At 42.7% G+C, this 144,179-nt stretch overlaps 3 protein-coding genes and 1 non-coding gene across 12 annotated transcripts; 1 reads left to right on the forward strand and 3 right to left on the reverse strand.

Annotated features, from left to right (window-relative positions):
* Nucleotides 1–6,385: 6,385 nt before the first annotated feature.
* On the reverse strand, nt 6,386–66,013 carry WBP1L (WW domain binding protein 1 like). 5 transcript variants are annotated; one of them, XM_033149781.1, is made up of 4 exons: nt 65,932–66,013; nt 22,151–22,253; nt 9,821–9,982; nt 6,386–8,680 (listed from the first exon to the last, which is right to left on the reverse strand). In XM_033149781.1, exons 1-4 carry the CDS (start codon nt 65,953–65,955, stop codon nt 7,938–7,940), a joined length of 1,032 nt encoding a protein of 343 aa, XP_033005672.1. In that variant the 5' UTR covers nt 65,956–66,013; the 3' UTR covers nt 6,386–7,937. The 5 variants fall into 5 exon arrangements, with proteins under 5 accessions (XP_033005672.1, XP_033005668.1, XP_033005669.1 ...); XM_033149777.1 differs by lacking the exon at nt 65,932–66,013 and adding an exon at nt 52,742–52,918; XM_033149778.1 differs by lacking the exon at nt 65,932–66,013 and adding an exon at nt 52,567–52,696.
* On the reverse strand, nt 28,649–28,812 carry LOC117047685. The gene has a single exon (XR_004426747.1). It is a non-coding gene; the product is annotated as a U1 spliceosomal RNA (small nuclear RNA).
* Nucleotides 66,014–79,006: 12,993 nt separating the features above from the next.
* SFXN2 (sideroflexin 2) lies at nt 79,007–98,983 on the reverse strand. 4 transcript variants are annotated; one of them, XM_033149782.1, is made up of 13 exons: nt 98,907–98,983; nt 96,343–96,467; nt 93,844–94,008; nt 93,225–93,395; nt 92,403–92,501; nt 91,469–91,544; nt 90,946–91,031; nt 87,489–87,549; nt 84,738–84,804; nt 83,274–83,323; nt 81,721–81,770; nt 81,327–81,374; nt 79,007–79,471 (listed from the first exon to the last, which is right to left on the reverse strand). In XM_033149782.1, the coding sequence occupies exons 3-13, from the start codon at nt 94,002–94,004 to the stop codon at nt 79,372–79,374; spliced, it is 969 nt and encodes a 322-aa protein (XP_033005673.1). In that variant the 5' UTR covers nt 94,005–94,008; nt 96,343–96,467; nt 98,907–98,983; the 3' UTR covers nt 79,007–79,371. The 4 variants fall into 4 exon arrangements, with proteins under 4 accessions (XP_033005673.1, XP_033005674.1, XP_033005676.1 ...); XM_033149783.1 differs by lacking the exon at nt 81,327–81,374; XM_033149785.1 differs by lacking the exons at nt 90,946–91,031; nt 91,469–91,544.
* Nucleotides 98,984–99,098: 115 nt separating this feature from the next.
* Nucleotides 99,099–132,147, forward strand: ARL3 (ADP ribosylation factor like GTPase 3). 2 transcript variants are annotated; one of them, XM_033149787.1, is made up of 6 exons: nt 99,099–99,217; nt 107,377–107,520; nt 109,479–109,595; nt 115,707–115,757; nt 116,993–117,178; nt 128,739–132,147. In XM_033149787.1, exons 1-6 carry the CDS (start codon nt 99,215–99,217, stop codon nt 128,784–128,786), a joined length of 549 nt encoding a protein of 182 aa, XP_033005678.1. In that variant the 5' UTR covers nt 99,099–99,214; the 3' UTR covers nt 128,787–132,147. The 2 variants fall into 2 exon arrangements, with proteins under 2 accessions (XP_033005678.1, XP_033005677.1); XM_033149786.1 differs by lacking the exon at nt 99,099–99,217 and adding an exon at nt 99,365–99,463.
* The last annotated feature ends 12,032 nt before the right edge of the window (nt 132,148–144,179 follow it).

The raw sequence follows: 144,179 nt of genomic DNA on the forward strand, positions 1-144,179 counted from the left end.
ATAGTAAGAAAAGTGGTTAAGCAAGAGAGAGAGCTTAAGAAAAGATCAACACAGTGAAATAAGGAGTAGAAAGAGAATAAATACTCTACATTGCCACAAGATGGAGATCATCCTCACACCTCTAGCTCTAAGCATTGGCTGTTGCAAAATAAAAATCAATCTCAAGCCATGCAATCTTTGTGAAGGACTGCAAGGAAGAGCTCAGAGTGCACCACAGTTAATACCTATTTGCCTTGGTAAGGTGTGAGATCTATTGATCAAGGGCTCCTAACAGCACAGTCCAGTGTATGAGGTTTTTGGGCCTACAAAGTTAAGAAAAGAAACCCACCATTCTGAAAAGGTGTCCTTATTAGTCTTTATACTTTTTTTCAGTGAGCAAGCTTTTAATGAGCACCAGTCATGAGTATCATGTCCAATAACAGTGGAAGTGGATGAGTGGGTGTCTTTTATGTAAGGAACAAAACTGCCATTGAGTTTTCCCAAACAGACTCATGCCACTCTCACCATTCTATAAAATCACCAAGGCACTCACACATACACCCACAGGGGCCTTCTTTGCTCCCCTTCTCCCACTGAAATTAGACTGGAAAGAAACATGTTGTTGTAGCAAAAATAAGGTTACACTTACACACACAGAGAGAGAGAGAGAGAATGTGTGTGTGTGTGTGTGACATAGACAGACACACAGAGAGATATGCACATGTTAATTATGCCAGTTTGCAAATGCCCTTACAGGCTCAAACAAACCAGATTTTGGCAAATTCTTTCACTCTTTCCCAGCCCGCTCTTCTCTTGATATAGTCACCAGTTTCTGACTAGGTATATAATGTTTTCAACATAAAGCAACATGGTCAGCGGCTCTTGCTGATCAAGCTAAGAGGAAAATGCTCAGTACCTCCAATATGATCTTCCAGATGGCCAAACTCAGTTTGCTTTCAAGCTTTTGTTTGTGTCAACAAAATGTCACCCACTGAAGCCTGCATCCTTTTGCTCGATCTAAATTCTGCCTTCTTCCTTCGCTATCCAGATAGACATGAAATAAAGTATCCTTCCAGATTTATTATCAAGACCTGGGATGCCACTTTGGCCTATGATTTAATGACCTTGGATTTCCCATTCGCTGGTAAACACTCCCTCTGAAATCACTTCTATCAGTATTTATATCCCCACCAGCTGCCTCACAGCTTAAATTCCCATATTTTAGCTTGAGGGCTCTGTCCCATAGCCCCAGCTTGCTGAAGCTCAGATTTAGCAGTCTGCAATAGGTGCAGGCACATATATAGATGTATAGATTAAAACTTCACCAGGGCACAATGGGAGAAACAAAACCGGATGATAGTATCAAGTCTCTCCGCTTTCCATACTAGGTTACAGAAGATTTTTTTTAAAAAAATTATTTGGCTAGGTGGAAAAGGTAGAATGCATTGCTTCAAAAATAATTATAACATGTAGTAACTGGATATAATAAAATAAGAGATTTATCATGATCAGGCAGCCCTGCAGTATCCTGGAACCACTTGGGAAAACCAGTAGTAGCAAGCTATTTGTTTGCAGGTCCATAGGTGCTAAAGTATTCTTATCCCTTGGAGAAAACGTCTTCTTACACTTTCCTTTGTCAATAATGCTTCATAGGATGGAGTGAAAGGGGATATGCCCTGCCTTTCTGCCATTGATTGTACTGCCACCTTGTATTTTCCTGTTGCCATTGTCAAGGCTTCACCCTAAGCAGATTATTATTATTTTATTATTTATTAAATTTGTATACTGCCCTTCATCTGAAGATCACAGGGCATTTTGCAACATAAAAACACAAAATGAGAACACAAAATACAAAAACAAAAAAATGAACCAATAATTTCCCTCCTACAAATATATTTAAAAGGCCGTAGAATGTTCAATCAGCCGAATGCCCAGTTATAGAGAAACATGTACACCTTGTGCAGAAATATATGCTGTACCATTTACACTGTCGCTGATGTCAAAAAAGGATTAAGCAATCCAGCTTTCTCTGTGTTATCGTGGGATGACACTTAGCAGGAAAAGTGGAAAATCCCTGAACACTCAAAGCAACCTGGAAAAAAAAATACTATTGCAGTATTTTAGCATATTGGAGCTCTTACAAAGGATATGGTGGGTATTATCCAATGTTGTGCTACTAAGAACTATTTTCAATATCAAAATACTTCCCCTCCCCACACACTTTCCAGGGAAGACTTTCTATATCAGTATATATTTAGAAATACTACAAAAGCATAGAAACCTGTCATCTCCACAGATCCTTCAAAATTCTATAGCCCAGTTTGAAAGTGGTCATTGCTATTGAGACAGGTGCAAAGATACACTGAACAGATGCTGGATAATCTTCCCTGGAAGGTCTCATCCTGAAATAATGAGCGATCACTTCTCTTTACAACAGGTGGTTCTGACAACATTAGCCAATGCCAACACATCCCTTCTGGGAATCTTTTCAAACTCCTGGTCTCCACAGCCACTTGCTGCATGGGGCAATGCAATTTGATTGTATGATCTTAATTGGCTTCTTGTCTTTTAAAGTGTCCTCTTATTGCTTATATTAAGAGACAGAGTTCGTTTACTCCCTTCATATGCTTTACCTTATGTCATACTCTCCAGTCTCCACATTTTGACATTGGTTGACTTTCACAGTCTCAATACCTTTCACTAGAACTACCGGTATGTTAATGCATTCCTTGTGCCTCATGCCAAAGGGTGAACAATTAAGACCAGAAATTTCCAGAAGTGGAGTTACTGATTCTTACTGCTAAGGGCTTTACAGACATCTTATTAAACACAATTCTTCATGACAGTATATAAGAGCAAAATGTCATGGACAGCCCTGGGGTTACTGTATTTAAAACCAACACCATTCCTTTTAGCACTCAGCTTCAGGGGGAGTGCCCTGAATATGTGCCAGAAGTGAGAATTCAATATCTGAAATGGTTTCCAGAAGCAGTTTCACATCTACAGAGGACCTGATAGGGAACGAGAAAGAGAAAATGTAGGCTGACTCTGAAACAGATGATAAACTCGCCACGACAGCCCAGAACCATAGCTAGGTGATAGCATTACAAGATTTGACGTATTTACATCACAAACAACTACTTAATATTTGTGGGAATGTGTGCTTCCCCCTCAGCAATAATTGAACTTGCTAACACTGAGAGAACCTACCCACGTCAATGAGCAATGTCTTTCAATTTCACTGGAATCCGTTTATTACTGTTCCTTCAGATGGGAATAAACGTCTCCCGTTGCTTCCCATGCTGAGTCCTTGTGTGCTTCTGGCTTCCGGGGTAATTATACCAAGTTACACAATAACCCTAGGAACATATGAAGCAATGGTAAGCAGGAGATCGTTACTTTCTTGCAGCAGACACAGAACAAAAGCAATAAACCATGGCGAATTAATACCAAAATAACTGTGGGCCCTCCAACCTGGGCATGTGGCCAGATGAACTGGGAAAGCATGCACCCTCAGAGCACAGCTGCTCTTCAATCACAAACAAATCCAGAAAGAAATACTCTCCGTCTCATATTCCAAATGTCTGAGAGTCTGGCTCTGAGGAAGCTGCTACAGCATACTTATACCTCTCTGAGTATGTGCAGAAAATACATATTCACAGAATCATACAACTGTAGAGTTGGAAGGGACCGGAGGATTATCTAATCCAACCCCTGTAATCTTGGATTTCTTAATTTCCTATGGATCTATAAAACTGTAGGTTGGCACAGATGTTAATTATTCCAAGTCAATATTGCCCCCTACAGAGGAACAACTTGCACATTTATATTGGGGAAACTTGTTTGCACAAATGCGTACAAGAAATCTGCACTAAAATACTGGTGAATTTTCATTGGGATTTTTTTTTTTTTAAATCACAAATTGCTGCAAAATGTAGAGAGCTGAATTTAAGATTGGAAAAAAGGAGAAACAGAGAGATCCTTCAATCCTAAATAAACAATCATAAGTTACTGAACACCACCTGCTGGGGAGCAACAATGGAAGAAGGCACTGGCATTAAAAGGCCAACTTGAGGGCTGCCTACAGCAGGGGTCGGCAACCTAAGTCCCATGGGTGTCGTTTAACCAGCCCACGAGCTGCCACCGAACTGAGCCACCCACTTGGCAAGTCCCCACATACTGTGCTAAACTGGCACAGCGCGGTGCTGGAAATTGCGTCTGCACTTGCGTAGATGCCGAAAATCGTGTCTGCGCAGACACAGATGCCAGAAATAGTGAGGGTGCGGGCTCACACGCACATGCGATCCGGCCCACAGAGGGATCTCCGCTGGAGTGAACTAGCCCAGGCGAGGTAAACCTTGCCAACCCCTGGAGAGGCACATGGCTGGCTGCTGGGGGGGGGGGGTTCTGCAGCCATGATCTGATTCAGGATTGCTTCCAAAATATCATTTGCTGGCCTAAATAAAGGTATTGTCTGACTTGCTCTCCGTAACGCATGCTACTACCAAAATGCTGATAAAATTATTGCCAAAATGCTCAGCATGTAGTTTGGCAATCAGCCAATATTCAGGCTTGTAAATCAAGAACTGATGTGTGCTGCATGTGGCTTTTATGCAATGGAAAAATAAGTCAGCTAATAATAAGACACAGGATCCCTACATTTCAAAACTTCTATGAGAAAGCTGGGATTTTACTGATATTTTTCTTCCTTTAACCATGATCGGAATATATCTTTAAACAGGCAAGTAGCATTTTCTAAAGGATCTGGGGAAGGAACTTTTGCACAGTGTCCTGTTGTCCCTTTTATCTTCTTCAGGAGCAGAAAGGATATAGGGGTATGCAACATTAGCTCCAATGATTGACGTACAGTATGACGTCTACAGCAACCTGGCAAAAATACAGGGAGAGTGGCTTGTTATCTGTTATCCTTGCTTGGTAAAATGAGAACTCAACTCTAAGCCCACCCCTGCGTCTCAGGGAACCTCAGCTAGATAACACAAACCCCGGTCTGGATTGGAACCTGGTCGTAGCTCTGACACATGGAAAAACACAGTAACTTGATGGAACTTTCTTTTTATTTCCACCATGTAATTTAAGTGCAGAAAGTCGGTTTCCTGGGCAAAGAATCTGGGCAGCAGTTTGATAGTGCAGGGTTTGAATACACAATGAAGAGAGTTTCAGGAAGTTTCATTTTTCTATTTTAACATGGAACTCTGACATTTCTCTGTTTGTGCCCCACTGAAAGCTTTGAGAACATATTGAATCTGCTTTGGAACACGTACTAGCTATATAAAATCTGAAACCATCCATGTGCTGCTGATGTAAGCATAAGGAAATGTATGGGGTTCCCAAGGTTTAAAGTCCATTGAGGAGTGTATTGACCCAGCAGCAAGGTAAGATTCTCAAAACCCCAACCACAATTTGCAAGTGCTCAAAGTTCCACCCAGCTCCTGTGTGAGCTTTGAAAACATCAAAAGCAACCCAAATATCAACTGAAGAACAGAATCAAATTAAAGCCTTATTGTCTCCACCTGGCATGCAGAATGGATTGCAGATATAGAGTGAGGTTTCCCCACATCTGAAAGTGAGCTTAATTCCATGTATTAGAAGTTGGTTTTGTGAGAGGGGCTGACTGTGACGATTTTAGTGGTTATTAGGCTTTGGTCTGCTGTAGGCTGTTGTCTGCAGTAAACATGCACAGTAATATAGTCACCTTTACCCTGAGCTGCTAGGATAGAATTCTGCTCAAACAATTAGCTCTTTTTATGTGTCTTTAGGTGAATTCTGAAGGCAGAGATGGCTCAGGACATTTGGGTAGCAGAAAATCTAAATGTGTGGTGTCATGGATAGCATGATCTGAACTTTACTTGGGTTCAGATCCCTCCTCAGTCATGAAGATCACTGGGTGACTTGGAGTCTTTACAGGATTGTTGCTGCCCTTCAAGCGTACCCTAATATCTTCTGCAGGGAGCACGTCACCTTGCCCTGGCAGGTCAGGGCTGGGGAACCTGTAGCCTTCCAGATGTTGTTGAACTCCAAGTCCCATCAGCTCTAACCAGAATGGCCAATGATCAAGGACGATGTGAGTTATAGCCCAGTAACATCTGAAGGGTCACAGGTTCCCTACCTGTGGTATAGGTGATATTGGAAGGAAGTCAGTGGAGAGGAGCAAGACTGCCTTCCTGTTTGCATTTTCACATGGAAATGTATACGCACCAACACCTCCCTTGTACACAGTGAAACATAGAGATGTGCTCTCACCAACCCCGTGTTAATCCGTATAATTCTGGACATGAGTTAAGTTCACTTTGAAGTGCAAAAAATAAAGCCCCAACCCTCTTCTTTCATCATGAGATATCTCAACTGCTCTGTCTTTCCCCAAACAAAATGAGACACAGTCCATGGATTATCAGAAAAAGGCATTGTATTTGGGCTTACATCGTATTTCAAACTGATTTTGGTTTCAAGCAATCAAATCTGAAAGTCTATTTTATGACATAAATGACCCAGACAACCGTAATTAAAGAAATGAGAAAACAAATCTCTATCACACCTAATATAGAAACCAAGGCTTGCACTCTTCCACAGGAATGCTCCAGGGAATGTTAGTTTCAGCTGCTTGAGTTTGTTTCTTTTCCTTCCCCCTTGGGGTTGTTACTAACAAAAGCTCCACTGTTTGTTTAAAGCAAAGCAACAGTCTTTTCTGTTTTGTTTTTGCAGTCTTACAGCAGCAAGTTTCATATCACCAGTAGGAAACACACATGCATGTACTGCAGTCAGACACACATACACACTCACAGACGTTATACAGTAGCCTGTTGCTGCTATCAAAAGAGAGAAACACAGACACTCCATCCGTTTAAGTGGTCACCATTAGGATCATGCTAAACTTGTGGACTAAAAAAAAAAGAGAGAAAGAAAGAGAAAAGAAAAAATACTGCACAGGTCTTCCACATTGAAGCTGCAAGTTATCTGTTTGCAGTGGATGGAGTTCTTGCCTCCATTTGTTCAACAAGCATCGCTGAAAACTGAAGGCACGCTGGCCAAAAAGACAGCCCTGTTGTGTGTGTTTTGTTTTGTTTGTTTTTTTCATTTTAACTAGCGTGCTGGCCTAAAGTTGTAAAGTCCCTGTTCTGTTGCATTGTAGTACACCAATTGAATTTAGAGACCACAGTACTGGAAAAAGGCAGGTCCTCTGCCAGGAGTCTCAACTCATATTCATCAACTGAAGGAATACATTTGCCTTTCTTTTTCCCCCAAATAAAAATAAATTTAAAGTCACCATCCATAACCCGCTTTTTGCATAAACTGCTATGTTTCAGGCTAGCAGTTTGTTTGTTTTCTGGAAGAAACTGGTCCTTTATAGTCACCAGCTTCAAGGGGGGGGGGGGAATTCCTACAGGTTGCTCTAACCAACAATGCACCAGAGAGTACAGCACTGTATCAATTCAGGGGTAAAAACCCAAAGCCCACCCACATCTCTCTGGGGATTCATTTTAACCCCTCAATGGCACTGACTAGGCAAACCGCCAGCGCCATCAAATGCCACTGGCTTCTGGGAAGACGCCTGGGAAAGGAGAGGGAGGGGGAAGAGATACATGAGCACCCCTTGTTCTCACAGGGTCAAGTTTAGTCTTTCTGATAATAAAATAAAGCAGGTATTGAAAACCTTTAAGAAAACAACCAACCAAGTAAACCGTCACCAAAATCAGCAATAGGAAATTTTTTCTCTCGTTCGTTATATGTATAAAAATGATCTCGCTCTTAATCCTAAGCCCTAACCGGATGGAGGCAATTAAAGGGGGGGAAGGCCCGGAAGCTTCTGCCCCTTCCTCCATACCTATTATTTAGGGGTTATTCCCAAAGTTACATCTGAAGAAAAAGCTGAACCAACTTGTTTTTGGCTGAAGTCATGTTTATCCTTTTGTAGAATAATATCCCTTCTCGCTTTGCTTATTTTAGCTGGGGGAGGTATTGGCAAGAGAGTTTGGCGAGTCCTGTTCGTTTATGGTGTTCAGGAGCACACAAACAGGCTGCCGGGGGAGGTGGTGGTGGCTGTGCTCTTGATGCTGCTCATCCGGGGCATTGAAAAGCCCTTCTTCCTCATCTCCATGGGGAGGGTGGCCACTGCAGCTATCGCAAAAGTCCATGGGCCCATCATCAATGAACCCATCCAACTCCTTGAGATCACCATCGTGGTGGCCCTGGTTGCAGATGCAGATTTCAATGCCCGAGTCACCGGTGAACCTTCGGTGTCTGCCCGGCGTCTTGTCTTTAGCATCGGAGAAGGCGTTGTTGTGGTCTAAGCTTTCTGAGTTGTAATCCTTAAGCAGTTCCTCCTTGCACTCTGACTCCTTGTCGGAACAGGGCGCGTGGTCGGCCGTCTCTTCCAACTCTGCCCCACTGCTGGAGTTCCTTCGCTCGCCACTTGTTGCTTTGGTGGTTGATCGCTCAGCTAGCGGGGTGGACGATTCGGGGTTCCCGGTGCTGGAGGAGGCAGTGCTGTCCGTGTTTCCATTATTGCTTCCTGCTCCTGACAGAGAGCCTGTCTGGGCTGGCTGTAGGTTTCTTGTATCTGGTGCTGCACTGCTGCCGCCAGGTGGAACGCATTGCTGATGTAAGGCACTATATGGTGGGGGAGGGGTCGGAGGTCGGTTCACCACTTCCTCATAGGGAGGTAGTAAATAATTTGGCAAAAATCCTAAATGGGGAGGCAGGGAGGACAAGTTAACCTCTAGATTACCTAAATAGTTCCAACTTTATAAATGTTGTCAGAAAGCACAATTGAAAGTAATTTAACAACACTTTGGAGTTAACTTCAACAAATTATATTAATAATAATAAAAATATTCTGTCCTGATTTGGCTAAGGAAGCAGTCGATTTTCCATATGTTACAGCTGAAAGAAACTAAGGCAAAGCAGTGTGTAGCATTCAGAGGGAACTATTAAAGTAAGGAATGTTACATCCCAGAGTCAACTGGGAGCTGATTTAAATTGTCTTCCCCCTGATTCTGTGCAAAAGGAGAGAGAGAGAGAGAGAGAGAGAGAGAGAGAGAGAGAGAGAGAGAGAGATGGTTCTCTCTCCTCTATGTAGCATTTTCTCAGGGGTCCTACTTCTCTTTTTCCATTGCCTTCTACTGGGTGGCTAATGTTTGTTTGTTTTAAAGTAATAAAGTATTAATTAAAATTGACATGGGCAAAATGAAGTAGCATCACCCATCATTACATTTATTCTTGACAAGAGACCTTGGGTGTGGTGCCCCTCTGCCACACTACCATATTAGCTATTCTGTGGTGCCTCTTTTTTAGAGACACTCATGTTGTGTCAGCTGCAGAGGAAAAGGTGTGGGAAGTTGTTGTTTTTTTAAAAAAACAATATCAGCCTTGTCACTGCTGCTGCCACTGCACAGATTAAAACATGAAGAAATCTGTCAATCCACTTCCTCCTTTTATGACAGCCTAACCAACCACTAGAGATGGAAAACAAGTCCAAGTAAAGCACTGCTCTACAATGTTCAGAGGGAAACGAATTCAAATCTCTCCCTCTCTCTCTCCGACCCAGAAATTTATCCACAAGATTTAGATTGTGCCCACACTAGTCACAGAGTTATCTGTGATTGTGTTTCAAGCTAGTGTAGCCAAGGTGACAAGGACCGTGTGATGTCTCCCAACATACTGCAGTATACTACATGGTCCTCTCCATCCACCAGCAGACTTCTCTGCACCCATCCCCACCATCTTTGCTGTGAATTTCTGTTGCGTCCACGACCCCCACCCAATATGCCAACATCTTGCTCTTTGCTCTTTGAAAGGCAGCTTGCTCCTTGCATGCAGTACATACGGAAATAAAATGGCAGGGTGGAGTAGTTATGAGCTTCACGATAGGCAATCAGGTTAATCTCATGCTGCCGTTGTTGTGCCTGAAGTCTGTGTTTGGCGCGCCGGTGATGGCAGACACAGCAGCAACTCAGTATGATGATGATCGTCCATACTAGCCAGAACCCTATGGAAAAACCAAGAGTAAAAAAGGCAGGGGGGAGAGAGAGAGAGAAGAGGAATTTTACTAAGAGTGTTTCTTCTTCAGGAGAAAGAGGTTTCAAAACTATGAAGGCATTGAGGTGGCCTTTTGAAACAAGTGTGCGCCTACTGCCAATCTTGGCACAGGTCACCGTAACAAGATATAAGAGGCACTTTTCAGAGACGTAGACTCAGAAGATCTCACCCTAATCTCCCACATATGCTTCAGAAGTAAGGAACCTCAGGTCCACAGGTCAAATGTGGCCCTTGGGACCCTTCATAGGCCACGTCCCTCACACCATCCCTGAGTGTTTTCGTGTCTTCTCTTTGAATTTTTAAAAAAACAGTTCTAGTTTAGAAAGGGGGGCATAAGAGGTTTATAAAGGGATACATGGTGTGGGGAAAGTGTGCAGGTAGATGTTTTTCTCCCTCTTGCATAACCCTAGAACTTGGGTCATCTAATAAAATTGACAGATTCAGAACACATGAATGGCAAACACTTCTTCACACAATGCATACTTAATTTACAGAACTCACTCCCAAGATACAGTGATGATCACTCTACTATGCAAGTAAAACAATGATAACATTAAAAGGCAACAAATAAATGTTAAAACTGTCAGTTTTGAGTGCAAAGCCAGAAATGTGTGAAATGGGAACAGCAGTTTGGTGCGAGAAAGCAGTGCTGAATCCCAACTACGGTTGCAAGTGCCATTTTATTTTGCCTTCGTCTCCCGCCCTGTTGCAGATCCCAGATTAGGAGCTGAACTACTCTGCTGCAGCTAAGAACATAAAAAAGGAAACCCATGGCACCTTACAAACCAATTCCCACACGTACAGTGCCCCAAACATGTTCCCCATGATGACTGCCATATTTTGAATAAGTCTGTGTCTGAGTAAATGTGCCCGATTTGCTTAATACTGTATATGTAGCAATTAACTGAATATCTTTAAGGTGATATAGGGACCTTTGCCTGTTAGATTGCTGTATAGTTCTACATTTGACTGCTCCTATGAACCAAAGCACTTGAACCCCAGCAGACACAAGGAGGTACCATTATGAGATCTGAGTCAGTCACTGCCAAACCACCTAAATACAGGTGTGAGTTCTGTGTTGTGCAGCTGCTTTGCACTGACAATTTGATAACCTAGAAGCTACCAGACTCTCAAAAGGAAAGCTGCAACTGCATGCTTAAGTAGACAGGTGAATCCCCATTTATGCAGGGGTTACGTTCTGCCCCCCTGCACGTAGGTGAAATGTGCACAAATGGGGAGCACACCGCTGCACCTCCAGGTCATGAGCAGACCTTCCCCAGAGACCAAAGACAATGTCCTCTTCGAGCTCTAGGGCGAATCTCCTTGCGAGCTGGATGCACAGTGGGGCTTTCTGGCTAACAGCTGATATGCAGCAGCAGCAGTAGCCACTTTCCCCCACATCAGCTGTTAGCTGAGTTGCCTCAGCAAAGCTCCGCTGCATCTCCAGCTGGTGAGAAGACCCTCCCCAGAGCCCGAAGAGGACATCCCCGCTGGGCTCCAGGGAGGGTCTCCTTGCAAGCTGGAGGCTTTTCAGGTCCCCACCACCACCTCTGGGTTTCCAGGGCTACACGTATGTGCGGTCACACGTGAATTGAACATGCGTAAATGAGGGGGTGCCTGTTTAGTTCTGATGAAGAACACCACCCCTGTTTTCTTACAGATTCTCAGGCTGGCATCTAATTTTGCAGGAAGAGTTGGGATATAGGGGTGGGAAGCATCATCAAATACAAGGGGGGGGGGAGAGTCAAGCTTTCAGTCATACTGAAAAAAATATGTGGGACTTTAATAATAAAAAGGTAAGAAGACCTTACATTCCTTTCTTAAATAAATTTTTATTGGGTTTTCACATTCAAACAACAAAAACAAACAAACAAACACACAAAATAAAACTGTGAATTTCAACACTAATATAGGTACATCTTATTCCCCTTTGCTCTGCTGAGCTATGACTTCCCTCCTTCCCAGCCACAGGCTTTCTTATTAAATCTCCTCTCACAATCTCTTCCAGAAGACCTTACATTCCTAATTAAAATGATTTTTTTTTTTTTGCCCCAAGGAAACATGTAAGGCATTATGCCATTTTATTAAAGTTCTACATGTTCTACAGGAGTGCCTGGCGTGCTCTGGTCCATGGGATCACGAAGAGTCAGACACGACTAAATGACTAAACAACAACAACAACATGTTTTTTCAGTACCAAAGGATTCGGTCTCACTCTCCTTTCATTTAGTTTACAGGACTACTTCAGATAGTACACAGCAACAAACACACATTTGCCACTGAGTATATACTCATCAGGGCACTGTGATGTAGCTGCTTTGTGTCTGCACCTGTATAATATATACAGTTGAAAATACATGTATCAGCATTTGTATATAACACATTTTACAGGTGCAGGAGCTGCTTTCATATCCCAGCTTTAGCCTGCCAAAAGTTACTGAATTTTTTTCAGGCTTATCAGAGTGTACAAGTCCATTAAAAAGAACCGCTTTATTTGTTTACTAGGATATTGTAACCAAGGTGTATTTCTGACCATGGTGGCATCTACACACATATTAAAAAACACTGTGAAAATGCTTTTTTTAAAAAAAGGTTTTGAAAAATACATTGAATTTGGCAAAGCTCACTGTCACCATATAGTGTCACATTTGTATATTGCACTTTACAACAAATCTAAAACATTTTATTTGCAGCTGTATAACCGAGTCCACAATCTAAGTCAGGCTTCTTCAAACTCGGCCCTCCAGATGTTTTGAGACTACAATTCCCATCATCCCTGACCACTGGTCCTGCTAGCTAGGGATCATAGGAGTTGTAGGCCAAAAACATCTGGAGGGCCGAGTTTGAGGAAGCCTGATTTAAGTGGATCAAGAAAGGGATACCATCAACCTATGCTCATTTGCAACTCATTTCTTTTTCCAACTTGGAGACTGAATAATTCAACATCCAGCTAAAACAAATGTTTTGTCAGCGGAAGCATTTCTGCTTGCCCAACAAAATGACCTTCCCTCTCCTCCCTGTGTGTTGTTATTGGGGGGGGGGGTTTCAGGGGAGATTGGGAAGCCCTACTGAGCTAGCAGGAGCCCTTCTGCTGGCTCCCACTAGCGGAACTACATTGTTGAACATGGCCCTGAACTCCTTGTTGGAAAATGTAACACATGAATACTACTTAATTTTAACATCTGCTTTGATAGCAAGATATAAAAAGTATTTAAAGGATGGCACAAATCTCAGAATAGTGGCTGCATGCTTGTCTCTCTAAGACCCCTGACCATTTCTTCCCATCTACTCCAACTGTTTTCTTCCCCCGTATATTGGAAGCATTCTCAGCTTTTACCAATGCAGGACTGAAATCTGTTTTAAAGGTCAGAAGCACCTTCCTTTGAAACAGGCTTTCTGAACCAATTGCCCTCCAGATGTTTTGGACTAACAATTTTCACTAGCTCCTGACAGTACAGCCATGGCAGCTGGGGGCAGGCGGATTGCAGTCCAAAAGACACCTGCTGGGTGGCTGACTTACAAAATGAATAGCCCTGCCCAGAGATGTAAAGTGTCCAAACATTTTGGAGGCATGAAAAGGAACCACCAATCTTCTAAACAAAATAATACAAAAAGCAAACATTTATGTTTATATTCTATGGAAACTAAAATATATCCAAGAGGTACTGTTGGGTATATCTATGAAACTTACACATGCTTTCGTTTTATTAGACTATTTAAAATATAACTGATTTTAGAGATAGCTCTGCAAGTTGCTGTACTTAAGATGCTATGTAGCAAAATACTATGCATATTTATTTGGATGTAAGTCTCACCGTGTTCAGTGGGACACAGTAATAATCCCATGTAAATGTGCACAGAATTGCAGCCAAAGTATATTTTCGTTGGGAAGAAAGTTCCTTTTCTTTGCTACAATGCTGATGGATTCCATTTTCAAGTTTTACTATACCAACTTATAAACAGCACCACGCAGAAACAAAATAAATATTTTTTATAAAAACATTCAGAAAATAAACATGCCTATATGTTGCAGTGAGGAGGAATTAAAGAACCTTTTAATGAGGGTGAAAGAGGAGAGCGCAAAATATGGTCTGAAGCTCAACATCAAAAAAACTAAGATCATGGCCACTGGTCCCATCACCTCTTGGCAAATAGAAGGGGAAGAAATGGAGGCAGTGAGAGATTTTACTTTCTTGGGCTCCATGATCACTGCAGATGGTGACAGCAGTCACGAAATTAGAAGATGCCTGCTTCTTGGGAGGAAGGCAATGACAAACCTAGACAGCATCTTAAAAAGCAGAGACATCACCTTGCCGACAAAGGCCCGTATAGTTAAAGCTATGGTTTTCCCAGTAGTAATGTATGGAAGTGAGAGCTGGACCATAAAGAAGACTGATGGCCGAAGAATTGATGCTTTTGAATTATGGTGCTGGAGAAGACTCTTGAGAGTCCCATGGACTGCAAAAAGATCAAACTTATCCATCCTTAAAGAAATCAGCCCTGAGTGCTCACTGGAAGGGCAGATCCTGAAGTTGAGGCTCCAGTACTTTGGCCACCTCATGAGAAGAGAAGAATCCCTGGAAAAGACCCTGATGTTGGGAAAGATGGAGGGCACAAGGAGAAGGGGACGACAGAGGATGAGATGGTTGGACAGTGTTCTCGAAGCGACTGGCATGAGTTTGGCCAAACTGCAGGAGGCAGTGGAGGATAGGGGTGCCTGGCGTGCTCTGGTCCATGGGGTCACGAAGAGTCGGACACGACTGAACAACAACAACATATGTTGCAGGATGGGAAACTTGCAAGATTCCAGATGTTGTTAGATTCCAATTTACATTAGCTCCAGCCAACACAGCCAGTGGAGAGGGATGATGGGAGTTGTAGTCCCACAATGTTTGAAGACTACATCCCTGCTATATTGGAACTGAGAAGCAATAACTTGCTACTCTCTCTTTTAAAAGACATATTGATGTTACACTTTAAAGTAGGTACCGTTTCACCTCATTCCAAGGGTCACAGTAACTGAAGATAGTCAAATTTACTCACCCTTAATTACAGAATGGCATTTTTTTTGGCGCGAAAACCTCCACGCTCCATTGCCGCTTCGCTAGACGAAAAATTCGCTCTACGAAGACACTCGTAGAACGAATTATTTTCGTCTAGCGGGGCACCACTGTAATTGTTTTATATCCTGGTCTACCCTACTAAATAAGATTATTGAAAAAATAGCATAACTCAAAGTTTATTTATCTAATCAGACATGCTTCATTAACTTGAGAAACTAATTGATCATTTGCACAAACTGAAACAAGCTTCTCAACTCTTTCCACATGTTGTATTGTTCCACCTTTGTGTGCATGCACTTTCAAACACTGGTTTCATTCACAATACAGAAGAGAGGAATCTGAGGCAATGTTGTAAAAAAGACTTTGCTAGTATTATGCAGGAAAAATTTGGAAACTCCCAGACCACAGTCCTACACTAAATACCTGAATGTTGTGTATTCTTTAACAATTGAATTTACTTTTATTAATTAACATACCACAATGCCAAATGGGCTTCTAAGTGCTGTACAATATATAAATACCAACATCATTAACATACATCGTCATTAAAGTGTGCAAAAACGTTTCCTAACAACACCCTAAGAACACTGCCATGCGATAATCACAGCTACCATGAATATTGTCCAGTCAGCAAGATTTCCTATTTGTTGAATTGCTAAATCTAGAAAAAAAAGTATCTCCAAGTTCCTGAGAATGGTTGGAAGCAGATATTGCACAGTGCTAACAGTAGGGTCTCTGGAGAATACAGCAGTCAGCTGGCAGTGAGGCAATGAGAAAATGCTTAGCTTATCAAGAGGGGGAAAGCTCAAGGACCTGTGTTGCCAAGAAACCTTGCAAATTGAAAAGCATCAAAACCACTGAAGACAATACACAACAAAGATAGCTGGACTACAACTTCTATCATCCATGCCCATCAATTTCCAATCTTAGGGTGTTTCCAAACAGTGGGATGCTGGGGTTTTTTTGGTAAATGTTCCCACCTGCTACCCACACGGAGGTTGTGCTAATCTCTGTACTGAAATCTGCTAGTTCAAACATCATAGACTCATAGAATTGTAGAGTTGGAAAGGATCCAAGAGGACCATCTAGTCCACCCTCCTGAAATGCAGGAATCTCAACTAGATAATCTAGCAGGGTTAGTGCCAGCAAGCCCAAATCAGCAAGAGTTGCACAAAACCCCTATACCAGTTGATAGCACTTTCTTTCACTACTTTGCTTTTCAATTCCATGTTAAGACAACAGTGCAAGGCACATAGATTTGGGGACGGACGGACGATGACGACTAGTGTTAAAGGCCGTCTGAACTTCTAGCAGAAACAGAAAGCTGCCATTGCTCTACAGTAGTCATCTCTGGACACAAAGTCGCATTAGGCCTTAGTAACACCATATAATTTTGTCCTGGAAGATACTAAAATGGTTTCCACTCTTTTGGACTGCAAGTACAAATAAAATGCTGCCTAGGGTTGGAGTTTACTTCCTTGGAAAACACAGAAAATATTGCCAGCTTTAGGAACCAATAAGCCAGGGCTATGTATCTGATTTCAACAAAACAACAACAGCCAAATTATGGAAAAATAATTCATCTGATATGCTTAGATAATAGAAATTTAGCATTTCTTTGTATTACATTTATTTTGTACAGCTTGCTCTGCTTCCAAGATGAAGGATTCCAGTGAGTTCAGAATTCATTAATTTTTTTAGAAAGGCTAAAAGGAGGGCAAGGTGGGAACATGGAGGGAGGCTGTGTGAGGAGGAGAGCAATGGAGCAGCAATTTGGAGGCAGGCAGGGGCTCAAGCCATGTCTCAAATCCCCACCTAGTTTTTGTGATTTCTCCCAATACTGTCAATGTGAATTTTTCAGCGTTTACTGTAATACAACACCTCTTTTCTTGAGGAGACCAGAGGAAGGTCTATGATGCTCAAAACTGCATGTGAACAGTCCTATAGGTCCTTGGGGATATAACAACCAGAAGGATATATTTCTGTTTCCCCAGTGGCAAGAATCCAAGCAAAGATCTCACAAAGGAAAGTGCCTTTTACTCTTGCAAAATGGGAAAACATGTTTTCCCCTTTAGCGCTCAAGAGCAGGAACAGAATAGTCTGCCCTAGAGTTCACAGTAAACTTGGGTGGATGCCACTGCTTTATTGGCAGGAAACCTCATTGCAGCTAAGCCAAAACATGTAGCAAATCATTTCTCCGCCTGCCTTAGAAGCATGCTAGGTGATGGCCTTGGCTTCAGGCTATCTGGCCCAAAAGAAGGTGAAATGGGACATTTTTGAGAATTAGTGTAGAGCAAGTGTGGGGCAGCTGCTAAGAGCCTGTGCTTGGAACTGAGCTGAGAAAGGTCCTGGTTCAAATCTCCCCTCAACCGCATGTTTAAGCTAAGCAACTGAGGTAGAAATGTATGCAGCTAATTATGGCCTTAGGGCATGGGTGGAAAACTGGATCTGACTGGTGGACTGGAGTATTATCTCCTTGACCCTTCACAGGCCAAGTTTGACAGGTGGGTGGAGTATGACACCTGTCAGTCACCAGAAATGACCACGACATCAGGTAGCTTCGTTGCTTACAAGGGTCTTGCAGAAGCCCCTTCTGAAGCACTATCTTAGGCTGCGCTTTGATAGCTCCACAGAAGCCCTTGACAATCAGCTGTCAGTTTTCAGAAGTCTCACGGGCCAAATGGGGGTGCCCAACAGGCCCAAGTACCCCACCCCTGCCTTATGCAAACCACTCACAGCCCACTTTAAAACATGGCGGAAATAATGCTGGCCTACATGCGGGTGGCGCTGTAGGTTAAACCACTGAGCCTAGGGCTTGCCGATCAGAAGGTTGGCGGTTTGAATCCCCGAGACGGGGTAAGGTCCCTTTGTTCGGTCCCTGCTCCTGCCAACCTAGCAGTTCGAAAGCACGTCAAAGTGCAAGTAGATAAATAGGTACAACTCTGGCGGTAAGGTAAACGGTGCCGGCTCCCTCAGCCAGTAAAGCAAGATGAGGCCGCAACCCCAGAGTCGTCCATGACTGCACCTAATGGTCAGGGGTCCCTTTACCTTTACCCCTTTACCATCAGGAGTCTTTTACTGGACACGCAAAAAAAGAAAAGAAAGAAAGATGGGGGGAAAGCATCAGCTGTGAGGATGATACAGTGAGGGGGGGAAGTATTTGATCCCCTGCTAAATTTGCCTGTTTGCCCTCTGACAAAGAAATGACCAGTCCATAATTGTAATGGTAGGTTTATTGTAGCTGTGAGAGACAGAATAACAACAGGAAAGACCCCAGAAACCCAGAAGACAAAAGTCAGAGATTGATGTAAATTATAATGCCTCAGACAGGGCACTGAAAATGGGTTGAGGATAGGTGTTCCAGCATGACAATGACCCAACAGGGGCGTCTTAGCCATAGAGGCTAGTGGCACGGGGAACCACAGTGCCACATTCTAGAGGGCGCCAGAGAAGAGGTCCGGGGGCCACGTCAGCGGCTCGGTAGGGGCAGCAGCCTGCCCGCCGCAAGGGAGAAGGCAGGAGGAGGCGATCGGCGGCAGCGAGCGTGGTGCGCAGCAATCAGCCCTCCCTTCCTCTGTCCATCCCTCTTTGGCTGCTGTGTGCGCCCCGCCCGGGAGGCAGGCACAATCCCTAGAGGCCGCCCCTCTCGGTGCTGCAATTAGTCGCAGGAGCACTTCTCTAGCCTGCCGCTGAGCAGGATTGGAGGGCGCAGGGTGGCCAGGAAGGAGCCTGAGGGGTCCCCCTGGAAGGGATCCATGCAGAAGGTGGGCGTGGGGGGCACTAGAGGGATCCCTGCACCACGGCACCAGACAGGCTTAAGACGGCCCTGCCCAAAACACACAGCCAGGGCAACAAAGGAGTGGCTCAAGAAGAAGCACATTAAGGTCCCGGAGTGGCATAGCCCATCTCCAGACCTTAATCCCATCGAAAATATGTGGAGGGAGCTGAAGGTTCAAGTAGCTACATATCAGCCTTGAAATCTTACTGACTTGGAGAGGATCTGCAAAGAGGAGTGGGACCAAATACCTGCTGAGATGTGTGCAAACATGGTGGCCACCTACAAGAAACATCTGACCTCTGTAATTGCCAACAAGGGTTTTGCCACCAAGTACCAAGTCATCTTTTGCAAAGGGATCAAATACTTATTTCACTTATTATAATGCACATCAATCTCTGACTTTTGTCTTCTGGGTTTCTGGGGTTTTTCCTGTTGTTATTCTGTCTCTCACAGCTACAATAAACCTACCATTACAATTATGGACTGGTGGTCATTTCTTCGTCAGAGGGCAAACGGGCAAATTTAGTAGGGAATCAAATACTTCCCCCCCCTCACTGTATGTGTCTGCCCCAGCCAGAATTCTGGATTTTCCTTGCTGATCTGGGCATACAGCCTTTTCCAAGAAAGCATAAAACCAAGAAATCTGGGCAGCCTATTTTGTGAAGCTAGAATGCAACCTTTAATCCCTGTGGACAGACTTATTACATAAATAAGCTGAATAAATATCAAGAGAACGTGTGAAGGTCAGAGTAAGAGAAAAATAAATTATAAAACAAAGAAACATTTAAGCTGGCTAGTTTCTTCTCTGGCTAGTTTCTCTTGGGACTTCCAAGCAAGGTTATAAAAAGTCCAAAAAACTACTGTACTGGCTTAAGTGAACTGGAAACTGCCTTCCCTTTCCCACTTACCTCCAAAAGGAGGAAGTAACCTGTAAGCAGGACAATAGAAGCACAGGTTTTTGTTTTCTTTTAGATAAATACACCCCAAAGCAGGCACAACCTTTTCTCCTCAAGTTAAATGCTCAACCTGCTTTAATATTAGGCAGGCTGCGTTTTCTGTTGTGTGTTCAGCACCACCTGAAGACCTTCCTTTTTCTACAAGCCTTTTAAAGGTGAGATTTTCCCCAGTCTACATCTGTATTGGAATTGTTTTTATGATGTTTTGTTGTTTTATCACTTGCCTTTGTGCTCCTTTGTGAGGAATGGCAGGAAGTAAATTAATAATCAATCAATCAATCAATCAATCAATCAATGACGGTTAGCATGGGGAAGCATTTCTGTGTATGAACACAGTGGAGAGGGGAATCAGTGGGGCAGATAGCCCAGTGACTTAGGAAGGATGCAGGGTCTAGGGCAAGAGTGGGCCAACTGCTCCTGGTTCTTTTCAAACTGATTAACATGCCCCAGATTTGACATAATGAATATTTCTACAGCAGATTATCACAAAAGGCAAAACAGCAGAGGGCAAAACAGAACCACCTTCCTACTTGGATGACTTTTCCTGCATGGTACTGAACAATATAGTTTTACCAGATGCGCATCTTTTCGTAACTGCTATAAATTAAGTTAGGAAGGGAAGTCACATGGAATTTCACTCAAACATGAACAAGGAATAGATTCCCCCGCACCCCAGTATTTTCCATTTCAGACTAAACTATTCAACAGCAGTATCAAATGGAAAACCTACGCCATGCCAAGACATCAAGTTCAGAAAAAGACACAAAACAAGAAAATCAGATACAAAGATTGGGCTGGAGCCAACTAATGAGCGCTGCTACTTAGTGGAAGCCAGTGCAAGCACAAGAGAGATTTTTGCCCACTGCCGCCCCCATGTGCCCTGCTCATAGAAAGAAAAGTGATGGTTTATTTTATTAATTTATCAATACAAAGGATTCAAGAGTTTAAGCAATAGATTTTGGCAACAAGATATTTCAATACCCGCTTCATCTTAAAACAAAATTGAACTTGGATCTAGCTAGCACCATCTAGCTTTAAACCCAATCCACCTGCTTGACATATCATGTATTTTACTCTTCCCTCCACCCCTTAACAAACACCACTGATTCGGTTTCCCATCAGCCTTGCTCTTCAAAAGAGGGAAACTTTGTTGGCTGTAACCACTCCCAACAGCTAAAACATGGGATCATGTTTCATGAAGCATGTCAGGTGAAGAGAGATTCTCTCTTTCAGCCCAATACTCCTTCCCACAAGTTAAAGTGGTAAATAAAGTTAAAATGAACAGCAAGACCTATGAAAAGGCAGGGAGGTTTCAGTGCTAGGGTACTGAGAATGGCAACAAGAACTGTTCACCTTCTAAAATCCACTTTGGTGCTTAATTCTGTGCTCAATGTGCTAAAACACTTTGCGTACATTTTCAGGAAGACAAAACACACTTCCTTTCAGCTGATTAAGCTGGATGCTTCCCCCAGCCTTTCCCAACCTGGTGCCCCCCCAAGCTTTGGATTACAACTCCCATCAGCCCCATTCAAAGGCAAACCCACATTGTAAATAATTTAAAACAGGGGTTCCCAAGGAATGAATGATGGAAGCTAAGTGTCATTCTTGCAGAACTGTAAATAGCTGGCACATGTCACATAGCTGGAAGGAGAGAATTCTTGCCATGGTCATCACCTGATTATCAAGCAGCAATGCTGGCTCAAGAAATATACCTAAACCATGAACCCCATCTGTTGGGGGAGCACAACTTCATCCAGAAAAGGTTGTACTTCTACTCCAGCTTGATAGGCCCACCAGCCATGAACATCTCTGACTTGAGCTTCATTTTACTGGCCCTCACCCACTATTGGCTCCAGACACCTGTTCAAGAACTTTGCTGCCTCACCCGAATCCAAGAAAAAAGTGGGCATCCTGATGACATCAACTAAACCTTGCACAACCTTTCCCAGTAATTTCATGCAGATATTAAATAACATGTGAGACAGAATAGAAACTTGAGGCACCAGACAGGATAATCCCCCTGGGGTGGGAAATCACACACCCCTAAACCTGACAGGTGGTGCAGAAAGGTACACTGGATGACTGGAGAATTAGCAAGGACACACACACACACTCCCCCTGTGCATCTCTAGGTCATGGCAAGGGCAGCCTGGCTGAAGTGTGTCAACATAATCATGTTCAGTTTCAGTCTGGGGAGGGACACCTATCACCCGCTCTTACACCTTGTCTCTGGATAAAGCCAAAAGTGGATGAAACTGAAATGCCCGTGACTCAGATTATGAAAAGAATTTCACTTCTGTTTATAAAAACAAGAAACTTACACCAGAGTTCATAATAGTAATTGCAGCACTGAGACTGTCCACAGCAGTGGCCTGTTTCACAGATGTAGCTTTGATTGTTGATTCCTATGCAGGGCTCTTTGTCCTAGAATGTAAGAGAGGAATAGGTTAGTGACACTGCATTTTAAAATGTGAAGAAGGCCCAAATACATTAAACTTGGACTAAGCCTCCAGTTGCTTGCAAGACATGCATGAGCCCAGGGCTTAAACAGCTGCTCAACGTCACAGATTGCCTGCAGCTGTTTAGGTATCTCTACTTTCCTGGATATCAGTCAGTTCCATGGTGCTCCCAAACCCTACCATCCATCATCAACCTTCCAGGCTAGGTTCCTACATGAAGAAGCAGCACACATGAGATGGTAGAATGGATTTTACCTCTTCAGTCTATGTGGGGGGGTTGGAGTTGGTTTCTGAACACCCCTCTGCATTAACCAACCCACCCCTAGCTCTTTAATTAGAAAGTTAGGACAGCATATAGAGAACGGGACTAGAACACTCTTCCCTGCTATGCTAGTTTTCTTCTGTCATGGGGTTTCTTAAGCTGCTATTTATATACAGTAGTGCCATCTATGCCAGATGGTGTTCAACTAGGGTTCTGCATTCTAAAAGGGGAGACACACAAGGGAAACAACAGGTGTAGAGGAGGCAGAGGTAAAGAGGGTGGGGATAATGTGTTACGGTTATTTCAGTTACATTAGGGTATGGGAACAATTAGAGGGAACATTAAAAATGGTATTCCCCTTTCTTCAATCTGAACTAGCACCATTCTGCTCTAAACTTCACAATCTTATTGCTACACATATAGATTAGTTCTCATTTCACCTTTCTCCAGGCTTGTCAGCTCCTACGTTGCTCTAAATAACTGCACCTATATTTTCCATACCTTGATAAATAGTTTCCCACTTGCAGTTTGCATAATGCAGGCATCTGTTCTGCACTTCAGTGCTGAACCTCATGCCTGGGCATCTATAGCTATAATTGTGATCCAAATTATCAGAATTTAGAAAATGATACTTAGGTCAGACAATGCAATCAAGCATTCAGATTTCCACCCCCCTGCAAATAGGAATATTTTACATTAAAATCATATAAGGTTTTCATTTTTAATGTAACAAAAAAAAATTTGGCTAGTGATTTGGTACATGAATTTATGCCTAATGATGAAGGGACCCATAGATATTTTCACTTTGGTATATTGAGGCATAAAATTTTATGACCCACTCATTGTAAACTGTTGTAAACGGGTGGTTTTTTCAGCTTCATGTATTGCACTTAAAGAATCAGAAAATAGAATAATTGAAGAGAGGGCAATCTGGGTTCAATTAGATCAAAATAACATTTACTACCATATAATCCTACTCTGAAGTAATTCTTGCCTAATTTGCAGAACTTTTAAAATAAAATAAACATTCCAACAAAATATCTTCCTGGAATACTCCTGCAGTCTAGGACAGAAGCCAAGTCAGTCATACTTTTTCATCATCACATACCGGTAATCCTCCCTGAAGGCCATCTCTGTGGACAGTTATGAGATGGAAAACAACTACCACCCAATGGCAATGACCCCTCTTGCCAGAGTGTAATGTAGGGCAGAGATATAATGGGTGTTTAAGCAATTTCTGGAGTCTTTGTTTTATGTCCTGGAAAAAAATGCACAGCTTAACCATTGCACTATGAAAAGCTATGCAAATCTAAGTTACAGTATAAATCATACAGCAAAACCAAGGTGATGTTAGAGTATTTTTATAGTAGGATCAATATGCATGAAGCTTTATGGTATAAGAGAAAAAGTGCAGTCGCACGATCAAGTTTGTAAAGATTCAGGCCTAGGAAGATCCCCCTGTCTTCCAGAAAGGCAATATATGTCTTCAATCATCAGGAACACATATCCAGCTTCCATCTGCCCTACCCAGCAGGGTAAGGGGTGATGGGATGTGTAGTCAAACAATGTCACAGATTCCCTGGCTTAAACGCACATACAATACAAGCAAGTGGCTGCAGAGCTGTGTCAGAGTGCACAGTGTCAAGAGTGCCCAACATGAAAGGCAAGCCAAGTTAGCTATAGTATAATCACCACTAAAGTGAGCTCTTAAAAATTTATTAGAAATCATCATCATCATCATCATTATTTTAGTATTTCCTCTGAAAGGTTTAAGCATACCCACCCCATTGTTATTTTGAAGTTCCCCCCTGAAAACCACCATCCTGGCTTTGGATCAAGTAAATAAAGCTACATGCTGTGTTATTCCTAAAGGAGACTCATTCTATTTATGGATCTAGACATGGGCATCAGCATTAACATTCCCACCAACACCCACTACCCCAGTTAGAGTTAGCACCCTCCCTCAAAAGCCAGACATCTGACTTCATTTTCAAAGTGCCCATAAAGTGCTAAGATAGTTTCTAAAAGAAGAAACATCTCCTGCATCCTTTCACAGCAGAAGGGGCACTCCTCTATTTCACCCACAACAGAGTTCAAAGAAATCATGTAGCCTTTAGCAGACGTTTAGCTAAGACTCCAGCTGAAATTAAGTATCAAGGCTGCCTGTGGTCCTTGAAATGCTATCTTCAGCTGCATTCCATTTTACTTTTAAAGATCCGAAAATTAAAAAGTTTTCCAGAACAATGAACAAAGTAGTCACATTCTGTACTGTCCAGACATCCCTTGGAACATCTACCAGGAGTGTATGATGAAGCACTTTCCAAAACTAGCCTGTGGAATAGGGAACTGGTCATGGGAGGATAAAGACCTAAGAGCCTTCAAAGAATGGCAATGTACTACAGCTTCCTTTAATTTCTAAAATGCAGCTCCCTCACACATACACACACACACACACACACAAAACAATTCATGCATGATGCAGGGGCAAGTACAATATGGAGCCACAGCCAGTTACAGCTTCCTGACAAGTGTGCCTGTACAATGAGTGCATTTGTTGTATTTGCATTTTACATTTGGACAGATGAATCAGAAGGCAGTGGGGAAGGAAGAACACAAGGCAGAGAAAACAAGGCGGGGGATGCTTCCCTTTTCCTCCCCATTCTTCAGGGTTTTCTTGTGTGTTTTTAAAAAAAGTTTTCCCTTTCCCATTGGTCATTGTTTACCTTACAGTGCTGCCTGAAAATGTCACTATTCGCCCAGGCTTGCAGAGAAGTGCTGATTTAATGTATGAAGTACAATATGATTTTCCTATCCTGCTGTTTTATTATATTGTTTAGTATATTTAGTGTACTGTTCTTAATTTTACTTGTTTAAATTATTTTAGTGCTTTTAATTTGGGCTTTTTGATTACCCAACCTTGAATCATCCATTGATGAAGGGTGGGATAGAAACTGAAATAATAAACAAACAAATGGAAAGGAAAATCAATATGCCAGCTCAAGGGCTAGTGTGCTTTTCCTGTTCTGGGGCCATGTCAGGTGAATGGGAAACCTTTGGATCCCAACAGATCAAAAGCCTACCCTGATCTTTATGACCAGAGTACTGATGTTGGAGGGAAAGATAGAAAGATTTATGTAGCTGCAACAAGAAGTCCTCTATGGCAGGCATAGGCAAACTCGGCCCTCCAGATGTTTTGGGACTACACTGGTCCTGTTAGCTAGGGATGATGGGAGTTGTAGTCCCAAAACATCTGGAGGGCCGAGTTTGCCTATGCCTGCTCTATGGGTAGACTTTCTGCTCCACTCACAAAGAGGGAGATCACAAAAATGTATGGCATTGGGACATTAAAACATCTTAGGTATATGCTCAGAAATGTACAACAATGACCTTGTCCATATATGCATGATTTTCTAGAAAATGGAACCTGTTCAGTTTCATTTCTTTGGGCTTTTTTGAACCAACTAAAAGTTAGTTTTACAGATCACATGTTATTTCAGGTCTACAGGAGAAAATTAAGGGTGTTAGATCTGAACAGCCCTCAACTGAACATTATGGTTTTATAACCTTCAATTAAGAAATTAAGATGCAGTTAGTGAATATAGCATATTCTCAAAACCTGCACATTTTTTTTTAAGATGTGGCAATTTGCATGCAAAATTAACAATGGCTTTAAAAGTATGGAGAAATGAATTAAAACTACACTTACGATGTACAGAAGAACTCGTATCTCTGTGTAGGCAGACCTGTGTCTGGAGTACTTCTATGCTATGATACTTCATAAAAAGCTGTTGAAAGATTACCTGATTCACAACAAAGCTGTAGACATGATGTGCAGCTGAGAAAATATCCCTTACAGCAGAAAGGTCTGAAGCTTAATCCACTTCAGACCACTTTGCAGAACTGGTAGAGCTTGAGCTGGTTTTTCATCTTCACAATGAGCCAGTGTGAAATAAACTTTAGTATAGTTAATATTTAACTAGAAGTATAAAGTTTCTCTTATTGCTTTAACGGTACCAAATCTTTCAGACATGCTTCAATACCAATCTAAATTAATAATAAATGTTTGATGCTATGCTACATCTTTCTCCGTAAGGGCCTCTTGTTTTTCATGGGGGCTTATGGCTATATTCAGCTACTGCTTAAACAGTACTATGTGGAAGAACACCTGACTGGACAAGCAACCCAAGCAGATGCTCGGGGAGGCAATATTTTTAGGGGGGCCAATGAAGCAGCACACAATCCAAAAGTGTTTATAGGATCTGTTACAGAAAATGCTGGGGCTCAGCTTTCAGGTTCCAGGCAGCAACAGAGTTGCGCTCCAGCAAGACTCTGCAAGGATCCTGGGTCTCGCTCCTTAGTCATGCAGTGCAACTTTATTGAGCAACAAAACAAGATAAAATAGACCTAAATGGATGACCACATGCAATTCTATCTACATTAGCATTGCCTTTATACGTATGCAACACAATAAAAGACCTAGAAACACAGGTCTCCCTCATGCATCACTCAATGCTACAGCAGAAGGTATTCTTGATTGCAAAATACAGAAGGCAAGGTATTATTGATCGCAAAATACAGAAAATTAGTCTCAAATATGTGGTCTGAGTCCCAGCCTCAGATGTATGCTTAGCTTACATGGTTTGAACAGAAGAGAGGGAGAAAGAAGAACAGGAAACAGACAATACTTCCTCCTTCCCTGAAGGTAAGGGGGCGTGACCTAGCTGTACTTTGTAAAATTACAGCTCTGTGCTCCCTAACCCCTTAATTTACTAACTAGTATAGAAATGCACTGTGAGCTTTGGTGGCAAAAACTCCCAGTGTCAACAAACCACAAGAACAGCATGAGAGGTGGCTGGAAAGAAAGGAGGAAAACCTGGAGTGCACTTTTCTGTTGAGGGAAGATATTATCTCCCTAGCTTACCCTTACATCTAAAGCAGAAAAAATGGACTTGCAACATGTTGTAGCGCATCCCAATTCCTGAACAGTCCTTCTGTTTAGGGCTCCAGCTAACGCAGAATAGGAACTGCTCAAAATAAGCTTCTTTTTAAAAAATCTCATGACACACAGCCCCTTTCCCCACTATACGGGCTTGAGCAGGCCCATTTCCTTTCTCCCCCAGTCCCCTATTCCCCGCTCCTTTGTCTCAACTGCTTTCAACTATAGGCCAAAATTGATAAATTCACAGTGTCTGCAAATCTTCTGGCTCCTCCCACAACCCTGAAAGCTATCTTTATAAACCAAGGTTAGTGAATCTGTGCCCCCCCCCCCGGATACTCTTGGACTCTTAACCCCTGTCAGCTCCACCCCACCCAGCATGGCCAACAGTCAGGGATCCAACAGTCCAACAGCATTGGAGGGCCACAGATTCCCCACCCCTGCTTTAAATGAATAGGCATGTGAATGTGTGGTGCCACTTTATTTCATATGCCAACAGTAGTGACTCTTCTACATGATTATTATCTCCTGACAGATCTCTATGGAAAGAGTTTATTACATATAGGTCATATTCATGGCCTTGACTTCTTTGTGCTCTGAGTCTTGACTGTGCTGAATCTCTTCTTTGTACTATGCACTGTTACAGTTCTCTCTCTCCCTCTCTCTCTTTAATTAAAGATTTTAATTTAGGGAAAAAATAGAGAACTACCACAGAAAGCACTGAGAAACCTAACTGCTTCAAAGTGCTTCCAAAACCCAGCGAGCCCAGGAACATCACTTACTTTCCACTAACCTTGCCCAGAGATAGACTCACCACTGCTATGTGACCAGTACATTTGTAGACCCTTGTCCAGAGACTGCAGAATATTCTACACATCCAAGTTAATTGATGTTCAATCCTGGTAAAGGTTTTTTTTGGGGGTGGGGGGTGGGGATGCTCAACTCCAACCTTCTTAGAAGATGGAACATAGGAAGCTGCCTATGCTATGTCAGACCATTGGTCCACCTAGCTCATTATTGTCTACACTCACTGGCAGCCATTTTCCAGGGTTGAAAATAGGGCTCTCTCCCAGCCCCACCTCTATATGCCGAGGATTGGACTGGGAACCTTCTACATGCAAACCACTTGCTCTACCATTGAGCTACAGCCCTTCTCAAGGATGAAGGCAAAGCATGAACACAGTTCCCCACTACCAGAAATTATGCAATCATGTTTCTTCCATTTGGAAAAATTGCAGGGGTCAGCAAATGCAGATTGCAATGGATGGGCCTCACCCTGGTAAAACTACCTTCACAACTGTGGTATATCACCTGAAAAGGACATGTTAAACAACGAAGCAGAACCAGAGTTCAAAATCAGCAGGGCACCAGGCACATTTTGCGCCTAAAGATTCTCCACTTGCGAGCACCTCTGGGTGACTTTTTTGCGCCTGGCTGACACTCAAGGATTACTGAAATGTACAGTGGTACCTCCGGTTATGAACTTAATTCGTTCCGGAAGTCCGTTCTTAACCTGAAACCGTTCTTAACCTGAGGCGCACTTTTGCTAATGGCGCCTCCCGCTGCCGTGGCGCCGGCGTGCAACTTCCGCTCACATCCTGGGGCAAAGTTCGCAACCAGGAGCACCTACTTCCGGGTTAGCAGAGCTTGTAACCCGAAGTGTTCGTAAGGAGGACGGTACGTAACACGAGGTTCCACTGTACGTGTTTTGAAGCCTCTTAAGTATATGTTAAGGAGTTTAACAATAAATAGTGTTTTGAAAATCGAAGTATGATACCAATATTTTTACTGTAAACACCAAATTAAACATGTATTAACAATTTCTGCTAAAAATGTGATGTTAACAATGTGTTACTTATGTGAATTGAGTATTAATTCATGCTTATCAAAATAATAAAGTGTTGCTGACCCCCTTTCCAGTGGTGACTAGACATTCTATTTTGGTGCCCACAACTCAGGTCCCAGAAGCCATTTGGCTCCTAGCTTTTTTATCCCAGTTTCAAACACTGATCAGAACACTTTCAATTGCAACTTTAAAAACAACTGCTTAATTGTCCAATACTGTAGTAACAAACTCAGGGGCCTAATTTGGATGACTGAGGCTTCATAAATCATCAGAGTTTAGCTCATCAATTTATATTTAACCAGAGTTCCCTAGATTTGGACATAATGGGCAAACAGATACTAAGATCTGAAGTGGTACACAAGTGAGGAAAGGGAGGGGCTAGGAAGAAATGCTCTGCACTGAGCATTGTCAATAAAAATACTGTTTGTTTGTTTGTTTGTTTGATATACTGCCCTTTATCCAAAGATCACAGGGCAGTTTACAATATAAAAACACATAAATACATAACGTAACAGACCAACAAACCATTTCACAGCAGGAGCACTTTAAAGCTAATGTTGATGGCCACACAGTATAGCCTGAATGCCATTACACTAAAGCTGCAAAAGCTACAACTTCAGCACTAACAAAACAAATTTAATGCATAACTGTACTTCTCAACATCTGCACTCCTCTTCCAGTTTAAAGAGAGATCACAGATTCCTGTGTATGAATGGGGACAGGTGTGTGACAATGGATTATGGCATCAAGGCATTCACCTTTTCAAAAAGATGTCTCAGATAGACCAGGAAGGGCAATTATCAGGTACTGTCAGGCATCTTGACATACAGACTGGTAAATATGCTGAACATGAACTCTTGGCATTATCTGATTTAAATGTACATCCATTTTTGTGACAAGTGTGTTGCATTTTTGTTGGGTGGCCTTTCTGTGATTGGGTGGTCGCTGTCCAAGCATTTAGTTTTTTTAACACGCTTCTGTTTGGGGTTCTTCTTCCACTTCTCGTTTTTAGAAGTGGGAACCTCTGTTTCAACAGACCAATAAAGATCAGGCTTACTAGCTGCTTTGCTTTTTCTATACCTGGTTGCAATCCTGATTCTTACCTCTGACCAACAAGAGGACCTTGCGAGGGATCGTGAGTCCCTTGAGCAAGGGGTGAACTTCCAAAAGTCTCCCCTGAGCTTTCTTATAACGACTGCAAACTTATTTTCTTCAATAATATTATTTTGTTTAGTTAAATTTCACAAGCATCTACTTGTTAGTGATTTTTAGACGATTTTGTCCAAGACAAGTATCAGGAAAGAAAAAAGTATAGCTGCTTTAAAGATAATAAGCAGCCTAAGGTGTATCTTGTGAACTATTTCTGGGCCAAGCTTTAGCTATTTGATCTAGTCATACTGAAATAAGGTCCTATTGTTTACAACTCTAAAATAGCTTCAGAAAAATTAGAAATCAGTTTATTTTCTAACATATGCACTAAACTGGCAGATATGTCGCTAACACAGCACAGGGAGCTTATTACATTTACATAGGAGTTTCCAAACAGCTCTATGCTATTAGTTCAAGTAGACAGCAAGGAATAAGGCAACTGCTTTTGCTGCTCAGACTGGCCCTGTGAACCACAGACAGGAGCAAACAGTAAGCAACTAAACAGCTAAGGACAGCTAAGGACAAAGAGGAAAATAAGTGAAACAAAGAAAAGGTAAGCAAACTGGTTTCAGAAACTGGATTGCCTCCTTTGAGGCTTCCCACATCAGTAAAGAAAGCTTTTGCAAAGCTAACATAACTGAAGCCCAGAAGGTACCCAAATTTCCTTTATGGAAATATACATGGATTTGAAAGATTTCTAAAGACACATAGCTATCTGTTGCTGACGTAATTCCAACAAGGTCAATTGGTTCAATTTCAACATTTCTTGGGAGGCTTAACATGCATACTTCCCAAACTGATGCCCTTAAATTGGCAGCCCACAACTTTCCTCTTCTCCAATAGAACTATAACCATATCCGAATCTTAAGCTTTACTTAGAACTTTACATATAACCTAAATTTATTCTGCCCGCTTCAAGTAAGCAGAGCAGTCAGTGGCAAAAGGTCATTGCGCCAGAGGTAGTTCTTGTCTCAATTCTTGAACAGCATTGTGTAAGCCCAAATAAAAAAGATTTGGTTTTAAAAAATAAACGAGGTAACTGCAAACAAAACAGCCGTTTTTCACTTTTTTGAGTGCTTTTTGGAAAGTAAAACTGACAACACTCACCATCAAAAAAAGAAAAGAAAAGAAAGAAAAAACTTTAATGTTCACATACCTGCAATACCTCCAAACTTCACTTGCTACACTTATTTGCCTAAGAACATAGGCTAGGTGATGTGTACAAGTAATCAGATGTTGTTCCTTGAACAAATGGCTCCTGGACTAAGATGATTCAAATTTGGTAGAAGCCGGCTGCTGCCCACCAGGGAGCAGCTGGGTGACTTGCTGCTTTTACTCATTCCAGGCTATGTATTTTGGTTAGTAGTAATAAAATTATGAGTACTTTAAAACTCCAGCACAAACACCACAAATTCAGAAACAGGTTTAAAAAGCATGTGCACTGTTAGCTCTGACAGTTTCTGATTAGAAGCTGTTGACTGTTTCTTGTTTACTCTAAACCAGAACTCAGCCAAAGCACAAACACGAAACACAAATCAGCTTTAAACCCCTAAAAGTCATTAAAACACACAAAAACCAAAAGTGAAAGCCATAAAATAGAGTTAAGGGGGGGACACGGACAAATTTTTTGCTTCAAATCATCATAATAAAGTTTCTTCGCTTTCTCTGCAGCATTATTCAGTGTTAAGTGAAATAGATTTGTTTTTCCCCCTAGCATAAACACAACAGAGGAAGACAAAAGATCACATTGGATTTTACTTGAGTGGCTCACTTCACAAGGCAAGCAGAGCTGATTTTCTTTCTTCTTTTTTAAGCCAACAAAATCTCACATTCTCCACCCTAGCTAGTAAAACAAACAAACAAACAAACAAACCAGAAACAAGTTACCTGCCGCAGGCCCAAAAGGAAAGGCATTCTGCATTCTCATAATCCACGCTAGGGGCTTAAACAAAGGAATTTCTAGAATCCCACAATAATAATTTCCTCATCTGTAATGGACAAGGCTGCATCCGCAATCCTGTTTAAACCAAGGCTTCCTTGGCTGGGAATGTTAAGTAAACAGGGTCCCAGGACATAGAATGCACTCACTCAGCCTCTCTCTCTCTCTCTCTCTCTCTCTCTCTCTCTCTCTCTTTCCCCTCCCTGTGACCAATCTCAAAAGCGGCAGAGCCTCCGTAGGCGTTTGCCAAGGGGGAAGTGACATCAGTAGCAGCACTGCAAGAGGGGGGGAAAGCTTCAGACAGCTGCTGATTAACAACTCAAAGAGGCCTACTGCATAGAAGAAAATGCACAGTAGTTAGCAAACAGAAAGCACTTACACCGGAAACCTGGTATTTACGGACTACTGTACTATGGTTGTTAAATGCTCTAAAAATATTATAAGATAAACTTTTAGTTATATTTAATCATATTAGAAAAGTATTAGTTGAACAAACAACAGGCCTTTCTTTCAAAATCATTCACTAAGTCCATGAAAGCTAATTGTTGTTGTTGTTGGCCTCTGTCTGTCTCGGAAGACAATGGAAGAGTGCACCTTCGGGGGTGAAGTCAAGCCCGTTGTGGCTGTAGAGACCGACAGGGGAGAGACATGTCTTGTTGCAGCTGGGCAACTAAAGGTGTCTAGTTGGGCTGATACAGGTGTGCTATGACGTTTCTTCTCTCTGCACTCCTCCCAGCAGTCATTCCTCCTCTGCTCACTGCTGTGGATACACCTGGGGGTCACACCTGCCTATTAGTGGTAAGTATTTAGGTGTTCATTTACAAATGTTCATCACATAAATTCAAGACCAAATTCAAGCCAAATTTTCACCCTCTTCCAGTCTGAATTAACTCTGGTTTTCTGGACAATTTGAGCAAAAGTGTCTTTAACCGTAGCTCCTGCACTGCACTGGCAAACTTCTTTGGAAACAGCAATTTTTATAGGCCATTTGAAATACAGTAGGGCATCCTGCCATTTTAAAGGGGAAAGTGTGTGTAAGTGTCTGTGTGTGTGTGTGTATTCATTCTTTGGTGATCACTCATAGCCAAGTAAGATTGTCTTAGTGTCCATAGGTGTTCTCATACACACACACACACACATATATTCACAGACACATATATAAATTGATGGTTAGGTTGGCTATTGCATTCAGGTTTAGCAAAATGCATCCCAGATGTATCTTCCATTTTAGAAACCTTCCATTTTAGAAACTGTCATTCATGTCCCAGTGACCTCAGTGTTCTGTGTGGGTCCAACTTTAATAGTTTGTCTGGAAATCAGCTGGTACAGAATGCCTCTATTTGTTTATGAGCTGTTGGGAACAGTTTTGAAACATCTGCATTGACTGCCAGTTTGTTTCCAAGCCTACTGCAAAGTGCTGGTTTTGACTTTCAAATCTCCACATTGCCCAAGCCTTGGCTATCTCGGGACACACATTCTCTCTCTCCAACAACAGGCACCTACACTGGATTCTCACATCTGCTGACCAGGCTCCACTCCATTTCATAGGCTGCTCCCTTGAAATGCTCATTCAATACAGTAATTAACTTGTGCCGCATTTGTGTATCTTCTCTTACTCTTTTTTGAAAGGTAATTTGGAATGTTCTAAATACCTTCCCCATACAAAGGAGAGGTAAAGGGAATCCCAATGTTGCTGTCCAGATGCATAAACAGATTGTTCAAAAGGAGATTCTACACCTAGGCCTTAGAGCTCTTCTCAGTTTTCATGCCAGTGATAGCTAGTTTCGCAAAAACTGTTTGTCTTCTTGCAATGGAGTACAGCAGTACAGCAAGTTCCAAAGTAATAGAGATGATATGAAAGAAAGTGATCTAAATTTAACTTTTGCTATACCTCTACTTTAAAAGTTCAGCGATCTTTTTTGTGCTTCTCTTAAATCAGCAGCTGTTCTCGCCTGTCACATGTCAGCCTAGAAGCCTCACCACTCCCCCATGTCAGGACACATTGCATACATATTTACCAGACTGGGAAGTTTCCCTTTCCTTCTTTCTTTCTTTCTTTTTTTCTTTCTTTCTGTTTGTCTATTGCAGATCTCTTTAAAAATCAATAGTTCAACTAAGTTGCAAAAAAAAAAGTTGCGTAAGAACTCCAAGAAGTTCATCTACCATAAAAAGGTGGTCTCCTGAAAGTTACTGGAAATTCAGTTACACAGCTTAGTCAATACTGAAAAGGGGAAGAAAACTTATTCCAAAGCACATCCTAGTGCTGATGTCTTAATGATGGTTTAAGGGCCACAGGCTCCCCCTTCTCTCACAAATCTCTTCCTCCACTCCGTGCCCCCCAATTTCTCACCCCTCCTCTCCATTCTTTTTATTTCTCTGCATCTTCCCCCCCCAAAAAAAACCCATTATCTCTATGCCTCCCTGCTGAGTACAGAGGCAACAGTAACAAAGCTTTCCTTCTTTTACCACTTCTCATATAAAGACATATGAAGGCAGAAAGGTATTTTTTACTGAGTAAAATCATTGCTCCATCTAGCTTAGTATGATCTGGGGTTCCCAACCTTTTTAGGCCTGCAGGCACATTTGGAAATCTTAGAAACTGTCATGGGCACCACAAATGCACCCATTTCACAGGAGAAACACAACGATGCTCAAAACCTGCATCAAAAGCAGAGGAAAGACCTACATACACCCCAAAACAAACTAAATACACAACCACAAAAAGGCAACACCCCCTTCCAATCAAACATCCCCTCAAAACCAACAACAACACTCTGAGAAACAACCTCAGCTAACTTTGTTTTAATTGGAAAGGGTAGGGAGTTTTGGCAGGTGCAAAGGAGGTGCATGAAAAGCTCAGGTATGGGGGAATCTAGCACTGACTGTAAACTTAAAACACATTTTGTTAAGTATTTCTGCATGAAGAAGACAAGAGGCAGAAGGCATAATGCTACATAACTGGACTGTCAGCAATAGATGTTTTGCTCAAAGTACTAGGACAAGACAAATATACAAAATGCCCAGTATATGCGTACCATCCCTGCCTTTTCTTGTTGGGCTACAGTCATGCTTTATGGTTAGCCATGGAATAGGCTACATTCCTTTATACTAGGAACTTGTGTGCAATTAATGGGCTCATTAGAATCCTAGCACAGAGCGAGAATGTGCACAGACAGATAACAGTGGGCGGCCAGGTAGACATGCTGCTGCTGAAAGCCACAAACTCACTCAACTCACATGATGATCACACACACCATTGTAGGCCATGTCTGGTCAGTAATGAGACAGAAACAGGGAAGCATAGCTTTAATAATTCCTAGCTCTTCCAAAATGGTTACTTGCCAATTGCAGCTCTAACTTCACTCATTGGCCAAAACCCTGTAAGGTGGCGACTACAAACCAGGTTTGCTCACTTCACAGAAACGGGGGTGGGGGGTGGGAGTTCACATTTTGGCTTATATAGTTTGATCTACAGCACGTAACAGCTTTTAAAGCTTTTTTTTTTAATGGCAGCTAAGAGTCTAGAACCCCTAACGGCTTTGCCCCCACCCAAAACACCACCCGACCCTTTCTACCCATCTGTCAGCAGCTCTGGGCCCAGTGGCACTTCACTGTTGCTTTGTGGTGCTAGTGGGGTTTTTTGTTGATTTTTCAAAGTGATCCTTTTTGAATTCCAATGAGAAACCCAGTTGCCTCAGCCTTATCTGTTCAGAGCCTTTCTAATGACACTCACAGCAACAACAAAAAAGGGGAGGAGGAACAGTTATTGCACAATAGGGCATGATTTTTATTCTCCCTTGCATCTTCACTATGAAAATTCCCATAGTGTTTGAAATGCACCCATGGTGAGGAAACGCAGGATCAGGACAATGTACGTAAGAGAGAACGAGATAAAGGCTGGAGCTTGCTTACAATAAAAAGCAAAGGTCAAAGTGAACACTGCCTGCTTGCCTTTGGGCAGAATACCACAAGCACATTTTCTCTCATTTCTCTCAGATCATATTCCCCCCCCTTTCCCCCCCTTCTTTTTCCTGTCTGAAGGAAAAGCGGGAAAAATGCTGAACATAGAAGAATGATGATCGGGGTGGTTGGAGCAAGGAAGCAAACACAAATATCATTTGCTGTGTTCCAAGTTGTATATTTCCATGCCCAGCCACTGTCACCTCTTTGCTGGCAGCTGTTTGTTCCTCCAATAAGCCGCTAGGGATCAGTGACAGGAGATTCACTGCTTGTTCCTCTGACTTGTTCTTGAAAGAGTAGATGCATAGCGGAATTGAGAACATAATGCTGGTAGGAGCACACACACAACCACTTCAAAATGAAGGTAGTTTTTAAAAACTTTAAGCATAATATGTTAGCATGCATGACCAGAAAGCACGAGACTTTTGTTTGTAACTTAGTGCTAGATCTGGGTTGGGTTGGGTGCAAGGGGGAAATTTAGGTTGATTAACTTTGCTGCAACCTGAGGGATGTTCTGATTGGAAGATTTTAAGGTGGAAATGCAAACCGGCACTACTGCAGGCTTACAGAAGGGTTAACAGAGGATTTGGGCTTCACTGCAGGGTTGTAGTAAACTGCTCTCTGCCAGTGCAGAGTTTAAAAAGGAAGAAAATACATGTTTTCACATGAAATAAGAACTGAATTACAAAGAACAGGAATTCCCATTACTACATTTTTTGGAAAGTGGGATGTGGGGCCTAGGACAGAAGTGCACAGGAAGGTGCTCTTCCCTCCCCAGGTTCCAATGAAAAACCACCCTCTTGTCACTATTAGAAAAAAAGCTGCCAAGATCAAGAGAAAATATAGAAACAGGATTTTTTTGTGTGAAAGAGAAATGAGTGGAACACACTTAAGCAAAAAATGTTTTACCGTTGTTTCAGAAAATGTTATGGTTCAAGTTCAGACAATCACTAGAAGAGAGTTTTGTAGCTTTGGGACAGCCACTGAACACAATTCCCTACATGTCACACAATTCCCTATATGCCATTGCTGCTTAAACTAGAAATGTCCCAGACAGGAAGGCACACACAGCAAGGAGGAAACATTATCTTCAAAGTACACAGGACCCAAGTCTTGAGATCAAAGCCAATAGGAACTGACCAAACCTTTCTGTAATGTTCTCTTATGATATACAAACCATTATAAAGTTGTCCCTATCTGCTTATTTAGTGGTCAACCAGCCTGTCAATGCTCTACCAGGTTCAAATTTACAAAAATAATTTGCCTAACTACAGGTAACTTACTAGATAGCTATTAAATCACTGAAGTTCCAAAGTCCCTCACCTGAACGGAGTGCAACATATTAGCCGTGAACAAAGACAATGTCCTGGGTATTCATATTCAGCTAATTACCGGTACATGTCCAAGATACATTGCAAAGATTTTGCAAGAGTGGTATCAGCAAGTGTATTCTTCAGCTGTGAGGAAATTTAAAAGTAGAAAGTCATGGATGGTTTCCAATATTTTGCATCTGAGAGTGTGAAGAAGTGATAGTCTGATATAGTCCAGACCACTTCTTTTTATCAGCCAGCTGTCCCAAGAGAGTACATGAACACCCTTTGATCCACTGCTGTGCAATCCTTAAGCTTTTAAATGTAAAATGCCCTTCTGAAGATCAGGGCCATGCATATATACAGGCAATCTTGCCTACTTTGGTTTTACAAATGCACGGCAAGAAGCCAACAGCTGCTTTCACCAGGAAAAACTCATTCATCCTCATATTAATAACTGTGTACATAGATAGCAAAACATATTTTAACAATTAAAACCACATTAACTAATATCTGTACACTTTAAACAATTTTACTTGCCATCTTTCACAGACATCATACTGCAACTATGAATCCAAACTAGCAAAAATGTCAAAGCTATCATTCATTCTTTCACTATTATTCCACTAATTCTCTTCCTCATAAACCTTAATTCTTAAGACACAAACATATCACATTTTCAACTTAGCAATTCGACATTTGCAGTACAAACTGGCATCTAGTATTTAAGCACCCCTCAGTTCTCCCCAGGGGTGCCAACTTGAATAAAATATTTGGGGGGGTTGGTAAACCCTGTCCTCCATAATTAATCACATGATGCAGTGCACACACTCTATTTGAATGGCAGTGCCCATCGACTTTGGGGGGGCCCAGCCCCCTCAAATATTATAGGAGGGGGCTGAAGCCCCCAAAGCCCCTAGGAGTTGGCTCCTATGGTTCTCCCCATCATTTCCTCTGTATTTATTTTATAAAAATGTTCATAAAATATACCACTATTCATTTTTTAAAAGGAGTGGTTTACAACAGTCATACATAAAACCATATAAAATTATAAAATCAGAGACCAAGTAATAATTATGGAAAGATGTATTCTTAATTTCCTGCATAAGCCAGATAGAATAGAAATGTTTTCAGCAAGTGTTTAAAGGTTGAAACAGAAGGTGCCTTCTGAATTTCTGCTGGCAGAGTATTTCGCAGGAATTCCATCGTAAACTCAATTATCCTAATATGGATCCTTATGTAAGTAAAATGGCACCACACCCACAAAAGAGAATCATTAGCATGCTCAAAGAAACACCAAGATTTTTCAGGAAGAGTTATATAAGCAAATATCCCAAGGTAGTGCACTTTCACATTGTGCACAAGCATTATAAGTGAACCCATCAGAAGGTTTTGTACCATGTAATGTAAGTGATGGAGGCTATATTTTGCATTCACCACAACCACATCCCAAAGCACAGCAACTTACCTACTTTTCTCCATAAGAATGAAAGGCATACATTCATTGCTCTAAGAGAAAGAAAAGAAGTACACCCAGACAACAACAATTGTCATAGTGGCTAAACTGGCTCTTTCTTCCCAACAACACCAGTCAATAAACACCAAGCTTGCTCCATTCTTCATAGCTCATCTCAAATTCCATTTCCTGTTCATGACTGACAGAACATTGGCAACTGACTTCTTTGAATATAGATTTCTGAAAGTATCTAATTGGTTAAAAGGTAAAGGTAAAGGACCCCTGACAGTTAAGTCCAGTCGTGAACAACTCTGGGGTTGCGGCGCTCATCTCGCTTTATAGGCCGAGGGAGCCGACGTTTGTCCGCAGACAGCTTCCGGGTCATGTGGCCAGCATGACTAAGCTGCTTCTGGCAAACCAGAGCAGCGCATGGGAACGCCGTTTACCTTCCCACTGGAGCGGTACCTATTTATTTACTTGCACTTTGACGTGCTTTCGAACTGCTACGTTGACAGGAGCTGGGACAGAGCAACAGGAGCTCACCCTGTCACAGGGATTCAAACTGCCAACCTTCCGATTGGCAAGCCCTATGCTCAGTGGTTTGGACCACAGCACCACCCGTGTCCTGTTATAGCATAAACTATAGTTAGATAGATAACTATAGATAACAATAGTTAGATAGCATAAACTACAGCAGTTCATCTTCATCACATTAATACCACATACAGTCACTACAAAGTTTAAGTATTTTTACTACCAGACAGGAAGAGGGAGTGAGAATAAGAAATCAAACATTATTCTTTACAAACAGGGAGATGCTTTGAGAACTACACGTCAATTTCACAGAAAGAAGTTGATCACATTCAGAAGCGTCCAGGTTCTTTTCAATGACCAAAAGAGCAGTAATATTTACACGACATACGTTCCACATCAATATGCAATATAACTCTCGAAGTGTTCTGACAAATCACAGCTGTGAACAACTCAGTTTTTGGTATCTAAGATTCAGCTAACAAGTAATACCTTCAAGAAGTGAAACCCAACCATGTGCATCTCATAGCTCAGCAGGATGGAAGTAAACATACTTGTTACCTGAAAATTTTAGATCCGCCCTTTCATTTCACAACATCAGATCTGCCAGGAAGGAGGAAGGACCAGGCAGACAGAGAACAGTCAGAATTTCCATGAGTGGGCAGATGTCATTTGATCCTCCCATATAAGAGAACTCCATGTCCATGTTTACAATTTCATTACAGATTCCCCGCATAACTAGCCAGGAGTAAGAAACATGGCCAGAAGTACCCTTTGCCACATTCTTCCGGTAAAGAATAGAAGCGGGTTCAGACTGCAACAGAGAGGCAAATATGATTCTATGGTTCTATATACCGTTATTTTTCCTTGTATAAGACTAGGTTTTTTCCCTTAAAAAATAATGTCAAAAATTAGGGGGTGTCTTATACATGGGGTCACCCCCCATTTTCTTAAATCTGAGTCCCCCAAAATATGGGGACTTATACATGGGAGCGTCTTATAGACAGAAAAATACGGGTACTTGGCAGATATAATTAAATCAGAGATCATTTGTTATAGGTATCCCAGGATGCTATTGAACAGCATAAAGATTAGATACTTCACAAGTGAGGGCATGTAGTGGAATAAGAGTAGGGATTGTTCGGCACTTTAATAATCACAGCAAGTACAAAGGACATGTCATTCCCAACTGTGAGCTGCAAGGATTTGCACTTGACTCCTTACTCAATCTGTTAATAAAAAGTTAAGCAACTTGCAACGCACATGCAGTTTGAATTTCCTTTACCTTAGGAAAAAGCATGGGGCTGCATGACATGCTCTCCTTGCTCTTTTCCTACCCTGCACAATGTAAATAGGAGAGGCCATCAAGGCATGCAGAGACGGTTATCTCTGCATGTGTTTTGCTGCCTTTCTTCCAAGCCTTTCTTTTTACTACTGTACCTTTAAGAATGCAGTGTCAGTTTCACCATGTCTTCTAATAACATCCTATTCATTTTGGTCACCCTTTTGGTAGCTGGTTATTAAAAATGAAAGGTTAAGGTAGTCAAACCAGCTTTGTATTAAGACACCACTGGAGAACCTGCAGCCCTCCAGGTGTTTTTGGACTACAACTTCTATCATCCCTGACCACTGGCCATGCTGGCTAGGGCAGATGGGAGTTGGCAGTCCAAGACCTGGAGAGCCATAGGTTTCCCAGTGCTGTTTTAGGAAGAAAACTTGTTCTTAATAGAAAGCAGCAAAATTAGGGTGCCATATTTCAAAAAGTGAAAATCCGGACAGAAAAGTTGTTGACACTGCTGACATGGGCTGCCATACACCTGAAATTTCCCATACATTTAGCTGTACTGCTTGCAGGTGCAGTATTCCAGATATGTCTGGAAAATTCGGGACATATGGCAACCCTAGTCAAAATGAACAGCAAATACTGTAGTCAAAATGCTTTCCCCCTTCCCCTGTCTCAACTTTTTTAGCTATAGCAATTTGTCCTGGGCCTTAAAAATGTCCAGAATGAAGATAAAAACAGCTTGATGAGGTTGTGTCAGTCCAACATAAATACAAATATAACACTATCAGTTTAAGTAAACTTGCTCTCATTCCATGGCCTAATTTAACCTGTTGGTTTAAAGTCTCTCTCTCTTTTATAATTGTAGAACCTGATGAGCTAAGAAATTTATTTTTCTGATGGGCCTTCAGGATCAAGTTACACATGAGCTGCTGTGAGGAAAAAGATTTTTCCACTCTTGATTTTATTACTACTTTATGCAAGACATACCACATGCTGTCCAATCCCTGACCATACAAATTGTAGATCTTAAAAGCACTGTGGGATGCTTATTTTTGTTTACAGTAGAGCACTGTGTCCCTGGGACCCTTCCAGACATGTAAAAGTTCTCTCTCTATAAAATCCAGCTTGCTACACTGAAGTATATGCAGCATATCTGCTAAGGGGTGTCTATCCCACAAAATCAATCTACTGTACCTTCAAATCTGTTTAAATTGCCATGTCTGCTAGTCAAAGAATCCTGAGAACTTTAGTTTTGTGAACAGGGCAGGAGTCTTTAGCAAAGAAATCCCGCACCTATTTTAAGTTTTACTGTTTCTCAGTCTAGAAGTACTCAGAAGCAAACTTTTCACAATTCAGTGTGCCTTCAAGTGACCTCTATTTCATCCAGATCAAGACTGTTTAAGCAAGGCAAAGTACAAGGCCAGTAGACCTGTACTCTGTACTTTGTACATCTGGGCCTTGCTTCAACCCACAGTTAAGCTCATGTCTTGGGGAAATCAAACTGAAGCAGCTGTTGCAATATGAAAAACTGAAAAACACTCATTTATCTTGCATATTAGTAAAATGAAACAGAACAGATTTCTTAACACTAGAGCTTGAACAGCCTTATTCCAAGCCGAACTTCCCTCAGCCAGGTAGTCTAGAAAACTCTGTTTCTATAATTCATAAGGTTGTATGTACAGAATCTTGCAAATTACTTTGTTTTACATCCCACCCTTCAATATGTCCTCAAATTCTTTCCCACAGATCCCTGACCTTCTACAACATACCAACTTCCCTTCTACAATATACCAAATCCAAATCTTTCCCCTAATCCCAGACCAAATTGTAAATTCTGAACAAGTCCCAAATTGTACAAGCAGAATGAATAATCCAAATGAAGCAAGTCTGTCCAGAGTTTGAGACTGTGAGGCACAGAATGACAGAACTCCTGATCTCAGCAGCCCTACAGCAACAACAATCAGTAGTACTAGCATTTAATCTCAATCTGTAATCAAAGAGAACAAAGCACTGAGATACTATGGACTAAACATAAAAACACTTTAGTCACACTCCAGAACAGCAGAATATTAATAGACACCTGTAGTAGTAAACATTATGGATGATTTCAAAACCACTGTTCACATGAATCAAGTCTTTTGTAATGCTGCTATAAAATCATGAGAGATACCCCATTACACCAGAATGGGAGACTATATAAAAATGAATTTCCAATAAATATAATTCTGCAAATACATGTGGTGAAAGAGATACACAATGTGGTGATATCTATTACTCCAGGACCCATATACAGTACATTATGGGAACATTCTGCAATATAAGACACAGCAGCATGATTACCATCTCAGCATTCTTATTTTTTATGTCAGTTGATACTATACATCAGGGGTCCCCAAACTAAGGCCCGGGGGCCAGATGCGGCCCAATCGCCTTCTAAATCCGGTCCGCGGATGGTCCGGGAATCAGCATATTTTTACATGAGTAGAATGTGTCCTTTTATTTAAAATGCATCACTGGGTTATTTGTGTGGCCTGCCTGGTGTCTTGACATGAGTAGAATGTGTGCTTTTATTTAAAATGCATCTCTGGGTTATTTGTGGGGCCTGGGTGGTGTTTTTACATGAGTAGAATGTGTGCTTTTATTTAAAATACATCTCTGGGTTATTTGTGGGGCATAGGAATTCATTCATATTTTTTTTCCAAAATATAGTCCGGCCCCCCACACGGTCTGGGGGACAGTGGACCGGCCCCCTGCTGAAAAAGTTTGCTGACCCCTGCTAAACATGAACCATTGTCTGCAGCACATAAACCCATTTGAGCATCCAAGTTTGGTATTGGGTCGAACTGGTTTTGCAGGCTTTCACGGCACACCCTTGAAAAAGTTGAAAGTAGGTCCCAGAAGCATGACCAGCTGCAAGTGTCTTTATATTTGAGTGTGATTGTCACAGACATACACTGGAGAGTGCTCATGAGAAATAGCACGATCCAACTGCTAGAGCAGCTATGAAACTAATAAACACACACACACACACACACACACACACACACACAAAACAGACTTTCCTTAAATGACAGTAAATACACCTGCACTTATGCAGCTTTAAAAAAAATTAAAAGTGAAAAAATTCCTTTTGCATGAAGCTACTTGCAATACTATATGGATAATTTCAACACCACATTGATTTGTTTGGGAGTAACTAGTGACTAGAGGAAACTTTCTAAGAGGAAGCAAACAGGCCTTTCCCCATGCCTTCCTTATCTTCCCTTTTCTTCCATTAAACAACTTGTTCAGTTTTCAAGATACTAATGCTGGACTAGGATTAGTGCCACAATAGGAATAAAGATGGTGTGCCTAGAATCCACTCAAGCCTCTTTGGCACCAGGCAAAGACTTTTCTGTATCTTATATTTATTAAATTTATTTACCATCCTTCATCCGAAGATCTCAGGGCGGTTAACAAGATGAAAATACAATATAGAAAAACAAAATAAATAGTTATAACAGAAACAAAATAATAACCCCCTGATCCTACAACCACATTTAAAAGGCGCCTGCTGTGATGCTGTGTCTGGTTAATCTGCTGTTCTCATAGGATTTGCACTGAGAACAGCAACACTGAAGGGTAGGTTACAATGGTCCCTCCGGTTACCAACTTAATTCGTTCCAGAGGTCCGTTCTTAAGCCGAAACCGTTCTTAACATGAGGCGCGCTTTTGCTAATGGCATCTCCCGCCAGCGCGCAACTTCCGCTCGCATCCCGGGGCAAAGTTCACAACCAGGAGCATCTACTTCCGGGTTAGCGGAGCTCGTAACCCGAAGCGTTCGCAAGGGGTATGATACGTAACACGAGGTTCCACTGTATAATTTTCCTCAGTAAATGGCGGCTAGTCTCATTGCTTCTCAGAAAGCAACTTCCCCAACATCAGACAAAACTACTACATTCAGCATTCAGTTTGAGGTAAGAATGCCACCTGCCGGTTCCTGGTGCTTCAAGATTGACTTGTTTTGACCCTACTTTGGCTCACAAGATGAGGCATGATCAAAAGAACTGGAAACTATTGCTGCTAGTCAAAGGAAGGGAGGATTATCTTGGCTGGAATGCAGGCTTACATAAAAGTTAAAATGTTGAATTCTTAAGTTACTGATAACGACTTATCCGAAAACCGCATTAGTTATAGGTGAATTAACTCCAACACAAGATGTTTGGAGAAATCGGGTCCTCCATTAAAGAGGGCACATGCTGCGGTGCGATCTGGCCACCTGACCCAGTGTTGTGGGTGGGTAATCCTGGAACAGCCACAACCCCTGATAGGTGGGTCCCGCGATGTTTGGGCGCAATCTGATCAATGGGGTGCCTCAGAAAAAGAGCAACGCGGGATCTATATAACCCATGAGAGGCTTACGAGCTTCCTCTTTGGGGCTATTGCATCGGAAAACCCACACAACTCTCCCTATATTTAGGGCTTGCGCTTGACCTTGCTATGCTGTCGTGTGTCACCTGCTTTGGGGGCAGGGGCATGGTAGGAATTTTCCCCATTTGGCTGATTGGCTGGTGCCATTTGGGTTTCGCCTGCCACGTAGCAAATTGTCATAACTTGTAAGGTTGCGGATAGGCTCTGGTTCAGGTGATAGGCGTGGCACATGACGTGGCCACGCCTTTGCAATGAAGAGTATTCCGGTAAAGGAATCCAGGGACTCACTGGTTTGGCGAACCCCAAAAGGGGTTTGGCCCGTGCCCGAGTCCAGGGGACATCAGGGTGGCTGATTGGCGCTCCCTCCATCAGCTGTCCCTGGTGTTCATCCTTTGGCTGTCCTATGAATGTGGCTCTGGGACAGCGCTGCCTGCATGAGTGCAGGGAGCTAGTCAAACCAGAACCTATGCAACCACTCACTTGATTGTAATCAATAAAGTTGTGGCCTAAATTTCTGCCAAAAACCAAACCAAATATCTGACTCCTGTGTGAATCTATTTATGGGAAAGGTAAAAGGTCTAAACACGCAAAGATCAAGAGAAAGGGGAATACCCAATTAACACAAATGCTTTATTTTACGACCATGAGAAAAAAACATAAAGGCATTTAGTTTTTGCAAAATCATACTACAAGGAAACAGGTAAAGATGGACTGAGCCAAAATGTCATGGAATTACCACATACAGAACTCGTAATAAGTTTTGAAATTAGTGCCCCAGAGCTTTCATCAACCCTACATGCAAGAATGCAAAAGCAGACAGAAGAAGATGCTATAGTCACAAACTTAAACAAGCCTCTATGACGTAATTTGAAAGATTTTCAAGTATCTTACTTTGTCTTACTCACCATGAGACCTTACTATGCATTGAAGATGTTTGATGAGCTCTGCTCCTCCAGGCCAAATTGCTCTTAGAAAGCTGCAGAAAGGGGCCAAAGTTTCACATACATCTGGCACATCCACCAAGAGTTCATGGCAACTGCTGCTGGTCAGCACATGCACACTACAAGAAAGGTAGTTGCTACTAGGCTAAGGCTCAAGTTTCCATATTAGAACATCAGTTGTCCTCCCAAGCCATTCCTGAGGAAGTAGCACTCAGTCAGTACTATGAATTGCTGCCACACGGCAATCCAGTCTTATTGAGGTTATGGAAAGTTGTGTTTTACATGCTCCTCTTTTCTCCAAGAAACACATTAAAGAGCATATTTTCCTCCATCATCATATCCAGCATGGAACATAGTTTTGTGGTGTTACCCACTATAAAATCCCAATCTCCATGCATTCCTTTTCCCATTTACACTACCTATTACAATGTTTTTTGTCAATACTTAACCAACATATCCCAAACTTTTTTTCTGTTTACAAATTCATAATCAGATTAAAACACATAATTTCTTTATACCTCCTTAGAACTGTATGAAATCAGTAGTTTCCTCTGCATTGTTCTAATATCATCCATAGCTGAAGCATTCCTTCTGAATCCAGCTTACGCTACTCGCAACACTTATTTTTTGCCGTAAGGTAAAGGGACCCCTGACCATTAGGTCCAGTCGCAGACGACTCTGGGGTTGCAGTGCTCATCTTGATTTATTGGCCGAGGGAGCCGGCGTACAGCTTCCAGGTCATGTGGCGAGCATGACTAAGCCGCTTCTGGCGAAACAGAGCAGCGCACGGAAACGCTGTTTACCTTCCCACCAGAGTGGTACCTATTTATCTACTTGTACTTTGACGTGCTTTTGAACCGCTAGGTTGGCAGGAGCAGGGACCGAGCAACGGCAGCTCAGCCCGTCGCAGAGATTCAAACTGCCAACCTTTTGATCGGCAAGCCCTTGGCTCTGTGGTTTCACCCACAGCGCCACCCGCATCCCATTTATTGCCTTACTAAGGTCTTATTTATTGCAATACTAAGGTCATCTACTTAAACTGCACCGACCTCCATAAAAAAGGCACATGGAACAAAAGGCAAATAAATTTGAATCAAACCTAACACATGTTGCTCTTTGTGCTTGCAGATTTGCACTTCCAGATAATCTAAAGAGTCTGACGGCCATACATCTCCACATCAACTGCAGTTTCCATTACAATGGCAAAACCAAGTTCAGAAAGTATCAAAAGTTGAACTAGGGTAGATTCTGGCTCTTTAGAATGAATGTGAAGTAGTCTCTTTCAACAGTATATTCTATGAGGCTTGAAACCCTGCAGTTGACATGTTCAAGCACCATTTGAAAATTATATTTACCCAGGTTTTTAATCTGACATCTGTTTTACATTGAGGTACAGTGCACACACCACTTTTTAGTACTGTACAATGTAATGATTTTACAGTTATGTTTAATTTAGATGCTTGTTTTAATGATTTACTACATAAAGGCACCTTCTGCTCCAGATTGGAATAAGGGTTGGGTACAAAAACATCGAAATAATAATAACTATTATTATTACAAATGAAATTTCAGTTCCAGCATGTGAAATTTAGCTACATGCACAAACAAGAACAATCTCTATGCCTCCCTAGGGCCTTTGCTTCTCTGTCCACACCTTTTATTTATCTATCTAATAAAATTTATATACTGCTTAATTGTATATGAAACCTCCAAGCAATTTACAAAAAAATATAAAATATACATTTTGTTGTTTTTTGTTCTGTTTTATGGTATATTCATTTGTGTTTTTAACAGTGTTGTAAGTCAGTTAGAGACCTTTGGGTAACAAGTGACTAACATCTAAAAGAAAAAGAAAAATAATTTTTTATTATTATTAATAAAACTCAAAGTTCAGAGCAAGTTTAAAGAATTTGAAAATGAGTAAAATCGGCAGTTAAAATTATACATTAAAAGCTAAAATTACAGACTTAAATACAGGTTAACTTCACCTGTCTGGCTCGACTTCCCTAAACAGGAGAGTTTTTAGCACATGCTGAAAAGAATACAGTGAAGGTATGTGCCTAATGTCAATGGACAGGGAATTCCAGAGTGCAAGAGCTGCCACAGTAAAATATCAATTATTTACAGGTGTAGAACAAACATAATGTGGCACTTGCAAAAGTACAGGTTCCATGGATTGAAGTGGCTGAGTGGGTATATATGGTGTAAGGATATCCTTCAAGTAAACTGGCCTCAAGCTGTTAAAGTTTCCTACCAACAACACAGAACTCCTATGTTTCTCTCCCATCCATTCATCCTTCATCACATACCTCAATGGAAGCTCTATCTACCCCACCATATTCCTGCCTCTAGGAATATGTCCCTGCTTTGGCTCTCCGGCTTCCTACACCCTCCAACTATACTGACTTGAGCATCCTGTCTTTGTTCCCAAATTGTTAGCAACAGGACAGACCCCAGCATAAGTCCTGTGTGAATGTTTTTTAAGGCACTTCTCTCACAAAAGTTATAGTGTTTGGCAGTGGGCTGTCTCTCTTCCCCCTCAGCAGTAAACCTTTGCAAATGTTTTACGGCATCATAACAAACATCCAAGAGTGATTATTCAGGACAGGCAGTTTTCAGTCTGTTACCTAGAGTCTACTGTATGTATTTCATCCAAAAGACTCAAGGCTCTAAACATTCCCCTCTAACCTAAGTTCCAACAAACTAAAACAGCAATTCAAAACAAGAACCTACATGTTGGGAAGACTCTACAAATGTGATTGTTAGAATGTCAGCTTATGCAAAGGCCTGCATTACTTTTAATTTTTATACAGTATTTAGCGATTTTAGGTGCTTTGTAAATAATAAAACAACATGGCAGATGTCTGTGCTCAAGTACTGTAATGGCATGATGCGCAGCAAAGGTGTTAAGCTCCTAAAACAAAGAACCTCAAATATCTAACTGGTCAAGAATAACAACATGCAATCATCCTTCCTAGAAGCTGCCCTCCTCTCTGTATCCCTCATATAGCATCTAGGACAATCTCTCCAGGAATACCTTGTGACCCTTCATTGCTTCCAGAATATAGCAATATAACACACACACAAGAGTATATGAGATCCCAGTTCACTTCAGTCTAAGCATGTGGAAGAGAATGGAGAACAAGTGAAACTTCTGTTATGATTAAAATGGAAAACTTTACAATAAGGGGGCAGTTTTAACCCTGGAATACCCTCTCTCAATAAAATCCACCAAGCACCACTTCTTACTTTTAGGCATCTGTTCAAGACTTTCTTGTATCAACAGGTCTCTTCAGTTGATGGATTTTAAGAGATTGGCCCGTTCTTTACGACGTTTCTGTTTTTATATTTTCCATATCTTGACTGTGATTTAATATTAGTTGGACAATGCTTAGATGCTTTCTATAGGATTTTGTGGTTTATAAATATTTTTTATAAATAAACTTTATCTCCACTCAATTTTATCTAAGATCCTCTTCCTTGAGTCACTAGCAATGTGGTTCATCAGTCACCATTTGACCACTAATAGACAGTAATTAGGAATTGGGCAAGGATGCAAAGAAGAAATCAACTGCCATGGAAGGATCATTTGTTAGTGGGTGGCACCTACCTCTATTATTCATTCCATCCCAAATAATTTAGAGCAGATATGGGGGACCTTTGGCCCTCTTGATGTTGATGAACTACAACTCCCATCAGCCCCAGCAAGCAACGCCAGTCGCCAGGAGTGATGAAAGCTGTGATAGAATCAGAGTTGGAAGGGACCACAAGGGTCATCTAGTCCAACCACTGCAAAGCAGGAATCTTTTTGCCCAACATACGATCTTGAACCCACAACCCTGAGATTAAGAGTCTCATGCTCTATCAATCGAGCTATCCTCTGTGGTAGTTCAGCAACATCTGGTTGCCCAAATGTTTCTCACAGTTGCCTTAAAGATATATAATAGAATCATAGTTGTAGTATTGCAAGGGACCCCAGAGGTCATCTAGTCCAACTCCTGGCAATACATGACAGATGGCCATCCAGCCTCTGCTTAAAAGGAGGAAGGAGAGTCCACCACCTCTCGTGGGAATCTGTTCCACTGTCAAACAGCTCTTACTGCCAGAAATTTCTTCCTAATATTTAGTCGGAAACTCCTTTATTGTAAATTGAATCCACTGGTTTGAATACCACCCCCCCCCCCAGAGCAGAAGAAAACAAGCTTGCTTCATCTTCCATATGATATATTTGAAGATGGCTATCACATATCCTCTCAGCCTCCTTTTTACCAGGTTAAACATATCCAACTCCCTCAACCATTCCTAAGGCTTTGTTTCCAGACCCTTTATCGTCTTGGCTGCCCTCCTATGCACACATTGCAACTTGTCAATATCTTTCTTAAATTGTGGTGCCCAGAACTGGACACAGCACTTCAGGTGTGGTCTGACCAAGGCAGACTAGAGCGAGACTATTACTTCTCTTCATCAGGACATACATATATGCCTTCCACATACATTAGCAAAATCTGTAAGGTTTGTAATGCCCCAAAAGTTTATGGCATAAACTATTTGTTCACTGAAACTGAAAAGACAGAATGGTAAAAGCATGTTCAAGCAAATTTAAACCCAGTATGTTTATGCAAATACAGGAAGTCAGCACAAAAAGAAAACACATAAACTGTACAACATTCCCATATGGTTGATGGAATTAACAAAAGCAAATAAAGCTGAACAGGCCTTGCTCCTATGACTATCAATCCCCTTACCTCTTTGATATGGCAAAGATTACAATTCAGCTCCCCATAAGAGGTCCAGATACAAAATACAGTAAATGCCTCTTCCACAAACCACCTTCCTGTTTCAGTTTTTTGAACTTTCACTAATGATGCCAAGCATTCTCCTCCTTTTCCAAAAAAGTTCCACTCCTTCCCAGAGATATGTTTGCAAAAAAGACCACTCTGTGGTATATTCAAAACCAGTTTATTACATATGAAAACAAAAGATTACATATGAAAACAAAAAAAGGGCAAAAGAAACTACAGTACTTCAACAAGTAACATGCAAAAAAAAAAAATATCCTAAAGCAGGGGAACAACATAAACTGCATTTAGCAGAATATAGGAGAAACACTAAAACAATATTTGGGACAAATTACCCTTTGTGCGATAATCATTTTAGACCACGAGAGAGCACTCATTAAAAATTTGGACACTCATTATATAGCCTCTAATTCTGTGTCCTAGACTTTAAGTTTAGCGACCTTAAGGTCAGAGATAAAATGCCTAGGGAGAACACAATGTTCGACCACTAGTTTCTGTAGGTTTCCATTTACAAAGTTTGAGTTGCATCCATTCATTCTTCCGGGAAGAAACTACAGTATCCTGTTTGGCTTACATACTTGATACATCTGATGAAAACTCTTATCTATTGCTGTTTTAAAAGATGCCACTATATATTTGGCTACCACACATGTAAACAATTAACATTCTGGAATTAGGACTGCCTCACACATGACACTTTCCTTACTCAGGACCACTTTTCATGCCTTACTTTATACTCAACCACACAGAATACACACCACCTTAAGGACACCTGTCTATTACCTGCAGGTTAGCCCTTCAAAATTATCAGTAGGATCAGCTGATTAGCAACTGAGCCTTCCTTGCACCCTATAGCGGCAAGCAGTGCTATCTATGCCTGTACATCCTTCACAAGTGTGTGTGTGTGTGTGTGTGTGTGTGTGTTTTGTATATACAGGTATGTGAACCGAAGTGCAAAACACCACATAATATAAACAGCCCACAGAGTGCCAGAGTGTGAACCCTAGTTGCACTCGTACACTCAGGGAAGCAAATGTATGAAATCAGGAATGACAACTTAACATGCACATTTCGTTTTCCCCAGGAGAGGCTTAATGTGCCAGACATTTTCTACTGCGAGAAGCACGACATCCCAAAGATTACACCCTTTGCCACAACAAATGACCCCACCAGCCTTTCCCAACACGGATGCCCCTTCATCTCCCTCAAGCCCTCCGTTTTGCGCTCCCTTCGCCTCGCGGGCCTTTCTGAGCAGCTGACCCCCCGCACCTACCCTCAAGCCCTCCCCGCAAAACGCTCCCGCAGCGGAGGCAGAGGCCTCTCTGCTGCTCCTTCCGCAACCCCCCTTGGGCTTCCACGCCCTGCCCTTCACACGCCTCACCTCAGAGGCCCGAACCCCGGAGTCCTTCCTCCCCCCCCCCTTTGGCCCCTCCTCCCCACCCCTTCCTTCCTACCTGCGCGGGCTCCACGCTGGCCGGGAGCCCCTCGGGCAAGGCCTGGAAGAGGAGCAGAGCCATTGCACCGAGGAGCCTCCTCTCCATCCCCCCACCCCACCCCCCGCTCCCCAGCTCACTTCACCCGGCGACTGTGAAGTCTGACCCGTGAACTGGTGTACCCCGGGAGGCTTACCCCGCCCACGGCATGCTCCCCATTGGGCAGGAGGAGGGACTTCTTTTCTTTCATTGGGCGTCTCCGCTGCTCTTTAAAAGACCGCCTCAGAAGCAGAAGACATGAGGCGTAGGTTCCGCCCTCTTGGGCGTCGGCCAATGAAAGGAGCGGCGAGGCGGCCATGTTAAGTGTGGCGGAAACTGTTGGACAAAGCGAGAGAATCCGCCAACTATCAAAAACATTTAAAGGGGCAGCAGATTGAAAGCTCAGGAGGAGAGGAGCGTGCAGGGTCCTTTTGTGGGGTTCCGCCTTCCGCCACCGCGGCGGGATCTTTTGATAGGTCCAGGACCATCAGACATAATTAGCTTTATTAGTAAAGGATAGGCAAGATTAAAAAGGCAATTGCTCTAGACTAGAGTAAGATGGGAAAAGGGTAAAAGGCGGATCTAGACGGATCCTCATGAATTCATATGATTTTTTCATTCAAATGAAAAAAAAACACAATGATACTGTAGACCACATCTCAGTCTATATGTAGCATCAAAAAAATCATGCACCCACTGTTTTGTGGGGCCACAATGGTGCAAAAACTTGTTTAAAAAACACGGATCCTCATGGATCCTCATGATTTCTGCATTGGGACACCCCAAACTCACCGTCAAATCACATATCATGTCCAGGGGCACAGCCTGCACCACAAAAATCTGGGATCCATGGCTTCCTCGCGACAATATGGCGCAAAAACTTGGTTTTGAAGCACGGATCCTCACGGATCCGCACCCTTTTTGCATTGGGCCACCCCTAACTAACCGTCAAATCACACATAATGTCCAGGGGCACAGCCTGCACCACAAAAAACACGGGTCCACCGCTTCCTGGCGACACCACGGCCCAAAAACGGGGTTCTGAAGCACGGATCCTCACGGATCCGCACCCTTTTTGCACTGCGCCACATCAAACTCACCGGCAAATCACGCATCATAGCCAGGGGCACAGCTTGCACCACAAAAAACACGGATCCAACGCTTCCTGGCGACACCACGGCCCAAAAACGGGGTTCTGCACCACAAAAACATAGATCCGAGGCATGGATCCACATGAATTCATATGATTTTTATATTGAAACAAAATAAAACCACCATGATACTCTACACCAAATACTAATCTATAGGCAGGACCAAAAAAATCACGTTTCCACTATTCCGTGAGGCCGCAATGGCGCAAAAACATGGTTCTGAAGCGCGGATCCTCACGGATCCTCACCCTTTTTGCACTGGGCCACATCAAACTCAACGGCAAATGACACAACATAGCCAGGGGCACAGCCTGCACCACAAAAAACACGGATCCACCGCTTCCTGGCGACACCACGGCCCAAAAACGGGGTTCTGAAGCACGGATCCTCATGGATCCGCACCCTTTTTGCACTGCGCCACATCAAACTCACCGGCAAATCACACATCATAGCCAGGGGCACAGCTTGCACCACAAAAAACACGGATCCAACGCTTCCTGGCGACACCACGGCCCAAAAACGGGGTTCTGCACCACAAAAATATAGATCCGAGGCATGGATCCACAGGAATTCATATGATTTTTATATTGAAACAAAATAAAACCACCATGATACTCTACACCAAATACTAATCTATAGGCAGGACCAAAAAAATCACGTTTCCACTATTCCGTGAGGCTGCAATGGCGCAAAAACATGGTTCTGAAGTGCGGATCCTAACGAATCCGCACCCTTTTGCACTGCGCCACATCAAACTCACCGGCAAATCACACATCATAGCCAGAGGCACAGCCTGCACCACAAAAAACACGGGTCCACCGCTTCCTGGCGACACCACGGCCCAAAAACGGGGTTCTGAAGCGCGGATCCTCACGAATCCGCACCCCTTTTGCACTGCGCCACATCAAACTCACCGGCAAGTCACACAACATAGCCAGGGGCACAGCCTGCACCACAAACATCATGGATTCACCGCTTCCTGGCAACACTAGGGCCCAAAAACGTGGTTCTGAAGCACGGATCCTCATGGATCCGCACCCTTTTTGCACTGCGCCACATCAAACTCACCGGCAAATCACACATCATAGCCAGGGGCACAGCCTGCACCACAAACATCATGGATCCACCGCTTCCTGGCGACACCACGGCCCAAAAACGGGGTTCTGAAGCACGGATCCTCATGGATCCGCACCCTTTTTGCACTGCGCCACATCAAACTCAACGGCAAATGACACAACATAGCCAGGGGCACAGCCTGCACCACAAAAAACACGGATCCACCGCTTCCTGGCGACACCACGGCCCAAAAACGGGGTTCTGAAGCACGGATCCTCATGGATCCGCACCCTTTTTGCACTGCGCCACATCAAACTCACCGGCAAATCACACATCATAGCCAGGGGCACAGCTTGCACCACAAAAAACACGGATCCAACGCTTCCTGGCGACACCACGGCCCAAAAACGGGGTTCTGCACCACAAAAATATAGATCCGAGGCATGGATCCACATGAATTCATATGATTTTTATATTGAAACAAAATAAAACCACCATGATACTCTACACCAAATACTAATCTATAGGCAGGACCAAAAAAATCACGTTTCCACTATTCCGTGAGGCTGCAATGGCGCAAAAACATGGTTCTGAAGTGCGGATCCTCACGAATCCGCACCCTTTTGCACTGCGCCACATCAAACTCACCGGCAAATCACACATCATAGCCAGGGGCACAGCCTGCACCACAAAAAACACGGGTCCACCGCTTCCTGGCCGCACCACGGCCCAAAAACGGGGTTCTGAAGCGCGGATCCTCACGAATCCGCACCCTTTTGCACTGCGCCACATCAAACTCACCGGCAAATCACACATCAAAGCCAGGGGCACAGCCTGCACCACAAACATCATGGATTCACCGCTTCCTGGCAACACTAGGGCCCAAAAACGTGGTTCTGAAGCACGGATCCCCATGGATCCGCACCCTTTTTGCACTGCGCCACATCAAACTCACCGGCAAATCACACATCATAGCCAGGGGCACAGCCTGCACCACAAACATCATGGATCCACCGCTTCCTGGTGACACCATGGCCCAAAAACCGGGTTCTGAAGCGCGGGTCCTTATGGATCCGCACCCTTTTTGTATTGGGCCACCCCTAACTCATTGTCACATCACATATCATATCCAGGGGCACAGCCTGCACCACAGAAAACACGGATCCACAACATCCTGGCGACACCGTGGACCAAAAATGTTTTTTTCAAGCGCGAATCCTCATGGTTTTTGCATTCTGGGACCCCAGATTCACCCTTAATTCAAATATCTTGTACATAACCACAGATCTGACCACAAAAAGCATGGATCTACTGCTTCGTGGTCCTGGCCAGATGCTGCCCTGGATATAATGGCCAATATTTAGGTCTGTGTGCTGGGATGCAGGAAATGGAGTCGGCTGAATCTCAATCCATTAAAGATGGGGGTCCAATGGCTTGGCCGGAATGATTTTGGTTCGGTTTGCCAGCTCCCAGCTCTTGATGATGCACAATAGTCACCTGTACCCGCCATCAGGAGTCTGGGTGTGATCCTGGATGCTTTTGTCTCTATGGAGGCACTGGTCACAAATGTAGCCAAACTGGCATTTTAAAATCTTTACAGGTTAGGCAATTGGTACTGTACCTGTCTCTTTCCAACCTAGCCATGGTGGTCCATGAAGCAGTCACCTGCAGTCTAGACTACTTTAACTTGCTCTACACCTGAGCTGGGGTGGGCGGAGTATAAATGTGATAGATAGATAGATAGATAGATAGATAGATAGATAGATAGATAGATAGACAGATGATAGACAGACAGACAGATAGATAGATAGATACGCAGGGCTACTCTTGAGACTACTCTAGAAACTCCAAATGGTCTAAAATGCAGGTGCATGAGTTCTTACTCGGACTTTGTGGAGAGCCCACATTCAGTTGGTGGTTCATCAGCTGGATTGGCTCCAGGTGGAGTATCAAATCAGGTTCAAGGTTTTGGTGCTAACCTTTAAAGCCTAAACAGTCTGTCACCTTTCTTATCTGTGGGAATTATCTTCCAATACATCCCCCAAAGAGGGTGATGCTTATCTAACAGCAACCTACTGGTGGTCCCTGGCCCAAAACATATCCAGCTGTCCCAACCAGAGCCAGAGCCTTTTTGGTGGAACACTTTGTCTAATGAGACCAGGGCTCAGCGCAATGTATCTCAGTTATCTCACTCGCTGGGTCATCACCTTACAGTGGTGAGTGGGCTTGCACATTCCTATGGCCCTTGTGAGCGAAGCAGGGCCTCCCAAGGCGGTAAGGTCAAAGGGAAGGAGCTAGACAAAGAATGATCCAAGAAGTCCTCAACGGCAGAATAGGCGGGTGTAAACAAGCGGTATGTTACAATGGCTGTGAAGGCAGATGAAGGCTGCAGCAGATAAGATCTACCAGTTTGTCATGACTACTCATGCCATTGGAACAGAGCCCTACTGCAAAGACACTGCGTTGGTCATTGTGCACTGATCTACACACCTAAAACAAATTCACGCACAGGCATCTTCCAAAAACCCAACCCAAACCCCCAAAGTCCCATGGTGATTGGCAAATGGTAACGGGGGCAGGATCATGAAATCTGGAAGCCCCTAGTCATGAACTGGCACATGGGTGGTAGATACAGATTCAGTTGTTCTGACTCAAGGAACGAGGCAGTTGAGCAGCTCTGCAGCTGTATCCATGACTGAGCAGCCCTTTTAGGATCCACTCTGCTCACCCCGAAAAGGGGGAGGGGCTAGGAAAGGTGGCCTAAACATAGTCTGCTTCCCCTTTTCCCTGTCTGGATTACTGCACCCAGTGAGGTCACCACCCAGTGGTCGTAAAAGACAATCCAACTTTGGAACATGGAACATACGGACTTTGTCAGATAATACAAATAACGAGCGTCCTGAATACAGAACTGCCATCATTGCAAGAGAGCTGCAGCGTTTTAACATCAATATTGCAGCGCTTCAAGAGATTCGAAGAGCAGGCGAGAAACAGCTGAAGGAAGAAAAAGGAGGCTACACATTCTTCTGGAAAGGTCTATCTGAACAAAAACATTGAATACATGGGATAGGCTTCGCTATCAAAAACGACCTTGTGAAGCTCCTGTCAGAAGTCCCTACCGGTATTAATGAGCGACTCTCAACCCTTCAAATAAAGCTCACCAAAAACCAACAGGCTACTATTATAAGCGCTCATGCACCAACACTGGATGCTGATGAAGACATGAAATAAATTTTTTTACTCTCAGCTGGATACCATCCTATCAGAGACACCTAAGGAAGATAAAATTATCCTCCTGGGTGATTTTAATGCAAGAGTTGGGCGAGATTTCGATCTGTGGCCTGGGACTATTGGGAAAGAAGGAGTTGGCAACAGCAACCAGAACGGAATTTTACTTTTGATGATATGTGCAGCGCACAACCTTGTTATTACCAACACACTCTTTCGACAGAAAAATAAATTTAAAACTTCATGGAGGCATGAAAGTCTTCTTCACCGTCGCTATCGCCACTTGGTAGGCTTGATGTTGAGCTCTAACCAGTGTCCGGTCCAATTCAGAATGAGTTTTCTGCCACCGGCGCTCTAGCTGTCTCAGCGACCGTTTCCTCACCCTCAGCTCTGGAGAACACCATTGGGCTGTCTGGGCTCCATGCAATTGGAGAGGGCGCCTCAGAACCAGACAGCCCTGGTTAACTCCGCATTCCAGCGAGCCACCAGGAAATCAGATGAAAAGCCCTCAACATGGGATAAAGCATCCCCTACCACTCTCTGGAAACCATTTGGACCCATTAAGTGACAGGGGCGGACCATCCAAATCGGTCCCACCTCCCTGCAGAGGGGAAGGGTTGCGGAGAAGTCCAGTTGCACCAGGAAGTGATCCGACCATGGCACTTCTTTTGTTTTGCTTTTACTTAATGTCAGATCACCAGCATCCATAGAGGTGAGCACCAGATCTAAGGCATGTCCGTGACTATGAGTTGGGCCAAACTTATTCAGGGACAGCTCCATGGAGGCCATGCTTTCCACGAAGTCCCGAGCAGCCCCTTGTAAGGTCGTGTCGGCATGGATGTTAAAATCCCCTAGGACCACCAAACTAGGTGTCTCCAGGAGAACATCCGCCACGACCTGACCTGAAGCAGCTCGGGCAGGGAATCCTTGGTGCAGCGGGGAGGTCGGTACACCAAAAGGAATCCTGTACTGCCCCTATTGCCCAACTTCCAGAACATGCACTCAGAGAACTGGGTATTTCAGGTAGGACACCTGATGCAAGCTAGTGACTTCCTAAAAATCACTGCATACCCCCCCTCCCCACCCACATGACCTGGGTTGCTGTGCATAACAGAAACCTGGTGGACAACCAGATGCTAAGACAGGCCCATCTGCTTCATCCAACCAAATCTCTGTTACACATGCCAGGTGAAGTCCTCCATCCACAATCAAGTCAGGGATGGCAGTGGTCTTATGAATCATTGTCCTAGCATTGCACAGCAGCACCTTCAGGTCGTGTGGGTTTCCCTTGTTGAGCACAAATATAACATTGAATCACAATGGTACAAAAAGCAGAGGTTGGAAGCAGAGGCGTAGCATCCAGGGGCGGCATTGCCGTGGAGGCACCCCCTGGGGGCGGGACATCATGACGCCATGACGTCATGACATCATGATGCATGCGTCAGGACCCGCCGAGCGAACGCTGGCTCCTGGGGCTTCCCTGTCTATGCTGCTTTAAAAATCCGGGCATGCGCAGTCCATCTCAGCCGGCGCTGCTGCTCCAGGGGCAACCCGCTAAGCGAGTGCTGGCTCCTGGAGCTCCCCCGTCCGTGCTGTAGCAACACGGGTGGGGGAGCCCCACAAGCCGCCGATCTCGCAGGGCAGCCCCATAGCGGCAGTGACGGGTGGACCCCGGATGGGCCGCAGGGCAGAGTGGCTTCACTCTGCGGCTTTCTCTGGGCCACCGGCGGGGCGGGGCTGGCCCAAGTGTCACCCCTGCCCTCCCCTGGAATATGGGGCAGACCGCCCCCCGCCGCCCGTCTCTATGCCCCTGGTTGGAAGAGACGACAAGGGCCATCCAGTCCAACCCCCTGCCAAGCAGGATACACCATCAAAGCATTCCTGACAGATGGCTGTCAAGCCTCTGCTTAAAGACCTCCAAAGAAGGAGACTCCACCACACTCCTTGGCAGCGAATTCCACTGTCGAACAGCTCTTAATGTCAGGAAGTTATTCCTAATGTTTAGGTGGAATCTTCTTTCTTGCACTTTGAATCCATTGCCCCGTGTCCGCTTCTCTGGAGCAGCAGAAAACAGCCTTTCACCCTCCTCTATGTGACATCCTTTTATATATTTGAACATGGCTATCACATCACCCCTTAACCTTCTCTTCTCTAGGCCAGCTCCCTAAGCCGTTCCTCATAAGGCATCGTTTCCAAGCCTTTGACCATTTTGGTTGCCCTCATCTGAACACGTTCCAGCTTGTCAGTATCCTTCTTGAACTGTGGTGCCCAGAACTGGACACAGTACTCCAGGTGAGGTCTGACCAGAGCAGAATACAATGGTACTATTACTTCCCTCCCCTTCATGGATCACTGCCTTGTCGTGGTGAAGGGGCTTGAATTACTCAGGGAAGCTATGAGCTATGCCGTGCAGGGCCACCCAAGATGGACAGGTCATAGTGGAGAGTTTGGACCAAACGTGATCCACCTGGAGGAGGAACTGGCAACCCACTCCAGTATCCCTGCCAAGAAAACTCCATGGACAAAGACAACAGGCATATAAAAGATATGACGCTGGAAGATGAGCCCCTCAGGTCGGAAGGCGTCCAACATGCTACTGGGGAAGAGCGGAGGACAAGTACAAGTAGATCCAAAGCAGATGAAGCGGCTGGGCCAAAGCCGAAAGGACACTCAGTTGCGGATATGCCTGGAAGCGAAAGGAAAGTCCAATGCTGTAAAGAAAAGTATTGCATAGGAACCTGGAATGTAAGAACCATGAACCTTGGTAAGCTGGATGTGGTCAAAAATGAGATGGCAAGAATAAACATTGACATCCTAGGCATCAGTGAACTAAAATGGACGGGAATGGGCGAATTCAGTTCAGATGACTATCATATCTACTACTGCGGGCAGGAATCCCGTAAAAGAAATGGAGTGGCCCTCATAGTCAACAAAAGAGTGGCGAAAGCTGTACTGGGATGCAATTTCAAAAATGATAGATTGATCTCGATACGAATCCAAGGCAGTCCTTTTAACATCACAGTAATCCAAGTTTATGCACCAACTTCCAGTGCTGAAGAAACTGAAATTGACCAATTCTATGAAGACTTACAACACCTTATAGAAATGACACCAAAGAAGGATGTTCTTCTCATTATAGGGGATTGGAATGCTAAAGTAGGGAGTCAAGAGATAAAAGGAACAACTGGCAAGTTTGGCCTTGGAGTTCAAAATGAAGCAGGGCAAAGGCTAATAGAGTTCTGTCAGGAGAACAAGCTGGTCATCACAAACACTCTTTTCCAACAACACAAGAGACGACTCTACACATGGACTTCACCAGATGGGCGACATCGAAATCAGATTGATTATATTCTCTGCAGCCAAAGATGGAGAAGCTCTATACACTCAGCAAAAACAAGACCTGGAGCTGACTGTGGCTCTGATCATCAGCTTCTTATAGCAAAATTCCAGCTTAAACTGAAGAAAGTAGGAAAAACCACTGGGCCAGTAAGATACAATCTAAATCAAATTCCTTATGAATACACAGTTGAAGTGAAAAACAGGTTTAAGGACTTAGATTTGGTGGATAGAGTGCCTGAAGAACTGTGGATGGAGGCTCGTAACATTATACAGGAGGCAGCAACGAAAACCATCCCAATGAAAAAGAAATGCAAGAAAGCAAAGTGGCTGTCCAATGAGGCCTTAAAAATAGCGGGGGAGAGAAGGCAAGCAAAATGCGAGGGAGATAGTGAAAGATACAGGAAATTGAATGCAGATTTCCAAAGAATAGCAAGGAGAGACAAGAGGGCCTTTCTAAACGAACAATGCAAAGAAATAGAGGAAAATAACAGAATGGGAAAAACCAGAGATCTGTTCAAGAAAATTGGAGATATGAAAGGAACATTTCGTACAAAGATTACCACAATTAAGGACAAAAGTGGAAAGGACCTAACAGAAGCAGAAGACATCAAGAAGAGGTGGCAAGAATACACAGAGGAACTATACCAGAAAGATATAGAGGTCTCATACACCCCAGGTAGTGTGGTTGCTGACCTTGAGCCAGACATCCTGGAGAGTGAAGTCAAATGGGCCTTAGAAAGCCTTGCTAACAACAAGGCCAGTGGAAGTGATGATATTCCAGCTGAACTATTTAAAATCCTAAAAGATGATGCTGTTAAGGTGCTACACTCAATATGCCAACAAGTTTGGAAAACTCAGCAGTGGCCAGAGGATTGGAGAAGATCAGTTTACATCCCAATCCCAAAGAAGGGCAGTGCCAAAGAATGCTCTAACAACCGCACAATTGCACTCATTTCACACGCTAGCAAGGTTATGCTTAAAATTCTACAAGGCAGGCTTAAGCAGTACGTGGACCGAGAACTCCCAGAAGTGCAAGCTGGATTTCGAAGGGGCAGAGGAACCAGAGACCAAATTGCAAACATGCGCTGGATTATGGAGAAAGCTAGAGAGTTCCAGAAAAACATCTACTTCTGCTTCATTGACTACGCAAAAGCATTTGACTGTGTCGACCACAGCAAACTATGGAAAGTTCTTAAAGAAATGGGAGTGCCGGATCACCTCATCTGTCTCCTGAGAAATCTCTATTTGGGACAAGAAGCTACAGTTAGAACTGGATATGGAATAACTGATTGGTTCAAAATTGGGAAAGGAGTACGACAAGGCTGTATATTGTCTCCCTGCTTATTTAACTTATATGCAGATTTCATCATGCGAAAGGCTGGGCTGGATGAATCCCAAACCGGAATTAAGATTGCCGGAAAAAATATCAACAACCTCAGATATGCTGATGATACTACCTTGATGGCAGAAAGTGAGGAGGAATTAAAGAACCTTTTAATGAGGGTGAAAGAAGAGAGCGCAAAATATGGTCTGAAGCTCAACATCAAAAAAACTAAGATCATGGCCACTGGTCCCATCACCTCCTGGCAAATAGAAGGGGAAGAAATGGAGGCAGTGAGAGATTTCACTTTCTTGGGTTCCATGATCACTGCAGATGGTGACAGCAGTCACGAAATTAGAAGACGCCTGCTTCTTGGGAGAAAAGCAATGACAAACATAGACAGCATCTTAAAAAGCAGAGACATCACCTTGCCGACAAAGGTCCGTATAGTTAAAGCTATGGTTTTCCCAGTAGTAATGTACGGAAGTGAGAGCTGGACCATCAAGAAGGCTGATCGCCGAAGAATTGATGCTTTTGAATTATGGTGCTGGAGGAGACTCTTGAGAGTCCCATGGACTGCAAGAAGATAAAACCTATCCATTCTTAAAGAAATCAGCCCTGAGTGCTCACTAGAAGGACAGATCCTGAAGTTGAGGCTCCAGTACTTGGGCCACCTTATGAGAAGAGAAGACTCCCTAGAAAAGACCCTGATGTTGGGAAAGATGGAGGGCACAAGGAGAAGGGGACGGCAGAGGATGAGATGGTTGGACAGTGTTCTCAAAGCGACTGGCATGAGTTTGGCCAAACTGCGAGAGGCAGTGAAGGATAGGCGTGCGTGGCGTGGTCTGGTCCATGGGGTCACGAAGAGTCGGACACGACTGAACGACTGAACAACAACAACAACAACAACAACAAGCAGATTCATATTTCTCTTCTTCTTTAATACTTCAGCATGAATTTGATCTGTTCTTGAAGACGAACCATGTCTTGGTACAATATATAGTCGTACATTCTCCTCTTGGCTCTAATAAAAACGTTCCAGTGGTCACATTAACAGTGCAGGAGAGGGTATTTTTGTGATTAATGTGGTGCAACATGATTTTTGTGGTGCAGGTTGTGCCCCGGGCTATGATGTGTGATTTTCCGGTGACTTCTGGGTGGCCCAAAACAAAAAGGGTGAGGATCCATGAGGATCCGTGCTTCAGAACCAGGTTTTGGGGCCGTGGTATCACCACGAAGCGGTGGACCCGTGTTTTTTGTGGTGCAGGCTGTGCCCCTGGCTTTGATGTGTGATTTGCCGGTGAGTTTGATGTGGCGCAGTGCAAAAAGGGTGCAGATTCGTGAGGATCCGCGCTTCAGAACCCCGTTTTTGGGCCGTGGTGTCGCCAGGAAGCGGTGGACCCGTGTTTTTTGTGGTGCAGGCTGTGCCCCTGGCTATGATGTGTGACTTTCCGGTGAGTTTGATGTGGCGCAGTGCAAAAGGGTGCAGATTCGTGAGGATCCGCGCTTCAGAACCCCGTTTTTGGGCCGTGGTGTCGCCAGGAAGCGGTGGACCCGTGTTTTTTGTGGTGCAGGCTGTGCCCCTGGCTATGATGTGTGATTTGCCTGTGAGTTTGATGTGGCGCAGTGCAAAAGGGTGCGGATTCGTGAGGATCCGCGCTTCAGAACCCCGTTTTTGGGCCGTGGTGTCGCCAGGAAGCGGTGGACCCGTGTTTTTTGTGGTGCAGGCTGTGCCCCTGGCTATGATGTGTGACTTTCCGGTGAGTTTGATGTGGCGCAGTGCAAAAGGGTGCAGATTCGTGAGGATCCGCGCTTCAGAACCCCGTTTTTGGGCCGTGGTGTCGCCAGGAAGCGGTGGACCCGTGTTTTTTGTGGTGCAGGCTGTGCCCCTGGCTATGATGTGTGATTTGCCTGTGAGTTTGATGTGGCGCAGTGCCAAAAGGGTGCGGATTCGTGAGGATCCGCTCTTCAGAACCCCGTTTTTGGGCCGTGGTGCGGCCAGGAAGCGGTGGACCCGTGTTTTTTGTGGTGCAGGCTGTGCCCCTGGCTATGATGTGTGACTTGCCGTTGAGTTTGATGTGGCGCAGTGCAAAAGGGTGCGGATTCGTGAGGATCCGCGCTTCAGAACCCTGTTTTTGGGCCGTGGTGTCTCCAGGAAGCGGTGGACCCGTGTTTTTTGTGGTGCAGGCTGTGCCCCTGGCTATGATGTGTGACTTGACGGTGAGTTTGATGTGGCGCAGTGCAAAAAGGGTGAGGATCCGTGAGGATCCGCGCTTCAGAACCATGTTTTTGCGCCATTGCGGCCTCACGGAATAGTGGAAACGTGATTTTTTTGGTGCTGCCTATAGATTCATATTTGGTCTAGAGTATCATGGTGGTTTTGTTTTGTTTCAATATAAAAATCATATGAATTCATGTGGATCCATGCCTCGGATCTATGTTTTTTGTGGTGCAGAACCCTGTTTTTTGGCCGTGGTGTCGCCAGGAAGCGGTGGACCCGTGTTTTTTGTGGTGCAGGCTGTACCCCTTGCTATGATGTGTGATTTGCCGGTGAATTTGGTGTGGCCCAGTGCAAAAAGGGTGAGGATCCGTGAGGATCCACGCTTCAGAACCACGTTTTTGATCCACGGTGTTGCCAGGATGCTGTGGACCCGTGTTTTTGTGGTGCAGGCTGTGCCCCTGGACATTATGTGTGATTTGACGGTGAGTTAGGGGTGGCCCAATGCAAAAAGGGTGCGGATCCGTGAGGATCCATGCTTCAAAACCAAGTTTTTGCGCCCTATTGTCGCGAGGAAGCCATGGATCCCAGATTTTTGTGGTGGAGGCTGTGCCCCTGGACATGATATGTGATTTGACGGTGAGTTTGGGGTGTCCCAATGCAGAAATCATGAGGATCCATGAGGATCCGTGTTTTTTAAACAAGTTTTTGCACCATTGTGGCCCCACAAAACAGTGGATGCATGATTTTTTTGATGCTACATATAGACTGAGATGTGGTCTACAGTATCATGGTGGGTTTTTTTCATTTGAATGAAAAAATCATATGAATTCATGAGGATCCGTCTAGATCCGCCTTTTACCCTGGACCAGTAAGATGCTCATTCACACGCCGAACATGAATCCTTGTCCTGCTTCTCAGCATACGCTGCACAGATCCCACAGCCGACTGCATTCAATCGCTTCTCGGCCTTTTGGCTAAGATCAAGTGTTCAATTCACTTCCTGAATCTCCATGACCCAAACACTCACTCACCCAAGCATCTTCTGTTCCTTCCATTACCGGTGACAATCACAGCATTTCTTGGTTGGAGAGAATCTGCAGGCTGTCTTTATGCGCCCTGTGACTGAATACACCTGCCTCTGAAGCAACCTTGGTTTATGGCAAGAGAGGCATCCGCCTTGTGGCGGCTCCAGTGACTGAGGAGGTGCAGAAAGGAGAGGGAAAGCCGGGTCAGGCTGAGAGCACGAGCCATCCAGCTTATAATAGCGTTCCTTTCATGAAGACACGGGGCAACTGATCACCATGCCAGGAAGCTGAGGGACAGCTCTGCCAGTGGATCACCGTCCAAAATGTAGTGGTCATTCTGGATGGCTTGAAGGAAAGAAAACGTAACTTATTCAGCAGAAACTGGATCATCTGAATGCACAACCAGTTTCAAATAAGCTCAGAACTCTAGGAGGCACCAAAAGATAAGATCCAATTCATTCAACCACTTAAGTGGGCTGTTTCTTACATAATTACATCTACGTTAGCCTTCAATGCCATGCTGTACCATTCATATGCTCACAATACTTTTTTTTTTTTAGTATGGCAGTTCACTGTGGTGAAAATGCATTCTCTTGCTGTTTGTACTGAGACAAAGGTACAGTATGTATGAACTAGCTGTCCTAGAAATTCACAACAGATATAACCCTTCATTTCCCCCTCCAAACAGTGGTTCATTTAGGTAATTTTAGGCATTAGACAATGGTCTCACGTGAGGGGGGGCTCTTTAGATTTAATATGTATTACTGCACTTACTTCAAATGGTCTTGTGTCCTCCCCATTAAATGGTAACGTGCATTATGGAGCATCTCTTCCCATGCCATGTATATAACCCTCTCCCTCCTTCTTGTTGCTTTCAGTTATCCAAGACCTGTTTATTCTGGCAGTCTTTTTTTTAATGAAGATTTTTTTTATTGTTGTTAACCTTCAACCCCCATCTCATTTGTAACTGATTTGTACAACTTTTATGAAATTGGAAACTTCATATGCTAAGATCCACCTTGAATTGTGTATTCACATGCGGACATCATTAAGAAGAGCTCTGCTGTATGAGGCCAAAAGCCCATTTAGTCTACCATTTTGTTCTCCTTCAGGTAGCATTATTGACACTACGGTAGTAAATGTTATTAGATCAGGTTTTGCATTTTACAGTTACATAAAGTTCTACCAGCTGAGCTATCTGGAGCTATCCAATTCTGCCTCCCCTTTATCATGGCACTTATTATTTTATTTTGCAATTTCTTTATTCCTCACTCCCACCCAAATTAATATTTGGCAGCTTTGGTTACCCTTAACACTCCAGATATCATAAACTAAATATATCCATATGTATACTGTTGGGTTTCTTTCCCCCTCACCCACACACTCATCCCAACTGCAATGAAATGTAGTGAGTCAAAGATACAAATATGCACTTGCCAGCCAGGTTTTGTATGAAAACAAGAGACGTCATCTGCAGTAATACAGATCTTAACAAACTAACACTTCAAAGGATCTGGAAAGCTGTGTTTCTGGGAAGGGGAGAGGATGTAGGAGGAGGATTAAACACATATGTGGAAAACAAGAACATACCCTTGAAATATGTGAGAAATACAAGTTAAAAATGCCTTGTTTTTTGTTTTGTTGCTATGTAATTCACAAAGGTTGCGGTCCCAAATTCAGTTACATGCTCAAGCTCTTTTGAGCATGTAAATGAATAGCATTTAAGTGCACTTTACTTTGTGTAAGACTGACTGTAGACAAAGGAAACTCTTGTTGATTTCCATCTTTCAATGAAAGAGAAATCATTTGCTATCCCTGGATCTAAATAAAATTCTAAAATGTGCTGGGTCGGATTAAGAAGTTTTACAAAAACAAAACACCCCACACTTTAATGCAAAGAAAACACAAGTATACCAGAACTGAAATGAAACTAATACAGAATAAAATTCATCAGTGGAAGATGCCCCATTTTACAGTTTAGAAATATAAATGGGTTTATCCACAGTCCAATTCATAGGCAGTTAACACACGGAAATTGAGATAGGAACAGACTGTTGATGTTTATACAGTAGGTGGGCTGACGGCATATTCTATTGTTGTGGGACTGGGGGTCAAAAAGGAGAAGGAAACTAGTAGTTTTAGAAGACTTCTTTTTGGCATCCATCTGTCTTGGGAGACAATGGAGGAGTGCACCTTTGTGGATGTTGGAGAGTTACAGTGTCTGCTGTGGCTAGAGACCAATATGGAGAGACATGTTTTGTTGCAACTGAAGCAGATATGGCATCTGGTTGTGCTGCTGCAGATGCACTATGACATTTCTTCTCTTTGCGCTTCTTGCAGCTGTCATTCCTTCTCTGGTCACTGCTGCGGATACACAATCTGTGTCCAGGCACTGTGGTTGTCTACAAGGGATTCCCACATGACAGGGTTGTTTCTTTTCTTCTTTGGCTGGTGCGGTAGTTCACTCTGCTTGTTGAGTGATACTCTGAACTTCAAACACCCATTGAAGCAGGTGGACAGTGGCAGGTCAGCACTTTATTGACCTGGGGCTGCCCTGCTTAAGGCAGGCAGTAGCTGACCAGTGAGACACAGTGAACTTTCCCACTGATGAAGGCAACCTGTTGTGCTCATACCTTATAACTCATAACTGCTGCCTCACATGTTTTTACTGCATTTGTAGCACCAAAGTGACCTCTCCAGGGTGCAAGCCTGGGCAGTGTGCATGGAGGTTCTGGGCTGCCCAGATGACAAGATCACCTCCATCTCGGCCTCGCTGATATGATCCAATCACTGTCAGTTACCAAAGGCAAGCCTTTAAAGTGGCTAGGAAATACCTGAAATACCCAAACCTGAGTAGGGATAATGTGATCAAAGTATCCTGTGTGTGAAGAGAGACTGCCGTTTGAGGAAGACATACAGGCACAGAGGGCTGACATTTTGTGTTCCAGCTAACAGCATTTCAGGGTGCTGGCTGTCTCCCTGGTCACCTGATATGGGCACAGTGGACTTTGGCTCTCTGTTTGGAGTGTTTAAGCTGTGCCTCCACCTATGCTCGAATTATATATTTGTAAATAAGCACAATTACAGAACACCAGTAAACTTCTCGGTCCTTTTCCCAAATGAAACCAAAAGCACTGTGTTGCTGAACCTTCTCAGGTATGCTCAGTGCAGTGAGTGTAACTAACAATATAAAAATAGGCATGACTTGCTGGTGACACCGAGTTTTTAGAAAGCTAGTTACTCCTGAATTGAAGTGCTCAGCTTCTGTTATCCTTCTTGTTTGCTCCTGTATATAGTACAGTAAGCCTGCAACTTACACACATTTAACTTGTGCACATTCAGATTTACAAGCATGGCAAAAAATAATAATAGAAAGTTCAAAATTTTCCCAAGGTTCCAGGAAAATGATGTTGACAATCCCACCCACCATTTAAAGATCTTATTAATTGGTTTTCTGTGCTCCTTTTTATTCTGTTTTTATTGCACATCTCTAAGTCACTTTCAATACGATTTCAAATATAAAAAGTCAATAATATTTTAAATTTTTAAGTCCCTCCAATTCATAAGATTATGGACAGCCAGAGATGAGTGTGCTAGGCTTTACTCTGCATTTATGTTCTGGGATACAGCAACAGCTTAGCCCAAATAGATTTTGAGAATGAGAATGTGCTCATCTTGCAAGAATTCTGCAGCAGACTTGCAGGGATCCTACGATACAAATCAGTATAGAAATGATTTGAAATCAATTGTTCTACAGGAAATTTTAGAGCCAAGTTTAGTTTGCTCATTACCAACTAGGTAGGTAGTGACGACGCTATCAGTGTCTGAATTCTGCTGTTCAAACAAAGAGAGATGGGAAACAGAATGGAACTCTGTGTTCCTCCGCAAAAATTGGCACATGCTTCCAGATCACAGAGAGTCCATGTTACTTGTAATGCAACAAGTACTGGACATGGTTAAAACAACATGGCTTGTTCCTACGACAAATCTCAGAACTGAAGTTGATGGTTCAGTGTCGAAAGCGTTTCTCTCTGTGTGTCTAGGGCTAACAGGTGGGGCTGGGCAGGTAGTTTAGGTCAGATTCACAGCATACATTTAAAGCACATCTAACATATATATAAAGCACATGATTTATCCCAAAGAATCCTGGGAACTATAGCTTTCCCCTCACAGAACTATTCCCCAGCATTCTTAACTACAGTTCCCAAGATTCGTTGGGTAAATTCATGTGTTTTATATATACATGGTGCTGACCTAGACTGGGAAATTTATTGGAGGGGTGGGAAGAGTTAAATGCCTCACTACAAAGTTGCACGTTCTCTGACCAAATTGGTTGCTGTTGAAGTAACATGAAATAATAGCAACAGGCGCTTCAGATTTCTTTCAGTTAATCCCTAAAATGATACTGAAGTATATTCATGTTATTAAAGCACATTCATATTCATGTTAGTAACCACTGATTATTGCAGAGTGTTAACGTAACCTTTGAGATAGTTATTACTCTGGTATCTTGATTGCAGATGCGGGACACATTGATTTCAGTCAATTATCTGCTTTGCATGTGGTTTTACAATCACAGCTGTGCAGTGCCTGTAAAACAGGAGTAGGCAGCCAGGACACCAGGCGTGGAGATTGGAGAACCTTTTTCAGCCCGAGGGCCACATTCCCACATAGGCAACCTTCCAGGGCTTGCACTCCAATGGTGCTTGGGGCCAGAGACAAAAGCGGGTGGAGCAAAAGATGTGAGCCTCGCCTTTATATAATAGGCTTGCAATCCTGCCCCCCTTTCGTCTTCTTGTGTAATCTTCATTAAAGCTGGTATTGCGCCTTGGGATTTGGAACCATTAAAACAATATAATTAGTATTAAAAAAAAACATTCAAGTAAATCTGGTCAGCAACTTTAATACCCTTTAAAGATAGACAGGCACTTGCTAAAGGCTCCATCACTAGGGCAAATAATATTGGGGATAGGGGACACCTTTGTTTTGCACCCATTTATTGAAAACATTCCCAAATCCCAACTGTTGATTCTTAAGCAAGCCTTCCACTCTGTAAATAGGTTCATAAACAACTTTACAAGTTGGAAGCCCATTCTTATTGTTCTAAAAAACCCAAGTTTACAATATTCAGTGTACGAGGGTCGCTCGTATTTCCTGACCCACTTCCGGTTATCGTAGGAGGATGAAATTGCACGTGTATAATTATACATCTCTCCATAGGTAATGTGGTAATTTGTAGCTCTGAACATGATAGAGAATTGGCATCTTTCTCCTTTGATGTACAGATGAAGCTCGGATAAGCCTACCTGGTTGGGCACACACAGCGTTCTAATTTATCAGTTCAGGCCTCTATATGGTTTTCTATTTCATTCTTAGTATAAGAGTGATGTTCTTTTTTCAAATCATGCTTTTACAAGTTGCACTGTGTTTAAAATCACCAGGCTTTCAATAATGAGCATATGCAAGCTTATTCATCTGGGAAGGGAAATTTACCTCCAAAATTGTCTTAGACCATAATTCCCTGCTCCCGACAGATGAATTAGTTAATTTGACTGATCCTAGAATTTGACCCCCATTGCAGGGCTATTAGGTGAAGGCTTGTCTGAGCAGAATCAAGGTTTCTTTGGTATTTTCCAAAGAACTGGAATCATCCCGTTCACTCATTGTCTTCACTATTTGGTTTCAGGCCCAGAAACAGCATTAGTTTGTTTGCTTCTTTGTGAGTAGAGAGACTAGGTCATCAAAGCTGACTATAAGTTTAAAGGGGAATTTCCAGTGGTGTCCCAGTCCTGCTTTTCTCAGTTGCTCAATGTAGGGTTTAAAGCTTTTTCTGCATTGTAGCATGTTTTGACTCCAATCTTGATAAAGACTTGTGTGCCTCCCAGTGGTTCCAAGCTTCTGGCTGTTGTTTTATAAATACTTCTTTCTTCATCACATATTGTATAAAAACCAACTACAGAATCAGATTCCCCTGGCATATTTCCTCCTCTTAGCTTGGGGTTAAGTATTCTACAGACTTGCTCTATATCTTGCAGTAAGATGTAAATTAGGAAACAGTTCATTAAGCCGTGCTATTAAGCTTTTTATTGTCTCCACAGTAACCTTCTCCCCAGGACCCCATGTCACCCTAAGATTATTGTGGAGATTACTGCCCTCGAGGTCCACCAGTTTGCCACCTGACTTCTTGCTTCTCCTTTGACAGGGCCCAAATAACAGCTTTGTGCTTCAAGCATAGGGTCTTTACTTTGCAATCTTTTAATATGTCAGTTCCTTTAAGTTTGTTGCAGTTTTGATGCTTTTGACCAGTCTTCCACTATATCAGTCCTGAATTTAACCAGTTGTTGTTGTTCAGTCGTTCAGTCGTGTCCGACTCTTCGTGACCCCATAGACCAGAGCACGCCAGGCACGCCTATCCTTCACTGCCTCTCGCAGTTTGGCCAAACTCATGTTAGTAATTTAACCAGTATATAGCCATAAATCCACCATAAATGTTCCTTTTAATGCCATTGAAGAACCCACATTACCTCAAGGGCCTATTACTGAGGCAGCGCCCCATTCTTATGTGATCTGAAATCCTTGATGCATCTTAGGTCAGGCATGCCTGAAACTGAAGCAAATCAAATTCTAGGATCTGTCAAATTAACTGATTCATCTGTGGGGAGCAGGGAATTATGGTCTAAGCCACCATCTTGGTGGAATGATGTCACCATCCCCACTTGCTTTGATTTAAAACACATTTATAGGGATATACATCTATATAGCTATGCAAGAGTGCTGGAGGAGACTCTTGAGAGTCCCATGGACTGCAAAAAGGTCAAACCTATCCATTCTTAAGGAAATCAGCCCTGAGTGCTCACTGGAAGGACAGGTCCTGAAGCTGAGGCTCTGATACTTTGGCCACCTCATGAGAAGAGAAGACTCCCTGGAAAAGACCCTGTTGTTGGGAAAGATGGAAGGCACAAGGAGAAGAGGACGATAAGATGGTTGGACAGTGTTCTCGAAGCTACCAACATGAGTCTCACCAAACTGCGGGAGGTAGTGGAAGACAGGAGGGCCTGGCGTGCTTTGGTCCATAGGATCACGAAGAGTCGGGCATGACTAAACGACTAAACAACAACAACAACAACAACAGCTATGCAAGACTAGTAATCCCACTCCCTGATTCTTTAGTAGGGCATTGGGATTGAGAGGGTTGCAAAGGATAGAGACACCTCCTCAACATGACTCAGTAGTTACACATTTATTCCTGCAGTTGATGCATAATTGAATTTGTCCTGCTTTAGCTTCCAGTTCTTGAGGAAACGTTCCTGTCATCTACAACTACCAACAATGAAACTAGTATTTGCCAAGTTTCTGTAAACAAGCTATCTGATCAACGTCATGTAGCCCAGAGATTGGCACATCAGCTTGAAATACAATTGGCACACACTGTGTATGTTTCAAGTACTATCTTGTTAATGATAGGCTGTGCAGCTCTTTTGGATACGAGTACAGATACGGCTTGTATGCACAATGCCAGACTTGGTTTGGTTTGGCCTGGGTGTTTTTCCTACGGGAATCAGCACTATTTAAGAAACAAAAAACCACTTGTGTTTGACTTGCAGGAAGCCAGAAAATAAAGGAAATGCTTTGTCTGTCAACTGATCTCCCTGCCCCCCCCCCAGTGAAATGGAACCTGCTTGGTTTGTAAATCTAAAATGTATTCCAGAAGCAAAACTAAGGCTACAATTCCTCACCTTGCCCTAGTCTAGTGAGTGGAAAGTCTGAATGAGACAAAGTAATAACTGTGGGTGTAAAACAACACGAGTCCCTTAGATTGGTGCTTTAAAAGGTACAGTGCACACATAAAAAGGTAAAGGTAAAGGGACCCCTGACCATTAGGTCCAGTCATGTCCGACTCTGGGGTTCCGGCGCTCATCTTGCTTTACTGGCCGAGGGAGCCGGCATGCAGCTTTTGGGTCATGTGGCCAGCATGACAAAGCCGCTTCTGGCGAATCAGAGCAGCGCACGGAAACGCCATTTACCTTCCCACCGGAGTGGTACCTACCGTATTTTCTGGCGTATAAGACGACTGGGCGTATAAGACGACCCCCAACGTTTCCAGTTAAAATATAGAGTTTGAGATATACTCGACGGCAGATTCTCCACCTGGCGTATAAGACGACCCCTGACTTTTGAGAAGATTTTCCTGGATTAAAAAGTAGTCTTATATGCCAGAATATACAGTATTTATCTACCTGCACTTTGACATGCTTTCGAACTGCTAGGTTGGCAGGAGCAGGGACCGAGCAACGGGAGCTCACCCCGTTGCAGGGATTCGAACTGCCGACCTTCTGATCAGCAAGCCCTAGGCTCTGTGGTTTAACCCACAGCGCCACCCGCATCCCACATACGGAACCTTAAAACAAAATGATCTGAAGCACTTTCCAGGAAGAGGGGACAATGAGGCTGCTTCCCATACCCAACTTTGTCTGCTCTGAAAATTCTGAGGCAAAAGAAGTCTAAATTACTTCCTTTAACATTCAATCAATGGGACTCTGCAACCTGCTTAGAAACCCCTTGCTTCATATATCCACCTGTGACGCTGCTCCTTCCCAGGTAACAAAGCTATGTGTTTTAGACCCTGCACCACGAGATCAAGCTGTACATGATGCTGATTGCATGTAAGCAACCAATATGCATTTCAAATATTATGAGATAGCCACAGTGAGGGACTCTGAGCAAGATCAAAGTCACAGTGTACATGGAGGAGCATTTGACTTCCTTCCTGCTACCATCTCATTGAAAAATCTTCTGTTTGCCCCAGGAGGGAAGTTTCCATTGGCTAATATTTGGGCTTTGCTTAGTACTGTATAGGGATGCGGGTGGCGCTGTGGTCTAAACCACTGAGCCTAGGGCTTGCCGATCAGAAGGTCGGCGGTTCAAATCCCCACGATGGGGTGAGCTCCCGTTGCTCGGTCCCTGCTCCTGCCCACCTAGCAGTTCGAAAGCGTGTCAAAGTGCAAGTAGATAAATAGGTACCGCTCTGGCGGGAAGGTAAATGGCATTTCCGTGCGCTGCTCTGGTTCGCCAGAAGCGGTTTAGTCATGCTGGCCACATGATCCGGAAGCTGTCTGCGGACAAACGCCAGCTCGGCCTATAGAGTGAGATGAGCATGCAACCCCAGAGTCATCCACGACTGGACCTAACGGTCAGGGGTACCTTTACCTTTAGTACTGTATAGATTTAGACTGATCTACTTCCACTTATTTGAAAAAGGATCAGGGGTTAGAATATGATGAGGGTATGAGTGGAACAGTAATGTAATATCAGTAGGGTTTCTGTGCAATACCATGTAGGCATGCAGTGGTACTTACTGTTGTAGGGAAAGTGGTTTGGGTTGTCTTTTTTATACCTGGCTCAAAAAATGTTTAAGGGAATACTGAAATAAAGGATAACCCATTTGCAAGATGGGCAGCAGGAGTAAACCTAACTCTTGAGCTACCGTACATTGCAAACTGAGGCCGTGAGGTCAGGTGGAATTTGAAACCTATCTAGGAAACCAGAGAGGGCAAACCAACTCATTACAAAAGGGGGGCAGGAAGAGAATTGAGAAGCAGATAAGCAGTTCAGCCATCAGGCCAGAGAGAGGTGGAGGTTGTTTACCAGAGTTAGGGAACATCAGCTCTTGCAACATTCAGCCAGAGTGGACCAACGGTCAAGCCAATGCAAGATAAATATTGAGACCTAAGGTACAGCTCTGTCTTCTGAAAATTGCTGATCTACAGCATATTTGGCAGGTAGAGCAGAAATACAAGCAGCTCCTCAGAAAACAATTGCAATGCTGCAAACGATGACCTCTGCTGTTAAGTGGTATACCATCTAGTACACTGCAGTGTTGCAGCCATATTGTTTGTCCTTTTCTGAGGTCTCCAGGCTGCAGATTGTAGACCCCCTTATAATTATCCTTTGATCCAACTGTATAGCTCAATGGAGGGTCAGATAGATGGGCAGTACTTTTGTATAAGTAAGGAAATCAGTTTGCACTTGGTCTGAGATCGGCTGACCTTGGAGTTTAGAACAGATGACAAACGGCTGAGGAAGTCACCAGTCTGTCATCCCAGGCCTCCCTCAAACAGCAACTGGGATCTTTAACAGTCATCTGCACAAAGCCTGAACAGCAGTGAGTCCATAAAGCACCTGGAAAATAAGGTTGCATGATGTGTAGCTGAAAATAAGGAAACTAAGGAAAATAAAAATAAAATAAGGTTGCGGGAGATGCAGCTGGGAAATGTTCTGGAGAAGAGGCAGAAACACTCATCACCTCACCATCCTTCTGGAAATGCCTGCCACAACCCACTCACCTGTTTTACAAAACCAGTTCAATCTATTTCATTTCAATATCACAAGCAGCCCAAGATAATGACTAATAATAGCCCTCGTTAAATCAATGGGGATTTCCATATTGTCACTCAGCAGATTTCACTACTTGGGAAAGTGGAAGATTTCTCATGCTTTACAGAAAGCCCCAGCTATGGATCTACACAGGGTTCCCCAACATTTTTAAAATCCCAATGCAGTAGAGTATTAAGCATGACTCAGAATATTGCATTGAAGATTCTGTGAATGTCACCAGTTCAAATCATGGAATGCCTGGGCTGTGTGTATCAAGGAAAGCAACAGCAATTTAAGAATATTTGTTCTTATCACCAATGCTTAGATCAGGTTTTTGCCAATCCTATGGAGGATGGGAATTGTAGTCCAAGACATCTGAGGGACTCAAAGTGCGCTTAATGGGTTTGTAGGGTCTATAGAAGCCTAAGCCACACAGCTGAATAAATACCACAAGCACTCATGGCTCCAAATGTTTAAAAGAGAAGAGCCAGGAACAGTTTCTAAGATTGCAGTGTGTTTTATTCTGTTGTCTTTCCCGTACATATAACAAAGCCTTTCCCTGGCAGGTTTAATGGCGTGAGCTTTTCTTGACCCAATAAGCAACACTGAATGTCAGTTCATCCTGAACAAACCCAAGAATGGTAAAAAGCAAAAAATCTTCCAATACTTTGCCATCCAATATGGCAGACTTTGGCTAGCACCAGCATAAACAAATATACATACACAATTGGGCAACATTTAACAAAAATAACAAAACACATATAAAAATCAGTAAGCTCCTGGATTCAAACAGTCATTTTCAATGCAAGGCAAATCAGATCCTTAAAATAAATTGCTGCTTAAAATATCTACCAACAAGGGACAGACTCTCATCATAATTTGGCACATGTACCTTAAATGAATACCTTGCATCAGAGTCCTCCCGCCCATCAAGCATTCTAATTTCTGCATGCAAGAACTTGATTTGCATAATGACAGTATCACTATTTAAAAAGAGCACATTTCAAGTGTTCAGAACACTTCACACACATTATCTCAATAATCATTACAACAGTTAACTTCAAGATTGGTTAGTATTATCACCTATGGGTTGCAGATGGGGTCTAAGGCTGAGATGCAGGACTAAGGCTCACCTAAAGCCACCTGATGAGTATGTGGCTGACAGAAGATTTCAGTAAAGGACCTGCTCAACTTACACCTGAGTGAGTGGGAGTATCAGATGTGTGTTGTCTCCAGAATAGTACAACACCCTGGTTTGGGAGAGGTAGAAAATATGCGCTATTTGCATCCTTAACCAGCTGCACTGACAGCATGTGTCTGCACGTAGGCCCCACAGCTGCTTTTCTGTTAACCCCGGGCGCTGCCAAAGAATCAGAATGGGAAATGTCAACTATTTAGAGTCAGTCTTAATACTAGCCTAAGCAAACTGGGTAATTTGCACTTCTCAATCAAGTGGCAAACCTGTGTTTGGAAATTACTTCAGAGTGCAGGTGGGGAAGACATACATAATGAATGTTCTTCTGGGGACCTTTCTAGCCTTACACTTCTCATGTTATTTTTCTGTGCCATATGTGTGTGTATTTGTGTTTTTTGTACAGAGAAGCATTCAATTATGTGAACACTCACCTATACTCTAAAGTAGTACAGGCCAGACAAAGGGATGGACAACATGAAGCCTAGGGGCCAAATGCAGCCCTCTGAATCTCTATCTGGTCCTTGAGAATCTTCCCAGGTCACACAACATCCCCTGCCCTGCTCCCCAAAATCCTTGAGTGTTTTTGTCTGTCTGGAATGTGATCTTGAACTCTTACAGTGCCTCTTGCATGCCTGGATGGAGGTTGGAGGGGGGGAGGTTTGTGTGTTTGTAGACCCTAGCCTACAGTGAAAAGGTGTGCTTTACATTTGTTGTTCTGCCCACTTTCGTCTCTGGCTGCATCCACCACTGGCCTGTGGGCCCCAGCAGGTTGACCAGAAGGGAATGTGGACAGCTCAGTTGGTTAGAGCTTGGTCCTGATAACACCAAGGTTGCAGGGTTAAATCCCCATATGGGACAGCTGCATATTGCGGCATTGCAGGGGGTTGGACAAGATGATCCTCAGGGTCCCTCTTCCAACTCTACAATTCTATGATTCTAAGTGCTTGGGCTGAAAATAATTCACCACCCCTAGTTTACTTTCTCAGGGAGAACTAGGTTGCCACTGCATGAGCTGGTGGAATATTATTTTTTTCTGGAAAGGAATACTGGGGAGGCAGAACATATAGGCTCATCTTTCCAAATGAAAAAAGAAAACAGATTTCACATTCACTTCTCTCCCCAGTAGGCTATCTGTGCATGCATAGAAAATATATGTCCCACTGTGGTTCTTGAAAAGCAGTGGTGGCAGAAGCATTATTCTAGTCCCATTCTATAGCCTTCCAGATGCTGGTGGACTATGACTCCCATCATCCCTGACAGCTAGTCATGCTGGCTACAGCTGATGGGAGTTGGAATCTAACAACTCATGGAGGTCACAAGTTGCCCACCTTTCGCAGGGTGTGCTTAAATGATAATTTCCTACACTGACCCCAAGTCAACTACCTTTACATGATTTATCTTAATGATTAAGCAGAGGAAATTGGTCCATCTGAAGGCACATGAGCAAATCAACACCATAGTGATACAGACCTATATTTTGATTTTGAGTCATCCAGTGTGAAGCCCGAGGTTTTGTACCCTTTAGGAACCAAGACAGATTTTGACAAAGATAAGCTTGGCAGAGATTGCCTTGGAAAGACAAAATGCAGCATTCAGTTGGAAATCCCAAAGTTGCATAGAACACAGATAACGTATAAGAACGGAGCAGGAACTATATGGCCGGGAAGGTGGAGGAAAAATCCATAGTGAGGTTACAACACCTATCCCTGTGAGGAGTGCTGTACAGCTAAGAGCTTAATAACAGCCAGACTGGATCAGGCCAAAGGTCCAACTACCCCAGCACCCCATTTCTCACAATGGCTAACAAGATGCTTCTCGGAAGCTCAAAGGCAGAGCGCAAGTACAGGTCCAGGCAGTTCCCGAGATAGAGGCTTCGTTCACAATCCCTTGTTAAAATAGACATAAGGCACATTGTCTCCATGTCTGGCCACAATCGATTGCCTGAGATCAGGCTCCAAATGTGAAAGGGCAATGGAGCTGGAAAGGAAAAGAAGAAAAGACTTGGTGCTCTATGTAGCTCAAGGCTGCCTAGCATAAAGTGACATGGGAATGGGAGCCAATTAGGTGAAAAAAAAAGTCAAGTAAGATTTTGTACCCTGCCATGCACTACTTTTCTATAATTCTGGGCTAGTCACTTAATCTTGCCAGGCCTCACTTCCTCCCCCAAAGAAATGAAGTGAGAACTGTAGTCTGGCAGGTGGGACAAGGACTGGCTACCATAGCTGTCAACCTTTCCCTTTTTTGTGGGAAATTCCCTTATTATAGCATTGGGAAACAGCAGGGAGGGTTGACAGCTATGTATATAGCAGTGGGGAACAGCAGGGAGGGTTGACAGCTATGCTGGCTACCCACCTGTTATGGGTAAAGAAACCATTCACAATCGGCTTTCCTAGTGCTAGCTGTAAATTTTAACTGAATACTGTGATGAAGCAGAGGCTTGCTTAGGAGAGCCAGTCTGCAGCTGCACTTGCTGCCAGGCTCTTTGCGTCACGTTTCTAGAGCATAGAGGAGAGTCTAGACAACATGGATTTCAAGCTGGCAGCAAAACTGCCTTTGCCTTTCTTCTCCCAAAGAGTGAGAACAGAAAAATGGAGGCAAGATATTGAAATCAGTATTAAGTGAATCACTTAATACGCTCTCTTGCAAACTCGGCCACATGGTAGATTCCATAATTATGTGTGTGCATCGCAAGGCTTGTCTGCAAAACCCATCCTGAGTGGAATTGCCACATAAGGGCAGATGAAGTTGATTGAGTATATGGAACTCGCAGAACTGACCGCGAAACTCCGAGACCAGAGGGAGGAGAAGGTGCAAGCAGACTGGAAGAAATTTAAAGAATATTTGAAAAGACGTGAAAAGCTAGATATTTGAAATTGAAACCAGCGGATATTATAGGCGATAGCATTAAAATGTTAGTTTAAAATAGAATATAAGAAGATAGAATTTTGATTTTTAAAAATTGTATTTTTATTAAGAGTAAAGTGATAGGTATCAGATGATAGATAATGATTAAGATTAATTGTAAAAGTAGAATTAAAGGGGTTACAAAGTTACTACAGTATATTTGAAATGAACGCAGAGGAGAGGACGTGAGGAAGTCCCCTAGTAAGATTTTAAATAAGATTAGAATAGTTAAATGAATGTTTGATTGTGTGGTGGTGTTTGTGTTTGTTTGTTTTAGTTAGGTTGTTGTTGATTATGTTTGTTTGTATTTTGTAATTTGTAGTATGTATTTTTATTTGTTAAAATTTCAATAAATTCTTATAAAAAAAGGAATTGACACATAAGTCCCAGTCAAAGACAAAATGTTGTGGGTGCGTTTCTTTAGAAAATGTCTGGGAACCAGCGCCACAGTAAATGGTTTCACCTAGTCCACAGTTTTGCTTGTGTATGGATGTGCAGAGGGACCAACCTGAATTAAAGAGCCACACACATAGTGCCCCCCCCACTCCAAGCTAAGAGGCCTGAGAACCTCTTTAGTTAGTCCAGAAATCCTTCTGCTGGCTTCTTTCTTAAGAAAATTCAGTGTCACCAATTAGGAAGCCAGTCCTATTGAACTTGTGGGATTTCATTTTAGAGAAAACATGGCACAGGAGTGAATTGCAATTTTGGCTACACACCAACATGAATCATTCCTGTGTGGGAAAGATGAGGTAATTATTAAATTATACTATGCCTGCTCACAAAATGATGAGCAAATATCAATCAGCTGAAGGCACATGTGGTTGAAGACATGTGGCGATGCTGCCCTCCCAAGCCAGGAAGATACCAGAATTGTATAGGGAAGTCAATAGAGAGAATGTAAGAAAAGAGAGAGGAGTAAGACTTGTACCTTCGTTGTGGGAAGAGTGCACAGGCAACTGGGACCATGAACACAAGGCTACAAGGCAAAGGCAGACTGTTAGAAATAAGGATCAATTTTTTTCTAGACGGCAAACCCAGCATTGCTATTCCACCTTCAAAACTGCTAAGACAGAGGCCATACACATGGAAGAATTTTCACACAGAAACACTAGTATTGCATTTTGGCTACTCCCCATTGCTTTTCCTCATCTGAAATCACCTGGTCACTCAACAGCTGTTGTGCTTCAGAAGTAACCTGTAAAGTCTCTTGTGGGTATCCAAAGAGCTGTTTTATACCATACCCATTACCCACCACATCTAGTTTTGCCGTCTGTGTCTTAGGTTAGCACTCATGAAGGCAATATGACACACATAATACTTACAACCCTCCAACAAGTATCGTTTGCAATGGAGCATGGAGAACCTGGATTTTCTGCCAAGAAAGCAACAGATAAGAAAGTAAGAAACCAAACTTTCATACCTTAGTACAACGGTGGGAACCCATGGCCTTCCAGCTGAAGTTGGGTGCCAACTCCCATCAGCCCTGGCAAGCATGGCCAACGGTCACAGATTATGGGAACAATAGTACAGCAAACAGCTAGAGGGCCACATGTTCCCCATCCATGCCCTCTTCTCTGTTGGGATCTGACAATGCTGAACACATACTATGCAAGTCAGAAAGTGGCTAGGTTTTGCTTCAGTGTTTTGGCGACCAGTCTGCCCTAGTGCTAAATTTACAGAGCTGTTCCAAGAGATAAAACCATGTAAAATTCAAACAGACAAGCTATAAGATAGAGGCTTGTGGGAAATCATACATTATTTAGGTTGAATGTGATAACCATAGACCCAATCTAGCATCCTGCACTGATTAAAGGTTCTCTAGCATCAATCAATCAATCTGACACAGGTTACCCCACTTCACTGTAAAAGTGGGATGGCAACTCCCCCCACATTACAGTGGAAACTTGTTCCATTGTCCGGTTGATCTCATGGTGAACAAGCTTTTTCTGCTATTCAACCTAATTCTGTGCTGCTACAACTAGATCCATTTCCTCTTGGCCCTTCTAAGACTTTCATTGCTAGCATATGCCACATCCAAGACAGGGTTTCACTAAAGAGTATACCCTGGTATCTAAATGAGCAAGTTTGTTCTACAGTTTGCTGATCTAAGCACCATTTATACCTACGACTGTTTGCCAAAAATCATAATCTTGGTCTTAGAGGAATTTATAGATAGGCTTTCCTGTTTATAGTATGTGCTGAACACCTCCAAGAGATTTTTGAGGCCCAATCGAGAAAGAGAGAGGAGCAGTAAATCATCTCCATACATCAATATTGAGAGCTTTCTATTTCTAATTACTGGAGAGAGGGAGTTTGCATTGGCTAAATATGGCAACAGATCATTACTATAAAAATTTAAAGGAGTGGAAGCCAGAATGCAACTTGCTTCACTACTCAAGACATTTTAAAAGCACCAGTCATTTAAACCATCTCTGATCCTCATTTCTGTATTGCTGTATAGTTCTTGGATCAATAGCAGAAGTCTGCAATCAGGGTTAGCAATCTGAAATTTCTTCCACAGTCTGTTTCAATTAATAGAGTTGAATGCAACAGAAAGATCAATAAAGGCAACATAAAGATTATTCTTAATGTTCTTAGTTTATTTCCTTACAATATGGTTCAGAGTAAAACATTCATCAATGGTGCTGTGTCTTCCTCTGAATCCTGCTTGATATTCATGAATAGTGTTATTTTGCAACCAGTCTGATAATTTTTGAAGGCGATACTGTGCATATACCTTTGAGATGGCCAGCAAGCTAATTAGCCAATAGTTTTGCAGATCCATCCTATCCCCCTTTTAAATTGGGAAAATGGTACTCATTTTCCATACAGAGGGCAGAAAATGGCATTAAGGTATACTTCTAGAGCTACTTACCTTCATGAAAGGGTATTTTTCTAGTCTCTCCATTATGATGGGCAACAAAACTGGAGAAAAAGATAGCATCAATTTATTCTAAGAAGAGACGTGGGATATTAAAGAGCCTTCCCTCCCCCCCCCCTTCTCCACCACTCCATGTATGCATGCTATGTAAACTTCAGCAGCAGAGCAGCCTGATTTTAAGAAGCCACACAGACACAAAATATCTCTCCCTAGATTCCACCCAGAAAGACTCTTCTTTCTTGATAATGCCCATGTATCCTGGCTCAAGGGAACTAATGGCATGCAAAATGCAAAAAAAACAAAAACAAACCAACAATGGGCAGACCATGCTTTGCAATAGAAGTGGGCAATAGCTTCTTCACTGAGCAGCTCTTCACCACATTTGCAGGTGCTCCTATTAACAGCACTTTAAATGGTTTATAATAAATACACATCCAAATGCTTATGGCACTGAAGATATTTCAAGCACACTGCAACAAACCTCTTCTGGTTTGAAGTGCTTTTACGTTGGGAGTCCAGAAGGACTTAGCCACATCAGAATGCCCAAACAGATAAAGATGGCAAGGTTCCTCCAGTGGCAACTTCTTAGCACACACCATCTATTGAAGTATGATGAATCAATTTCCATGTACAACTAGTTTTAAAATCTCTTCCTCAGCCTAGCCCTGCAGTGCAATAAGCAAGCAGCACACAGCCACATGCTCAGAAAGCATTCTCTTGCAGCTTTAAGCATGTAAGATACAGATAAGGGGCATGGGGGGGGAAGGGAATTACTCAGATTCCCCGAGGTAGAGACAGGCCTTACTATAGATACTTCATTGGGGGGGCATAATGAGTCTCTTCCGCCTTGGAGCAGTTTGCTTTGTGAACACCAATGCAAGAGGCAGATGAAATACAGTTTCAAAAGCCCACAATATTACTCACTAGAGCAGTGGTTCTCAATTTCGCCACTACCCACCCTCGAGGACCAATTGTGAATTGTGGCAGTTCACTTAAATACACCCTCCCCCCCCCAAAAAAAAATCATTATCAAAACAAGTACCATATTATGAAAATCATTGGCCCCTGAACTGGTAAAACTATAGGGGGAAATTAGTACACGACACCAATGCAGTGTTATGAAAATAAAACAAAACACAGTACAGGCGTGCCAGTCTGTTCAGTAAATATGGCCCTGATCAGCCGGATCAGAACAAATCAGCTGGGGCGGACAATGAGGGAAGTTGAGTATAGGGCCACAGTACAGGTATTCTCAAGTGTTCTACAATCTTCCTGAGTGGAGCTTGCAGACCATAGTTTGGTCTTCTTCGTAGGAGAGATCATCGACTGGAGGTAAAACTTCATGCCTATCCTCCTCCTCCTCAGCTGAAGCTACCTTATATTAATAACCCATGTGTCATCTTTGGTGCTCATCCCATAATCTACTTGCCAAGCTATAGTTCAAAGGCTTTGCCTTACTCATGCCAGGAGCAGCCATGGCGACACGGGAAACCACCACCTGAGTTATCCCCTTGATCGCAGCTCTCTGAAAGAAAGAGTCATGTTGTTCTTCAAATGATGACACACACATCAGGCTGGCATCAGGCATCAGGCAAAGAGGGGAACTGCCTGGGGTGGAGACTTCTTGGTTTAAGTCTGTCTCCAACACTCAGAAGGGCACTTTCATGGCTATTAAATTTTGAGAAAGAATAGATAAGGATGGGAAATGGAGGACTACAGAGAGAGCACAATCCTCTGAAAAATATTGGGAAACATTAAACATGGCTCCAACAGCAAGAGGATCAGCTACAAATGCTCCAGTGCACTTTGATGTTCCCATGGGACAGGAGTGTGGAACCTGTGGCCCTCCAGATGTTGTTGGACTGTAGCTCCTTTCTGCCCCAGCCAGCATGACCAATGGTCAGGGATGATGGAAGATGTAGGCCAGCAACATCCACAGGTTCCCTACTCCTGCTACAGTGGTGAGCCCATCTTCTGCTTTCCCTCTCTCTGCTGGTGCCCTACAGGACTCTGCTCTTGGCCCTCTGCTCTTCTTGACACACGGCCTTTGGGTGACCTCATCAAATCCCACACTGCTGCCCAAGTCACTTATGTTTCTTTAGGGATCCATCATTGTCATCTCAAGCTCAACATGTACAACACCAAACTTCTGAACTTTCATTCCAATCCGTTCTCTCTTTGGATCCACACAACAGCAGCGCTGTCTGTTCTGTTAAACTGGGAGATAACGATGGGCACTTCTCTCTCTTTTGTTCCTCATATTCAGTCTAGTGCTGAATTCTGATTCAGCTCATTTTATTGGTTTATATAGGGCTTTTTACCAGTATCTGTAATATGTGTCTTTTTGATGCAATGGCCTGTAGGCTATGCAAATAAAGTTTGTTGTTGTTGCATATTCAGTCTATAGCCAGCTCATGTCACTTCTCCCTTTTTTACAAGAGAGGTTGGGAAACTGCAGCCCTAGGTGGGAGAGAGAAGGAAGAAGCTCATATGGATGAAGCAATGGAAGCAAGTGATCTGACCCTGCTCCAGCAGCTTGCTGCACAAGGAGGAAGAAAAAAAGGGCTTGGCAGAAAGAGAGGGAAGGAAGGAGAGAAGGACTACATTTGCCCCCTAACTGCACGTGACATCCTCACCCCCACCCCCAATGATCTTCCCAGGGGAACATGGCCCTTGGCAAAGAAAATATGTTACCCACCCCTGATTTACAACACTGCAGAAACACAGCCCTTCCTCTCTGGCATCTCAGCAAAAACTGAACTATGCCCTGGTCATCTCTTGCCTGGGCTTACATTGTCTCACCAGAGTTCCAGCTGAAGAATGCTGTAACTAACTGAAATCACTGCACATCCTCCCCCTATTTACCCTTGTCTCCATTGTTTTCACTGTGCCAGATCTCAGACAGCAAGTAGGGGCCTGTTCTCTAAGGATGTTTCTTTTAGAAAGTATTATCTGAAGGTCAACAAGCTTCGTGTTTCGGCAGAGCAAGAGATACAAAAAAATGCCGCTTGGGCTTTATTTGTAGCAGAACTGGGAACAGCAAAGCGTTCAATGCTACCTACAAAGAATCTGTGTAGCATCTGCATTCTGGGTTCTTTCTTTAGACGTCTGTGTCATGAAGAATGCATGGTGTGTGCCAATGCAAGCTGAAACATATCTTGTTCCCTGCTAAAGCGATTTCTGAGTACTGCTCTAGCTCTCGGGGTCGGAAAGCAGATTTCAAAGCAAGAACCCTTAAAAACATAAGCAGGCAGTAGTGCGAGCCAGTGACCACACCAACTCCACAATATAGATAGGTTTGGTTCTCTTGGGATGCCAAAAGTCACTTATCTGAAGCAGCCATCACTTCCCCAAGAATATCACCTGATGAAAGGTTATTGCCTATGAAAGTTTATTGGATGTGTGCACAAATAAATCTTTAAGGCAAGGATGGAGAACCTGTAGCCCTCCAGATGTTGCTGGACTACAGTTCCCATTATACCTGATAAATAGCCATGCTGGTTGGAGCTGATGCAGGTTGGGAATTCAACAACATCCAGAGAGCTGCAGGTTCCCCCTGCCTACTCAAAGTCAGAGGTGGGGATCTGGATCCAGCTGGCAGGATCTGTTCTCTCTTCTACCTCTTGCTGGCCGTGATTGACAGGTAGGCAAAGCCCCTTGCAAAAGTGCTATCTTGTGCAGCACTTTGAAAGGAGCATGGCAAGACCCAGCCTGCAGCCAGGTCTTGCAGAGTGCTTTGCAGACACTAATAATTTTGGCTGAGTCAGGTCATTGGCTGCCCCACATCTGATGCCATATATGACAACAGGTGTAGAACAGGTAGGCATGGCTTGGGTACAGCGGCCTGAGAGGGAAAATGCAGAGGTCTGGCAGCCTAATTAGGCCTGGGGCCAGAGGTTCCAGAAGCCCTGCTTTAGGACATAACAGTAGCTTTCATCTTTTCACAACTCCCTGTTGCCCTTTTCTCTCTCTTCCCCCCCCCCCCAAATGCTGATATTGTGCCTGACTCCCAAATCCTCCCTAGGATGGGGAGAACCCAAGTACAGAAAACGGCCGCATCTTCTAAAAACCTGAAGTGCCTGCATATCCAGGTCTCTCAATTCCTTTGGCTGTCAGCCACACAGGCAAGACAAATTCCAAATGCTTTGTTCCTCCAAACACAGCAATGATGACGCTACATCTCCAAACTCCTGAGATGGTGGTACTTACCCTGGACTTGCCCAGAGGGTTGTCATTCTCATCAGTCACTGTGATCCCATTTATGAGTTCCCTAAATGCGAACACAAACACACCGTCTCAGACATTGTGACCAACCATGCTGAACTTTAGGACACCCACAACTTTTGAGACCACCACATTCAGCATCTGAAGCATGATTCTTCCTTCCCGCTGCACAACAAACACCCCTGCTTTGGTCAGGACATTCAGCCTTCAAGAGAGAGCCTTGAAGAGCTGCTCAAAGAGAACTCAGGAGATAGAAACAACTCCTATAGCAAGACTCTGTTACATGTGGATCCTCAGAACATCACATTTTGCTTTTTTATGTATGTGCAAACAATAGACACCGACTCTGTCAGACTCAGACACTGTCTGAGGCTCTCTGGTTATGTCATGAAATAACCAGAGAGGCACCAGGCAAAATCATTCCTCTTCTCCCAGGCCTTTGGCTAATTAAGCTAATTAATTTGGCTAATTTAAACATAGGGGGTATTATGTTGTCTGCCATTATTTTACATATTCTCCTTTTTTATATTGTAAACCAGCCTGTGATCCTAGGTTGAAGGGTGGTATACCAATTTAATAAATACATAAAATAAAGAAATGAAACATGAGAGGATGGCTAGAACAGCAAAAGGACCCAGATTCCCAATCCCAAGAAAACCCTAAGCCACCATCATCTTAATATGACATAAGGGCAGTGGCAGGGAAGAAGAAGAAGAGTTTGGATTTGATACCCCGCTTTATCACTACCCGAAGGAGTCTCAAAGCGGCTAACACTCTCCTTTCCCTTCCTCCCCCACAACAAACACTCTATGAGGTGAGTGGGGCTGAGAGACTTCAAAGAAGTGTGACTAGCCCAAGGTCACCCAGCAGCTGCATGTGGAGGAGCGGGGACGCGAACCCAGTTCCCCAGATTACAAATCTACTGCTCTTAACCTCTACACCACACTGGGGAGGCATTACAGTTGGTTATAGGACAGTCAGAATAGAATGGCACAGCTGTAGATCAGCAAGTGAGTCCCAGCTCCAAACAGTAAGAAACCCACTCACCCCTTCTAAATTAAGTTGCTGAAATAAACAAACCTTGAGGCAGAAAGCTGTAACGGGCGTGTTTGTGTGTGAAAGGAGTATGAGCTTAGCTCAGGTACCAAAAACAAATTCTTGAGCTGCACACGGACCCAGAGGCACTCTGGTTCATTAGTTCTAAGTGTACACACGTCCCCTAAGCCTCCACTTGTAGCTTGCTGAAGTTCATGGACCTTGGGGTTCTATATAGAAGGCAAGGTATGTCCTGCAACTTCCCTACCCCGCTGGGCAAAGAGAAGAGAAAAAAGGGTGAGAGAAAGAGAAAGTGAAAAGGGATAGAGGCCTACCCACATTTGACTCCCCCCCCCCACTCTCAGCATATTCCGCTCCCCAGAACTACTCCCAAACAACTGTGGCACTTAATGTGTGTTTGTATAGTTACTTGATCCTGCTGCAGGGCATGAACTGAACCCTCACTACAATCTTCCTCCCAATCACATGGCTTGTTTTGTGTTGATACGCTTTCTCGTTTTGCAAACCCAAGGCTCCGTTTTTCACCAATGAATTAGGAAAAAAAAATCTGCTCTCAGAACATCACAGGGTCTCATGGTAGTATACTCTAAAAACTCTCTTAAATCCCTTGCAGGCTACTGTGCTTCGTCAGTATGGGGAGCATCGTGCTGCTGAGATGGTGTATCTCACAAGACAACGAAGCATCTGAAACCAACTTGATGGTTTACTGCTGCCTCCTAGTGGCCCCCGTTAAGAAAAAAAAACCCTGCACACATATATCCAGAGTCATGGGATTTCCGTAATAAATCAATTCATTCCAAATATTCACCCGAATATTTATATAGAAGATGGAACACATCTGGAAAACTAAAGGAAGCATTTGTACTACTGCAACTAGCACCCCTGCCAACAAATTGAAAGCCTGGACAAAGTGCTTATCCACTATGTCTGTGTTTCGCAACCTTGGGTCTCCAGCTGCTTTTGGACCACAACTCCCATCTTCCCCAGCTGGCAAGACCAGTGGTCAGGGATGATGGGAATTGTAGTCTGAAACCAGCTGGAGACCAAAGGTTGGGAAACATTACACTATGTTCATAGTTCCTTTTTTAAAAAAGTTGCCTCCATTTGAATGAAGCCTATCACTGCAACATTTATTGGTTTAAGGGCAAAATCTATCAACAAAAGCCACAGAAAACATCTTGCAACTAGTTTCTGGCTCAAAAAGAAGGTGACATCTCAAGCATTACTGTGAGGCCATTTCATTTTTGCAGACAGAGGCAGAATGGAGCTGGGGTATCAGAGTATTCTGGTGACAGAGAGAGCCAAGAAGGAGCTCAGTGTTTGAAATGGATGGAAGGTGGTTGTGGCTGTGAGCAGGAATAGATTACCTCTCTTTGTAGCACACTACACAGCCATTAAAAACCCCACCACAACTGCGTAATCAGCAGTAAGTAGAGTAGAATTTAAACATATTTCTGTAATCTTAAGGTTTGACTTCTGTATGCATTCTACCTGGGGCCTACCACCTGTTTTCATGTCCATCATTGCATTTCTTTATTCTGGGCAGGTCGGTTCTGCATGCCCTGTGCTGTGTATTTCATGTGTCTAATTAAGTTACCGTTTTTGCCCATGTCACTAAGGGCGGGTGCTGAAATCTCATTCACATGGCAATTAAGTGCATTGCAAGCCAAGTTATTTCCCCTTAACCATCACTGGTTGTACATGAAAGTAAAAAGGCAATCATGGGGAAAATTTGATTTATATTTTGTGTAACCAGAGTATAATGATTTCCTCATCAAATCCAAAATAAAGAGCAATGAGAATTCAGCCTAGTAGAACTGATTTTTTCCATTTGTCTCTGAATCACTGATGCCTCAATTACCCTGCTGACTTAGTCCTTAGGCAATATATTAAAATTGTATCCGACTCTGGTTTGTGCTCTCATTTTAAAAGGTAAATAATATTAATTGATATTGTGTTTTAAACCATTCCAACTGTTTATTTTGTAAGTGAACAAAGAAAACAGTATTGTAGTATACAGGATTGTGGGCTGGGAAAATGTGAGCAGAGCAATCAGCTCCAGAGAAGTATACACTTTGGGAAGGAAATGGAGCTTCCTTTCTGGTTTGTTCACCCTGCTGCCTCTTCTGCTATCAGCAGTGACTTTGGAAAGCAGCTGTATGAGTGAGCAAGTGAGTTGTTATTATTAGGTACTGGAGGGGCGGGGAGAACTCAGGTGTCCTTATTCCCAGGCAAATGCCTTTACCGCTAGGTAAAGCAGAATTCTTCCTTTGAAGCAAAGGCCTGGACTGTGGATGGCAAGCAGAGCACAGCATCATTAAATTACAGCTCACCCCTTCACCCCTCCCGCCTTAAAAGGCCACTTCAGCTCTACCTAGAGACTTACTGCTGCCTCATCAAGGGGATGTTGACGCAGTTGGCAGCAGCTACCGCTGCAAAGGGGACCCAGCGTGCCACGAGGGATGGTGCTCTCTGCAGGGAGACAGGAGAGCAATTAGGAGGAGGACCAGATCTTCAGAACTCTATGTGTGTTTTCAGGAAGGACACAGTGCCTATGCGGTGGATACCATAGGCCCTGTATGCCTAATACCAAGAGTTATTCCACTGCCCCCAAATTCTTATAATGAATACACATCTGCATACAATAACACTGTGCAACAGTTGAAGCCAAGGAAGGAAAGAAGGAAGGAAGGAAGGAAGGAACACATCTCACAGCCAAAATAAGCTGCATCCAGGATGGTGTGCCTTCCTATTATCCCATTCTACAGTTCCCAAGGCTGATGCATAAGAAACAGACAATCACACTTCCACAGCTCTGAAGACACTGGAGGAAGATGCCAGATTGCCTCCCCGCCTGCAGTCTTGCTGCCCCTCTATGGTTAGAAGAACTAAGCATTTTCCTACAGTACCTTGGTGTAAAGGTTGAGTCCTACGGCAGTTGCCAAGGCAGTGCTGGTAGCAGTGAAATAAGCAACTCCAATTTGCCTGGAATCATCCAAAGGGTAAACACGTTAGGTCAACAGACAGTCCATCTCAGTTCATGAATTGTGCAACAGAGGGACTCCTTCACACCACCAGTGTGGTCTTACTGTGGCAGGCCTATTCACTACCTGCCACCCCTACACTGTGGCCCTCCAATAGACACAAAACATCAAGAATCTTTCCCACTCTAGCTCTGTGATCCAATGGGAGGGGAAACAAAACCACCATGAAGTCTATTGGTGTAGACAGAGCATCAAGTTGCCTAACAGCCTCTCCCCCACTTCAGCCTGGTAAAAATCTATCATCATACAGCCTGAAGTTAAGCCATCCGTGCAAATAAGCTATGAATATCACACATAGGGGCAATAAGAAAATGAGGTCTTTATCTATCTGGATTCTGCCACTCCAAAAGTACCACCATGCTCTGTTCACTGGAGCCTGTTTCAGAAGTGCCAAGTACCCCATCAACTTGATAGGGTTACTATGATAAATGGATGCATAGCAATTTGCTTGCATCGTCCGATTTCCCCAGAGGGTGCTTCCTGCCAATGTAGTCAAACTATTCAAGCTGATAGAGCAAATCCTAGCTTAAGCCAGACAACAAGCCTGACATGCTAAAAGACTGAGTGGAATTCAGTGTTGCTCACTTCCAGTTGTTCCACCTGCTCTCCAGATGGAATCATTCCCTTCCTCCCCTGCATGCTATTCTGGAGATTCTCCTGTCCACTTCCCAGAGCCGATTTCAGAGGTTGCACAGGGGAAGAGAGGGGGGGGGGGAAGCAAGTGGAAGGCCTTCTGTTGATGGGGTTGGTTAGGTGAATCCTGCCTCATGCCATCAGGTAACCCTAAACAGGTACTCACTTGAGGGAGATGGGGCTGGCAGCATTCCGGTTGGTGTAGTTCACAATGGCATTGAAAGACTGATTCACCCACTGCCAGAAAACTACAGCTGGAACAGTCCTGTAGGGAAGGGAGTGAGAGAAAAAAGATCCAGAAGCCAGAATAGGATTGTGCATACATTTAAATAACCAGAAGTGACACCACTGTTACCATTTTTCTGACCCAAGGTGTTCCAGACTTGGCCTTTAGTTGCATGCAACGCTAAGCCAAAGCAGGACTTACAGTGAACAAGCAAACGTGCAGGCTCCTGGTTGTTTGGCTGAGCTAAACCATGGTATGGGTTAGTGTTTTAAAAGCACTGGCTGCACACAGATGTGACTTTGTGAGCTTTGTGAGTCTGTCTGCTCAGCCCACGCATAGACCCTGCCTGTGTTCAAACCCCCTCGGAAGTCTCCTTTACAGTTTAATCCTACCCGTGTCTACTCAGAAGTAAATCCTATTTAATTCAATGGCTCTTGCTCACACCCAAGTGGGATTAGGATTGCAGCCTTAGTTACAATTAGTGTCAGCTACTAATTTCTGCAATAACATAGCAGGTGCACAGTGCTAAGGATTAATTGCCTGAAAAACATTTCACTGTTAATGTAGCACCTGACAGCAACTCTTGAAGACCGATCTAGAACAGGAATAAAAATGGGAGAAACCAGAAACACAGTAGCGCAGGCACGATAAGGAACAGATTTCAAAATTCAGTTGAGATCACCAGCGCTTGAAAGGAATAAACACCCAGTATTCCGTGTCTCACAAAAGCAACTTCCTGAAACAACATTCCTCCCTTCATACCTGTAAAACTGCAGCATGCAGCCTGTGATAGCCATTCCCCCAGGGACTTGAAATGACATCCTCCCTATCAAATTCATCTTCTCACCAGAGTCAGGGTGGAAAGCGGAGTCATAAAGCTTCTTGGCATAGAACAGCTGCTCTTGGTTGGTTCCTGGAGGCACAATGCCTGCCCTGCAGGCATGAGAAAGAAGTAACTGTTCCAGCACTATTTTTTTCTAATATTCAGCCTCCAAGCTGAATAGCAGCACCCTCCCTCTGCTACAAAGTTAAGCACTGGGAATCTGAGAGAAACTCTCTTACACAGCGCACACGCACACACACACAAGTAGTCTTAACAGTGTCTAAATCCCTACATGTCCTTTATGGTATTTTTTCAACACCAGGTCCAGGATAGAGAAATTCTGTTAAAGAGTGTTGCCCCTCTCATCAGATCAAGGTTTGAAAATGTATTCAGGTATCCACGTTTACTGTAATAGGCCCTGGAGTAACCAAGACACTGTGCCTTACGCACCAATTTTGTGAATAAACCTGAATACAATCTATGCTTGGATCATGCAAGAGTCCCAAATGCGTTTGTTTTTTGTTTTTTAAAAAAAACATGGTTAGTTGCCCAGTCTACCTGCAGCTCTCCACCAATGCCTTTGCTGAATCCAGTTCATGTTCTGACACCAGCAGCGTCCTGGGGTCCGTGATGTTGAAAAAGTGCTTCACACGCCCCGTAAAAGTGTTCTGGTCCCAGCGAGGGATGTCAATGTTAAATGTGGTGACACTGGCTGCCATTTTACTGCAGAGTAGAAAAGGAATCCACAGGTCAGTGCATGAGCTCCATGGTTTACCCAAATAAAACCAAGGATTATGGTTGGCACGTGTGTTAACCTGGAGACGGCGACTGCCCTTTTAAAAGCTACGAAGGTTTGAGAAAGGATGCATCTGTGTTAACTCTTGCCCTGATGGTCTCGCTATCCTGCCCATTCTCCTATGTGAAATAGAGGAAGCCCCGCCACCACTGCAAGACACTGGTAGGAAATGCAACTGCTGCATACTCTCTTTTTAAATAAACAGATGCTATTGCCATAGGAAGGGCAATAATGCATCCCATCAGCACAACCACTTGCACAAAAGAACTCTTCTGTGGGCTCCTCAAATCTGCTCCGGAGGACTGAGGGAACCCCTAGAACAGACTGAGGGGGCACAGTGCTTAAATGGTGCGTGTCAGGCAACCAGAGTTTATGGCTCTTTTGCTACAAACATGCAGAGGTCCAGGAAGGATAAAGATGTGCAGAATGAGTGGCACATGCCAGGCACATACGTGACGGTCATGATGGCAAGGTGGCATTGTGGTGACTGATATCAGTTTTTGGTGTAAAACTTGGTGGTCTCCACAAGTTTTACAAATTAGAAACCTATAAATTGGTGTGCTCTGTGTGTGTGTGTGTGTGTGTGTGTGTGTATTATACAGAGTATTCAAGGTGTGCCTGAAAAATGAAACTATTAGAGTCAAAGGAATGCAACTAAGAAAAGAGGCTGGGAAATTCTGTGAAAATCCCACTCTCCAAAGAACAAGTTATTTATTTGTTCATGCTATGAACTTTGGCACGAACTGGATCACACGGTGAATTTTCAGCCACAGAAATACACGGAGGGGAGGGAGAACTTTATTACCTTGTTGTTCACATATCATACACTCAGCACATATGGAATCTACAACACAATCTTTGCTAAGGTAATTGCTATACATTCCAAAGAAATTCTATGCATACTCTGTTAAAATATTAAGAAGCAGCCCTCCTTAGTACCAAGGAAAGGTTAGGACTAACCATAACCAAGAGAAATTTCTTATGCAAACAGCCCCTGGCCAGTGTCCTTACCAGGTATAAGGCATTACCAACTATCTGGAAGTCTTGGGAGCAATTACAGTTCCCATTTCAAATACTGTATTGTGTTCTGACTAAAGAAATCAGTGGGGTTGAAGCAGATCAAGAGGAGTTTAAAATCAACTTATGTGCCAGTTATAGCTCTATTTTTGTATATCCTTTGAATTCTTTTGGAAAGTTTTTGACTCTGGTTAAGGAATTCAGCAAAATCTGTATATATAATATCAAAATCAAAATGAATGGGATTTTAACACAGGGAAAGGTATGAAGAAAAATAATTAATACTAAACAACATTTAATTTCTTGAAGAATTCCCCAAGTTAATTATTTAGGGATCAGAGCCACAATATATGTATTGAAAAATTAAATGAACATAGTAAAAAAAGAATTACTGCAAGAAATGAATGGAGATTTAACAAGACAGGCAAGATTTAAAATATCTTGTACAGGAAAAATATCAACCTCTCTGAGAGGTCACATCTGACAATAGGGTGATAGGTAGTGTGGAGAAGAATAAAAGATATCCAAGATTTATAAAATTTCATTAACAGTCAAGATGTGTAGAATATTTTACTGGCAGTTTAAGTCAAGATACCTTGTTCAGCAAGAGTATAGCTTACCCTTGTGGCTACAGAATAATTAGATCTCCAAAGGCATGACTAAGACAAAACATAATTAAGTGTGTATAGGCACAAACTGCCCTTGACCTCTGGATAAATATTCAACTCTTTCTGTTAATGGGCAGCAGTCTCTGTCAAGTAGAGAATTGTCATCTAACTGGTGGCTGGAATAAACAGGAGGATATCGGTATAGTTAAATGGATTTATGCTGGGACTGTAAGTGGGAGAGCTGGGGGAAATGAGGCTAGACATCAAAAGGAAAAACACAAAAGTGCTGATTATCTTTTAGTTACCAGAAATTGAAAGAGACACACTATTAAGGGAGAGAAACCCTAGAAAAGTTAGAGAAGGCCTTCTACTGCAGGCAAAACTCCGGTTGTTTCAGATTCTGAACCTTAATTTTGTCTAAAGGAGAGGATTAGAAAATGATATTCCTGGATCATCAATTCCAGTATTTATCTGTGAGTACTACCTCAGCAAACTATAGCTTTCTCCAGGTGTCAGCTTCTCCCCACCTATAAGAAAGGGACAACTGCACACACCAGTCACATGCTAGATAGTCTCACACTTTGCAGAGAAATTATCAGTCTGGTTTTCCTCACTGGAAGGTTTTGCATCACCAACCTTTTAGAATTCTTTGAGGTAGTCAATGAAGATGTAAGCAAGGCTGAAATGGTAAGACAGTATATTCTTGGGCTGGACTTCTAGGAATACTTGGCAATCATGGGCAATCGTTTATAGAGCAGTAACTGGATTAAAACACACACAAGGAGAATAATAAACAGTTTTCACAGCTGAAGCAAATAAACCCTACTTTTCACTTAGCTCGTATTTCTCTCAACTTCATGTCTCCAACATGGTTTCCTCAGTCAGATTCCTGCTTTTCAGACACTGCTTACTTTGTCCCTGTTCCTTGAACCTCCTTAATAGGTGCCTCTGCTTCCCTTTGTAGCATACAGTCCCTGCCCAAATCTTAAGTCACGTTCAAAATAACCCCACTGGTTAAGCCCTTTCCAGTTCTGCCATTCCCCTTGACACATCATCTTCAGGTCCCTCTCTCCAAGTGTACTTTATAGGTAGGGCAGAGCTTTCCAAAGTTTTGATGTTGGTTTCACACTTTTTAGACATACATCATTTTGCGACACAGTAATTCAGTTTTACTAGCAAACTGGGGGTTAAACTAACCCCTTTCCAGCCCTAGAAGAAGTGTGGGGAGCATTCGCACGACATGCCTACTCACTGCAGCCAACACATTAACGTGTAGCGACACGCAGTTTGGAAAGCTCTGGGGTAGGGGGTTGTTTCCCTACATCACAAACATCTTGCCATTCTTTAGCCATCCCGTGTGGCATTAAAACCCAGTCAAAATGATAGCCTTCTGTTCCTTCATAGAAGTTGGACTGCAAACCATTTAGTTTCCTGAGCAGTTGAACACTTAATTGCCATTTGAATGAAGACAAAGTGAGAGATTGGGTTGAGTCCTGTAATTAGGGTGCCACCACTGAGAAGGTCCTGTTTTGTACAGCGATTTCCTGGACAATACTCATCAAGGGTACCATAAGCAGGGTCTCCCCTGCAGATCTCAAAACTCAGTTTGGCTGATACTATAGAAAGTGTTAATTCAAATACTTGGGTTCTAAACCATTCGGGGGTTTATACATGAGTACCAGCACTTTGAATTGGGCCCAGTAACTCACTGACAGCCAGTCCACTGTTTTCAGGATTGGTGCAATAGGATCCCAATTTGCTGCTCCAGGTAGTAAATTGCAGCCACATTCTGCACTAGCTCCTGGCTCTGGACTCTGCCCAAGGGCAACCCCTTGTAATGTACAGTTCAGTTAGGAGGTTAACAGAGCGTAGATTACTGAAGCAAGGTTACGCTGGTCCAAGAATGGCTGTAGCCAATGAACCAATCATAACTGAGAATACATACTCATTACTTCAGGTGCCATGTGAGCCTTGCTTGACATTCCCAAACACCAGCAGCTGGAAGGGTCAGCTATCATGATAGTCCAATACTGAAAGACTTGCGGGGAGGGGGGGAGCCTGAAGAATTGTACAGATACTAAATACTTTGTGTCCCCTGCTCCCTTGATAACCTCCACCTCTACCACAAACCCTGATAACAGTGGCATTCTAACTCCTCCTTATGCACACTACCCAGGCAATATCCCTCCAATCAACCAATCATTGCTCAACTACCACACACACAATCCTTTTGATATCAACTACCCTGATGATTGAAAGTGTGACAGGTAAAGGGCAGAGAAACTGACAAAGTACTATACAAAAAGTTGCTGTAAATACATAAGGTGCATGAAGAGGCAACCCAGTTGTTACACGATGCTAAATGCAACTGCTAAATTTCTACATAATCAACAGGGCCACAGATGGTTAAAATACAATTACAACAATCTCATCAGGAGCAGCCAACTGTTATTCACCACCTTAAAACATAACTTGGCAGTGACTTCTCACTACTACCCCTGCTCTGTGGAAATACTATGTATCAAGTGTAGAACAAGCCTATTAACTACAACTCTGTTTATCTCTAATTACCAGATGAGAGCACAAACAACAGGGGATACCTATTCCCATTATGCACCACTTGTGGATCACTGTTTGTACACACACCGTACACTGAGCAGCACACACGTCTTCTGGGAACTGCAGTTTGTGAAGGCTGCTGGGAACTGTAGTTCAGCCAGGGTGTGTGCGTCTGTTTTAACTATATGCTGAGTACGCGGCAGCCCCAAACGTCTCCATCCTGTCGAATCCGCTCTTCTCTCATGCCACTGAAGTTGGCACGCCATTGCCTAACTTCACTACTGAACTCTTCCACTTCACACCCCCAAAAATGAGCGACATTCTCACAGCTGCATATATATGCATATGCATACACACACATATATAACCAACAACAGGTTTTCCTTCTAACAATGCAGAAACCTTCAGTGTCACTAATACCCTAAGAGTGCAGCACCACACATGCCTCGCGTCTTGCCAAACTTCTTCCCTTCTGCTACATCATTATTAATTATTATTATTATTATTACTACATTATTACTCCTTCCCTCCCCGGCGTGTCCTGCATTCCGCGGGAAAGCAAGCCAGGCCGCCTCTATGGTTTTCTCTTACTCTTAACTCCTAACTCCTCGTGGCGCTTCCCGACTACCACTCACTCCTACCTGCAGCTCTCCAAGCACCAATCAGCAATGCCGCCGCCTTCCTTTCTCGTGCACGTGTGCACCGCTTTTAACCCCGCCCCGCCGAGGACGCGTGGCTCTCCTCAGCCAATGAAAGGCTGGTTTAGTCGCATGTATCTGACGAAGAAGGAGGCTGGGTTCTTTTGAGAATTAAGTGGGGGGGGGAGAGAGAATAGGGTAGTGGGCGGAGCTTGTGCGTCGAACTCGGGACGGACGTTCGACGTGGGAGGAACGCAGTGCGCGCGCGCGCATGACGCAGTTGCCCATGGTAACCGGGAGCCGCGTAGAGGATGGTGAGTGAGAGATTAGGAGGGGGAGAAGGCCGAGGGGGGCCCGGGAGGGCGCTGTGGGAAGCGGGAGCGCAGAACCGGCCCTCCGCCCTGTGCTGGGTAGGGGGCAGGATCCGTCCTGTGGCGGCGGAGCGCTCCGTGTTGAGGGAGGGCGATGCTGCTCTAAAGGGATGGATGAGGAGACGATGAATGGGCCTGGCTGAAGGGAGGGGCGGGAGTCGTGTACCTGGAGCTGAAGGAACCGCTCAGGTGACGATGGGGACGGAGAGGCTGAGGTCGCCAGATTTCTATTTCCAGTTTATTTTTATTAATTTATTTAAAATAAGAACTAAGGACCCCTTCATCTGTTTATTATTTCTCAGTGCTCTGGGAAGCGGTGAGAATAGCATGTAAAGAATTGCAACACGGTGTGTGTCCCCCACCCCCCATGCCATGAGATACAATCTTCTGCGAGACTGAAAGGTTGCTGTTCAAGGGGTGATATCTTAGTTGTTTTATAATGACACGTGGCAGCTGTAAGCAGGACAAGTTGAGATGGGATTTGCGGGATTCTCAGTGGGGGACCTTAAGGGGAAAAGAGAGTGGGGTGGGTTGTTGAAATAACTCCTTTTCAAAGTGGAATTGGGTCATGAGGAATCCTGGGGTTTTCCCCACAGATGGTCAAAGAAAGATGTGAAAAGTGAAATAGAAGTCAAATGCACCTTGTTACAGGGCTTTAAATATATGCAAGAACACATTGCAGTTTGTTTGTTTTTAATTCTAGCGTTACAGATCTTATGTGTTCCTCTCCTTACTAGCTTACTTGATTCTGTAGCAAGCTTTATCTGATAAGAAGAGTCAAACCGGATCAGAGCAAAAACTTTTCTAGTTCAGCATTCTGTTCCCACAATGGCCAACCAAATGCCCATGGGGAACATACAAGTGGAATATGAATGATAGAGCACTTTCCTATTATCTTTCCCCTACAGCTAGTATTTAGAAGCACCTTGCATCTGATTTTTCAGGTAGTAAATTGTCATTTTGAATAACAAGCATTGATAACTTTACTCACCATGAATTTGTATTCATTCATTTTTAAAGCCAACCAGCTTGGCAGCAAATTCCATAGTTTTAACTATGGTGTGAATAAGTACTGTACATCCTTTTGTCTTTCCTGAGTTTCCTACCACACATTTTCACTTGATGACCTTTGATTCTAGAATTATGAGGGAGTTCAGGAACCACTGCTTACCACCTTTTGCACAATCTATGCACAACCTTATAAACCTGTATCATATCCCCCTTACTCCCCTTTTTTTGTACAGTGGTACCTCAGGTTATGTACCATATTTTCCGGCATATAAGATGACTGGGCATATAAGACGACCCCCAACTTTTCCAGTTAATAGAGTTTGAGATATACTCGACCGCAGATTCTCCACCCGGCATATAAGACGACCCCCGACTTTTGAGAAGATTTTCCTGGATTAAAAAGTAGTCTTATACGCCAGAATATACAGTACTTAATTTGTTCTGGGGTGTCGTTCGTAACCCAAAAAGTACATGACTCAAACGGTGATATCGCACATGCACGAAAGCGCAATATCACACTTTGCACATGTGCAAACTGCACAAAATGCTTCTGAGCATGCGCGGACCCCATGCGCGACGAAAAACAGTTCCAGGTTAGTGGAGTTCGTAACATGAAAAAATGTAACCTGAAGCGGACGTAACCCGAGGTATGACTGTAAATGAAAAAAGTCCTAAACGTAAGGTGAAAGGGGTTTTGCTCCAGCCCCTTGATTTTTTTGGTTGTCTTTTTCTGAACCTTTTCCAGCGTTACAATAATCTTTTTGAGGTGACTCAGAGGTGTACAAAGTGTTCCAACACTGCCTCCTTCCCTATAATGTGTGGAAATATAGGCTGTTAGACCTTTAAAATAGCCCCCTCTAAGTGAGTTACAAAGTTTCCCACTTCCCCCAGCAAAGAAGAATACCACACACTTGGAAAATTAAAAATGGTTTATCTGCAAACTCTCCAAAGGTCAGATTCATGTGCATTCAGAAAAAGTTGCACAGGCAGTAAAATTTAGCTTAGTTGCAAAGTGATAAAAAGTGCCTAGAGATTGTATAGGAACTCAAGAGTGGCTGGTGAGAGCCATGCAATTTTGCTGGAGCAACCAACTCAAACCTCTTCACATGCTGAGCTTCTTGGGTTCACTAAGTGTGTGTGTGTGGGGGGGTTTACTTCTTTCCTCCCAAGGTGGGGGGAAATGACATAGCTAAGCCTGACAGGATACCTTACTCTATGGTATCAACTCCTTCATGCATTAATTAGACTTAAGCGTGTTGGTTATACAAGACTGATTTTCCCATACTCTTGGACTGTATATTTTTAGATTCCCCACTGGTTTTGTGATTAAAAAATTGTTGTTAAGAAATACAAACTATTTAAATTCTTGTAGCCCACCCTGGGACCTATGGGTGGAGGGGTTGGTAGTAATGATGATGATGATGATGATGATGATGATAACTTGAAGTTGTACCATAGATTTGCCTGAGGATGAATATTCAAAATCATTATTAATAATTTCTATAGTATTTTTCAGAAATATGGGGAAACCTCTGCACTTCATCAGTATTTTGAAAAATACTGTAGCTGTATGATAATTGTTAGCCCTCATAGCTTGTTCACATAAAGTTGTGCTACTAATGCAGCTAGTACTAATACTGTATGCAGCTCAGCCCTAAAATGCAGGAGTAAGATAATCAAATACATTTCATGGCATCAGCTAGTTTATTAGGTAAAAGGTAAAGGGATCCCTGACCATTAGGTCCAGTTGTGTCTGACTCTGGGGTTGTGGCGCTCATTTCGTGTTAGTGGCCGAGGGAGCCGGTGTGCAGCTTCCAGGTCATGTGGCCAGCATGACAAAGCCGCTTCTGGCGAACCAGAACAGCACACGGAAACACCGTTTACCTTCCTGCTGGAGCGGTACCTATTTATCTACTTGCACTTTGACGTGCTTTTGAACTGCTAGGTGGGCAGGAGCTGGGACCGAGTAACGGGAGCTCACCCCGTTGCGGGGATTTGAACCGCCGACCTTCTGATCAGCAAGCCCTAGGCTCTGTGGTTTAACCCACGGCGCCACCCGCATCCCATGACAAATTCACTCCACACACTCTTCCACCCAGAACTTTGTAACCTAATTATACAATGGACCATTAAATATTAATGACTATAGACCTATCTTCCATAAATTTGTCTTTTAAAGTCATCTAAGGATATAGTTCTATGGTTTCCAGGAGGACATACCAGGGAGCATAGGATTTTGAGGATCTCCTCTGCTGGCAGGAAGGGGTATTTTTCCCAAGAAGTCCCCTGCCAGCTGCCTTTTAAAGGGCCACACTGTTGCCCCTCTGCTGTTGGTGCAAATACAAATAGCACTTCAGGGTGGGGCAGACTGAATGGCTTGCACACATTACAGTTTAGCCTGAGCTGTGTTAGATTGATGTCATGTAGATTTCCTCCCATCCTAATCCCACATTCCAAGACAGGAGTCAGCCATATAGTTACTGTGCTACACACTTCTACCTTGCCTTACCACAGTGGCTGCTAAGGCTGATAGTTCTGGGAGAAAGAGAAGATAGAATGCCATGAAATCTGCTATTGGGGAAGCAAACTTAGTGATTATCTTACAGGACTGCTGTACTAGATCTTTAGAGAAATACCACATCAACACTAAGTAAACATTTGCTGGTTACCAAAGGCAGATTTCTTTGGACTTGCACTCTAAATTCATTATCAAAGCTTTATGGCTAATCCAGATAAACAGCAGGTATTTACTTCTCTCCTCTAATGGGATTCCGCTCTTTGTTCTTTAGTGATTGGCAAGCCTCCCTACTACTAGCCAATAGCATGTGTCGCAATTCTCTCTATGGTATTTCTTATATGGGTCACTTCGGTAGAAAATAACAGGCATTTTAAAAAGGTTTGTTTTTTTCCATGATGCTTTCCCCTATGTACATATTTGAAATCTTCTGCATTTGTCCTATAAATACATTCTTGATGTCAACAGTTATGTGACACTGATTACAACCAGAAAACATACAGTGTAGAGTTAAAAGAATAGCAAGTTTTAAAGAAGGAAAACTATAGTTATTTAATGATATGCTTTAACATTGTATTAGCACATGTCACTGTTCAAGTGAACCGACAATCTGGTACTCCCTCTTTATGTTTTATACAGTATTTTGATATGGAGAGTATTTTGTGGAGCTCAAGGGACAGAGTGCTCTAGTAGTGGATGGACTTGGCTCATGACATATTTAGATCATGACAACCTGAGTTCAAGGCCTTATTTAACTTGCTTGCTGATCTTGGGCAGCTTAATTGCTCCCCGCCCTAGTTCGTGTATTTGTCATAATAGGGTTGTTGTTTTGAAATAAATATTTACTATGAAGTATTTTGCAGCTTTACAAATGATACAGAAAGGGGACAAAACCGATCCCAAAATAAATATTTTAAAGTTCTACTGATTTCAACAGGATAACTACAGTAAATGCATGTTTATAAGTGCATGTCTTCAAAGTATTATTGTTGTTAAATAGGTTTATAGACTAATTTTCAAGCAATATGCCTACCAGAGTGATTTTCAACAATTACTGTAAAGCATTATGAACAAATTAAAATCATGCTGCACAATTAAAATAAAGAGCACATAGTACAAATAAAAATACAAATGCAGAGGAGGTGGGGGGGAAATCAACCAAAGTCCTGGGCAAAAAATATGAGTGCTTAACTGGTGGTAAAAACTCATAATGGTTGCTGCAAATATTATTTGGAGGGGAAGGGAATTCCATGTTTGGATGGCCTGTATAAATGCAACACCATCAAGAGTGTCTCTGCCAGATCTCAGTGTCTCCATATAAAAAATGTATGGCTGGATCATGTCCAAGATTAATAAGTATATGTTAGTGGTTCCCTTTATGGCCTTTGTGAAACAACTGTTGTTTATCAAGTGTGTGCTCAGAACAAAATAACTTGCACCAGTGGTGTGTTTTCAGCCTAAAAAATTCATTTTGCTTCAGCATAGTTTTTCCTGACAAAATGCCATTAAAGATGTTCAGTTATTGTATATTTGGAATGTAAGATATGTTTGGTTTTTGCCCACCCTCAAAATCTTTAATTATTTAAAATTAAAACCAACAATGACCCCATGGAACTTATTATTAACACATGCATCCTTGATAGAAAAGAACATATTTCCACAACTGATAAAATTAAAATAATTGAGTTGTTACCGTGTACCCTCACTTACACGTGTACTGTATACTGCTCTCCACCTAGACCAAAGGAACATACCGGTATGCTAGGGTTTTTAAATGAGTCATGGTGAGCCACAGAATAACTTTTACTAAATGCTATGAAGGGGATTAGCTCAAGTATTATTTATTAGAAAAATATACTATGTACCTAAAACAAAGAACAAAAACCAGAGTTTAGAGTTGATAGTTGGCTGTGATGTGACCAATAGCACTTATTATAATTTAGTAAGATATGCTGTTGGCTTTAAGAATATTGCAGTCAGTGATATGAAACTGGAGGAGAAACAAGCACAGGGAAAATACAAGCAATAACAGCAGATGTTACAGGTGACCTGTGACAGGTTGCTAGCAAAGTTAGAACTAGAAAACAGATCTTTTGGCTTCAATAATATTTTTGTCACCCAGTGGCCAATCTGGCTGATCTGCATCTTATATAGATGTAAGAAAGCAGCCCAGATACATTTATGTATCAGTGCCCAACATGCCCTTCCAGCTGACACTTCTTTTAAAGCCGTACAGGTGTTTGATTGCTGGCACCACCAATGCACACAATTATTTCTAGCATTTTTGCAATACAAATAAACTCACAGGGATCTTCTGTTCCCAAACACTGAAAGCTACTCTCAGCTCAAGGATCTATCACTTGAAATCTGCTGAACTTTCTTAGCTACACAATGCAGGCAATTGAGAGGTTTGCAATAGCTACATCCTGAAAACGCTGACATGTGAATGTATCATTTGCCTAGAATGGTTCAGAGAATAAATACAAGGGGCTGTGGATAATCAGAATCATTAGTAGGTAAGAATTCATGGCATGGCTAGTCAGAATGTAGAGGGAGGATTTGGATTATGGGATTTTGTATAAATGAGGATTGGCTGGTGGCAAAAGTAATAAAACTAATTCAGCAGCTTGACTGAAATTCTTCACTGCCCTAAATCTTGAAACCTAACACCCTGATATGAATGATTTAGTGCTGTGCTTTTTCAGATCTGCTGATACGATCTAATATTAATGGCAGTTCTTAACACTAGTGGGAGCTGCATGAGAGGGCAAAATGGCCTTCAAATAGGAAGAATGAGAAGGAGGTGATAAATCTTAGGACCCCCCCTCTGAAGAGGTGCTATCATTTGTTGCTATAGGTTCATGGACACACCAAAATAAGGGTTAGGTCCATGCATGGAAAATGAAGTTAAGAGCTTGGGCATTATTCTTTCTCAGCTTGTATTACTGTTCTAGTTAAAATTTCTTTCTGTATAATATATCTCTTAAAATCTACCCTGATTCTAGTAAAATCCTCATTTCAGACTCATTCTATCCTGCATGGGTTGTTGTCATATTTTGCTTGACAATCTCTTGTCTCTCAGTTTAAGCCTATTTTCTCTGTTCTCTTAATTTTTCTTCATTTGTGTTTTAATCATGTTACAGACATACTGTATATATTTCTATTTCCATTGTCTGTTATCCCGTGCAACATGATTTTAGGACTTGTTACTTTTTCCTTGTACAGCCCCCCACTTGGACATTTAATTCACTTATTTGGTTTGAATTGCCCTATTTATGCTCATAGCATTCACATTTATTTTTCTGCCTCAGTGCTATCTTTCGTTTTTAGGTACCTGATGGGAGGAACTCTGGTCTATGAGAGTTTATGCTATCACTAATTTGTTAGTCTTTAAGGTGTGCCACGTGATAGTTGTTGCAACAAACTAACACTGATACCCTTCTGGAAATATTTTCTACTTCTTACCGTACTTGTTACTACTCTCTAGCTGTAATCTCATTCTGGATTCTACAACATAATTTTATTGCGGTTTATTTAAAAAGATATATTTTGCTGCTTCTGCTTTTCATAGAGCTGGTGTGTTATCAGATTCTGACCTATCTTTTTATTTATACAGTTACAGGTGGGTAGCCGTGTTGGTCTGCCATAGTCGAAACAAAATAGAAAATTCTTTCCAGTAGCACCTTAGAGACCAACTGAGTTTGTTCTTGGTATGAGCTTTCGTGTGCATGCACACTTCTTCAGATACTGTGCATGCACACGAAAGCTGATACCAAGAACAAACTCAGTTGGTCTCTAAGGTGCTACTGGAAAGAATTTTCTATTTTGTTTTTATTTATATGTTACTTCTGTTGCAAAGTTATTGCACAGAACCACCCACTTTGATTATTTTTCTTTCTTATTTTTCAACATCTTTATCTTATTCTCCCTTCTGCTGCTTATATTCTTCTTTCATTGTTCTGATCATGCTATTGTCTCTTTATTTCCCTTTTCCCTTTCCTCTTTTTGTTTTATTTGCTACCTTTCAGTGCTAATAGCCACTTGTGGCCTTGCCACTTGTAATCTGCCTTTCTTGCTTTCTTCCTTTAGTCTCCTCTGCAGCCCCTTCATTCATAAAAAATATATATATTATTAAACTTCCATCTCCCTGTGCTCTTTCTTATTTTGATGTTTCCACTCTCCCAAATGTAAGGAACTCTTTTCCTTTATCAAGTCACTTGACCTCCTCATTATCCTAGTTTAGGAAATTATTAAAACTTCTATATTCTCTTTTGCATTTCTTTCTTGATGTTCTTTTTAAAAATAATTATTTTAGTGCTATGTTAATTACCACATAGTTCTGTGTTTACTCTCCTGCTTCCTTTTAATCTCACCCATTAAGTGGAAAATCCCCCTTTCAAATCCCCTTTCTTTTTTTCTCATGTATCACAGATCATCAACCTATAGGCAGCAACTTTTGTTCATGTGTTATAAGGCTATTCAGGATCTCCTTTCTTTCTGTTTCTCATTGATTTTTGGCAACGATGATAAAAATAACATCTAGAAAGTAACATCTCCTGCCCTTTCTCACTAACAGGGTTTGCTGTCAATTCTGCGCAAATTGAAGAGTGCACCAGACCAGGAGGTAAGAATCCTCCTCCTGGGATTGGATAATGCAGGCAAGACCACACTTTTGAAACAACTAGCATCTGAAGACATCACCCACATTACTCCCACACAGGTAAGGAAAGAAGCTTTTGGTGCTCTGCTAAATCTTGAAGTTTGGAGGGTGGAGAGGGAAGGGTGGCTACAAACAGAATCAGTCTTGCAACCAAAAGTAAAATATAATCTTTTTTTATAAAAATAAAAAATAAAGCTGCCACAGATGCCACAGCACCTATGTACTTTTTTTTTCATTTTCCTTGATTCCATTACAGTAGTAGTATACCCACACTTCTGGGATTCATATAGCTTTTACCTCATGCAGCCACTTCCTAAGACCATAGAAAGCTGCCTTATACTACTAATAATAATAATTTATTATTTTTACCCTGCCCATCTGGCTGGGTTTCCGCAGCCACTCTGGGCAGCTCCCAACAGAATATTATTATTAATAATAAAGCGGTAAAACATCAAACATTAAAAACTGCCCTAAACAGGGCTGCCTTCAGATGTCTTCTAAAAATCAAATAGTTTATTTCCTTGACATCTGATGGGAGGGCATTCCACAGGGCGGGTGCCACTACCAAGAAGGCCCTCTGCCTGGTTCCCTGTAACCTCACTTCTTGCAGGGTGGGAACTGCCAGGCCCTCGTTGGACCTCAGTGTCCCGGCTGAATGATAGGGGTGAAGACGCTCCTTCAGGTATACTGAGCCGAGGCCATTTAGGGCTTTAAAGGTCAGCACCAACACTTTGAATTGTGCTTGGAAACATACTGGGAGCCAATGTAGCTCTTTCAGGACCAGTGTTATATGGACTCAGTGGCTACCTCCAGTCACCAGCCTACCTGCTGCATTCTGGATTAGTTGTAGTTTCCGGGTCACCTTCAAAGGTAGCCCCACATATACAAAAGTTGGACCATTGCTCCATCTCACACATTGTAGTCCACACTTACTGGCAGCGGCTCTCTAGGGTTTCAGGCAGGACCCTTTCCCAGTCTTACCTAGAGATTGCAAGGATTCAACCTGGGACCTTTAGCATACAGAGCATGTGCTTTCCAAGTGAGCTATGACTCTTTCCTTCACATGTTAATATAGTGATGTGTAGATCAAAGGGGTGTGCATGTGCCCAAGAGAATGGTAACAGTTGTAGAGTACTGTATATGCATTTCTTGCTTTAAAACTTCTCTCAGGCTGAGAACACACACTAGAGAATCTGAAGATTAAACCAAGCTGCATGTTGTTACGACCTTCAGTGTTGTAGTTCAGCACATACACGGTGCAGATATTTCACATGTATACTTCAAAACTGCAACACACACAGTGTCCCTCTGTCCTCTCTACATGCACCAACTCTCCAGAGCTTTTTTAAGGGCTCAAGTATCTTTCATTAGTTGCTCAGCTGACACCATCCCAATGTTGGCCAGTGGATGGTGCTAGAGGTTGGATCTCCTTCGAGCACACTGCCTATGAGATGCTCCCACGCCTTAGAGAAAAAGCCCACCCTCAGATTCCAAGCTTAAAGCCAATCCCCTGTATTGTGTGGCAGCTCATTGCCAGCCTGCACCACATCCTGTTTTTCCGGTTGCACTACCCTTTCAGTTGGAGCTTTAATTGATGAAATGGGCCCTTCAAAAGTGCAGCTGTTGCTTCTAGTTTTCTCATATCAACTCACATACAGACTTCTGCTTCTCGTTAGCCTGCACATTGGCCTCAGCTTTCAGTAGCTGAGGCTTACTCCTTGCAAGGCTATGTGATTTCTTCTTATCTGCATTGTTCTCTCACCTCCCACTGCACCTTCCTTTCTCGTTATGAGCTGCAACATACATCTTTATAGCTTTGACAGAAACAGACCCTGATCCATGCAAGGCTGCTATAGCCTTCACCTTGCCCACAGCCAATCCATCTGAATAGCAGCACGGGGTTTATTTTGTTAGGGTTTCCAGAGTTGTGATATATAAACTGTGACTGATGTGTGCCTGTGAATCTGAAGCCAGGCATCACGTTAACACCAGTTATACTTTATCTCTGCTTGCCACAGGGTTTTAACATCAAAAGCGTGCAAGCACAAGGTTTCAAGCTGAATGTGTGGGACATTGGTGGACAGAGGAAGATCAGGCCATACTGGAGGAATTATTTTGAGAACACCGATATCCTGGTAAGTGTTGGCCACTGCTGAATGCTACATTAAATATCATAGTGACTTTAACAGCTAAGAAATACTGCAATCAAAGTCATTTGTTTTGCAGCAGTCAGTCAGTCTGAACATTCTTGCAGAGCCAGTGTGTGCACGTGAATTATGAAATCTGCAGAAACATTTATTTTTAACTGGTCTCTCAACAGTGTGCTATGTGACAGTTCCATTTGGTTTTGCCTTCCCTTTGAAGTAGCTTTGTGTTCCAGGCTGAAAAATATGAACCAAATTACTAGGTGCAATGCTCAAGTGCTTTTCTTCATCTTCAGTACTGTACAAAACACACAGTAAGGGTGCCACCAAAGTACAACCACATTGCACAATTAAAACAACTTTTTATGGAGCTCTTCCCTCCATGGCATCTTTTGAAGGACACTTATATGACTCCCAGATGCCATTTCCTTTTTGAATGTTCAAAAGTCTTCACATTCATTATCTTAGTAATATTTATGACAACAGTCATGTAAGATAAATCAGTATTATCTCCATGTTGCAAATGGTGAACTGATGCTAAGAGATTACTGCTGCCAAACTGGGCAATCCAACTATCCTGCTATGCCAGATCTGTCACCAATGTGACATAGCTGCAATGCTGCTCTCAGCAGCAGAGGCAATGCTATAACAGTAGGTGGAGAAACAAACAGCAGTACACCAACATGTACAGATAGCCAATAGTATCCCTGGAAATTCATTAATGACCCTAATGATAAAGTTGCTCACTGACATTTCCCCCACATAACTCATGGGTGGAATGCCCCAACTGACATGCAGTGATAGCCTTGAAGGCCATATTCAGGAGAAGAAAGGGCTAAAGAGTAAACCCTACACAAACACAGAGTGGAGTCCCTAAGGCAGATTGATGGCGCCTTGTACGCCTGCTTCCGGCAACTCTTGCAACCAAGCTGGTGTAAACGTATTGCTCTGCTTTCCTTTGGGCCACATCAGTGAAGCTGAGAGGGGGGTCATCTAGGCAGCCCAGGACCTCCATACATACTGCCCAGGTTTGCGCCCCAGGAAGGTTGCTTTGGTGTTGCTAACACAGCAAAAACAACACGGTTGGCCTTCACCCACAAAGGCACACTCCATTGTCTCTTGAGATAGACAGATGCCAACAAGATAGTCAAGCAACCTCATGATGTAATCATATCCAACACAGAGAAAGACACATTAGCACAGTGAAGTGGAGGGCAGCAACTGGAACCCATAGTCACAAACCCTAGGGCTTCCTGCAAACAGAGAGCCAAAGGTAGGCTTTCTACAAGCAAACAATTTTTTTCCAAGGGCCACACACAGAAAAAGGAGTGTCATAACACCATGCCAGCTCCATACCCCAGTGGAGAAGAGCCCATGCTCTCTCCATAATAGCTAAAACCTATTATGAGTACGTGGGATGTGGGTGGCGCTGTGGGTTAAACCACAGAGCCTAGGGCTTGCTGATCAGAAGGCAGTTCTAATCCCCGTGACGGGGTGAGCTCCTGTTTCTCGGTCCCAGCTCCTGCCCAACTAGCAGTTTGAAAGCATGTCAAAAAGTGCAAGTAGATAAATAGGTACCGCTCCGGCGGGAAGGTAAATGGCGTTTCCATGTGCTGCTCTGGTTTGCCAGAAGCGGCTTTGTCATACTGGCCACATGACCCGGAAGCTGTATGCCGACTCCCTTGGCCAGTAATGCGAGATGAGCACCGCAACCCCAGAGTCGGACATGACTGGACCTAATGGTCAGGGGTCCCTTTACCTTTATTATGAGTACAATGCTTCTGCACAGGAGCTCATCAAAACACTCCAGAGAATACAGTCATACCAGGGCCTATACGACGGGAACACGTTTTCATGAGAGTGGGTCCACATGCACAAGAAGAGCCACAAAAGAAACTCCTTGGTAGCTCAATGGAAAAGAATGCTATAATGGACCCAGAAGATGGATGGTTGAATTCTCCTTAGGAAGACTGTGAGGCAGAGTTTACCTTTTGATAATTTTGGCAGCAGCAGTGATTCAGGTGCAGAAAAGGGAGCAGAATAGTTCACTGTCTACACAGCCACAGAAGCAGACGAGTGGCATTGTGCTGCCCTGCCCCAGGTTTGTTTCACGTAGTAGCAGTGTTCTATCAACATTAAGGTTCTACTGGCAGTAATCCTGCTGACACTGGGGCTTATTGCTGGTATATCCCCCCTGCCCTATTGGAATTTGGGATAGTAGCAATCACAGCCTTTCTGTTGGGTGAAATTTGAACTGACAATACATAGCCCCTTCCCTGAGGTGTTACCCTATATACCAAGCTCAGTCAGTTGGCTTTCTGAAGCACAGTCGAAGAAGCATTTAGAAGGCCTGCTAACCAGAGGATCAAGGAAGACAAGTCCCTTGATGACATTTTGCTCTTTGGCAAGGTCTGCTTGGCCAACAGCTTGCCATATTACTATCAAGGCTTCATCAGTGAGGCAGTAGTGCAATGTTGGATGCAGAAAGGACTGGTGACGGACAAAAGTCAGAACTGCAAAGGGCAGGCTGAATACTTGGGTTTCTCCTGCAGACAGCCACGAACCAATATCTATGGGTTGTATCCAGACTTTGTGTAAGCCTAGCACCCCGTGGAAAGGCCTGTTGTATAGTATGCAGGGCGGCAGTAGTGGAGAGAGGTGAATCATCAAGAGTTGATCAGAGGCTGCCTACTTCAGTGGGGAGAAGGGGACAGAAGGCACTCTGTAGTGTGAGCAGCCTTTTACACATGCAGAGCCTGAAAAAATCCTATATATTGATTTATATATTTATTTTCCATATAACTATATCAAAAGCATATTGCAAAAACAGAATGTCCAGTTAAAACAATAAAAATGTACAGATAAAAAGCAGAAGGGCAGTTGAGACAGCAAAAATGGAATAAATCAAATAAAAGCAGGAAGTATACAGATTACTCAGTTAAAAGCCCTAGAGAAAATAAAAGACTTGGACACCTGAAGGACACCAGTGTTGGTGCCTCACAAACCTTCCTGGGGAAGGGGATTAACAGGCAGGGCACCAGAAACAAATGGTGGAGTGACATGGGTGGGGCACCATTGCTCTCTCGGCTTCCCAACACAGCAGGTCACTGGTACTTATTGAGAGGGAAGGGGCAAGCTGTGGGAAGCTTGCCCAGTGTAGGGTGTGGCAGTGGGAGCATTGGATTGGCTGCTCCTGCACGGCACCATCATTGAAAAGGTGCACTCTCTGGTTGGCACCTGTCTTAACATCTTCCAGCAAGGGAATCTTGAGAAGAACTTCCAAAGTAGATCTTAAAAACATACTCCAGTCTGGTAAAGAAGTGTATCACTGACATTACCGGGGAGGTTCTATGGAAGTTAAATGCAGGCTTCAGGACTCTGTACCTTTCTTTGATAGCAGCAATTAACTGAACATGTTCCCATTGCAGTACTGCAGGCACATCCATTCAAAAAGCAGAGCATATGTTATAGTGAGGATAAAGGATTGTGGGGTGGGGAACTTAGCTGCTAAGTGATTAAGATCATTTTTCCAGTCCCCCTGCCTCCTCTTTTACTGAGGGGAGGTAGCATATGCTACCGAATGTCTGTAAATCCTGTATCTTGGCAGGTTTAGCTAACTCAAGAAGATTTCAAACAGTTAATCAACTATTCAACTCATATATCTATGCAGTTCTTGTATAGAGACAAAGAAGGAAGGTGCTTTTTTAACTTCTTTATTTTTCAGTTTCTAAAAATACATATAACAATCCCCATAAAGCCCCACTGCCCAAGAAAGGAAGAAGTGGTGTATGTTTAAACTAAGACCAAATGAATAATTATGAACCCCCATCATCTCCATTCTAGGAATCTCAACAAGAAAACCTTCACTTTTGCAAACACAAGAGCAGGCAAATTAATGTAAAATAAATTTTATCACGTCAGTCCGTTTTATAATTTATGCCATCATTTGCCCAGATTTCCTTTATATCTGATTTACCTCTGGCATCTGATTGCCTATGGGCGTTCTTTCTTTTTTTTAAAAGCAAACCTAAATCCATGAGCAGGGGCATTCCCCCTTTCTGATCTATCATTTACAAAAATGTTTTGAAGGAAATGCTGGAACACAGAACCCAAACTAGCCCCGTGTGCCCCCGTGTGCCTTGAAGGGACTCTTGGAAACAAGACAACTTGCTAACTAAGATGCCTGTCTCTGCTCTAAACTGAAGAGTATTACACAAGTGAGAGGCCCCTCCAAGAATATTTTTAACACATGAAGTGATTGCACATTCATAAACATGCAGGTGTGCTTGAATGGGAGATACTCCAACTACCCACACCTGTGCTATTTGGAAGCTATGCACAGTCAAATAAAGGTGTGTATATTTGAATGATTGCATATTCAGACACACACCTGCAGCTATTTGGCATCGAGCCTTCTAGTTATGGGAAGTAGGCACTTGACGTGTATCTACCTTGGTTGGTGCAGTGCTGCTCACTGGCATTGCCATAAGGTCTGCAGTCTCGAGTTGTGAATGAGATGCTTTTCACAAGTTACGCTTAGATAAGAGGTCCTTGGGGAACAGCCAGATGCTACAGGGATCTGGTGGATGCTTCTGTAAGTGCAGCCTTCTTGTCTGAGGACTAAACCAGTGTTTCATCCTCACAACAAAAGTGCTCCATTACTATAAACATTGTCTTCTTTCGGGTGATATACCATTTTGCCCCATGGCTGGTTCCGTAACTACTAACTATCCTAAGAATCAAAGTTGTTGAGGCTGGTTGCCAGGCCATATGCCCAAGTATTACAGTGACCCAGTTTTGATGAACATATCTTGGCTGAGCCTTTGAGTGTGAGTGAGCCTTTTGCCTAAGGTCACATCCCCTTTCCTCCCTACCATTTTGACACAATTTTCCATAGTTTCCTGCTTTTCCCCCAAACCTGGAAATTATGGTTATTATCTTTGGAAAAACCCAGAATTCTAAATCAAATTCAATAGGTGGTCTACGTTCCTGGCTTGTTACAAAGATGGTAACCATAATTTCTCAGTCTGGACAAAATAAAAAGAGACAATTCGTTAGAAAAGGGGAGCCAACATGGTGTCTTCCAGATGTTGTTGGACTGCAGCTTCCATCATTCCTGACATTTAGCTGGCTGGGACAGATGGGAGTTGTAGCCCCACAATGTCTGGAAGGCATCACATTGCCTATCCTTGAATTAAAGATTCAGGTAGGTAGCCGTGTTGGTCTGACGCAGTCGAAATAAAAATAAAAAATTGTCCAATAGCACCTTATAGACCAACTAAGTTTGTTCTGATATAAGCTTTCATCTGAAGAAGTGTGCACGCACACGAAAGCTTACACCAGAAGAAACTTAGTTGGTCTATAAGGTGCTACTGGAATTTTTTTCCCAATTTGAATTAAAAACTTCACATTCTACTTTAATTGCAACTCACATGAAGGGAGAAGAGAAATGACAGCCTGTTTCAAAATGGCTTGTTCCTCTTTCAGCTTGTTAAGATATGATCACCCAAATGTGGCCACTGTCTATCTTATTTTCAGTTGGATAATATGAGCTAAAATTTGGGCTGAATGCATTGATTTTCTGGAATCTCTTCTTGCTGGCTGTAAGTTCTAAATGACTGACAATAGCCAGGGGTAAGAAAAATTTCCATTCAACCCACAAAAAGGAAGAAAACATTATGGGGAGTGAGAAGACACTGATGGGATATAAAGAGCTATGTGATGAACAATTTTTCAAGACCCCTTGCTTCCCCTTCTGCTGAGGTGTGGAAGTCCCCACCACCAACACACACACACTGATTATGTAATTATAGACACATCTTAGTAACTTATCAATTGGAAAATGGATGTTTGTATTCACACACGCCAAAATAAATATCTGTGCCAAATCTTGCCAAGCTACAACCATCCACTATCAGAAAAATAAATGAATTTTCAGATGTGATGTATAGGTGAATAAAGGTTTTCCTGACTGCAGGTTCCTTAAAAAGGAAGTAATAACAAGTCAATGTGATTGGAAATGGGCTTGTGTGAAGACTTGTTTTTTCACATTGATTATTTCTAGGCTAATGTTGCAACCTTAACTCTTTTGCCTTTTTTTAGATTTATGTCATTGATAGTGCAGATAGAAAGAGATTTGAAGAAACGGGTCAGGTAAGTAAGGCACAACTTCAGGAAATCGCTGTACGCCTTTTTCTATAATGTACAGTTTGCCATTTTAAAAGCAAGCTGAGGCTTGTTAAGTTTAAAGTATTGTTTTCTGCCAAATGAATTAATGAACATTTAGGCTACTCTTCTGAGTTTTTAAGCTCTTTTCTGTTTTCCTCAAGTAAAACCCAAAGAAACAGGATTGTTCTGCGGGGACAGTTAAGACTGGTACAGCTATATCCATTTCTAGCTATCTGGCCACCATAATTAAGACTACAGAGGTTTGTATAGCATACAGGGACATAGTGCTCAATTACAGAACACACAGCATGGATATGCTTCTATAATAATGTGCTAGTGGTGTTGGACTACAAAGTGCATCAGAAATAATCATGCATTGATAATCTTCAACATCATCTGTAAAGGACTTGCTAACCACCGATCTATGAATTCTGTGCTGCCTCTGCCAGTATTGTTCCTTCTGGTACCTTTCACCGCAAGTTTAGGACGGAAGGTGCTACATTCCCGGGCACCTGCCTATTAATTGTAGGCCTGTTTCCTTACAGTTCTAAGGCCATCTAACAACAAGTTTAGAATGAGATTTTGCAGGCTCCATTTCCCATTTTCTTTAACGATCTAATCCCTAACGCATTCATTGATATTATCAACAAATGATGTCTGTATGAGCACTTTGCATCCCTTTTAGTAGCCAGAACAGCTGCCTTTTATGAAGATGAGCTTGTTTCTGGGTAGAGATTTTATCAGTGCTGTCCCATGCATGAATTACAGTTGATTAAACTGGAACAAAGTTCAAAGCTTGCTGTTAACATTCCTGCAGAATTTGAAGCATATGTAGGATAAAACCACCTGTTTTCAAGGGCCGCTCCATTCTACTGGCAAGTCAAGTTATAACTGTGCCAGCATGTATTTTTGCTGTGTCATCAGTGCTGATCTCTAGAGGGTTGGGATTGACAGTGCCTTGAAAACAACTGGTAATATCGGACTGAGCTAAAACCTTCTCCGTTTCATAGACAGAGGGATTTGCTTTTAAATCTTTGTCTCAGTAATTGTATGTACCAGTTACTTGTTTTACTGTAACATCTGTGCTTCGCTGAAACATTAGCATTTATTATTTGTCCTATATGTTACTAAAACATGTACAACTACTTAGATACAACAGTCAGCCTCCCATTGCCAAAGGCTTTTTAAAAATACTGGCTGCATCTTTATGATTCTTACAGGAGCTAGCGGAACTCTTAGATGAAGAGAAGCTAAGTGGTGTTCCTGTGCTCATCTTTGCGAACAAACAAGATTTGCTGACGGCAGCCCCTGCTGCAGAGATTGTAGAGGGTCTGAACTTGCACACGATCCGTGACAGAGTCTGGCAGATTCAGTCTTGTTCGGCCCTCACAGGAGAGGGTGTGTCGGTGAGGACGCAATGTTTATTCTGGCAGAATAGCCTTTCCACTGGTCTGAATGAGAAATGCACCCCCCCCCCCAATTCTGGATCGTAACGTATGATGTATTTATTGCAAAACTGGAAACTCAACAAAACAAAGCAAAAAAATGTGTAGCTTGGTGTGTGGAGGGAGGTAAAGACTTCCAACACAGATTCATGAGATTCTCCCTCCTCCTTAAACTTAAATTTGCCATTACATAATTAGGGTCTCATGATGCTGTTTCAACATTGCTTGCCTGATCTATATACATATACTGTAGGGTGGTATTCAACTAAGTTTATTCAGAGTAAATCAAAATTAATAGTCTTAACTTGGCCATTTTCATTTACTTCAATGGGTCTTCTCTGAGTAAAACGTACGGTAGTTGCCTACCACCCATAGTCAGTAAATTTTCTATTTCCAGCGAGTACTTCCCACCAGGCAGCATTCTGTCTCTCATTCTCTCTCTCTCTCTCTCTCTCTCACACACACACACACACACACACACACTTTAAACTCTTCTATAAAAAAATATTGTTTGCCAAAATACCTTGCATTATATTAATGCAAATACCTTGCATTATATTAATATTAATAGTATCATGGAGCCAATGGAACATTCTTCCAGTTGAGGTTAGACAGGCCCCCTCACTGTGGAACTTCTGGCACCTACTGAAGACTCTTTTTTTGTTCCAACAGGCATTTTGATGGTAGTCTGATTTTAGAGTTTTAACTGACTTTTACCTTTCCTTTGCATTGTATTTCATCTACATCACTTGGAGACAATTGTAGCTAAGCAGTATATAAATTGATAAAATAGGAAAACTTGATAATAGTATTTAACTGCTGCCATCAGTGCAGTGTGCAAAGCCCTCAATGCAGTGTGTAAAGAAAATATCAAAACAAAAATAGTTGAGCATTAGCTGCTCAACATAAATTGCATACACACATGCACATACATCACTAGATACAGAATAAGAAAGTGGCCACTCTGATCTCAGATTAGTAAATTGGATTTTGCTAGCTTTGTGTATCTTGTGGTGGTAGCAATGGAGAGCAGTATCCTATAAGCTATTTTAATTGGTCTCTGTTTTTGAATGTGACAGCTTTTCATTTCTTTGAAAACTGGACACTGACAGTGAGCCAGTCATACAAACTGCCCGCAGATGGTAGAATGAAACATTGCCTATGCTGCAGATACTTAAACACTATGGCCCCCATCCAGGTTTGATTCATAGGCAATTAACTATAAACTCTGGTGGCTTAGTCAGGATGAGGATGCACAATTGCATACAGATCTATACACAGATCACGACAGATCATTGAGGCCTGGATGAGCACCACAGTGTGGATGGGGAGACCAGTGAGCATCTGTCATGCATTTGGAAGGTTATTTCTGCACATGAAATACCCCTTGCTGGATTGGTACACATCTGTCCACTCAGATATCTGGGGCCTCTCTTTGAGCTTTCATTGGTTTAGGAAACAGCTTATACAAATGAAGCTGAGTTACAACTGTTGGTTTGCATTCATCTGTCTAGGGAGACGATGGAAAAGTGCTCCTTCAGGGGTGAAGTCAAACCATTGCAGAGTTAAAGCGCCTGCTGTGGCTGTAGAGAATGATACGGGAGAGACGTGTTTTGTTGCAGTTGGGGCAGATGGAGGCATCTTGTTGTACTGATACAGGTGTACCATGGTGTTTCTTCTTTCTGTGCTCCTTCCAGTGGTCATTCCTCCTCTGTTCACTGCTGTGGATACATGACCTGATTGTCCACAGGCACAGCAATCACCTGCAAGGGATTCCCACACAGCATGGTTAATGTTTCCAGCGTAATGGATCCTGCCATCTTCCATTCTATGGACAGGACCAATCCAGTGTAGACATCACTGAGACAGCAATGCGAACACGTTGGGAATGAGGGCTTGGGAGAGCACAAGCTGTCCTGCCATGTAATGCCCAAAATCTTCCTGATGCGGTGCATGTAGAAGGCATTGAGACGTGGTTGCTCCTGGCAGTTGTAAGTTGCCCATGACTCGCTTCCATAAAGCAGTGTGGCTCAACACGCAAATCTGATAGACCTTCATCTTGGTACTGGCCATTAGCATCACATTCTCTCATACTCCTTTGGAGTGGTAAGCCATTGACATAGCTGCCTTGCCAATAAGCTTGACCACCTCACATCAGTGGAGAAGTAGCTTGTTATGGTGGACCCCCGGCAGACAAAATCATCTACCACCTCAAGCATGTGCTCACCAATGCTGGTGTATGGAGTGTTGGTGACGTCCTGACTCAGGATGTTGTTCTTTGTCAGGCTAACAATAAGACCGCACTCCATGCAAGCTTAGGCAAAACAGTTGATGAGACTCTGTAGGGCTTCCTCAGAGTCCTCTGTCAAGGCTGCATCATCTGCAAACAACATCTCTTGGATAAAGACCCACTGCACTTTTGTCTTGGCATGGAGATTTGCCAGGTTGAACAGACCCCCGTTGCTCCTTGAATGGATTACACACTGTCTTTAGTCAAGCTGAAGGCATATGAGAGCAACAGGGAGAAGAAGTTAGGGCAAGAACACAGCCCTGTTTCACACCATTCTTTATAGGGGAGATGTCTGAGGATGAGCCATCATACTGGACAGTGCTGCACATGTTCTTATGAAACAACATAATCATCTTGTGGAGCTTAGGTGGGTGTCCTGTCTTACTGAGCAGTGTAAAACACCATTTTTGGCTGATGTGGTCAAAGGCCTTTGACAGGTCTATGAAGGTGACACAAAAGAGACACCTCTGCTCTCAGCAGCTGATGCAATGAAAAAATCATGTTGAGTCTTGACCTCTGAGCTCTAAAGCTGCATTGCAACTTGGGATAGACCCTGTCAGTGAGTGACTTTAATCTGTTGAGAACTATATGGGCGAAGGCTTTCCTCCCAGTAATCAGCAGGAAGATTCCTCAGTAGTTGTTACAATCATGGCAGTCGCCTTTGTTCTTGTCGGGGGTCATAGTGCTGAAGCAGTGCATATCTTGTGGCGCAGATCCTGTTTCCCAGCACTGCAAGAGAAGGCCATGGAGGTGCATCATGAGGGAGGAGTTGAGGCTAGTGCTCAGCACTTCTGCTAGGATTCCGTCTTGTCCTGGGGCTTTACCACATGCCTGAGAGTTGATGGTGTTCTTCAGCTTGTCAAGGGAAGGAGGGACATCCAGTTCTTCCAAGACAGTCAGAGTCTGGATACTGTCAACTGCTGTGCTAGCAACCATGTTTTCTTGCCAGTACAGTTCTTGATAGTGCTCTGCCTATTGCTTCATCTGTTTGCCTGTTTTCCTGACTAATGGTCCAAAGGCTTTCTTGATGCCTTCATACATTTTTCAAGTATTGCCACTATTAGTAGTGAGTTGAATGTTCTGATACGGCTTTAGCTAGTAATCATTGGCACATCTTTGCCCAGTGGCCTGGCAATCGAGATTCCAGTGTGCCCTAAATGTGAAGTTTAAAGAATAGTTAATTCGTGCATTGAAGCTGAGGTAAATATAGAAGAATTGTTGCTTCAGCTCTTCAGGAAAAAGGAGATGTAGTGTTTCACTCCTAGTTCACAGCATTAAAGAACCACCCTAGAGGCTGGTGACAGAACATGGAAGCGTTATCAGATATTTATTTAGAAGGCTATAAAGAGAAAGTAAATATGCCAGCTGGGAGGAGGGAAGGTACCCAGGAGGCTGTTGCATGAATAACAAGAGTGCAAGTTGGCAACAGTGGATTTGAAAAGAAAATAGGACTTTCTGTGGAACAGAAACGTACAGAGAATGAGTTAATAGGGAATGGTTTGTGACAGCCCCAGGGCAGAGTATCAAAAAAAGAATAAATAATGACAGCAAATGAAGGAGAAATGGTTTGAAGGTCATTTTAATTAGTTTTGTAGATTAAGCTATAGTCTGCAGAACTCAGTAGTTAAGGCTGGGGATTTCAAGGTTAATGAGATTACATTATGGTTAATAAATTATATACATTTAGAGAATTTAACTATTATTTGAAATGGGTTTCTTTAAATAAAAATGTTAATTAAGAAAGAAATCCGCTGCGAGCTTGCCCTGTATCTATTTGATACCAGTGAAAGGTTCTGATCAAGAGGCTTTGAATGTAAAGAGTGCCCCCGGTTTATTTCCAAGAGCAGTAATGTAGAGCAGCCCCATTGTTTATAATTGACTCTCACTCTGCTTTAATGCACCAGTCAGGCTTCCTGCCATTGTTCAGAGAAGATAATTTTTTACCATACCCAGATTTGTACCAGGCCTTTTGTTCTTCTCATTTAACAAGCTAAAGAGAGACAGGAGCAGGCTGACTAGAAATATCCCTCATACTACAGAATAAGGGATCAGTCAGCTCAGCGCTTCTGTTTGCCAGTATTGTACACAACTCAGGTTTATAAGCTGACATGTGAATTGCCACAAAAGAGACTAGTGGCATTTATGCTTCTACACTCCCACATCCACATGTGCATTTAGCACGCAGACACCCACACACACCCCATGAGCACTTGTGAAAATACCAGACACCATTCTATAGAAATGTGTTTGCAGGCACATGATGTGAAAGCCCAGGACAGAAGCCAGTCTTCAGGGTGAAGCTACTGTAGTTTTCCTCTAAGCCAGGGGTGGCCAACTCCCAAGAGATCCACTCACAGAGTTAAAAACTGGCAGTGATCTACCCCCTTTTGGGGGGGTTCAGTTTAGGAAGGAGGAAGGCCCATTTTGGGGGGGTTCGGGTCAAAGTTGTTGAGTTTTTTCAGGGAGGAGGTAAAATGTTGAGCTTTTTTTAGGGGAGCCACAGTTGTTCAGCTTCTTTGGGGGGAGCCAATGATCTACCAGTGATCTACTGCAGACGTCCAGTGATCTACTGGTAGATCACGATCTACCTGTTGGACATGCCTGCTCTAAGCAATAAGGACCACAAGCAACTGGACCTGACAGTACTTAACTGAATAAATGCCAATATCTTTTAAATCTAAGTCCTTCATAATTGGGATAGAATTCGAAGTATATTTGGCTCTGGAGTTTTATTTAAACAGAAATAAGAGGGAAATAGAGTTGCTGTAAAAGACTGCCCTTTTTCTTTTTTTAGAAAAGGATGCCACAATATAGTTTGTTATTTATTAATTATACTACCAATGTGTTTTTATTTCAACATTCATTTCATTGTTTTCTTTCATGTACTAAATCAAACGAAATGGCAATGGGAGCAATTACTTCACCTTAATGTATAGGTTTATATTTTTGTATTATAATCTTACAAAAGTGGTAAAGCTTGAACGGCGTCAGGTCATTTTCTAAAAAGAAGTCTTCCACATCACCAACTGATTACTGGTGCAGATATCCTGGTTTGGAGGTTTTACTGTAAAAAAGAATATTCTGTGTTTCCTTTTTAGTACTATTCTTACTGCAGTGACCATTTATTACAGCCAATGATAGTTAGGGGAGGGAAATACTTTTTCACCTCTTTTTATCCCCTAGCCATTGTCCTTCCTTTTCCCACTACTTTGTGTGCACTATGTTGCAATTCACTCATCGTTGTTTTTAATAAGTTATTGGGAACTCTGTTCACTTGTCTTGACACATTTGCAAATATCGTATAAAGGCCTTGAAGAGTCTATGATCATGGGAGACTGCTTGATTGCTCGCGTCCAGGAGACAAAGGAATGTGCAAGCAGGTAAGGAATTAGTGGGGTTTTAGATATTAACAGAAGCAGAGAAAGGCCAGTCTCATAGCAGAGAGATGTCCATGCCATCAGGTGCCCAAGACAGGATTGTGATTGTACAAAGAGGCACAAAAGAAGATGACTGGATTTTCTAACTATTTTTAACTCATCTAGTCTAGTTGGTAATGGCAGATTCCAAGCATTGAGCAACATACACACTGACACCCGGAGTCATTTGATCTTTGTGCACTATCACTATTGGGAGACAACTGCCTCTTGCTATTTAAGTTAAATAAGGTTAATCAGATGATTGATATAGGGGCTGTACTTAAAACATTGCCAATCCTAATCCCTTACTTCTGGTTTCATATTTTCTGTCAGTTTGTAACTGCACTTGTGATGTTGTGTTTAGCCACATATAAAATACACTTATGCTGACATTGTGGTATATAGAGTATAGGCACAAAAATATAAATGCTATGGTATAAACATTATTTGAAATTATTTATATAGTTACAGTGGAGCAACACACACACACACACACACACACCCCAAGAGAGAGAGAGAGAGAACAAAAACAAGAACAAGAACAAGAAAACAAACACCCTAACCATACATATACTGGCTGTGACTATCCAGCATTATTCTTGGTATCTTTATGAATAGTTCTGTGAGAACTTCAACTAGGTGTACATCAGCAATGACAATCTCAAATTTCAGATTGATTTTTTAAAAAGAGAATAAAAATAAACTGCTGCCATAATAACTTTCTATTAAGTAGTGTGGTCACATTTTGTATACTGTATACAATTATAACAAAGTCATCTCAAAAAGAGTAAGGTAAAGAAGGAAAGGGTAGGAAAAAAGCAACCCAAAGGATCAAGCAGTGGGAGCACCTTCCCTGTTACGTGGGTAAAACAATTGGGGATTTTTAGTTTTTTAAATATAGTACCCCTGGAAAGACATAATACAGGTTCACAAAGTATGTATGTTGTAGAAAGTGTAGACACTCTGTCTCATAACACTACTACTTAGGGCTACCTAAATGACATAGATTGGCGGTAGATTGAGAAGAAACAAAAGGGGTGTTTGTGAGACTTCCGGGAGAAAAGATGGCTGACTAGTCGTCTACTGCCAACACGCCATCAACAGAGATAATTACATGGTGATTAGTGATAGCCAAGACGTAAATCTTGGTTATCACATTCTCTCTTTGAAAATAGGGGGATCAAAGGCATTAACCTCTAATGTTGTGAAGAAAGCTGCTCTTCCCTCCAGAGATCAGGAGATTTTCGGACGCGGTGAATAACTTGGAGTGAGGAACCGCCACCATGCCCAGACACCACATAGTAGCCCTGAAGGTTACCCCTCAGGGCATTAGGTCAATTAAACCTCCCTTCTTTTAATTACCTCTGAGACTATGATGAATTATGACTGAGGTGAACTATCTGCCAATTAAACTTTCACCTGGAATGTGAACTGACTGCTGGCATAAGAAGAAGCATTAATTAACAGGCTGAAAATAAAACAAAAAGCATATTTTAACTGTTTGCAACTAAGAAAGATTATAAACAGATAAGGGAGCTGTGGTTGTTAAAAATTTTCATTTATATTACCTTTAACTCTCTGTACCTTTTGTGGAGTGTTGGCTGCAAAAGTGAAACTTAATCCCTTAACCGTGGGAAAGGAATGTGCTTCTTTGGTAAAGAGACAGACACAAGTTTTCAAGGCAGAGACTAGGTAAAAATACTGTTAAACATGCCACTGACTTATAGTGTCATGAGTCAATTATTGGATGAGGAATTGAAAGAGCTCAGAGCTGAGATGCATAAAATGTTGAATGAAAATGGACCAGAGAAAGATCAGACAGAACCGGGGGGGGGGGATACTGCCCAGAACATGGGAGTGGGATGGTAAAGCTGGAGGCAGTAAATGATGAAATGGAGAGTACCACCACATAAGTGCCTGGAGGAGTAAAATGGACAAACGATGGAGGTGTGATGCTGGAGGAGTGGAATGAAACCATTGACCAAGAGGTTAAGAAACATTGAGATGGCAGAGATAGGGCTGACAGAGAAAGTATTCTGTGTACAATTTGGAGTGAATTTAAAGGAAAGCTCTACCAAACTTCTGGCGATGCACTTGGAAAAAGAATGGAAGAAATGGAAATAGAAGGAGCCCCCCCCCCTTTATTTTTCTTTTGTTAAATTAGGATGGAAAATCAGAGCCAACAGGAACCAAGATTGGAAGATATGGAAGTGGGTATGAATAAATGAATATACTACAAGTAAATAACTATGGATTATTATTCTAATAATGGGAGTTGGAATTTTATGGAGATAAAGTTGTCATACCAAACTGGAGAAAAACTATTCTTAACATTTAGTGATAGTAACAATTGGAGAACCCCTTTTTAGACTTGGTGTGCGGCTGAAGATTGGAAAAACATTGCCTAGCAGATCGAGGAACAGCTGGATATTTTCCTGGAATACAGCTGGATACCATCCTGGAGTGAACACTTTGGATATTTATTTGAATAATCTTTATAGATATAATTGACAGACGAAGAATCTGAAGTCGTTCTATTTCTATCCTCTCTTATCTCTTTTCTTTTTCTTATCTTTTTCTTCCTGTCTTTTTTCATTTTCTTCCTTCATCTACTTTGCTTTTGCTTATGTTTTATTTTGTTTGTCGATGTCCTCTACTCTGAGGATATGTACAGGAAGGTGATGGATGACTGGTGAAAGAACCTGTGTGAGAGGCAGGGAAGGGAAGAACTCCCAAGGTGGGAAGCTGGGAGAAGAAAGGGAAGCTTTCAGGGAGTGGTCCATCCTCTTCTGTGTGAGACAAGACTTAAGATCTTCCTTTGAGAGAGAGCCTCTTTTCTTTGTTTTCTTCTTTATTTTTACTTAGATTAGTTTTTTTTCATTATACTATATGGTGAAAAGTTGCAATTAAAAATTATGCAAAAAAGAAGAAACAAAAGGAAGTACTATTCCACATATGTTATTAACCTCTACAAGGGGTGGTGACAGCTATTGGTTTAGATGGCTTCAAAAGGGACCAGACAAATTCAGGGAGGATAGGGAGCTAAATGGAACCATCACATGCAGAGGCAGTATACTTGTGAATATCTGGTGCTGGGGACATAGAGCAAGAGAAGTGTAGTTGTCTTTCATGCCCTGTTTGTGGGCTTTCTGAATCCATCTGGTTCTCCATTGTTGGAAATAATATGTTGGTCTAGAAGAGTTTTAGTCTTATCTAGCTGAGCTCGTCTTACTGTTAAATAAAATAAAATAAAATTCTAAGGCAGATGTAACAACAGCCTTACTGATTTTATTTTCAAATTTCTGCTTCTCTAATTACTAGCTTCCTGTTTCTTTCCCTGCTGGCAAATAGCCACCAATTCTTTACCAGAATTTGATCCCATTAAGCTGATCTCTGCATTTTAGCTATCTGATGAGAACATTTATTTCCCATCATTGAACTTGATACTGACAATTATTTGTGTGGAGTATGGGAAACGGTTTACCTGCAGATTTAAAAAAAAGTGTGTGTTTTATCCTCTTTGATCCAGGGAAATTGATCCTTTTCCCCTTGTAGTCTCTGTGTTAATTTCACACACTCATTCCCCACAAACCAATTAGGGACAGTCAGAATTCTCTTTGAACCAGCTCTTGCTATGAAAGTGATTTTTGGATGAGTTCCTGCCTTCAAAGTAAAGTGACCCAGATATGAATTGAAAAGCCATTTGGAGTTCACCTTTCCTCCTGCATAGTGCCTTGTCATTCTTTTGCCCTTGTTATACAGTCAGGCTCACAGCCACAGTAAATCCCATCATAAACTCAGCTTTATGAGCCTCTGCTGTGCAGTGTTCAGGTAGCTGAGTTTCCCTTTGGCTGAGCTCCCTTGTGGCATCGGGCAGTGTTAGAGTCCCTCTGTATGGGTAGGTTCTGGTCTGCTTCTACCTGGGAGATGGGGTGCCTGGTGGTTGTTTTGCAGGGATGTATTGTTTATGGGATTGTTGTGCTGAATATCAAAGGAGCGTCAGCAGATATTTATGACTTTAAGCTCTCAGCTGTTCTGCTTCACCATATAAACCTACATTCAAAATGAATGAGGAGTGCTGCTTGCCTTGTATTCCATGATGTGTGCAAACACGATTACTGCTTTAGAGGCAACAGGAGCAGCAAAAACTGCTGCAGAAAGCTCCATTGTTGTTGTTTTTTAAACTGCTCTATATGCAACCAGATTTCTAAAAGGTGCAATAAAGGAAGTTGGCATGTATGTTTCCTAATTGCTGTAGAACTCCCTTAGTTTTACAAAACATTTACTTCCAGCATTTTGACTGATGTATATAAGGTCTTTCAGCATTTAGAATTTCTTCACAAGATCTTGGGTAGCAAGGGAGCATGTGTCCTTGGTGCTGTAAGGGCAAACAAGCAGCTGTAGGGAGGAGCAGGCAACTTGTTGAGTTCTGAAACATTCTACCATTACTTTTGGGAACCCCACCCAAACCTTTTTTCTGGAGTATTTTCTACAATGATCATGAGTCAACTGTACTGGAACTTGCTGTGCATGCATGTCCACTCGTGCTCCCCCCCCCCCTTTTTAAAGGAAGCTGAAATCTGCAGGCCTTCCAGTTATGTTGAAGACATTACAGTATACACAGCAACATGCTCAGCCCCGACTATTCATTCTTGCTGACACTAAACTGTGGGCTATTAAGATTAAATCAGAGAGGTCTGGGGACTTGGGTAAAGGTGCATGAAAACCAACATTCATTGTATGTCATTTCCTAGGCTTTCTCCTTTATTCAAAATCTTGTTTGTCATTGGAGAAATTTGTGATTGGACTAGACTGGCCAGTCTCCAAGCTCTCCAATGAAAAGGATGTCAGCAAGGCTAGAAGGACCTCAGCCTGAGACTTGGGAGGACCACGAAGGCAGCTTCATAGGCTCACATGGGCAGAGGCGCTATGCTCTTGGTAGTTCTACATCCCTGCCTCCTTCATTATTAGTGCATTTCTAAATGCAGTTTCTTTTGCTAATACTTTATACCTTTGCAGCTGTACATTTTGCCACCTACACTGCCTATTATTATTATTATTATTATTATTATTATTATTATTATTATTATTATTATTTTATTTATACCCTGCCCATCTGGCTGGGTTTCCCCAACCTTGTTAATTTCATCTATTAAAAATTATTTATTGCAAGCTATTTTGTGATCTCATCTTAGAGTATCTCTCTATCTTTTCTCCCTTTTTTGGCAACTGCAGAATATTTATCAGGATGTGTATGGATGCAGCTGAGCAAATTTAGCATTTCATAAGTGGGAGGAGACAATGAAAATCTCAAAGCTGCAGTCCCAGGACTAGGAAGCACAAATGTATAGTGCAACAGTTAAATTGAATGTGACAAGATTGTGTACTGCTGAGTTAGCAAAGGATCCTTGATAATCCTTCACATTTAGATTTACAGTCCATCCTCTTCAAAATAAATCAGGATAATAACAACCACACAGTTGTAAGTGGGTGGATCCATGTCACAATTAAAGCCAAAGACGGTCATGCTGACAGAAAAGCCTGATAAAAAGGCAGTGATTCCTAGTCCCATAACTTTACCAACAAGAAAAGGGATGTAAGATTAAGAAGGGGCCATTTGTAGATCAGGTTTCCTAACCATAGTTGCACTAACAAGACAGAGCATTTCACATACACTATTATATTGGATAGGGAAAAGCGAAACTTGAATGTGTCTTTGCAAAATGGGATAAGGGAGAACTTAATGTGAACTGGGCAAAAGTTGACCCTTTCCTCTCATCTAATGTTCCATTTCTTTGTTGTCTTGTTTTTGAAGGATGGCATGAACTGGGTCTGCAGAAATGTCATTGCAAAGAAGAAGTAAATGAACTGCGTTGCATGGAATTGGAGGGGCTGCAGGAGCCAAACACGCTAGCTGGCTGCTAGCATCTGACCAAATATTTTTCCATCTGTGTGCAGCTATAGCTGTTAGAAATGGGAACAGCAGCTAAGCCTACTGCCCAAATTGGAACTTTACCTTCTCTCTAGTATCATTTCCCTCCATATATGCATTTCTTCCCCCCACCCCTACCCCTTTTGGCATAAGTAGTATTGAGAGTCTCCACATTCATCTGACTAAAGAATAAAATCTGAAAACAGGAGCAGATTGAAGTCTGCCATAAAGACTTCCAGTGGGTTCCGCAGAGTGTAGGATGATCATAGCAATGTGTATGGGAGCCTGCTTCAGTTCTGAAGTCACTCAGGATGCTCACCTGGTGCCACTCAAAGCTTTTCTCATCGGCAAATGAGCTGATGTTTTATTAGCATCTGTGCTTCAGTTTTAAAACAATACATTACTTTGTAGAATGCTGGCAAGACACTCCTATGGCCTCATGAAGAGCCTTTATTATAGCGAGATACCCAGGTGTCTGCCCTTCCTTTTACAGAGACCTGCGTTGTAACTCAAGTTCTTAACAGTCTGAATGTTAGAAGCATCAGAGTGCTAGAGATGCTGTCATTTATCAAATAAAACAGTGTCAGACTGCAGTGCAGTGTTGCCTTTATGGTTGGTGTAAACAGACCAAGAGCTCTTTGACATTCAGTCTCGTTGCACTGTAAAAATCCCTCCATGAGGGTGGAGTTTAACAGCATATAGTGGTAGTCAATTTAGTGCTCTAAGTCTTAGCTGCAGGTTAATTTAGGGGGGCGTGTTTTGAGAAGAGCTTTTGGTAGGCTGCATCTGCCTCCTATAAGCCATGTAGCAAATGTGCTTCTCCCAAGTAGTCGAAACAGTAATAGACTGAGATTAACAGGTTCAATGTAGTGGCTCTATCCAAATGAGTTGTTGTGGGTGTATAGTCTGGGATCGCTTTTTTGTGAGTCTGCACTGCTTCCTGCACTGTTAGTTTAGAACTACATTTCAGAACTATCTGTGCAGGAAGTAACTGTCTGGATGTGTTCAAAAAGAGATGTCCCTCACTTCAGGAAATACCTGACCAATTTAAGTTGCAGTTTAGAGCGAAAGGTATAGATGAATCTCTGGCAAGAGAAGCATTCCTCTATCAGTCCTAAGAAGAAAAACCCAGAGTCTATAACTTCTTAAATCCAGAATATTCGTTAGGAAAATGCATGAAGGATGCACTCTCCCCTTTGAGGGAATAGTCATATAGTATGATTGCGAAATCTCAGCATATCGCTACAACACCAGGAAATGACATAGGAGGCTGCTTCTCGCCTCTGGGTCATCTGCTAGATTTGTCCAAGTTCAAAGTAATTTGGCGAGGGCAGTCTTGCATGCAATGAATTTAGCACGCAGCATGCAGATTATAACCAGAGTATAGGCCAGAAAATGCCATGGCAACTATAATGCCCTTTCTCATTCCTAGTGGGAGGGAGTAAACTTGCTTTGCTAAACCTTGGGAAATGTGTATACATTGTGGAGAGCCAGAGCACAATAGCTGCTTTCAGACATTTGTTGACCATATAATCCATTGTCACTATATTGTGTTTTTTTTGCTTATTCCTTATTAATCTAGACAAAGTAATGGCAATAATTTCTAGTCCACCTTGACTTGGATTCTGTCTTGCTATTAATTTGTGGTTTGCAACAGACATAAATTCTAGATTAGATAAATTAAGTCTATATCCCACCTACTTCAACCGATTTGTAAGGGAAATAAATCCATAAGCAAACATTACAACAGTGAGCAAGAATAAAATAAAGTACAGACAACAGTCCAAATCAATCCATTGAGAACCCCCAAGCGTGACAGCTAAAATACATATTTGCACAAACTGCTAAAATATCACTAAGAGCAGATACTTCCTATTGCTTGCTTTCTACAGGGAAGCTGGTGACATGTTGCAAATACTGATTTGCGTTTTAGAAAAGGCTTTCACTCTTTAGAGGTCCAGTGTGCAAAAGTGGCAGCAGGAACCTTTTTTTTTTCTTGCACTTGTAGCCCAATTTTGAAAGAAATGAAATATGTCTGCAACTATCCAGTCCAGATGTTATAGAGAGGCCTATCTCTGCTCATGCCATAATGTCTGGAAGCGTCTCCCCTAAAATTCAACAAACCTAAGTCAGCCTGTTCAGTTCAGGAAGAAGTACATTTCCTTCAGTGTGCAGCAAGCTAACGAAGCACCCCCAATACTTACTACCAGGTTGACAAACTCTGAAGCAAACTGACCATGCTGCCTTCTCTGCTTCTATCTTTGAGCACAAAATACAGCTCTCTATTATCTCAGACAGTGAATGCAGATTGCCCAGGGCTGTCCTGTTTCTGTTTCTTTCTCATCTCTTGCTAAGCATATTTTTTTTGTGGAAAATGGGATCTCATTGAGCCAAAAGGAACTACCATGGTTCATCGACTTCAACAAGCAGCTATCATACCTGCATCAAGTTTGAATCATTTTGACCTAACTAGATATTCTAAGAACTAGAAGACAGGGCTGACCCAATGACCCCAGAGGCCAATATCCTGGCTCTGAAAATGACCTATGCCACATGGATGCTTCACAAATAAGTTGCAAGACAGGACAGTTATGGAACAATCTCCCTCTTATTTCTAACAAATGGAAAAGACTGCCCTGAGCAGGCGAATTCGCAACTTCTAACTGTTTAGTTCACAGTTCTTAAACCAATCTTCATGGTTTTATCTAATCCTTTTTAAAAAATAATTTTATTCCAGCTCTGCTATTGGCTTTCACAATATCCCCAGTTCAGCTAGTTCTGCACTGAATGTAGTGTGTGAAAGGGTTTTTCTTTCATTTAAGTACAACAACAGCCACACTGACTCTTTGACAAGGTGTTTTGCTATATATATGGTACATGTTTCCTATCTGAATACTGTGCTACATTTACAGGTGAGCCAGAATGGATGAAGTATAGCCTTGAGAGACCGGAGTAGTATTGTTCATGTCACATACTAGAATGAAGAAGGCATGTTTCAGATGTGGTTTAATTACTTGTTTCTTTGATTAAACATAGCAGGATTTGCTCTCTTTCTTACATACCAGATGATGCTCAGTTGCTATAAAAAGCCATAGCTGCAAATGCTGTCCATTACACCTTTTCCGTTCTCTCAATAGGGTACATCAGATTTTTATTTTTTTTTAGTTCTTAGTTTTATTCTCTCTTTTTTGACATTCATGAAAAGGGTGTGTGTGATGATAAGTTGATGATGCTAAGCCTTGGTGTATATGTTTAGATGTTTGGCAAACTTGAATAAAATTTAGTAGAAATGGCGATGCCTTTACAATTTTGTTTTATTTCAGAATGAAGTTTTGATTTTCTTTTAAGGAACTCCATTTGAATAGTCTGTTTGAAACGGCTGTACATATAATTCCTCCAGGATGCTGTGATGTTCTGTCTCTATACAGTTCATTTGAACATTTAGCGCTGTTTGTTGTTTCTGTATGCTTATGATTTTATAACCTAATGGCTCTCCTATTGAATATATGTGATCTCTGGAAACTTGCTTCCCATAGATCGCTAGGTACTGAGAGTCACAAGATTATTACCTGTAGCAGGGATAGACAATGCAATGCCCTCTAGATTTTATTGTACTGTAACTCCCATGATCCCTAACCATTGGCCACGATAGCTGGGGCTGATGGGAGTTGTAGTCCAAGAACATATGGAGAGTACCAAATTGGTTTCTCCTGTTCTTCAGGTATCAGGTATCATATAATGCAAAGTAAGGTAAGAAGTAAATCCCGCTAAATCAAATATACTTGTTTTTCAGAATAAATGTTTAGTGTGTGCTACTGGGGGAGCGCGATCTCCAGGAGGCGAATGTGCCCCTCTTTCACTTGCTACTGTGTTGGTTTCTTAGAACCTCATCTTTTGACAATCTGATATAGCATTATACATGGGAGGCCAGGGAATACAGAAAGAGGCCTTATACTGAGGCAAGCCCAGCTCAGTGTTGTCTATGCTGGCTGGCAGCTGCTCTATGGTTTGAGGCAAGAAACATTCCCAGTTCTACCTGGTGATGCCAGGGATTGAATCTGGGACTTTATGCATACAAAGCCAGTGCTCTACCACTGAGCTATGGTTTGCTGTACAAAAACCACATGCAATAAGACATGAATTTTTAAAACCATGGCTGGGTTTCAGATTGGGCCACTGATGACATACCGGTATATGCTATCCTATTGTGTTATAGGAAATTTGTATCTCTTCTGTTATGATCCACCATTTAAAAATGGTGTTTTTTGAATGACTAGTTGTGCCACAATGTGGATAGTGATGCACATTTGAAGGTCTATACCCCTCCCCCCGAATTTATAATTATTATTTATTAAATTTATATACTGCTCTTCATCAGAAGGTGTCAGGGCAGTTCACAGAATAAAATACAAGATAAAATTGCAAGTAAATAATTGCAACAAAGCAATAACCCTCCCTTCCCACAGACACATTTTAAAAGGCTGTAGAATATTAATTGGTCAAAGGCCTGTTTGAAGAGGAATGTTTTTTCGCCTGGTGCCTAAAATTATATAATGAAGGCACCAAGCAAACCTCCCTAGGGAGAGCATTGCACAAATGGGGAGCCACTACAGAAAAGGCCTGTTCTCTTGTTGCCATGCTCCGGACCTCAAGTGGAGGAGGCATGTGAAGATGGGCCTCAGATGATGAACAGAGTCTGGGACAGTTACAGGTAGGTAGCCATGTTGGTCTGCTATAGTCAAAACAAAACGAAACAAAAATTCCTTCCAGTAGCACCTTGGAGACCAACTAAGTTTGTTCTTGGTGTGAGCTTTCATGTGCATGCACACTTCTTCAGATACACTGAAACAGAAGTCACTAGACCCTTATATATAGTGAGAGAGTGGGGAGGGGTATTACTCAGAAGGCAACCCCACATATGACATGTTGCACTGTCAACAGATGATCCTCATGCTTACATGCATATTTGGATGTGTGTTCAATGTACACATGTAGTGCTTTTTCCAGCATGTGATACACACGACAGCCTTCTTGTACATCCAGGCTCTCCCTGATTAGACTGGAGCACAGGTATGTCACAAGTTGCAGAGTTGGCAAACTGCAGCGAAGGATGTCTTCTTCAAATCTCACCTCAGCCATAAATGGCTTGGTTTCCACCAGGTGCTTCCCTGCTGCTTTCTCAGTGTGGGGGACAATAGTATTGACTGAGGTAAAGTATATGAAGCACTTCAAACACTTCAAAATGTAATATAAATGTTAACTATCACTAAGCTTTCCTCCTATTTTTCTCAGTTGTTTAAAATGTTGTTTTTTATTATAACCACTCAGGGAAAAACACACACAAGTTTCACAAATTCCCATAAACTCTGTTTAGCATGGGCTTTTATCAGGGAGATACAAGAATTTGCATTATTTTACAGGAAAACATGCAGGGCAAGAAGTGAAGAACAGTAAACTGAGCTATAAAAATATATCAGGACCATCTCCTTCACACACGCAACATCTGGCATGATGTCAAATCACTGGGGAAAATATTAGATGGCCCTACTTAATTTTTTGGTGGAGCAGGGTGGTATTTCTTCAATGTTTTTAAGTCAAACTAGCACATTCTTTCACTTCTAATTTTCCTAATGGATTGGATATGGAAAATGACCCTTTGGCAAACAAATGCCCTGGGAGTAGTTTAACTTGTCACGGTGTTATTTATTGTTTGCTTCCAGGTTTCTGCATTTTCTTTTCCTGTTGCTTTTTCCCGTAGAATGCTGTGTAATTTACGAGGGGTTTGCTGTGTGACCTTGTTTGTGTGTCAGGTAGGGAGAATTACACCCAGAAGCTTTTACATTTACATGATAAATTGGCTGCTCTTAAAATGACAAGGATTTGGTCTGGCCCTGTACTGTATTTTCAAACTTAGGATTGAGGAAGAACCGAAGGCATGTTTTATTGCTGTGGTTGCTGATGCATCTCTATTGTTTGGACTGAAAAATTCTTGTACCCTTGACTAAGCCCTTCAATACAACATAAGACTGCATTACTATCAGTTTCCATCCTTGCAAATCCACCCCCTAGCTGCTAGGTGGTCATTTCTGCAGTCTCATTTCCCACACAGCTGCTTACTGCAAGCTGCATAGCCAGGGACATTCTCTTGCAATGGCCAAGCCTCCTTGACGGCAAAGTTATTGAACCAACCAAGTGAATGCTGCTAATGATTCCTCCACCCTCTGCCTTCCAGAGTGGAAACAATCACATCTAAGACTTGATTTGGCTTGTAGTAAAATCACTCATTGACTGGACTTTGGGGGTGGGGGGAGTGAGAGAATATGAAGCTGTTAAGTGGTTTCCAGCACTATCAGGAAATCAAATTGCTGTAGATATACCATATATGCTACAGTTTAGTATAGGGTTCCCAAGGTGCAAACCAGAGAACACACAGATAATGTCTATGAAGCAACAGGAGAAAAAGCATCGCCCCCGCACACCGTATGCTGTTGGGTGCGCCACTGCCCTACCTGCTGCAATGATCTCCTAGGACTCCAGGTATGCTGTGTAGCAAACAGCTGGTGGTAATGGACAGTGGGACAGGGGTGTGTGTGCAAAGAAGCCACAGCTGCCGCTTCTCTTGTTCATTAAGGAATTTAAAGTTACATGTTCTCAAAGTTGCAAACTGGCATCCCTTTCAACCATGAGTGCTAGTGTACATGTTTGTAGTAGGTGGGGATTATCTCTCTGCAATTTTTTTTAATGCAACGTGCTTCTTAGTATTATTTTATCTTAGGCTTACAAAGTATAAAGGGTAACACACAATTTTGGCGTCTGACCCGTAAATGATGTACTCATGTTTTCTTTGTTTGTTATTAAATTTGTAAATTGCCCTTCATCCAAAGATCACAGGGTGGTTCACAACATAAAAACACAAAATGAAAACACTGAATACATAATAAAACAATAACAAACCAATAACTCCTTCCCACAAACACACTTAAGAGGCCATCGAATGTTAATAAGCCAAAGGCCACTTTACAGTTCTCGAACCTGCATACTTTCATCCTCTTCTCACTGCATTCCCTTCCCTTTTTTGCTGTTGAACAATGGGATGACCATGTTGCACAATAATGGCCAAGAGAAAGTATAGCTACACTCAGTCAACATGACCCAGAGCTTCATCACAGTATCACCTTAGCATCCATCCTTTCCAGCCCTGAGGTTGCCTAATGGACACATTGTCTAGTTCAAAATGCTCACTTTTTCCAAAGCCCAAATGGTTGCCATTTCCAATGATAAATAATAATAATAATAATAATAATAATAACACCCTGCCAAAGTTATTGTGCCAGTTTAATAGCTACATGACTCACAAACGTTTGCCAGCTGAACTCTTCTAGTAGATGCAGAGCTGGAGAAAGTTTTACCGATTGAATATTTTGTGTGTTGTGCACATGTTAAAAGACATGGCAGTTCAGGAACAGTTCTGGCAACCTTTATCTGTGGTGGCAAATGGCTTAGTTCTCATGGACAAAAAAAAAGCCATTGGGTTGCCATTGAGCAAAATCGACCATTGATTGGAGTCCAGTGAATGTTAGTGCCTTGGCAAGGATATGGCATGGTGTGCACCAGGGGTCAGCTACCTTTTTCAGCCATGGGCCGGACCACCGTCTCTCAGACCATGTGGTGGGCCAGACTATATTTGGGGGGGGGGATGAACAAATTCCTATGCCCCACAAATAACCCAGAGATGCATTTTAAATAAAAACACACATTCTACTCATGTAAAAACACACTGATTCCCAGACTGTCCACAGGCCGGAATGAGGTGATTGGGCCGCATCCGGCTCCCGGGCCTTAGGTTGCCTATCTCTGGTGTGCACTGATGTTGATTGGATCACCAGATGAGCATTATATGGGGAGACAATTGCACACTAGAACTGGACCAAACATCTGAACATGCTGGAAGATAGCTCAACAACAGTAGTGGTCAACAACTGCCATCTCTTCACAACTCCTTTCAAGATGCAGCAGGAGTGTTGAAGAACAAGGAAGCACTGAACGTGGGTATGTTTCTCCCTCCTCTTGCCCTCTGATATGGCTGCCTCCAAACAGGTGCAGGCTATGGAGAATTTAAGTTATGCCCAGCAGAGTGAGCATCTCCGCAGCTGGGCAAACAGGGCCAAAGCTGTCTAGCCCCACAGCAGCTGTTTTGTTTTATACTCCCAACTGTAAATTTCAAAAAGTCACACCCACCATCTGTGAAGCAGGAGACAGCTGAGTGATAACTTAAAGTGCTGCAAGATGGAGAGGGATTAGCCAGAAAGCGGTGAGGGGGAAATACTGGATACTTTTATAAGTGTGTGGGGGGGGAGCAGAAGGAAGGAAGGGCTGGTGTTCCTTTGATCTGTTTTGAAGCAAAAATTGCTACAGGCAGGATAATATTAGTTTAAATGCTTTTTAAGCAAAGCTATGGGACAGTACCAGCTTGAGCTGTCAGCTGTGCACCCCAGAAGCCATTCCTATCTTTTTTTTTAAAAAAATGAAAAGGTCTGGAAAGTAATGAGAAAGGATGCAGTGGCTCCTTCCCCACCTGCTCCAGTGGTCCCTTTGTTCATTCTCCTCTCCAGCTTGTTGTAGCAAGCAGCACTTTACTTTTGCAGCACAGTAACAGAGGCAAAGGGACAAGGGAGAGAACAGAGTTCGAATTAAAAGTTACAGGCATGAACTTCAGTTGACAGGCTGCAGGCCAAATACAAGCACTGGTTTCTTCTCCTCTCAGGATTTCAAATAGGTAATTAAGTGCTGGGGGTGCATCTTGATTTCTTCTTGCTTTGATGCGTTACTCAAATAAAGAAAATGGTGATGAAGACAGCAATTTCTAATTAGAAGGGTCATGAAGATATTCTAGCTGAGCCTCCTGCCACTGTAATTGGGGCCACTTCTGGATTGTCACTGATTTGTGTGTGCGATTCGATTGCATACTGGTAAATGCAGGTTGCTGCGCAATTAAAATGGGATTTGGTCTCTTGCGCAACAATCCCACCTTCAAAAATAAAATTGGCCTTTTGGCAGAAAGGAAAGTGATGGGAAGATGCACTGAAAAGTGTGAGGTAATTGCTTGATGTGATGTCATATAACCCCTCCCCAATCAAATCCGAATGATGCTTAATAAATGGTGTTCTATAATCTCCCTGCAAACCTTGTGCAAACGAAGTAGGGTGGATGCCAAATAATCTGAAAGAGGTTAGGATCCTCCACATGCAATATTTTCAATAAATTAGCCCACACAATACGAAGGCAGAGAGCAGGCCCCAGCTAGGTGCCGGAAATACTTGCAGGACAACTTTAATAAAATAAATCTAGATTCCTCAAGAAGGGAGCAGTCACAAATGCCATAGGAGGAGGAGAAGAAAAGAGGCCCCCACCAATCTGATCTGGGGGGAATATCTCTCCAATCCCAAATACAGTAATATGAACCTTTCCTTAGCATAAGAGCAAAACCTGTTGGCTGAGCCTCTGCCAACATTTTCTTAGCTGTTTAACATGTCTGCCCTACCCAATACCTCACCTCAAATTCCTGGCTTCAAGTGGTCATTACTTAGGCATCAGATTAAAACTCACCATGCATCTAGCTCACTTTAGAAACAACCCCCTCCCCTCAAAAAAATGTTTTTTCTACCACAGATTTGGGGAAGTATTTAAAAGGTTTGTTCCTGTTCTTCCTTTGTGGAGGATGGACTGTGTCTTCTCTCTTGGCATTAAATTACAGGCTGATTCACCAACCATTTTTGAGACCACAAAAGGCACACCTACGCCATACATTTAACACACATTTAAAGCATGTGACTTCCCCCCAAGAATCTTGGGAACTGTAGTCTACCCCTCACAGAGCTACAATTCCCAGCATCTTTAAACAACTACAGCTCATAGGATTCTTTCAAGGTACTTTGGGGGAGAAACAAAAGAGGATGCCTTCACCCCGGTGTGGCTCCCCTTTATTGCATACACAGCCTGACAAGACAACAGCATACCGTAACCCCCCTCCCAACAGCCTACGATTTGATATGGCTTATTTGACCCAACAACACACAGACCCTGTCATGTCACACACAAAAACAAAACTCACTGCAGTCAGGGCAATGCAACCAATCTCACCCTGGGCTCCCCAATCTCTCTCACTGCCAAATAAAACTAATAAACGAATAGATGAAGAACCTATCCACATGACACTAACATAACTATGCAGAAGAAGGAAAAATCATTAACCCCCCCCCTTTTCCCCACTTCTCTTTCCCCACATCTTTCACCCCTCCCCAACTTCACAATGCCTATGATAGCAATGTCTCACACCGAATGTAACTGACCTGTAGATAGGACTCTATGAACTGAAAACAGAGATGCTATAGGTACCTTTGTTATCCATGAAAATCTTTTAATAGAAACTTTTTAAAAAGTGTATGGTGCTTTAGATGTATGGTGTGGGTGTATCACAGTACAACAGCAGCTCTCTGGGATCAAAGGCACGAAAAAGCCTTTCCCATCACCTGCTGTTTGATACTTCACCCTGGAGACACCAGAGATCAAACCCGGAGCCCCCTCCTACGCACAAATAACATACCGGTACCCCTCCCTATGTAGTTTCCTCCTCCAATACTAAAATGATAGAATAGTTTTGGCAAAGCACATTCATGGTCAGATTACAAATCACCGCATCTCAGACAACGAACTAGTAACAGGACCCTGTAAGTTGCTCATTAGCATCTTCCTGGGACACGTTTCTCCACAGTCTTGATTGCAGGTGTTTTCTCTATAAGCTGAAAGCTCTACTCGGGACAGTTGCATGGTGAGATGTGAGGACCTTTAGAATCCCTGTTCTGAAACATATTGGGCACTTGAAAATGCAAAGAAAAACTCGCTCCTCATGCCAAAGACACACCAACCCTTATGCTAGAGAAATTCAGTGAGTTCAGTAGATGTACTCCTACAGCTGAAAAAGAAATGATAACCTGCTTATCATGTGCCTATGGAGCCTTAAAGTGCTTTGCAATCTCTCTCTCTCTCTCTCTCTTTCCAAATCCAACCAAATAACTTTCATTTAATACAATTTCTTAAAATCAGGTTTCCCGCTCCTGTTGCAAACATATGTCGACTGTTTCCTCCCGTTGCGGCATCATTTCTTATTTAGTGTCCAGTTGTCATCCGTCTGAAGTGCTTTGCAATCTCTTGTCTTACAAAGTCTTGTTGTCCTCACAACATTGTGGTGAAGTAGGACATTGTGATTAATGTTAAACAGATGAGAGCTGATTATTATTTATTATGTTATTATTATTTATTAAATTTGCATACCACTCTTCATCCAAAGATCACAGGGCAGTTCAGAACATAAAAATACAAAATGAGAACACAAAATACTTAATAAAACAAGAACGAAAACAAACCAATAACCCTGCTCCTACAAGCAAATAGAATGTTCAATCAGCCAAAGGCCAAGTAATAGAGAAGCATTTTTGTCTGGTGCCAAAAGATATGTAATGAAGGCACCAGATGGGCTTCACTGGGGACAGCATTCCACAAATGAGGAGTCACTGCAGAAAAGGCCCATTCTCATATTGCCACCCTGCTGGAATTTTGTGGAGGGGCACATGATTATTATTATTATTATTAATACCCCACCCTTCCCGGTTCAGAAACCCTGGCTGAGGGCGGCTAACAACAAATTTAAAACACTTAATTGTAATACAACAACATAAAAGCAGCATAAAATACAGTATAAAAGCATGAATAACAATAAAATTCAAAGTTCAAAAATCAATTGGGGAAATCCATCCAATAAACATTAGATAGTCACCAGGGCTAGCTGATGAAGGATGGTGTTTTCCCAAATGCACCAAACAGGTTTAGGCCTAAAGAAGGACTTGAACCATGCCCAGACAAGTGCCTCAGTCCATTGGAACACGATTCTCTCTAGTAACCAACAAAGGCGCACCCGCTCAGTGTTATTCTCACGTGAGGGCTTCCCCAAACAATTTTATCACATGGTGAGACGTAGATTGACTGAACAGAAGCCAGAAATTGCCCACGGCTACAGGGTCTCAGAAGGGAGGAGTAAAACTAGTCATCAGGAAAGAAACGCAAACTTGAATTCAAAGATGGATATGGAGCTGAAATAAATTATTTACAAATATCTGAAATCACTAATGTTTCCAATTTTGCCATACACATTTTTGAAGAAGAAATCTCAAAGCAAAATTCATATTCACATTTTTAACAAAAAATCTAATTCTTTAAACCAGGGGTCGCCAAACTTAACTGGCCTTGGGCCGGTTCCTCCAGCGCCAATCGCGTGGCGGGCCAGAAGGCAGGGGAGCACGCGCCCATATGCGCACGCACTCACTTTTCTGGCACAGCACCGAAAATAGCTTGTGCACGTGTGCACGGGCCTCCACAGACCCAGAAGTGCGCGGAAATGACGCTTGCGCATAAGCTATTTCTGGTGCCGCGGCGACCTGGAGTTGGGCAGCTGTGCTGGTAAGAGCAGGTGGCGGGGGTCGTCGGGGCCGGATAATTGGTTCGCGTGGGCCGTATCCGGCCCATGGGCCTTTTGTTTAGGGACCCTTGCTTTAGACTTGTAGGCATCTCCTTGATTATTTTGGTTTTGGCAGACTTAAACTAAGATGTGATAAGATGTTTAAAAAATTACTTTAGATTGTAAGTTGCGGATTCTTAAATACTATTTACAGAATATTCAACTCAAATTTTCAAGGAAGAATTTTTGAGGAGACTTTTTGGGAGAAAATTCATTTCTGCTAAATTTAGATGTCTTATGAGAGAGACAATAATCCTCTCATGACCAGTCCGGGTGCAGGAATGTAGTGGGAAGATCAGACTAGAATATCATAGAATTATAGAATTGCAGAGTTGGAAGGGTTCCCAGGCATCATCTAGTCCAGCTCCCTGAAATGCAGGAATCTCAGCTAAACATCCATGACAGATGGCCATCTATAGCCATCCAACCTCTGCTTAAAAACCTCCAGTGAATGAGAGTCCACCACCTTCCAAGAGAGCCTGTTCCACTGTCAAACAGCTCTTACTGTCAGAAAATTCTTCCTGATGTTTAGTCAGAATCTCCTATATTGCAAATTGAATCCAATGATTCAGGTCCTACCCTCCAGAGCAGGTGAAAACAAGCTTGTCCATCTTTCATGTGACAACCCTTCAGATAGTTGAAGATGGTTATCATATCTCCTCTCAATCTCCTCTTTTCATCATCACCACTAATTTCTGACATCTCCAGAGAAGCTATGCCCTTGTTTACATCCAACTCTTCTCACACATCACATCACATCACAGCCACCAGTGACACTGCAGAGTCTTTCTTCAAGGTCACCATGTTCAAGTTTTGTATGATAAGCTGCACAAACTAGTGCAGGCTTTGAAGGACACTGTAATGGCACCAGGCCATTTCCAAGGGTATGTCCATGAGTCTCTTGTCTCCACCACAAGCAGAACACAACTTTCCTGGCACAGCCAGCCAAGTGGCTCATTTCTGATGCTAATTGCCCTTGATGCCTGTGTGAAGGGGAATGGTGGGGGCTAACGGTTTTTTTATCATCCATTTTATTGGCGTCCGTTCCGAGTTGCAATTTCATTTGTTGGATAAGGCCTGGCATGATGCTCAGAACTCCCCGTTACGAAAGCAGCTAGGCTGTTGGGAACACAGGCACACAATGAAGGTCAAAGTCCCAGGTGTTCTCCCCAGCATGGATATGATTTTCAGGTGCTGATCAGTCAGCTCTGGTACCGCAAAGCACAAACTTGACTAACTATTTGCAGCTCAGATAGATTGCTACAGAAGTGGGCGAGCATGAGCACAAGAATCAGACCCTCATTCCTGCAACATTTGGTTGGAAAAAGCTGGGCTGCCCACAGATTAAATAATTATTTATCACTTTTCAACCAATTCATTAAACTTTAATCCTCTTGTACTACAAGTTCAATATAGCTATATTTTGCAGTACTGAATAAAATGTGAGATAACTCGCAAAACCAAAAGCCACTATTCTGTTAAAAGAAATATGTGTGTGCTTCATTGACACTTAGTCCAAACCATTAAAATTTGCCCTTACTTATGGCTGGTTTTGTTGATTAAGGCTGCAATCCTAATTGCTTGGAAATAAGCCCCATTAAATACAACATGACTTTCTAAATACATATTCTTAGGATTGCACTCTCATTTACCAAGTGAGTTTATACAGTTCCAGTTAATTTGCCAGTTTTGCCTTATTTAATGAGTAGGGGCCCAGGTCATTTTTGTCCACACCAGCATTAGCCATACACAGAGTATAAAATTAATGAAAATGCTTAACTTGGGTCAATCAATTTCCGTGGCTCTATTCTGAGTAGAACTTCATTGGATGGTTGCCCTATAGAAAATAGAACCAAGAAGAAGCCCAACATTATTTTATTGATCACAACCCCCCTTGATGAAAACACAGATTTAGGTATCCTTGTTCTCGAAATGTTGTGAACAACATACAAGTAAGGTGTATCAACTCAGATTAGCCTTAAAGAAATAGCTTGAGCTGCTCACAAGCTTCTGTGAAGACAGCCTTGATGACATCTCAACAAGGAAAGACAACACTAAAAGAAAGACCATCTTGCAGCAGAGGGCGGGTGGGTGGCAGTGACAAGGACAACGCCAAGGATGAGGTCGTCAGCTGGAATGACTTGGAGGCAGGCAGAAGCTGCTGAATCAAGAGCAATCAACAGCACCACAGCTGCTGCGGGTGGAAGGAGGGGAGGGGGGCTGCAGTTGCTGGTGGCACTTTTGTCTCTGAATATGCCAACAAACTCTCCTGTGTTCATATCTACCATTCCCTCTGGCTCCCAAACAGTTGGCCCTAATCAGCAGAAGGCCTGACAGCTGTAAACGGCTATACATATGCATGCATCTATATTATACCCACAAATATATATATATATATATATATAGAGAGAGAGAGAGAGAGAGAGAGAGAGAGAGAGAGAGAGAGAGAGAGAATGCAGCTGCTGCAATTCTTCCTCTACCAGCGTGGCTCAGGCATGTGCTCCCCTCTCTTTTTGGAGGGTTACTTGACCTAGTTTGGAGGAGCAAGTTGTTTGTGCAATGATGAGTTCACCCCGTTGGTGCTTTTGATTTAGGCTGAATCACCTTGATTGAGCAATGACAACTCCTTGAACTTGGTGGCTTTGCTGACAGGGCAGAAAATGGGCTGAGATGATGGAATGTGCATGAGTAGAGGAAGTGGTAAGTGAAGGTATATGGGGAGCTTTGCAAAGTAATGTCCTACCACTGGTTCA

Source organism: Lacerta agilis, chromosome 5 (assembly GCF_009819535.1).
Source record: "Lacerta agilis isolate rLacAgi1 chromosome 5, rLacAgi1.pri, whole genome shotgun sequence".
In the NCBI taxonomy this organism is placed as follows: Eukaryota; Metazoa; Chordata; class Lepidosauria; order Squamata; family Lacertidae; genus Lacerta; species Lacerta agilis.

Coding starts and splice junctions, on each gene's coding strand:
- SFXN2 (XM_033149782.1), bottom strand. CDS start 94,004: ATGGCAGCCAGTGTCACCACATTTAACATTGACATCCCTCGCTGGGAC. Junction 93,396..93,843: donor GCATTGGTGGAGAGCTGCAG/GTAGACTGGGCA, acceptor TCATGCCTGCAG/GGCAGGCATTGTGCCTCCAG. Junction 87,550..90,945: donor ATCCCCTTGATGAGGCAGCA/GTAAGTCTCTAG, acceptor GTTCGCATTTAG/GGAACTCATAAATGGGATCA.
- WBP1L (XM_033149777.1), bottom strand. CDS start 52,903: ATGGCCGCCTCGCCGCTCCTTTCATTGGCCGACGCCCAAGAGGGCGGA. Junction 22,254..52,741: donor GGGAGCATGCCGTGGGCGGG/GTAAGCCTCCCG, acceptor CTTACATTCTAG/GACAAAGAGCCCTGCATAGG. Junction 9,983..22,150: donor TTACTATTATGAACTCTGGT/GTAAGTTTCTTG, acceptor GTTTTTCCATAG/GGTTCTGGCTAGTATGGACG.
- ARL3 (XM_033149786.1), top strand. CDS start 99,404: ATGGGCCTGGCTGAAGGGAGGGGCGGGAGTCGTGTACCTGGAGCTGAA. Junction 109,596..115,706: donor TTGAGAACACCGATATCCTG/GTAAGTGTTGGC, acceptor GCCTTTTTTTAG/ATTTATGTCATTGATAGTGC. Junction 117,179..128,738: donor TCACAGGAGAGGGTGTGTCG/GTGAGGACGCAA, acceptor TTGTTTTTGAAG/GATGGCATGAACTGGGTCTG.